The sequence below is a fragment of the Trifolium pratense genome, linkage group LG5 (genome assembly GCF_020283565.1).
Source record: "Trifolium pratense cultivar HEN17-A07 linkage group LG5, ARS_RC_1.1, whole genome shotgun sequence".
NCBI classification, from domain to species: Eukaryota; Viridiplantae; Streptophyta; class Magnoliopsida; order Fabales; family Fabaceae; genus Trifolium; species Trifolium pratense.
Window position 1 is genome coordinate 49,065,565 of NC_060063.1, and position 142,066 is coordinate 49,207,630.

The following is a 142,066-nucleotide window of genomic DNA, read 5'->3' on the forward strand; positions in this document are numbered from 1 at the left end:
CCAAGCATTGAAGACGACCTAGCGATGGAAAAGGGGGGCGGGATGGGGGTGCTGCAGAAAATATTCTGACATCCAAGTCAATATAAGTTTGAGGTTGAGGTAGAAGTTAAAATAAGACATATCTTAGGAGATGGTGAAAGGTTATATATATATAAGCCAATGTATGTGACATTGAGATGATGGGTGTAACATTGAACTTGATTCAACCCAAAAGTCTGGTTCAGACCAGTATTAGTAATTAGATGAAGTTTAATAATAAAATATATAATTGTGTTTTTAACCTTCTTTACTCTTTTTTTATTTTATTTTTTTTAACTATTTTTACTCTATTTGGTATTATTATTATTTATTCTCAAAATATATTAAAGTAAAACAAACTTACATACAAAATTAAATGAGAAAATATATAGTTTGAAAAAATGTCCTTAATTTTTTTATCAATCAAATTAAAAATATTAAAGTCACTATATTTGGTCTAGTGATTTTTGGTTCGATTTTCATTTCATTGTAAACCAAAAAATTAAAAAATTAAACACTTTTTAGTATATGTGAAATTAGTTACATTATTTGTTTATTATTTGAGTTTCGAGAAAGTACGTGACTACCTTCAATTATTTGACTTTAGAGCTATCCATTTTCCATGGTTGGAGACAAAAGGAAACGTGGACAACAATTAGCCCAATCTTTTCACTTTTGGAGTAGAGCTGCAATTGGAATTTCAATTTCCATGGCATGCATGCTTCAATTGAACCCTAATATTAATTATGGACCTGGATTTATAAACCGAAAGGATTTAATTAGTATCCATACATGATACATGTACATATACGGTCCATATATTAATTCATCTAGTTTCTGTTCTGGATTAAATATTTAATTTCTTTATCTGTAGGTATATTATAATGATAGATTGGCCTAGTAGGGTCAGATACTTTAGTTTCTAAAGTTTATATATATATATATATATATATATATGAGACAAATCTCCTTTTTCTAAACTTTCACATCTTCGTTTTTATTTTCCACTACCCGGATTTAAATATTTTAGGAGGAGCAAGATATATATGTTAGAGTGATGGAGCAAAATATATATATGTTAGAGTGATAGAAGTTTTTTTGTTTAGCGATGACTAATCTCCGTCAGGGAATCTGTGAGGCACATAAGGCAGGTTCTACACTTCTGAATTGGGCAACGGCCCAAAGAGAATATTGACATAGGCCCAATAACAAAAGGCCCAATAAAGAGTCAGCCTAGGGAATTTGAACTAGGAAATGGCGGGAAAGGTAACCACCAACTCAACCAATCTCCAGCATCGACATCAGGATACAGCACCACTAGCCTTCATGATCTTCCATGAACACACACCAAGTAAGAGGTAATCATCCTCGTACCCATGATCCCCCGATTGAGGTTGGGGTGTTGGAGAGCGTGGCCACAACATCAAGGAAGAGGAGGAACACATGCTTATAAATAGTACTTCATTCTTCTTGTAAAGCTAATGGATTTTTTCCGGTCCAAGTTTGTATCAATTTCTTCATAAGATCATAATAATATAACCCCTATTAATATTTTACCATAACACCTTTCAACCGAATTTGCTTCATACGCATGAGTTAAAAATCGAATCTCTGACGACATGCTTAATGAAACTGAATAATGTTTTTGGATGAGTTAAAATTCTTAAACAAACATATTTTCTTTTTGTTTAGTAGTTTATTAGCCTATCTCACATCATAAATGTGAAGGATTGTGAAATTCTAAATTTAAATACATGCCACTACAAATTAGCATTGCTACAACAAGCAATTGAGTTGCATTTACGAGACAATAAACATATATTTTTATTGTTACATATTGTGTCTAATCCTGACTTATTTTTTATCAAAAAATAAAATAAAAAAGTAACCTAAGTTCAATAAAGTTCAAAATGTAGTTTCAAAATTTATTTTTCAGAACAAATATGTGTGTGTGTGTGTGTGTGTAGTATATATATATATTTAAAAATGGGAAAGGAGAATATATTTTCCAAAAAGAGAAGGGAAAGTGATTTGAAAAATAAAAAATAAGAGAGAGGGGGTGCAAACATAAACAGAAGTTCGCAATTAGTAGTTTCAATCCCGAAATTTCCATGCCTTCTTTTCGTTTGGACTTTGGAACGAAGAATTGGCAATATTGAATAATGGATCGGATATTGGTCTGGGCCTTTTTTTAGATTTGTTTTTTTTTTATGTTTTCTCTCCCCACCCCCGTGATTCTTTTATACCCCCTGAATTTCCAATTTTACCCTTGCAAAAAACTTCGGTTTATAGAAACCGAAGTTTTTTTTGCCTTGAAAACCGAAATTTACTTTGAATTTGTACTAGAAAAAATTCGGTTTCTGCGAACCGAAGTTTTTTACAAGGGCAAAATCGGAATATTGGGGGGTATAAAAGAATCACGGGGGGTGGGGAGAGAAAACATCTTTTTTTTTTTTTTTGCTATCTTTCTCTGAATAATTTTTATTATTATTAAAAATATAGATGCATTAACTATTCAAATTGGTGAAAATCATACAAGGAGAATCATTACAATTGAGGAGTTAGGATCCGTCTAGCAAAGAAAAGAAAATTTAACCAATGCTAAGTTAAAAGAAGTAGAATGAGCTTGTGCGCAATAAAGTTTGCATTAACCCTTGTTGTAGTTGCAGGTGTTGAGATTGAATAAGATGAAGGCCGGAAAGAATTGTCCATGATTCTTTTATTATTATTTTTTGCATTAGCCATCTTGTTCTCTCGAACAATTCGTCCTAAAATAGCTTATTGATTATTTGAGTTAAGCTACAGACCTTTTTCTCTCAGCTTTGTTACCGCCAGCCCTAATTCTTTTTGGGTTTTCTTCTTCTTCTTTCACCGGTGAGGGGTGATTTTATGCCAAATTGGCCTAAAACCACCCCCTCTGCATTTTTTTCTTTGCTTTTTAATTTAAATAAGTGATTTTCACATAGATCAAGTATTTTAGTTTATTTCTTTTGTTGTGATTTCGTCGTTGAGTGCGGCATTGTGTTGTTGGTCGTCTTTGGTACGACGTTTAATTTCTCGTCTCGTTGTGGTATTTGTTTAGTTCATATAGAAAGATCGACTTTAATCAATTGCAGATTCAATCAATGATTTGGGCATCATCGTTGTAGATCCGGAAGCATATACATTCCAATGACTTTTATTTTATCATATTATTTGTTGGCATTTTGCAATTGCTGTTATTAACTTAGATGTTGTGAGATTGTTCGCAAATTCATCCTTTTTATTTTTAGCGATTATGAATTTGTACTTGCATCTGGTGTACTCTATCAATTATTGAAATAAATGAATATCGTTGTTTTTTAGAGGGAAAAAAAATTATTTAAGTTCAATATCTTGGTTAATTGTCTATAATCCAATCCAGTTGAAAGATTATTTGAAGAGATAATTTTATGCATAAAACTAGACATAAATGAATGAATCCCAAGTGAACCCCTCCATTTATCATCTAGAGTTAACTTAATTTTGTCTTTAATAAAAAAATAATATTTGTCTTCTCCAAAAATAAAAATTAAGCATACACTACATTTGTTTCTCGATAGACACAAGTCACAAAACCCATTTTAATTAATAGATATTCATATAATAATTTTCAATCTTCTGTCAAAAAAAAGGTAAAATTCAATCTTGATTGTTTTCTATTTCCACATATAGTGGCTGCTGAAAATATTCTTTGTTGTCAAATTCAACTACTATGAATGGAACCGGCTTCATAATAGACCGTTGAATTGAACGGTCGTCATGTAATGTAAAAGTAAGACTCTGCCACCGTAGTTTTCCTGTTTGACGCAAAATAAAATCCACGTACACCATCATAAATGAATTGTACTATTCCCTCCGTCCCAAGTGAGCCATTTTGACGATGCACTGAACTATTTTTTTATTTAATAAATAAAAATAAATATTAGCATATAAGATGTTGTTGAATTTATCTCGATGAGTATTTTTAAAATATCATATTTTTATAATTGTTACTTATGCAATTAAAAATATTAATCGTTAAAGTTATGCATTAACATATGTGACGCAATCAACTGGCTCACTCATTGTGAGACGAAAGGAGTAATGTAATGTTGTGATTGTTCATGAGATAGCTAGAGCCTAGAAGAATGAAAAATGTAGTTGTCACAATGCCGGATATATTGGTCTAGCTCACACATTATAAATTTTAGTTTAGGAGTGATGACTACGCTTACATATTATAAATTATTAGTGGGATTAATATTTTTGGTCCAAGAACTAAATTATATTAAATTTATGGAAAAGATTATATTAAAATTGAAAATTAAAAATTTATAGGGATCAAAGTTCAAAAAACGTCTCTTTCTATAAAAGTTATAAGATTGTCATTTAACTATTGATCATTTATTTTATTATACAAGTGACTTTTCACAAATTTTATAACTAAAAAACATATTTTACGCTTGCAGTTGCTACCGACAAAACTAAAGCTAAGTTCATAAGCTTATAAACCATATCACACTTATTTTTAGTCCTTACTCAATTTTTATTAAACTTTTAGTCCCTATAATTTTTTTTTACACGTAGTTTTAGCCCCTACTAAAACTAAATTTCTTTAATTATCATTAAGCTATTAGATTTTTGAATATTTTTTATAGACATATTTAAAATATCATATATGAAGTAAAATTTATTCGTTAAACTTTATTTTTTTTTACATGACATGAATTAAATATAAATTTTTTAAATGGGAAAAGTTCAAGATAAAAGCAATGAAAATCATGACATATAAATCAAATTTGAAGCTCTTTTTTTAGAGAAACTTCTTATATGCTAAAATTATTTAAAAATTCAGGTTGTTTTATATAGTAAGGACAAAAATTGAGTACATGATAATTTTCTAGAAACTACAAATATAATAAAAATTAAGTAAAAATTAAACTTAAAAATCACCGTTTTGTAGAACCAAAAACATATTTAACCCTATAATGACACTAAACCCCCATATGGATCCGCCCATGTGCTCAAGTTAGATTATTCAATGAATTTTAATAAAAACAATTCTACTTATATTTAAAATCGAATGAAATATTGGAATGAAATGTGTAGTTCAATTGATTGAGTTAAGAATTAAAAAATTAGAGATATAGGGTTCAAATCTATTGAAAAAAAAAACTACTACTCCCTCCTGTCTTTAATATTTGATATAAGAAGAAATTCATTTTTTAGATACATTAAAAAATTGATATATCTAAACTATTTTATAGACTAAATAGATTCAATTTTCAATGTATATAAAAAGACAATTTTTTCTTATATGAACAACATGAGTAATATAATAACTTCTGGAGAGTGGGAACACGAGAAATGTGAGATTACTTAGTAGTACTATACTTATACGGTATGAATAATCATTAGTCAAGGATTAACGCGGTTTGACAAGGTAACACAATGACAACAACGTATTGACTAAACAACTACTATAAAACTCACACATCTCTCTCCAACCTCACCAAACAAAAACCAAAAACAAAAAAACAGATCCACAATTCCAAACTATCTCAAATCAAATTCCCAACAAAAAATGGCTGGTTTCACTTTCAAAAGTATCACATGTTTGACATCATTGATGGTGTTGTTGATGATCAACAATATAGAGGCACAAGACACCCCTTCTTGTGCTGCACAGCTAGTTCCATGTGCTGATTTCTTGAATTCAACAAAACCACCTAGTTCTTGCTGTGATCCACTCAAAAAAACAGTTGAAACTCAACTCACATGTCTTTGTAACCTTTTCTATACTCCTGGTTTGCTTCAAAGCCTAAACATCAATATCACTCAAGCTCTTGCTCTCAGTAGAAACTGTGGTGTTACCTCTGATATCAGTACTTGCAAACAAGGTACATAAACAAACTTTATAACTATATCATTTTTTATTTTATAATCAATTGATAATTTGTCTTGAAAATTAGTATTCATGTGGTCTTGAATTATTGAATATGTGAAGTATCTGATTTATCAAATACATTAGTTATTTAATAAATTTAAAAAAAAAATTGTTTTATTCGAGACCGAAGAGGGTAGTAATTTATTTGTGAGATTGTGTCGGATTTTTTTAATGGTGATCTGTGTGGACAAATTTGAATTAGTTTTATAGATCTCAAGAAAAGAAGAAAAAGAGAATGGAAACAAATTTTTTTTAATGATTTAGTCGATAATCGAACCCAAAACCTTTAATATACTCTACAAATTTCTCACTCGAGCCAAAATGTTTCAGTACTTACATTATCATTTTGATTGATTGCTTGTAAATTTTCATTTATGTTGAAGACTTATTTAACCCATAAAATAATCATTGAAGCAGAATTAACATCCGATGCAGAGAGGCTGATGTGGTAATATATGTCATTTTAGATGCACCTAGGAGTATTAATCAAATTTGTTGTTTCTGGTTGGTTTTAAGGCTATAAAATGTTTTCCGTAGTAGTAGTAGTAATGATAATACATGTGAATGCATTAATTTGTCTACTTTCCTACATCACAACATTTATTAACCTTACTGTATTTTGTTTGAATGTTTAATTTCAGCTGGGTCAGCTCCACCTCCGACTGCTGGGTCCGGGTCCCCACCGGGTAAGAAACTTCTTTACATTCCCTAATTTATTTTTCCTTCCTAACTTAAGAATTTCAACTCCGCAGTTTAAGCTGACAATAGTATTCTATTCACACTTTGCATCAACTCCGCCACCAGTCATGGCATCACGAATAATATAATGTGAATACTACTAGCATCTAGCTAATTCAATATTCATTTGACTTTTAATGGAGCACTACTAGTAGTACACCCGTGACGCACGGGGTCGCGCGTTGTCACTCCAATGTAGATGATCCCTAAGTTACACACTCGTGATTCAAGAGTTAGTAGTATCAATTACCGGAGAAAAGATTGCGTGCAGTACATTACTCCCTCCGGTTTAATTTCAACCACACCCTTTATTTTAAGAGTTTAATTGTTATGTAATGTCGGTGTAAAGATTCTTTACACATACATTCAATGATGTGTTGCCACATCATTTAATGAATGTGACACTTCATGTGTTTTTAAATATCATACATGATGTGTCAGTATATTATTAGATACATGTGTAAAATAACTTTACTTTGTGACTTCATAAACTTGATTTGAAATTCACATTGCAATTTGTGACCTCATAAACTTAAAATTCACATTGCAGCTACAACAGGTAGTGATAACGGAGCTGCAGGAAGAGTCTCATTCACTGGATTTTCTTTCCTACTCTTATTGGCATCCATGATGTTCAATTAGGAATGTGGCCCTTCATTCTTCGGAAACCTATATTGTATTTAATTTATATATTTATGTAATTCTACATTGATTGGCTACTGAGTACTAGCAGAAGTATTTTATTGCGAACTATGATTCAATTTGGGTAAAAATATTTTTTTTTTACTGAAAGGGCGTTATTATTCTTGTCAAATTCTGTTCATAGAGAGACCTATGTATGGTGCTTTTGAAAATAGCACCGTTTCATTTATATATTATATGATCTGTTTTCTTGTTCTTATCTATGTTATTATTAATTAATTTATTATTTGTTACCACAAAGTCTTTTTGAGTTTTCTTTCATGACTAATAGACTATGGAGAAAAATGCATTTGTTTAAAAAAATTCATAATGAGTTAACTAAACGTACAAGATTGAAAACGTCATTGGTAATAATAATAGTGTGCCTGATGAAAACAAAAGAACATTGTATTGTATTTGGAAAAATATTGAAGAAAATGGAGTATTTGGTATATGAAGTAACAAAACTAGTTGGTAGCGTAACCTAGGGTCGAGCAATGATCAGTAATGGGCGATTTCGGGTCATGTAGTGAGATCAATGACTGAGATGATAACAGGACGATCGACAATAGAGATTCCATGATAATGCACCTAGAGCGAGAAGTAAAAAGGGAGAAAGTTGTGTGATAGTGTGACGCTAGTAGACCTCAAACAATAGAGTGTGTTAGTGTGTATTTGGTGATAAGCTGCGTGGAAGCCTCATTGTTAGCATCACCCGCCAAACATGATGCCTAGTTTGAAACAAAAACCATTGATCCTCGCCCTTCTCCGTCTACCAACACTAATCCTCTCTCTATATACATCTCTCAAGATCAACCAATACCCTTCCTTCGATTCTTAAAAAAACGCTTCCAAGTCCTTGATGTCACCATTTAACAATTCACTAACACCAAACCCTAGTTTAATTCCATTGTCTCACCTTCAAAGGCTTCCTCACTAGTATTTTCTCCTCATTTTATCTCTTTGCAATTACTCCACCCTCTACCATGATTAGTCCATGACCTCCCAGGAGTCCATCAACAATGTTATTTCTAACATTTGGATAGAGCATTATAGTAAGTTTTGTATTAAATTCCTGCCTCGCCCTGACAATGCTCGAAAGGGCTAGGTGCGTGGATACGCCGTGTTGGCGGTAGTATCACTTGTCGCACTAAGGGGACAATGCTTGAAAGGGCTAGGTGTGTGGATATGCCTTGTTGGCGGTAGAATCGCTCGTCGCACTAAGGGGTTTGACGGTTATTTTGACGATTCTCGTGTTCGTGGTGCTCAGTACCGTTGATCGACTATCCCTCGATCTGGCGTTTGAATGGTTCTGAGTTGCTTTGGATATTCAACAAGATTTGTATTGTCAGAGGTAGACATTTTAATACTCGTCTCATTCATTGAGTTCAGACTGTATTGCTTAAAAAAGTATCATAGCTTGCTGCTTGTCGCAGGGAGTAGTGGGCACGTTCAATGTCCTATGCGCTCTTGTGCGGACTGACTGGGTTAGGTTTATGTCCCCAAGTTTATGTAAAAAAAAAATTTAATATAATAAGGAGATATAGGCAAAAGATGGGACAAAACTTGTTTTGTTGCCTAATATCTAGATGTTCTTCGCTTTTGTAAAAAAAAAAAAAATCGAAGATGTGTCCAAATTATGTCTATTATTATACACAACTCATATATGTTCATAATTTGGAGTTTATATAAGAAAAAAAAATGTTAAAATTATTTTGTTTAGAAACTAAACTTAAAACAAATATTTTCTGGAAAATGTAAACATCCATTTTATTTTTTAATTTAATTTATATACATCAACATTCAATCATATATTGACACATCATATAATGTGTTTTAAAACACACGGTGTGTCACAATATTCATTAAATGATGCAACAACACGTTATTAAATATATGTGTAAAAAATAATTTTACATTGTACATCAATTAAACTATATTAGTTCAAATGTTAGCTATCAGAAATATTATTGAAGTGGCCGGAATTCGAACCCGAATTTCACATTTGTGCACATTTAAATATGTGAGTCTAGCCGTTCCTTGACAAAAAAAAAAAAAAAAAAAGTCATGGTTCACACATTTAAAAATCCATAGATGGAATGGATGAAAAAGAAACAAAAATGATAAGAAAAAGAAAGCCGTGGATCCATCTAGAAACAAAAACAAGAGAAAAGAAAAAAAAGTACCTACCCCAAAAATGCATCTTCTGAGTTCTTTAATAAACTAACAGTAACACAAATAAATTGGCATTAAAATGGCATTTGTTCTAAGGTCAGTAGCAACAACAGCAGTAACTGCTGCTATTGCAACCTTAGCCTTTTCTTCATCATCTCACTCTCAACAATCCCCAAATCCTCCAAACACTGCCTTATCTTCCAATCCCAAATCCAATATCCCGTTACGCCTCGTCAAAACATTCGCTATCTCTCCTTCGCCTCTCATAATGGACCATAATCTCTCTTCTCAGGTTCTTAATTACTCATTCTTCTCTAATTTCACTCTTAATCACCTAATTAGTACCATCTAATCGTTTTTTTTTTAATTATCTTTTCTTTCAGTCACAAACCGATCATGATGTCTTGCCTGAGTTACTGGTAACATGTTTTTTCAGCTTCCTTAGTTATGCTAGATTGAATTTAAAATATTTAGTTTATAAATAATCGTTTGATTTTTTTTATTTTTTTTTATTTTTGTTGTTAATTTGATGTTTTAGACGGAGTATATGGTGGATATGAAATGCGATGGTTGTGTTAATGCGGTTAAAGATAAGCTGCAAACTATTAATGGTACGTCTTTTGTTTGGATAAACAGCTTATTTGCGAACATATAGTAGATAAGCGCTTATGTAGAAGCTTACATAAGTTATTTTTATTAGAAAAAATTAATATATGCTACATACAAGCTGTTTTCATAAGCTATATTGAAGAACTTATGAAAATTGTCATAAAACTGTTTTTAATAAGTTATCCCAAATATTCTCACAAAACTTATATTAGTAGATAAGCTCAAACAAGACAATTCAATCATGGCCTTAAAGTGCTTATACCTGCATAATTTATTTATACTTTCAGAGTGATTGGAATCAGCAAAGAAAACATTGAATTTAATTGGATTTATTTGATTTGATTATCCATAAATCATGTTTATTTATTCAAAACCAATCTGATTTTGAGTGATTTTAATTTTTATAGGATTTTGATTCCTATTTATAACTTAAGCATAATAAGACTCGTTTGTAAAGTCCCTGAGCTTTTCATTTATGTGCTCTCACTTTTTATAGGAATCAAGAACGTGGAGGTGGACTTGAGCAATCAGGTTGTTAGGATTCTTGGTTCAACACCGGTAAAAACTATGACTGAAGCTTTGGAGCAGACTGGTAGAAAAGCTCGATTAATTGGACAAGGCGTGCCAGAAGGTTCATCACTCATTTTCTTGCTTTATCATGATTTTTGGTTGCCAATTTATAAAAGTATTAGTAAATCTTACTTTTATTAGCTGAAATTTTATTACTATGACCTTTTATAGTATGTTCATAGTCTTGTTCGAATCTTGGCTTGAATAATCCTTGGTCATACTTGTTTTCCGGCCGAACTTTGGATTACCAGTACCTTTTCGCTTGGGAACTGGAGGGTTAAGACAAAAAAAAAATGTTAATTGTCTTGTTGGCTTGCACGTGAGATTATGCGGGATAGGATTAGAAATGACAACATTAGAGAGAGGTTTGGAGTAGCACGAGCACCTATCGTAGAAAAGAGGGTGGAAACTCAGCTTAGGTAGTTTCGGCATGTATAGAGAAGACATGTAGATTCTATTGTGAAGAGAGTAATATCGGATGGAGAGTAGTCAAAACATTAGAGGCAGGCAAAGATCTAGAGATTAATTAGTTGGATATATGACGTTGTTTGATCCATGTAGCCAACTCCGCTTAGTGGGATAACACATGGTTGTTGTTGTTAGCTTGCACATGAGATTGTAAGATATGCCAAATTGAAGGTTAGGGCTTGCTTCAAATAGGTTTATTCCTAAATTTTATTTATTTCAATAATGATTGGTGTATAATATTAACAAATGAGTATATTAGAAAGTTTACTGTGGTGACAGTCTCACTGCTGCACAATATTCATTTCCTTTTGGCAGTCCCCTCATCAGTTAGACATATTTTATTTTAGTTCAGAAGATACAGCAATTTTCTTCATCATCAAATGAATGTATATACTATTATATAACCGAACATCAAATAGATTACACTGTACCCCTATTAACATTGAAAGTGTTGCTGGTGCTGCATTCTCATCGAACCTAGGTTTCTTTTACGTTTGATTTGTCTTTGCTTATTGGTTCCGATTCCAATGTCATATTTATATAAACCCACCACCAGAGGCTTTTACACCAAATTTCAAATTTTTATGTCTGCTGTACTACTTAGATATTCAATGACCTTTTTCTATTATTTCTATCCTTGTTCTTTGTTAGCTTTTATTTTGTTTTATTTAAAGAGGTGCATCAGTTTCTTTTTACTGGAGTAGTTGAAGATCTTATGTAGAAATTTATTTATACTTATGATCGATAGATAGTAATAATAGAGTAAAACAAGGAAAGCTAGATTTCTGTTTTCTCCACGCCCTTCAAGAATGATTGTATTAATTTTCTTTGATCAATTGTTTGTTCATCAGTGAAAGTGAGCTATCGAGTGTTTTGTTATACAATGAAGGAAACTGCTGGGTTTTGCACAGCTGGTAGCTTAGTTTGTCCGGGAAAATTGACTTTGTATCTCATGAATTACTACGATTTGTACATTCATCCATCCTACTCTCAACATGTTTGCCCCCTCTGTTATAGGAACTTTTTTGTATGCTCTCTTTATTGACCCTAGTATGACAGACCTTGTTTTTGCTTAGACTGCAGCAGATGCTAGATAATTTATCAATTTTTGTGCCCCTGGAAAAAAAAAAAATTGAAGAAGCCCTGGAAAAAAATATTTGTCTAGTTGCATGATGATATCTTTATTTCGTTGAATTTGTTATCATTGTTGTAGCACTCATTACACAATAAGCAACTCAAATTCAATTAATTGTTTTCGCTGTTTCAGGTGTCATATACTCTTATTAATACAATAATACTGACTACTCTGAATCTTTCTTTTGCTTTACAGACTTCTTAATATCTGCTGCTGTTTCCGAATTCAAAGGTCCGGAAATTTTTGGTGTTGTTCGCCTGGCTCAAGTAAATATGGAACTAGCTAGAATTGAAGCAAACTTCAGCGGGCTGTCACCGGGGAAGCATTCTTGGTCTATCAACGAGTTTGGTGATCTGACTAGAGGTGCAGCGAGCACCGGTAAAGTGTTCAATCCATTAAACGAGGAAAAAACTAAAGAGGTTTGTTTTTTCCTATACCTTCTAGACAATCTCTGTTTTACCTAAAATTTGCTTTTAAGAATTGATGACTGGTATAAATGTTACTTATAAACACTAAAATGGATAGGATGCTGAATTATTGTTCCAAATCATAAAGTATATGGATGCATCACGATGTCTTGTATAGTTCTTTGAAAAATTTTGTAATTGATATTTTGGCAGTTATTAGTTAATTAACCTTTTAAGTGAGGATGATAAAGTTGGTAGTAGCATATAAACTATTCAAATTCTATGTTCCAAAATGATTTTACAAACTGAGAGTTAGTTTATAAGCTATGTTAATGATTTCAATTTTCAAACACGACTTAAGGAGGTTGTTTGATTGGATCTTCAGCCACTTGGTGACCTGGGAACACTAGATGCTAATGAAAAGGGAGAGGCCTTCTACACCGGGGTCAAAGAAAAGTTGAGGGTAGCTGATCTTATTGGACGAGCTATTGTGGTATATGCAACTGAAGACAAATCAGAACCTGGTATAGCTGCTGCGGTGGTTGCTAGAAGTGCAGGAGTTGGCGAGAACTACAAGAAACTCTGTACATGTGATGGCACCACGATATGGGAGGCAAGTGACAGAGATTTTGTTGCTAGCAAGTTCTGAAAAGTTTACAGAAAACATTGTAATTTAGTTGTCTTGTGGCTCTCCTACACCTCAAATTTGGAGAAGTTTTTGTATACCATTTTGCACATACGATACTTGTTACATAAATTGAAGTTATTTTCGTGGACAACGTTGTTTTAACTTTTAAGGATAGTCTATTTTATTCCTTTCTTTCCTTTATGATGATGATTGTTGTTTCAAAATTATTTGGGTACATATTTGTTTCAATGTGTTGCAACAAAGCTTATGTACATACATGTATAAGATTATTTGTTCCTTTCACAATAGGAATCACGAATTACACTCAGAAACTACAAAATATCATCTGTAAAATTCTGAACTCTCATTATCCTTTTATAAGGCAATTGAAATTAGTCTGCCAATCCTGCAAAACTCTATAGATAGTAAAATCTTATCTTTAATTGCATTAGAAAAAAATTGATCAAATAATGCAAAGTCAAATCTGTTGGATCATGATTCCATTTGAAAAATTCCAATTCTTTAGTCGTTGATTTTGGTACTGTAGCTTGAATGATACTTTTTTCAACTCTCGGCACTATCACCTAAGTGGAAACACAACCCCATTACTTAAGTGAAAAAATAACCCCGAATAAATTTGTTACAAAATCTTTATTTTTCTGTATAAAAGGCTAAATTGCAGTTTTGGCCCCCCATGTTTCATAATTGTGCGATTTTGGCCCCCCACGTTTCATAATTGTGCGATTTTGGCCCCCCACGTTTCAAATATGCGATTTTGGCCCCCCACGTTTCATAATTGTGCGATTTTGGCCCCCACGTTTCAAATGTGCGATTTTGGTCCCCCACGTTTGCCCCCTTTTGCATTTCTTGGTCACCGTTGACTATTTTGACCAAAAAATTGATGACATGAAACATTTTTTACACGTGTCTTAATTGTATTGGTCAACCAAAATTTATTATTATTTTTTTTTAAAAAAAAAGGATAGGTCACGTGACTTTTTCAATAACATTATTCTCCACCACAAATATTATGTTGATGCACTTGCTTCTACCAAATTCTCATTAATTGGTTTCAAGAATTGATTATGCTATATTGAAAAATCAGAATCTAAAAACTTGATCTCATTAATTGGTTTAACAAAAAAATCATAATTCAAAATATTTCAAATTCAAAATATTCATTCATTATACAAAAGGACATTGCCGGAAAAAAAAATTAACCCCCAAAAAAAAAAAAATCACGTGACCTTTCCTTGATTATTTTTTTTAAAAAATAATAATAAATTTTGGTTGGCCAATACAATTAAGACACGTGTAAAAAATATTCCATGTCATCAATTTTTTGGTCAAAATAGTCAACGGGGACCAAGAAATGCAAAATGGGGCAAACGTGGGGGACCAAAATCGCACATTTGAAACGTGAGGGGCCAAAATCGCACAATTATGAAACGTGGGGGGCTAAAATCGCACATTTAAAACATGGGGGGCCAAAATCGCACAATTATGAAACGTGGGGGGCCAAAACTGCAATTTAGCCACTTGCATTAGTTCTTTTCAATTTCTTGTGATACAGGCTATGCATATTAGGTCTTCTAGATTTTAGGGTTATACCAGACAGACAGACTCGACCTTCTATGAGATTGTTGCATTGCATTGTAGGTTTCCTTTGTATTAGATCCTATTGTTGCTTATATTATTTGTTCTAAAATAGGTTCATGAAAACAAGAATTAAAATGAAATAAGCATTTTACATTATTATTAGCAAAAATATACTAACAGAACAACAAAACGAGAGCCCTCGATGGCTAATATGTTTTGTTTCCACTGATAAGAAATCATCAAAATAGTGCTGTTGCATCTCATTCACTGAGTGGTCTTCAAATTTGAGTTTTTCCAATTTGGTCTTCTAATGGTGTGTGGATAATATGAAGAGTGGTCTAATCTATAAGTTTAGGAGAAGTGCTAATAACAAACTCTCAAACACACTCTTTTGAGCACACTAGCAACTATTGGTCCACGTCACCCTTTTTTTAATAATATCCAAAACGTGCTAACTGGCTAACCGACTCTGCAAGCATAGAAACACTGTTGTTTAGTTTTTTTTTTTTTAAAGGTTTCTTCTCCACCTTTCTCAAGCACACCACCAGATCTCAACAAAACAAAACATGTGAAGACGATACAATGAACAGTCTGATAGAATTTTTTCCAATATATAAGCTGTATGCATTATGCAACCTGGATAAGAAGCCAAGACATAAAAATGAAAATTATAAGAAATCAACCAGAGCAAAGTGTCTCCAGCAATTTCTCTTCTATTTTTAATCTTTGGCAAAGAGTCTTTGCTCTGCGTAGCATTACAATTAGTTTGCCAAAGAAGGCAACAACCCTTCTTTCTTTGCCATTTCTAACAGTGCAACAGCCACTAGAACCTTGCAATCTGCTGTAGCACGCCAAAGATTCTTGTATGGTACAACATGCACCTTAATCAGCTCCCCGTGTTCACGAAGACCAGTCTCTTTACCCTGTAAATGTGTGATAATCTCTTTATCAACACGCCTTCTGCACATAAAGATACTGATCTCTTCGTCACACCCTCCCTAACAACAAAAAAGAAAAGGAGAAAAAAAGTATGAAAATAAGATATTTATAAGAACGAACTTTGACAGCTGAATGTACAATAATATGAGACTAGTACTGAGATAATTTCAACAGTTTCGAAGTAAAACTGTTCAATATTTTAGTAGTCAATTCATTTGATACAAAGTTTACTCAGATCAGCCTAAAACGACCTGAAGTTTAACTGCATGCTCATTGATTGTTAAATGCGACGACAAAATGTAAGCTAAGAATATCATGATACTAAACTATACTGATAAGATCATGCAAAACTTTGAGATGCATAAGAAATGATATTATTAGCTTTTCTATTTTTTGAAAATCACAACTATTGGGAAATCACGGATCATGAAAGCAAAGAGTGCAATAGGTTCTCAGTCAAAAAGCTCGATATATACAGGAGAGGGGAAAACTGTGCATCCAGTTGAAGAGTCCAGGAAAGTAGTAAGGTCAACCATGTCTTCTACATGTAACTTGATGCCTGTCTCTTCTTCAACCTGTCGGAGTCACAACTTCACGAAGTCACAAGAATAGTATTGTGAAAGTTGTTATTTCAATACGAAAGGCAAATAAATGTGTTTGCCATGGAACTATAAAGTCCATTAGTGATGCAAATAAAAAATGCACTTTCAATACAGCTAGAAAGTTAGAGTAACAGACCTCCCGAACTGCAGTGCCTACAATATCACCTTTGTCGTCTTCCAACATTCCAGCAGGCAATTCCAAAATAATTCTTCCCACAGGAACTCTTGCCTTATAAATAAGAATATTCAGCATAAGAATAGGCATGAAATGAAATTCCAGATATAACTGCTTTGTTTTATTAAAAATAATGAAAATGCTATGGAACAGTAATTCCTTGTATTTATAGTAATTGTGTGTGTAATACACATGAATTCATTTGAACATAGTCTTGTTTTTTGCCTTCTCAACATGATATCTAACAGGAGTCAACTCTAATTCATGAAACTTTATGGACCCACTATTCATTAGCAAAATTTTATCGCCTGATACTATGTCTCATCTCTAGTTTCTTATCTCAACCTTTGTTTCCCGAACCATAATGTTCTTTTCGGCCACTTACAGGCAGAGTCACTTTTAGATCCAAAGTGATACAAAAACAAAACAAAATCATCTCATCCGCTCGAATATCTCCTTTGACTGACCTTGCAAAGGACATCAGAATGTCGTAATTTGCACGTTGAAATAAATTAAAACAACTCCATGAAAAGGTCTCATCTATGAAAAACAAGAATCAAGTTGTCGGATACTCAAATGTTGATTGGGAGAGAATTGCTATTGATGAGATATCCATTTCCTGGTATTGTATATTCACTAGGGCTAATGTTAATTCCTAAAAACAAGAAATAAAATCACGACGCCAAGTCAAGAAGAAAAGCATAATATAGAGACATGAACATGTGAGTTCATCTGGCTCATATATTTACTGTAGAAACTGTGATTTAAGGTTATGCAAATTATACTAATTTTAGATAATCGAATTGTAGGGCATATCGCCTAAAGTATAGTGATTCAAGAGAGGAATAAGCAGAGTGAGATAGATTGACAATTGACATTTCATTAGAGAGATAATTTTATGTGGAAGCATCGCCACTAGTCTAAATAAACAAGTAGATGTTTTCACCAAGTCTTTTAGGGTCCCATATATGTTATGTATGTAAGAAGTTTGGTGTATATGATCTATATGTTTTAGTTTGACGGGGGAGTACTATATATAATGAACATAGGTTGATAGGGCAGTTACGGCTATAGTAACATGCAAACATACTAATATGATAGCATACCTTATTTATTGCGTCATACACACACACACACACACACACAATAAAGCTATGCTGTTTAATACACACAGATTCAGTCATACACCCGTTCCTTTTTATTTTACTCAACAAGCATAGAACGAACATTGCAAGAATCCAACATTTACCTGTTCAGTAAGAACAACGTAAGTCTCACCCTCCGATTCCAGAAGTATCAGCACGGCCACAGCTGGTCCTCTTGCAAATACAATACCTGGAACCTGATCATGATTTAATTTACTATAAAAAGAAAGAAATCAGCATTAGGTGAACTAAATGTAGATAGATAAACTAATAAAGATTTGGTATATGAAAGATCCAATATCTAGCATATCCTGGGTTCCGAGGATTTTAGATCATAAGACAGATGTTTGCAATTTTGATACAAGTAAAATAGGAATCTCAAATCCCTCATGACTTCCAAAAGAAGTACGTGCATAGGCATGTAATGAACTTTCAAGCATATGGAAATTGCATGTCCCAGCATATTATACCCTCTTTGATGGACATTTAAAATTGCTAAGTACAATAAGAAGGCACAAGACATTCCTGATTGTACCAAACACGGGAATCCTATATACTTGGCTTAAAGTGTAAGATAAATATGATTCAAACTTTTCCTGAGCTTTTGATTTCTAAAGTGAGTAATCCACTCTAGATATTGTAGCACAACAAAGAACAAGAACCAATTCCACCAATTTGTTATCATTGATTTTTTATTTAAATAGGAATCTATCAACAACATCAACAAATAGAATGTTTAGGGTGTTATCATTGAATTTTTTATCTAATCCAATTATTCCGTAAACCCTTAAAACTTGAAGAATCGTTGCTTGGTACTTCTTTTGGAGTACCACCATTAAAAACTTTCATTTCTCATACGATATGATGGTCCAACTTTTTTTGATGTCGCTGCTATTACTGACCACAAACTTTATGGTGAAGTCATTGACCATTCCATATCCACCAACACTTCATTCTCACCTCATAAAATTCTCACTAGTTTCACAAAATACATTGAAAATTTTCACGATGGAGAAATCAAAGCTACTAGTTCTTTGGTAGAAAATGCTTGTGTGTTGGTTGATTTTATTTGTGAAAATTTATTCGGCCGCACTTTGGCGAAAGAGCTTGATTAGTTTTAAAGGACGAACTCACACTTAGACGATTGTAATCCTTTTGGGAAAAAGAAGTGAGAGCATGTTGACGCGGAAAAAAAAAGATTTGATTGGTTGAGATTGATTTTAAGCGGAGGACGAATATTCGACCGAAAGCGAAGTGTCTACCTCGTTCTCGAATATTCGGGGAAGCGTCGGGTGTCTACCCAATTTTTCCTTTTTCACTCGCAAAAAGTTTGATTATTACTATTTTTATTAAATTAAATAAATCACAAAAAAGAAAGTCTGTACGTGGATACAGCAAAGAAAATAATAAAAAAACAAAAGGGTCAAAACAGAAGCTGCAGTGCACGTGAATCAATCCAAAAGGAGGAATTTATAATTTCGCTCATCAAGAGCATTCAAGCAGGTCAAGACTCGGATCAGAACATATCACGTATGAAAGGAAATTCAAATTTCCTTCATCAAGTGCATTGAAGCAGAATAATATAGAGAAGTAGATCAAAACAAAAGGCACAACTTTACATTTCAGTCATAAACCAGAGTAAATGGTAGAGATTCATATATTTATAAGCAGAGGGATTAAGTTTCTTGATTTTGATTTGGATATGAATCTCTACCATTGTTTATGACTGAAATGTAAAGTTGCCCTTTTGTTTTGATCTGCATCTCTGTATTATTCTGCTTCAATGCACTTGATGAAGGAAATTTGAATTTCTTTTCATATGTTCTGATCTGAGCCTTGACCCGCTTGAATGCTCTTGATGAGCGAAATTCCCCCTTTTGGATTGATTCACGCGCACTGCAACTTCTGTTTTGACCCTTTTATTTTTTTATTATTATTATTTTCTTTGATGTATCCATGTTCAGACTTTTTTTTTTTGTGATTTATTTAATTTAATAAAAATAGTAATAATAAAACTATTTGCGAGTGAAAAAGGAAAAATTGGGTAGACACCCGACGCTTCGCCGATTATTCGAGAACGAGGTAGACACTTCGCTTTCGGTCGAATATCCGTCCTCTGCTTAAAATCAATCCAAATATTTTTTGTGACTTTTAATATAATTATATAAAAATAAAAGCTGAATAATTTAACTACAAGAAACAAACTAACAATAAAACTAATAAAATAAAACTCAAGAGTGCCAAAAATAAAAATACGAGAAAAAACAAATAAAAGGATCCCAATAGGACTCATACTCATAACCTTGTGTTCATACGCGCTTGTAAAGTCTCCCCATTACCAAACAAGCTAACACACACATTTGAAAGGGAATTGCATCATAACACTTAAAAGGAAAGTCAAAATTTGGGGTGTGACATATGGCCACACTATTGCATAGAGAAACAAAATTAGCAATAAGGTGTTTGTTGGTGCAAACAGACCTGATGCAAAAAACACAAACACGCAACCAAAAGAGAAGAAAAACAATATGTTCCTCATCAAAACTTCAATGTCTGACTCATGAAAAGTTTCCGTGAATTTGGTGAAACTAATGGGAATTGTGTGAGGTGAGAATGGAGTGTCAATGAGTATAGAATGGTCAATGACTTCATCATTATATCTAAGGCCAGTAATTGGCATAAAAAAAAGTTGGACCCATCATACCATATGAAAAATGAAGTTATTACTGCTGGTACTCCAAAAGCAAAAAGAAGCACCGAGCAATGAGTTGCATACTGTATTTCAGAAATCCCATGTAACTCTAAAACGATTGTCAACTCTCTGTATTGATTAAGTATGTCACTGCTTTTCCTGTCAAAATTACATTTCATGCATTTACTTTGATGTTTCTTACTTTCCTGCAATTTTACATGTTTTCCTTTACTTTTCTGCACTTTAATTTACGTTTCACAGCAATTTACATTCCTTACACTTTACTTTTCTGTCAAACTAAATCTTTTCCATTAATGCAATGTACTTTGTGCATTTTACAGATTTCATGTTTTCTTCTTTTATTTCAAGTTATTTTACTTACAAAAACTATTTACATTCAAGTCATTTTCTTTTCTACATTAAAACCAACTATTGTTCATTGTTTATCATGATCAAGTCCATCGACAATTTGAAATTCATATAAATTTTATGAACTTTGAACAAATTTGAACCAGACTGCATATGCATTAAATGCATTGAAACTTACGTTTTAACTTGTTCAAGATTCCACACTAAACATTCTAACTGTTGATGTTGTTGATAGATTCATATTCAAATAATAAAAAAGCAACGGTAACAAATTGGCACAATAACCATAGTCAGTGTTCACATAATATTTAGAGAAACGGATAGGAAATTAGGCATATGGACATGGTTCTGCTCAATGATGTAATTGAGAAATGAAAACTCCGCTAGAGACTAATAACGAAAATATGATATGTAAATAGTATGAAACCTTATTCCCTGTGTCTTTGTCAAAAATCTCAGCTTTGAACTTGAGAAACCCAATGCGTTTTCCAAACATGTCTACTCCCTGTATGTGACAAAACAAATCCGCCAAACTTTGTTATAATGATTTTAGTATAAATGAATGAACAAACCAGGAATATAAATTATTGTCAAAAAAAAAAAAAACCAGGAATATAAATTGAATATCCTTTTAATTAAATTGCCACGCAACCAGTTCCCGAAATCCAAATTATCAGAAACAGACAAACAGTGTGCTTGCTGATGGTTTGCAAATCTCTTTTTTGACAACAGTTTGCAAATCTCTTCAAACTATATTTTCTGAATTGAGTAACTTCTATGAATTACAGTCTTAGTTAAATTCTCAGAATAATATATCGAAATAAAATATTCATCTTGACAATGTCAAATAAGTTTTTTCCATGTGTTCTGGACTTTAGGTAATGAAATACAGAGAAAACCTCTGCAAACCTCTTTACTCGACAAACTAACACAACAATCAAAGTTTTTTCCCACTAAGGTTGGCTCAGCCATATGGATCAGTAGAAGCCATAACATCCTGTACAAATCATATCAAAAATTTGACCACCGAATTCCAAATTATTTTTTATATATAACCTAGAAATTTATTCTAGAAATAAAAAGAGAAACCAAAAACTATAGTTTTCCATGGTTTTCCTTTACCTCTAGCTAATATGTGACCTGTTATCTTTCATCACTGGAATGTATTCCTTTTCTTCTCTAGAGCCTTACATTGAAACCTTTCTAGAGATTGTTTGTAGCATATGCTTTTTTCTTACAAAATGAAAACCATGTGTAAATATTTTCAATGCTACGAATATATTTTCATCAGTCTTTGTAAGAAAGATATAGCATTCATGTTTTAACTTCTCAACATAAAACCTAATTGATGAAGGAGCAATATCTTCCTCATAATATGAGATATGATGACTAGCAATATTCGTGCAAATTCTTAATCACGATGAGTTGGTATATGATCACTAGCATATCTCACATTGATTGCCTTATATCATTCAGCTTACACATTAAGCAATATACCTCACAATTAACACTAGAAAATCTCATATCATTATTTGTAATTATTTACAATTATTATTTTCCGGTGAAAATCATGACATCCTTATTTTTTTTGGTTACTAATCCCTCCGTCCCACAATGAGTGACCCAGTTGACTGGTTCACGCATGTCAATATATAACTTTGATGATTAATAGTGTATGATGATTAATAGTGTAGTTCAAATGGTAACTACCAAGGACATTATTGGAGTGGCCGGGGTTCGAACCCCATATTCCACATTTCTCCACATTTATATGTGTGAGAGTCTAGTCACTAGGCTACTTGACCCAAAAAAAATTTATAAAAAGTTGATATTTTGAAAATACTATCGAGACGAATCCAATAACATCTTATATGCTAATGTTTATTTTTTATTAGTAAAAAAATATGGTCAAACCAAAATGTGTGAATAGTGTGCAACAGTCAACTAGGTCACTCAATTTGGCACGGAGGGGGTACTTACTATGATATAGGTACGAAGTTTCTACCATCTCGACTTTTCTCATAAACATAGAAATTATAACATCTCATATCATATTTATAGTCAATAACTTAGTAATTAATTACCTGAATAAGAACTTGACTCAGTGTCATTGTACCATTGGCTAAAATCCCATTCTCAGCTTGCAAGTTATGCAACCACTGCTTAAATAAAGAAGAATCAATAGCACTCCTACAAGAGCAAAAAGATTGCATTAGTTAATCTACTAATCTGGGGGTGTATTCAATTGGGATTTGGATGGATTTTAAAAGACTTTTTTATGATTAAAAAATCTTGTGGTATTCAATCAAGATTTTTATGAAATCTAAATAAGTTTTGTGGTATTCAATTGAGACAATCAAGATTTTTTTTTCAATGCAACGAAATCCGTTGGTATTCAATTGAGATTTCTCTGAACTTATGAAATGTCTCTTGGTATTCAAAAATCCACAGATTTTGATGGATTCTTTTGTGGAGTGGATTTTGAGAGACTTTTTGATTAAAAATACACATAAAACACTCATCTAACAATCTGAATCAAACCCTCAAGACTTTCAAGACTTTTTTCTTTTGCCTGCAGACTACCCTCATGTTCTTTCTTAAAATTTCAATCGATTTTTTATGCATATTGGCCACGCAGAGAACTGCTCTCATTTAACTTGAATCAATATTGTATTGTTGATGCTATATAGCCACACAAATCAAACAAGCAACACGATTCATATATATATATATATATATATATATATATATATGATATGCAGATTTTTTTTTATTTGAATCATATATAGGATGAATATAGGGTTAAAGACTATATGCAATAGCCTTACAGCAACATGATTTTACAATTTACAAAATGATTCGTTGTAATTTTTTCGATTCATATTGTTGTTGTTTTTTCTTCAATTTCTTTTGTTAATTGTTATGGTGTTATTGTTATTGTTGTTGCCAAAAAATAATAATTTCTTTTATTAAAATTTATTGATTCTTTTAAAATTTTCCTAATATACAAAAGTTTCCTAATATATAAAGTATTATGAAATCTTGATTGTAAAAAGTTTTTGAAAAAAATCTCTCAAAATTCATTCAAATCATGTGTTAAAAATCTTGATTGTAAAAAAGTCTTTCTAAAAAAGTCTTTATAATCTCACAAAATCAATATAGTCCAACAAAATCTTATAAAATCATCAAGACTTTTTTTGCCAAGATTGTCTCATGAAATCTCAATCCAATACACCCCCTAATCATTCAAAAAAATAACATGACACGTAATACATTACCACATATCAATTACAAAAACTTTGTTCATCGAAAATGCTTCCATCATAATAAATTTTACATATATCAATTGAAAACTTGTAAGTATAATATGATTACCAGAAATCGGAAGATGAGACACCGGGAGCAGCGAGAATTTGAACGGGTTCGGACTGTTTACTCGGTAGAGTGATAGAGTGAGTCAGTGACGGTGACTCGATGGACATTTTGCAGAAGAAACTGTTTTTCTTCTTAGAAATGAAATTAGGGGCGTGAAGCGGTTTTAAGATTTTCAATGCAGCTGATATACTGCGAATTGAAGTCACAGCCATTGAAGCTTAAGCTTCTGCGTCACCAAGAAGAGAAAGAAGAAGAATCGCTGCTATTGGGCCTCCAATTATTAAAATGGATTAATTGGGCTTTCGGAAAAAATAATTCTCAAACAAACAAACAAAAAAAAATCAAAATGTATTTTTCGTATGCGATTTTTGTCCCTAATAAATCCTTACGATTTGCTCTTATAATATCATATTTATTTTAGTTCCTCATTTTTTAATTTTTTATCAGCCTTTTAGTTCCTCATTTTGACACATCACACAAAAAATGTGATGTAGCATTGAATCTATTGACTAAACCATTATGACGTAGGATTTTGACGTTGACTTAGCTTTTTTTTGTTTATGTTTTTTAATTATTTTTTAGAGGGATATGAATTTTTTGTTCTGCAACTTTTTCTACTGAAAGCGGAATTGGATAGTGAAAAACTAGAGGCTTAAATGTGTGGTGTTTGATGGAGAAGGCGGCCATTGCGTGACAAGAAGAAGATCAAAGGTTATGCGAGGGAAAAGAGAAACTAAAACCGTGTTGTGAGAGAGATAAGGAAGCAAAGGCGGGTGAATGAAGGATGTATGTGGTGGCGGTGGGGCTTAAGAGGTTGTCGGTGGTAGGGAGGGAGAAATTCCAATAATGGGAGATGAGTGAAAAATTATCTGATGATGAAAAAAATTGAAGGATTAATTATGTATCGAAACTTATTTGATTTGGAATGAAAAAGTGCAAATTGTTGGGTTTGAACTTTGAATGTTTTGGGTTTTTTTTTTCTTTCTTGAAGATAATGAAAGGTTTATGAGGTTTATATGTTTTAAAATTATAGTTCATGGACATTTATGTCTTTTCACACTATTTTTAAATTTTCTTTTATGAATTAGGCAAAAAAAATGTCAAGTCAATGTTCCTTACACGTGTGGAAGTGGTATAGTCAGCAAATTTTAGCCACGTCAGCATTTTTAGTGACATATCCATACGAGAGACTAATATAATAAATTGAATATTACAAGAGTAAAATAAAAGCTTTTTTTCTGGACTAAAACCCAAATTCATCCATATTACAAGAACGAAAAGCATATTTTACAAACAAAAAAAAATTGAGAACTGAGGTGAGGTGTTGGTGGTGATATTTTGATCGATTTTTAGTCAAAAAATTATTTGTTTCAAAGATAAAATAACTAATGGTTTGGTTGGTTTTTATGACTAATTGAAAAAATCTGACTTAATTTGTAGTATTGACTTGATTTTTGGATATCCAAATATGTATGCATTTTGGTTTTGAAAAATCAACCTAAAATTTGATCCGATCCAAGCGATTTTCTTAAAAGAACATCCGTACACATCGAAAAATATTTGATAAATAGTTTTTTAGAACGTTTTACAGTTTTAATTTGAATCGATTTGCATTTGAACGTCTCTACTCTAATTTATTTTTTATAGAGAAAGGAGAATTGTGAAAGAAAAAATAATGAAGAAGCGAGTGAAAAGAATATAGCACTTTGGGACGGAAGAATTACGAGGGATTCATTTTGTTCATAATGTAAATTTTACATAATATGGAGGAACCCAGAAAATTATATTGGAGGATGTTTTATGATAGTTTATATGAATTTCTTACCTTCAGTTTTGTTATAACCTTCTCAAAATAAAAAATATATTAATTATTTACACTTTTTTTTTTAAATATGGAAATTTATCTATTTTTCTCACCCAACATCCTCGTCTTCACTCTTAAGGGATTGACTTAATGTACCGGTACATTCAAATTATTCGAATATATTGTAGAAGCTTCCCAGGATTAAATGGAATAAATTGAACATATTAGTAAATTTTAAACAACTGAGGCATGTCTAATCGAAATATTTTTTCCACAAATTATTCCTTGGATTCCATATTTTCTCTATATACTCGTGCTACATCTCTAATATTACTCCCTTCAGTCTTAAATATAAGAGAACATATACTTTTTAGATACATTGAGAATTCAATGTATCTGGCCTATAATATAATCTATATAGCATTCAAGATTCTCAGAATTTCACTGTTTACAACAAAACTTAACGTTGGAACATGATGTATATTAGCCGTTCCTAACTACTCTCATTTGACTTGATCGTAAGCAACCAAATGGCAGAATAGAATACTAGTAATAGTAACTATAGTAACTCTAATTAAATTATTAGAGTTCTCCGTCTCTCTCATTCACACCCCACACTTTGACTCCATTGATTGAATCTTACAAAATCACGTTTTGGATCGTGAGATATGCCTACAATTTCAGTGTAGTGGTCAAAGGTCACGTATGTATGGTAAAATATCCACACACCCCCAAATACAATACAATACTACTAGAGGCGTTTATCTTTCTAAAATTTTGAATTATTAGAGTTGTGTAACTCTACACATTTTTTTTGTTGATAATCTTGGGACTAAACGGATTTGTTGACTTCCTACATCACCGACAAAAGAATTGTTAAACCTCTCCAAGTACTATAATTTCATTGAAATAGAGATCGTTGGATCTCAGTTCCATTATAAACCACAAAAAAAGCACGACAATAATCCATAAATTTTTGTTTCAAATGTGACAATTATGAGACGTTCGTATTTTATAATGCCACTTATATTAGTAGTATATATTTCAAACGAGTCATGGTCAAATGACATCAAGATGTCAAACTTAATAATACGACACATCTGATAATTATTTGCCAGATAATTATTTTACAAAATTGATCGTTGAATTAAAATATATTATAATATAAACCATGTCTATAAAAATATGATATTAATCGGAAATTATTTGATATGTGAATGCGATACATCAAAATTAACTCATTTTTTGAAAGTTCGTAAGACGTTAATTTTGATCTATCCCATTGACGTATTAAATAATTTTTGATTAATGTCATATTTTATAAACTTGATCTATGTTAATCTCTCAGTTCCTTTTTAAGTGTCGTTTTAGATCACTGCACTGCACACATGCCGGTGCACAACTTTGATCATTAATATATTTAATTAACTATTATAAAAAAATTATATTTTGAAATATTCATCGAGACAAATTGAATAACATTCTATAAAAAAATTACGATCAAAGTTGATTATATGAATAATGCACACGATCTCCAAACGACAATAAAAAAGAACAGAGAGAGTAATATCTTTCAATCTAACGACCGATTCATAATACAATTTATCCGATAGAAAATTATCAAAAGTGTCATATAAAAAAATTAACACATCGATATCATTTCATCCCGATAAACAAACCCTTAAAATATTCAAGCCTATATATAATGTGATGTGATGAGGGGAAAATAATAACCATACTAATTGAGAAGTGAGAGACACAAACAAAGGTCAAGAGAAGAGAAGAGATCTGATCCAATCCAAACATTAATAAGGGTATCCCACTCATCGCCGACACTCAACCCTAACCTAACCACACCATGTGCAAACAATGAAAAACACTATACCTCACCTTTCTTTTCCAAACCCAAACAAATACCTGGTCCACCAAATTTCAATACCTTATTCCCTCAACTTGCTCCATTCTCATCCAACGCCCACAAATCTCCCATAACCCCAAATCTCGATTCCAACCCTTCGATCATAATCCCTTCTTATACAGTACTCATCACTATCACCACCCCCACCCAAAAATAAATTAAAAAAAATAACAAACACCTCTTTCACTCCTTCACCAATCCAAACTCTTTCTCAGTTTCAGTTCAGATCTGTGGCCACACCAAAACTACACATACAAAATAACACAACACAACACATATATTTTCATTCAAATTTTCATCATTTTTCTATTTTATTTTAGTGGTCATGGTGGAAGCACAAACATGGACAACAAGAAGAATGAGCAATCCAAGATTACTAACATTAGACACAAACGACCAACTTCTAGATATTCCAGCAACACCACCAAGTGATCAAAGAAACAACAACAATCATCACCATCATCTCAACAACATCGGATCCAACAATCTCTTAACAACTTCTCTCATAATCGCTTCATGGTACTTTTCAAACATAGGTGTTCTTCTTCTCAACAAATATCTCCTAAGTTTCTACGGTTACCGTTTCCCTATTTTTCTTACAATGCTTCATATGCTATCTTGCGCTGCTTACAGTTACGCCGCCATAAATCTTCTTCAAATCGTTCCTTTTCAACAGATTCATTCTAAAAAACAGTTTCTAAAGATCTTTGCGCTTAGTGCAATTTTCTGCTTCTCAGTTGTTTGTGGAAATACCTCACTGAGATATCTTCCTGTTTCGTTTAATCAAGCAATTGGTGCAACGACGCCGTTTTTTACGGCGATTTTTGCTTTTTTGATTACTTGCAAAAAAGAAACAGCAGAGGTTTATCTTGCTTTGTTGCCTGTTGTTTTAGGGATTGTTGTTTCGACGAATAGTGAACCTTTGTTTCATTTGTTTGGTTTTTTGGTTTGTGTCGGTTCAACTGCTGGTCGTGCTTTGAAGAGTGTTGTTCAAGGGATTATATTAACATCTGAAGCTGAAAAGCTTCATTCTATGAATTTGCTTCTTTATATGGCTCCTTTGGCGGCATTGATTTTGCTTCCATTTACTTTGTATATTGAAGGCAATGTGTTTGCGATAACAATTGAGAAAGCGAAAACGGATCCTTTTATTGTGTTTTTGTTGATTGGGAATGCTACTGTTGCTTATTTGGTTAATTTGACTAATTTTCTTGTTACTAAGCATACTAGTGCTTTGACTCTTCAAGTTTTGGGGAATGCTAAAGCTGCTGTTGCTGCTGTTGTTTCGGTTTTGATATTCAAAAATCCGGTTACTATGATGGGGATGACTGGTTTTGGGATTACAATCATGGGTGTTGTGCTTTATAGTGAAGCTAAGAAGAGATCTAAAGGTGCATCTCATTGATGATGGATGCACATTTTTTTGGATGGATTTTCGTAAAGGCGTAAACGGTATTTCTTACTTGAATCCTTTGATATTAATATTGATAATTGTTGGGAAATTTTTAATTTTGATTAAATTGTATTTCTGTGGAATTGGATCTGATCAAGTTACAGCAATTGGACTGTATAGGAAGAAGAAGAAAGGGAAAGGGTTACTTAGTTATGTTTGTTTTTACATTGCCTATTGTGTAACCTTATATTAAGTCCCTTTGGAAACATACATTAAGGATTTATAGGAAATATAAAGCTACATTTGTATTTGTGAGGGAGGAAAATTCTCCTTTGCTTCATTTTGTTAATTACATCGTCCATTGTTTCAATTGTGTCTTTTATCATTTGTTATTGTGAATACTTTTTAGCTTTAGTTTTGATTCATTTAGATGCTTAGAATTAATTGCTTATAATGATTTACTACTTCAGTTGATACTTGATAGTTGATAGTCATCTAGGGCTAGGATTTTAATTGCCGTTGAGTCGCAATGTTTGATATTGCATAAAGTTGCAGCCAAATACGGTTGATATAGTCTCAAATCTCAATTATTGTTGTGTTGCGATCGCATTGATATAGTCTCAAATCTCAACTATTGTCGTGTTGTGGTCGCGTTGACATGAAAAGCCACGATTTTGCGGTTACAATTGGTAGGCGGTTTTTTAGAATTCAAACATGGGGTTTGTTTGTTTGCTTTTACTTGTTTATATTGAATTGTATTTTCTTTTTGGATTGATTTGCATTTCATTGCAATTAATGAAATGTTCACTAAACTACTAAAGCTTCCAACTTCTTTTTTATTTTTAGTTTATGTGATCTATTCTCTTTCGCTTATTCGGTTTCAATTTCAAATATATTAGTGTAAAAAATTATAGTTTTGAGGAAGATCGGAGAGTACCCTGAAGTTTATTATCTTAGTAAATTGCCTAGTCAAGAGTCAAGACACTTGCTGATAAATATTTTGCAAGTCACAAATGATCAGTCAAAGAAACTTTTGGAAGGTTACATTTGAAGGACACTTGTGAGTGCATTTGATTTTACAGAATTCTAATTGACAAAGTCAAGTTTAGTTAAAATAATTTCATGCAGTGTCCTGAAAATGCTGAGATGAGATGACAGAACCATGTGGCGGATTCTGTGCCTGCCGCCATAGGCAGCAAAACCTGTATTATATCTACCATGTTTCTGCCATATGTATATGGCAGATTTTTGGTTGACCATCCATCATCATTCATAGCAGTGATTTCATACTTTCTGGACAAACATTCATTATGAAAAGTTTAGTTGCATATTGCTCAGTTCTGAACAAATTGAGTTGTTATCAACTGATTGTACAAATTGTTGGTTCTTTAGGTGAAAATATAAGTATATCTACCCTTTTTAACTGATTGTGCAAATTTCTAGTTGGTTTGCTTTGAAAATTGGGTTGCTGCTAACTTGGTATAACAGTGACATCTCTGCAAAGATTGCAATGGTAATGTAGTTTTCACCCTCAAGGTAGTTCATACTTCAACACCATCCACTATTCAAAGCCTTAAAAAATGACATTATGTCCATGTGTTTGGCCTAATAATCTCTTGAAAACTGGCTGCTGGTACACTATCTCTGTCAAAGCAGTTGTCGGTTAGATTATATTGTGTCTCTATTTTTTTGGTACAAGATTGTATCGTGTCTTTATCGGATTTGGATCCTCCAATTTTTCCTCATGTTCTCTCCTTTTTTCTTAATCCAAGGGTTGATTTTCTCTCCTTTTTATTCTTTGTAATTTACCAACCCTTGGATTAAGAAAAAGGAGAGAAAACATGAGGGAAAATTAGAGAGATCCAAATCCGTCTTTATCAATTGCCTGTTTGAAAGCTTAGACTATCACTTACTAGTTGTTTTGGAACTAATATTATGGACAAAGTCTTGTGTGCAATGTTAGGTGTGTAGTGATATATCACTACAGTTTTGACTGTTTTGACTACGTGTGACTTGTTACCAAAAATAGATTAATGAGGGAGAACATTGTCAAATTAATTGAGAACTTGTTACATCAACTTCTACTAGACACTCTAATTCAACCGAGACTTGTATTCAACATCGCTTAGCATAAACTACATTACTTATAGGTCTTACAATCTCATGTGCACATGGTCTATAGGTGGTAAAGAATGAGGAGAAATTATTTGTCTTTTTATTTATGGGTTAGGTTTGAAAGATTTGTTTAAAAAATTTATCAAGTAAATCTTCTTTCATATTCTTTGTGATGTTTCGCATTGGTCTTGTAGAATTGGAGATTTTAATATTATTTTTGCAATGAATCATAAAAAATAGTTGTAAAAAATTGTATAAAAAGCATTTAAAAGTTTAATACATTTTAACAAATGAAAATATAGTTAACTATTTAATATTTTGAAATACTTGTGTGTGAACTACATTTGAAGTTACATCAATATGATAATATTAATTACTCAAGGTTAATAGCATGTTTCTAGAGACAGACTCTATAACTGCAAAGCTGCAATAGTTATAACACATCTATAACTTGAAATAACACGACTAACATAATCATTTCTCTTAATTAATGATGTTAAGCATCCAATTTTGTTTTTGGTAGTTGTGACATGTGTTGGCATGTACACTATTTTTATAGTTGGGCACTCTTTCTAGAGTGATTAATGTGATATTTCATGAAGCATGTGAAAAATTGGACGGGTCACTATTTTATAGTATGAACACCCTATTTTTAGAGAAGGATTAATGTGATTTCTCATATATATTTTTTATCATGTTTTAATATGATTAAGTGGACTGATTTGTTGGAAAATTTTCTCAATGCGAGTAAAAAAAAATTATGGACTCGTAAGCCTCTTGAACTTCTACTATAATGATAATGAGGACACAAAAACTCCACCCTTAGGTAGATACAATTTTTATCTAATAAATAAATAAATTCTTTACGTGGTTCTCTTTTCTTTGACAATTTTCTCTCTTGAGTAAAACTATCTTGTACAAGACCAATCGTCAGTTGGTTTAGTGGTGATTGGCGTTGAACTTGGTAGGGAGGACTGCGGTTCGATCCCCCGCAACTGCGATTGGGAGGGGGCTAGAATCACTTGATGCCAGAACTGACCCCCGAACTAGATTAACCGGTAGTGTAAAACCGAAGAAAAAAAGACTATCTTGTACAAGGTTATATTTTTTGCTTGCTTGCTTGCTTGCTTGCTTGCTTGCTTGTGGTTGTTATATGTTGTTCTGCATGTCCAATATCTTATTTCATGGAGATGGACATTACACGCCATGTCACTTGTTATTTATATGCATTTTGTCAACATGTCACTTGCATCTCAATAATTTAGTGGCGGAACTGGAATTTTTTCGCAAGGGGGCCACTAAAATAGTTAAGTAACATAGTATATAAATTAAATATAAAAATTATATTATGTACAAAAATTTAATCATCAATAAAACAAATTATATACTTTAAGATAATACTCTGTGTGTGTTAAGTGATTTGAAATAATCAATAATTGACTTTGAACTAATATTTGCAAAAAGTTGATCATTAGAAAATAATATGTTTATTATTATATTACACGAGTACTAAAAAAAAACTGTGTTTTCAATTGAAAATGGTTGGGTTTTTTTTAGGAAAAAAAATAGAAATTGTGAATGTTTTATATTGAAATATACATATCAAAATTAACTTTTTTTTTTAAGTAAAATGTCCTTTAATGGCTTGATACAATGTTTTTTTTTGGTACAGATACAATGTTTTTTTTATAGAGGCTTGATATATTGTTCTACATTGTTTTGTCACCAAAGAATTGATTTTCCTTTAAAAAACAAAGGGTCTTGTTAACATGTGCCCTTCAAAAGTCAAAATACATAAATTAACATTTAATAATTTCTATTTTTTCTTCCTTAACATGTACCTCCAAAAACAAAATAAGTTCCCTCAAGAAGTTGAACACAGAACCTCTTTGAGGGAGGTCGCAACTTGTATCCGCTCGGCCAATGATCATTATTGGTGTTTCCTTCCAAAACTAATACATATAATATATACATTTGTAATTTTATAAAATTTCAAGGGTATTTTAGTAATTTATTATTTTTCCGGGGTGGCCGTGGCCACCCCTGGTTCCACATATGGCAACATGTATCATTTGCATGTTGTCATTTACATGGATTTTGTCATTTTTTATTTTATGCAACACGCCAAACATGCAACATGCCACTTGTCATTTGCATTTCATACAACACATCAAGCGTTTAACATACAACTTGCATCTCATGTTACATGCCAAATGTATAACAATATAAAATGCAATTTGTCTTCACCTCAGCTCGTTTGGAAAGAGGAGCGAAACAAATCCAATCCTCCTCTCTAGCTTTGGTTCGTATTGGGAGTGTTCTCCTTTTGGTGGCGGCTTGCCTCCCATCCGGTACTTTCTCGTCTACTAGGGGGTGCGGACACATATATGGCGATGACTGAACCCCACATGATTTTGGAGGGATTAGAGTTACAAAATTGTTATCATGACAACATTCCTTTTATTATAATTAAGATAAGATTAAGATTAAGATAATATTAAGATAAGATAAAAATAAGATAAGTTTCTACCCAAAAAAAGATAAAAATAAGATAAGTAAATAGGTGGGAGAAAATAAATATAAAAAAGAAGAGAAGAAAAAACGTGATGAGTAATAATCATAATGGAAATACTAATTAATGCGTGCACTCAGGGCACTCTTTAAGAATTTTAAATAGAAAAATTTTATAAAAATATGTGGACCCAATGCATGAAAAACTAAAATATTTAATTTTATGAATAAATATTTTTTAAATGTGATTCTTAAAAAAAATAACTGGGAACACTCGTTAATAATACTCTTACAATAATAATAAAAGTAAATGCAATACAATGTTAGCAAGGTTCATTTGAATGGTAATCCATCCTATTTTAAAAGCACTTTGCATATATTTTATACTACAAGAAAATGCAACAAGAGAAAGGGATAGTGTAAGTATGAAAGCAACGTAAAATGATCCCCGTGCTGTCTGTGTTTCTCATGCCAGCATTGCTTTCAAGTTGCTCCTAAGTCCTAAGTCCTAACCATAACCTATATACACCACAAAGGCACAAACCCAAAGTCAAAAAAAAAAAACTTACAGATTTTCATTCACGAGATATATGTCCCATAACACTAACTTTTCACTCAAAGCAATGGCTTAGCTTCCATTTCATGAACACAAGAAGTCACCTTTTTTCTTCTAACTTCTCATGAGGTGCATGTGTCCCTCCCATTACACACACATAAAAACCACACAACTTGGTTAAAAACTAATAATTCAAATTGAGTTATAGCTTAATTGTTTTGCTAAACATATACATTATAGACAGAAAACTTATGGACAGGGAACCTAAAAATTCTTTCCAAACACATTTTATGGACATACATCATGAAGTTTTATCTGAAGGAGACGAAGAAGCAACGATAAAAAACGAGGAAAAGGAAGAGAAGCACTTGAATAAAACAACTAGAGCTCGAGAAATGAAAAGAAACCATAGAAGTATTAACAGACAATTTTCTCTTGAGACAGGATTCTCTGTTTTGAATAGAGAAAGAAAAGGTAAAGATGAGAGGAAGGTTCTGACAAGAAGTGGAACAAGCTTAGGAGGTTTTGATTCGTCGAATAAGATTGGTTTGGACGGACATAAAAGAGATTTTAGTATCTTTAAGACGAAATCCAGTCTCAGTAAGCAGAATTCTTTGTTGCCAAGAAAATTTGAGAAGGAGTTGGAGTCTCAGAAGATTAATGGTACTTCCGGTGTGGATGATGATTCTGTTAATGCAAATGTTCCTGCTGGTAGATACTTTGCTGCTCTTAGAGGACCAGAATTAGATGAAGTCAAGGTGAGACACTGCTACTAGCTATATTTTACACTTTTACTTCAAGTTGCATGCATACATTTGCTTCAAGGTGAGACACTTTTACTTCAAGTATATATATGATAAATTAATGCTGTGCATACATTTCATACAGGATTACGAGGACATTCTGCTCCCCACAGATGAGCAGTGGCCCTTTCTCCTTCGGTTCCCTATCGGATGCTTTGGTATCTGTCTCGGCCTAAGCAGCCAAGCAGTTTTATGGCGTAACATGGCAACAAGCCCTGCCACAAGGTTTCTCCATATTTCTCCAGATATCAATTTTTTAATATGGGTGTTGGCCTTAGCAGTGCTAATAGCTGTTTCCATCACTTATATTCTCAAATGCATATTCTACTTTGAAGCAGTGAGAAGAGAGTATTTCCATCCAGTTCGTATCAACTTCTTCTTTGCCCCTTGGGTTGTCTGCATGTTTTTAGCCATCTCTGTACCATCTAGAATACACCCACAACAAACCCTTCACCCTGCCATCTGGTGCACTTTCATAGTACCTTATTTTCTCCTTGAACTCAAAATCTATGGCCAGTGGCTTTCCGGAGGCAAACGACGTCTGTCTAAGGTTGCAAATCCCTCTAACCATCTTTCTGTATCAGGTAACTTTGTTGGAGCAATTTTAGCTTCAAAAGTTGGTTGGAAGGAACCTGCCAAATTCTTTTGGGCTGTTGGCTTTGCACATTACCTGGTTGTGTTTGTTACATTGTATCAGAGATTGCCAACAAGTGAGGCACTGCCTAAAGAGCTACATCCTGTGTACTCAATGTTTATTGCCGCTCCCTCCGCAGCTTGTATTGCTTGGCAGAGTATCTATGGAGAGTTTGATGGGATATCCAGAAATTGCTACTTCATCGCCTTGTTTCTCTACATTTTACTTGTCGTCCGTATCAAATTCTTCACTGGTTTTAGGTACAATATTTTCTCCACTAAAAAAATATAATAATCCAAGGTTTAGGTTTTAGGATACTAAAGAGTAATTATTATTGTTTTCATGGACAGGTTTTCAGTGGCGTGGTGGGCTTACACCTTCCCCATGACAACCGTATCAGTGGCAACCATCAAGTATGCAGAGGAGGTCCCTGCCTTCATAAGTAGGGGTCTTGCTCTTGGGCTTGCATTTATGTCAACAACTATGGTCTCTGTTTTGTTTGTGTCCACTCTTCTGCATGCTTTCTATTGGCGCACTTTGTTCCCAAATGATCTTGCTATTGCCATAACAAAGAGGAAGCAAGGCGGGGAGAAGAAACCCTTGAAGAAGGCCTATGACATTAAGCGTTGGACAAAGAAAGCTCTGACCAAGAACTCAGAGAACAAGGATACTAGTAAGAATAATGGTTACAACAGCCCGGGCGATAATAACGGTGTTATAGCCTAGGATGGGCAGCAGCATACTCCAGTGTTGCCATTATAATTCTAACGTGGGATCAATTGTAGATTTATATTATCTTGAGCATATTATGCTCCAGAGTTATATTTGAATGGTAGTTTGTGTTTAAAATAATTAAAATGCTTCATATATAGATTAGCTAATTGTCTAATTTTAGCTATTTCATTTGTTAGACTATAGCTACTTTATCAATTTCTTTTAATCAACACTGCTCTCAATGGTTAATGATCCTTTAGGACTCGGTCAATTTGTTTTTGAGGACACAAGTCAATCAATTCAATCATTGATTACATCATACTAGTAACATAATGATTTAATAATTTATACTATATGGTTAAACCAAACAAGCGTAAATAAATTACTTTAAAAACAAAAGATAAGCTTAAGGACAATGGAACACTTGCCTTTAATGATTTACTTTTTCGATTAATGATTATGAATCTATGATCAAGATCAGTAAAATACAAGCTATGCACCTGGACATGTTAATTTCTAAACTTTTCTAAGATTCTTTTTACAGTAAGAACCATCTCTCATCAGAAAAGAGTTAGCCATCTGTCAGATTCAACTATGTACCGTCAATCTTCACATACATCAGCAACAAAACTTCAAGTCATATGCCCATAACAAAGCTGGTTGCACATTTCCCTCTTACTGTCACCGAATTCCCAGGCTCCTGGATCATTTCAGTTAGAAAGCTGAATATAAAAGGAGTCCTTTTTTTTAAACAGGGGGTGATTTAACAATCGAATGTGTTAATTAAACACGGAAAATAGCATCAGTGGTACATACCTCCTTGCACTTAACAGACTGTGGCAACCACCATTCCCATGATGAATTTGCTTTGCCCCGAAAGTAAAAGGCTTCTCCTACATCATTTGTGTCAGCAGATGATCAAATTTATCATACATGGTGTATCACTAAAGAATAGAAACATGTTTTGTAAATAACAAGAAGAACAAAGATATGAAAAGAATAGAAGAAGAATAGGGCTCAACAAAATTCATGCTCTTCAGAGTTCAGACACTGCTATACTTAATATATTACCTCTTGGTCCAGACGAAAAGAATTTAATATATTTTCTTTTGAATCCTTGCCCTAAGAAATACATGACTCAATACAATGCTAAGAGAAATGGAAAATAATCCAAAGAGTATTACATGTAATTCAAAATTATAGAGGGTAAACCTTTCTGCACATTCTGGATTGTTGAGGCAGTTTGAAATGAGATCCATTATTTGGCTGGGCTTCAGATGTCAGAGACAACTAACATTCCAAGAAAGTAGAATGATTGAGAATAATGGAAATCGATCAACAAATTACATCAAGAAATAAAGGTAGCTAAATGAAAGAATAAGTTCACCTTGCTAAAGAGTTCAATGGGAGGGTTATGCTGAATCCCCTTTTCAGCATGTAAATCAAATTCCTGTATGAATTGTAGCAAGGCAGCCAATAAAATTTTCTATCCGAAAAAATATAATAGGAGAATAAAACCTATTAAACTGTATGCCTCACCATTGGCACTGTTGTTTCCTTGTTGGTATGTAAAGCACCAGCATGCTCTTTACTAGATAGTATCTGCATTCAAACATTTTGGAGTTAAATATAGCAGATCAAAACAAAAGGATGTGGAAGATAAAACTAAGGCTTAAGCATCATTTTCATCTGTGCATGTAAACAAATTTTTGCTTTTAGTCAATGAAAAATATCTTGTTTGTTTTTTATCCTTGAATTGTCCAAAGAAGAAGAAACCCTTATTCCACACCGTCATCCAACTTAGATGCCGCATGGCTTTAAACTTTCATGAGGTACGACCATATGGACATTTGTATATTTGCAATGACAAAAATTATGTTTGAGCTTAAAACTAAAGCAAAAATGACATTTGCACTCTGACACTTTACTAGGCCTTAATGATCATCCCCTTTGTAGGTAACCCTTTCTAAGCCACCAACAACCAGGCTCTGATACCAGTTGATAAATATCCAAGTATTTGGGGAACTCTACCTTAAAAGCGCTTTTAGGAGGGAGAACAACCAAGCAACTTTAATACTCTATCGAACGTCTCATGCTATTCAATGTGGGACTTGGATACCTCATAATACCAAGTCCCTACAAGAATACCTTTCCAGAATAGAACAGTTTGACAATTATAGGTCTAAGATTGAATGTTATACTAGTATGATTGAGATAATAATCAATATTTCAGGATAAAGACATTAAATTATCAATGCAAATTTTGTTACATTTGTCATTGAAGTCTAAGATTGTATAAACAATTTTAAATGGAGAAAACATGGTTAAAATAAGACATGTTAAAATTATAACTCATCAATCATTTGAAATTATTATTTAAGTACGTAGTGTTTTCCATGTTATATTACCAAAATTTGTAAACAATGTCTCGTTACCTTCTTATTAAGAGGTTGAGCTTTAAAAATATGAGTAAAACCCAGTCCATCATGCTTTGGGGCACCCATAGCAGCAGGCCTACATAAAGACAGAATCCAGTAATTAGTACCATAATTTCATGAATTGTCAGAGTTAGAATGAGCTTTCATGATGGCATTTGTTACCTTCTGGCATCCTTGATTTTATGTTCAAGAGCAGAAACAGAAGTATGCTTGTCCCAACCCTGCAACCAGAGAACTTTGGGTTCTAAGAGACTATACATATCTACCATGTAATAGGAAAATAAACATAAAATGCAAATCAAATTAATCAATCATAAAAAGTAATAAATATTTCTCCTATTTGAAATTCAACTGGATATAAGAACACAAATGACATGATACTGCTTAAAACTATATAAACTAAATTACCTTATCAGAATCATTGGAGTGATGTGAAGATGAGGTAGCAGATGTGTGTTGCATAGCCCTCTCCGTAGTCTTCAAGTGAAACTCCTGAAAAGTTGACATAGAAAACCTGAGCTTCAATATTACTAATGCTGAAAAAACTTTGTTTTCGTGATTAATTGTTAGCTTGGTTCATTTCCTTTTTACAATATAATGAAATTGTGATAAATATATAGATGAGCGGATAACAAGAATCAAAAGACTCAATCCTTACTCGAAATTCTGGCAAGTGCGGAGTGCTCCTTTTGGGAAGTGGCAATGAAGGAGCCTCGAGAATCTAGATTATGAACATGATTAGAGAATATGATGGATATATGCACCAAAATTAACCAAACAATAGCAATAATATCTACAGCGTGTACCAACCCTCCTATTCAATGGACGAGCTTTGAACCTGGGGGCGGCCACTGTCATGTGCTCTGCCTCTCCAACAATTTTGGGTCTGTTGAGGATAAATATATCTCAATGTCTAATGTCTATTATCTCAAGACAAAAATTTATCATCAAAATTTCAGTGAAATAATACTCATCCAAAACCACAAACCTTATCCTTTGTGCTCTGTGTGCTGTCTTTAGGTCCGGCTCTCTTGGAATAGTAAGCTTCAGCTTGGAACATGCAGAGTTTTGCTCAACAGTGACAGCCTGCAACAATAAGTGAATGTAAAGATTAGATCAGGGCATCAGGCAAACCTCTTTCACACCCCTTTAAAAGATAGGAATCAGTCCTGCTATTCCCATTTAAAGTTTGGGTACTCAAAAGAGGTTCCCTTAATCATTGAAAAATTTCCACTCAACAATAGTCTCGTAATATGAAGGAAAAAAAATACATTTTTTTACTTCATAAGAATAGAGTACTTGACAATTTTGTCCAATCTACTTTTTCCAAGGCAAGATTTAAGAAATATGCATTAGGATTCATACCCTCATAGGTTTCTTGTGCACAAAATTAGTTTGCTGCTTCGTATCAGTAACCTGTCACAGAAGATATAGTAAGCATTTCAAATCCGCAGTCTAAAAAAAATATGATGCAATATTACCTAAGCCCCGTTAAAATTAATGGTCCATGGTCAGGTGCTTCCACAGAACTGCAGAAATATGGGGAACTATAATATAATTCCAATTATGTATTTTAGGGATGAGAAGAACACGACCCACCTTGCCAGGCCAATTGACCCGGACTATTATGATCAGACCTGACCAGAAATAACTGGATCTAAGTGGGTATCATCCAATAAACCAATATTCAATAAGGGATGAGTTCGGGTCAACCTTCGTATTATCTGGCCTAACCCATAATATGTACGTGTGAGAGATATTAATAATTTTTATTAGATGTATCTTTTTTATTACTTAAAAATGTCCTGCGTTCAACTTATCCTTTTAATTTAAGTTTGAGTTCAATCTTCTACTTCTAAAATAACATTTTTTTTACAGTGGTATAGTGCCACTTTTCTTAGTTGTGTCCTAAAAATAAAGGAGATAAAAATTCATGCATATAGAGGGAAATGCTGATACACACACACACCAATTGTATGATCTAGATTCTTATGACCACTGCTATGTAAATTTCATGAATATTATTTAGCATATACTTCAGATCAACCCAGTTCAATCTTTCCCAATTTTAATCTTCATTAGACATCTACATCATCCATTTTCTTCGTGTCTATGGTCTAGTTTAGGTATAGAGAATTATTCCAGTCAAAAATTAGGGGTGGCGAGAGACTAAAAAAACCATTATAACTAATCCTAACACTCCTAAATGTTAGACAAAATGTTATCCATAGCCTAGTTGCTAGACTCACACGCCTTAAGTGTGGAGAAGTGGGGGGGAACCCAGATTCGAACACAGACTCCTGCATATGTCCTTGCCGCTACCAACTGGGTTGTACTTACAGGACATGTTATGCATTACTGTATTTTTGATTTTTTTTGAAAATAGTTATGCATTATTTGGAACTTAGGGAAATGCACAAAATTTTACTGCATTAAATAGTCAACTTTATCATCAAACTCAAGCAGACAAATACAAATGCAGTTTCTACAAATGTTATAAATTCAGAGGAGGAAGAATATAAAAATTTGAACACCTTGCACAAATGACCACCCTCTAATTTTTGCCGTTTGGCAGCTTGGCTTTCTACTCCAGAGGATGTGGATAAATTCATTTCCTTCTGAGCTAGTTGCTTCCGAAATCTGAGAATTGAAGAGTTGAAGATATAATGTTATGCAATGATACGTACTGAAAAATAATAAAGAATAAAATGCACACCCAAGTTACGAAGCACCTAAATTATTAAACCCGGTTGAGCAAACAAAGATACTGTGGGAGAATGCATTGTTAACATGGAACATTTCAAAAGGAATAGCAATTTACAGTGCACTCTACTACCACATACACCTCACCCAATGAGCTGTGAAAAAAAAACATCATGTCTATTTAACTCTGAAAAAAGGATAAGTTGTTCCAATAATCACCTTGAACCAACATTTTTAGCTGGGCGATTTTGCCTAGACAACTGAGTAGCTGTAGGTTTCATTAATGTTGAACCCTTTGGCACATCAGGTTTAAAATTAGAATTCAAACTGTTACCGATTGGTTTGCTGCCATAGGTGTGACCTAGAAGAGACAGAAATACACGTCATGCAAATGGGAGAATTTACAAGTTGTGGCATATATATAGAATCGCAAACATTTAATGCAAGAAATAACAAAAGTAGAGTCTAAAACATGGTTATGTGATAGATAAAAAACCATTCCAGCGTGTCTACTTTAACACCTAAAGCTTTGGGAATAATTAGTTTTTGACGTAGATTTAAAATTTAAAGTTGATCCTTGCCGCCAAGGCGCCAACATAATTCAAAACCAAAATAAATTTCAAAACTTTTGGGAGCGTCAACCCTTGGTATTATGGAACTTCGGTTCATAAAAAACATTACCATGGTACAAGAAACAATTGCAATATGAGCAACTTCCACTGTAAATTGAGTTTCAAGAAATGTATTGATGGTGCTAAAGTTATAGTTGTGAAACTAGCAAGTTGATGGTTGGATTCACGTAAGGATTGTAAGATGTTAAGCCACTAAACAAATCTACCGTCCTCTGGTTAGAATATAGATCATCGTGTCAGATTTATTATGCATAGGCAACTGCAGTGGCCTCGTCGTTATTTTATAAATTTTTAGCTATCGAGCAAGAGATCTTTCAACCAAATGCTTTCTAACTAAAAAATATGAACTGGAAGGCACTATCAACCAGACTATGAACGTGTTTCTGAAATCATCAAAGTTTAAGACAACTGTATTAGGATATAACCCCCATTACACAACAAATTTTGTTCATTTGGACAAATTACAACCAACTATTTCTTCCAGAGGAATTGGCATTTATACTGAGAAGAAAGTCACTATCACAATTTACGTAAGGCCTGAATGAAACCTTTGAGTTGGATGATTAAAACATTAAGCTAAGACTTTGCAGATCCAAGACACACACATCTTAATAGTAAAAAACATGGAAACACCTCAACACATATTCCATATAATTAATCACATGACTCAAGCACCAACACAGGGACCCTACGAGACCCCGGGGAAAAAGAAGAGAAAAAAAAAAGTGATTACCAATTTCCTTGTAGTTTTGAAAAACAAACAATGATATAATAAGTCCTGATATATACATGACGGATTCCACTTTAATCCCTTAAATTGTTGGACCCTACCAATCTAGTCCCCACATTATCAATATTCTAAATCGTCCTGAAATTACAAAATGTTAATCAAATCCGTTCCTCCGTTGGTATTTACATAGACTGTAAACAACATAAAGCTGATAACATTTTACAATTTAGTTTCTTCTTTACTAAATTATACTTTTAAACTCGGTCCCCCTAACCCTAATTCTTGCCTCCGTCCCTTGACGAATCTGATTAACATTTTACAATTTTAATCGTCATTTTGAAATACCGATAATGTCAACAACTCGGTACATAAATCCTACAATTTCAAGAATAAATTGAGTATATACTACTATATACATCAATTTCAAAGGCCGATTCATGGCATTTAATGATAATGTGAGTCACATTACAGTAAAATCAACAGAAGAAATGAACAAACATACCGTCAACAATGTCAGAAATTTCCATCGCAGAAGAAACAGTAGTAGGACCAGCTTCTTCTTTATCATCATCAATATTACTCATAGCACATTCAACATTCTTCAATTTCGTTGACCGGTCAACATCCAATTCAAATTCTTCTCTCACCGCTAACTTCGTAACAAAAGCTAAATCAAAGAAACAACATTTAATTTCAAACAAAATTAACATTTAAACAAAAAAATAAAAAATAATCGAAGAAATGAAAGAAGACTAACGAGAAGGAGGGTAATTTGGGGCAGTTTGAAACCAAAGTTGAGCTTGATGAGATTCAAAAGAAGATTCAGGACGAGTGAAATCGAAGAAACGAGCAGCGTCAAATTCGTAATCGAGATCAATTTCATGAGCAACAAAAACGTGTTGTATTTCAGCGTCATCGTTTTCTTCTTCTTCTTCTTCCATAGTCGTCATTGTAGTAGTAGTAGTCATGATGATGGTTGTGAGTAATCTACTATTAATCAGTGTATATATTGGATTGTAAATAGTGTGTCAGCGAGTGGGTGAGGTGAGTTAAAATGCGGGTTGAATGTGTAGGACCCGAATAGGATCCGAATATTGGATTTTCAAAGACTATGATTGAGACTACTGCTGCTGCTGACTGCTCTCCCTGTCTCTTGTCTTCTCTCAGTGTAGAGTAGTCACTAGTGACTGACTTGGGGGGTTTAATTTTCATTTATTTATACGCCCAATTTTATTTCTTTATCTTTTTGTTAAAAAAAACAATGAACCTAAATAAAAGAGAATATCCGCTTTTTAGGTATATTGAGAATTCAATGTATTTAGCTTATAATATAGACTAAATACATTAGATTCTCAATTAATCTATAATCAATAAAAATTATCAGTGTCGTTCAGTGGTGATTAACGCTAAACTTTATAGGGAGGATTACGGTTCGATCCCCTGCAACTAAGATTAGGAGAGGATTGGAATCACTTAATGTCGGAACTCACCCTTGAATTAGATTAAATTGGTGGTGAAAGCCAAAAAAAAAAAATAACCAATAAAAATTCTTTTTACATCTTCCCTTGAAATTTATTTTAAAGAAAACAGAAAAAATCATACTTTAAATTAGCATATTTTACTTTTCTTAATAAGTGGATTTTATTTATTTTTGCTTATAATAAGGGACGAAACGAGTATAAAATGTGAATTATATCATTTTGCTTAAGAATAAAAACTTTTACATGCAACTACAAATTTCAAGATTTGGATCTCTTCCATTTTTTCTCTCATATTGTCTCTCCTTTTTTTAATCCAATGTTGTTAAACTATGTTAAGTTTAGCATTGTCGACATTGTATATATTTTTTTGGTAACAGAGCTATGAAGATAAAGGGAAAAAAACCAAAAAGAAGATTGGTATTTAAGGAATAAGGTTCTTATATCATCGTTCCTGAGCAGGTCACGAACAACTTCCGGATTAGAGGTATGGCTTGAGAAGTCGGCATCTGATGAGACTCCAAGCTTGACGAAAAAGTCTGCGCATTGGTTACCTTCTATAAGAGGGGAGCAGGTTGTCTCTGGTGGGACTTCCACTGGATTCCCTACATTGACCATATCAGCCTTTAAAATTCATTTTTGATTTAATTATCAACAAACAAAGAAAAAATGAGTGGTCGGGATTGCACTGGATAAAAACTTCACGAGAGACGAACTATTCCCCTATAAGAGTGTGGCAAAGAGAAACATTGTTCTGAAAAACCAACTTATTTATATCTTGGATCAAAGCTGCATTGATATGATATTTGATTTTGGGACCTTTGAAGAGATTGATACAATGTAAAAAATCTTAATAATAGTGTCAACATTGTCATTTGAGTTAGATTGATTTTAATGACATAAATTTCACTTTTTACTTTCCTATCTCAAAATAAGTATGAAAATGCTGACGAATACCTATGAGACACTTGTTAAGCATATGTAATAATAAGAAAAAAATTATTTTGAAATTTTGGTATTTAATACTTTTTTTTTACTCGGTATTTAATACCTTAAAAATATAAAAAGTTATCTTCTTCATATTATTTTTGTTTTTAATTTTCTTTTTTAGTATAGTTAACAAGTATTTCGAAGAACATCAATGAATTGGACCATTGATAAGGGTTTTGGTCCCCTTAAACATATGGTTAGAGGTTCGATTTTTGGCTCATGCGTATGGAGAAAATTCATGAAGAACTCACTTTATGTACTCTACGGGTTCTCAACGAAGATTAGTCATCACTAACGGTGGTGAAAAGTTCGTATCAATATTATTGTAACAAAAACAAAACAAGTGTTTTGAAGATAGTACTTTGTTAGAATGATCCAAAATGATTTGTTTTTTAAAGGGATATATTTTGTGCGTCGTGAAGAGGAAAGTACTATTCTTGGAAATGAGAAGGTAAGGAACAAAACGGAGGGTGCAAGCAGCTTCTTTAGTATTATTTATTTGAATTATGTTTTGTTTTATATTACGTCGATGCCTCCAATGCGTAATTGTACCAACAAAAAGTCACAAACACGATGTTTTGTTTTTTAAAGCAAAGATCCAAAATTTGAAAATTAGTATATGGAGTTTTTATAGGACCGATTTATGGTTACTAGTGCTTGTGAAATTTGAAAAGAGCATATGAGTGACATTTTAGTACGTTGAAAATAGCCGTGTCACGGGAGGAAGAAAGAGTAATGGAAGGTGGAGAATTCCGTTTGTTTTGTTTGGTTTTGTTGTCTTAATTGTGTGTGGTGGGTGGGGCATGAGGTGACAACATTGTTTTACGAGTACTCTCTTTCTGTATATTCCTTTTTTATTTATTTCATATATATTTTTATTTTATTTTTATACATTTATCGAATTTGATCTCTTTACTTTAAAATTGTTTAGTTTTGATTTTTATTTGAATCTTTTTTATTTTAAACTAGCAGGCCAGGTAGCTGTGTTCTGCGCTTGCATGTGTCTAATTTATGTCCAAAAAAAAGATATATGTCTTATGTTATGTCAGTTTGTTAATAAAAGTTTTTTGTTGCATAAAAAAAAATGTGCTTTATGTTATTGTGAGTTTGTTAATAAAAAAAATTGTTACTACTAAAAAAAAATTAAGGGTATTGTTGGTATTATGAAAAGACCACACCAAAACTCATGTATCCTCTTTATACATAGTATAAATAATGTGACAAATTATCTGATTATATAAAATTATTTAGGAGAATTAATTATGTATATTTTATTAATTAAATTATAAAAATAAATATTTCTTAAAATTGAAATTAAATTTTTTAGACCGCTTTCTTATAATTGCATAGGAATTAATCATTTTACATCATCAAATGGAATGGAAAATTATTTAAAATAGGTCAAATCATTATTATATTTTAGTTCAAAAATTTATGGAGAGACCAAAAACCTAAGAGATTTTATAATAACTGGACCAAATCCTATCTTTTAGTCTATACCAAATCAATCAATGGAGTTATCCACAAGTATTAGAGATGATAATTTTACTCATCCCACTGGGCATCTGCAAAAAATACACATAACGTATATGGTAAAAATCTGTATTTAGGCACGGGTATGAGTAATTACCTATAAAAATGAGCGGCTACGGGTTTAGGTAATTTTAATGTTCACTATTGAAAATTATAAGCAAAATTTGTACTAACTTTATGCTAAAATTCATATCTTTGTTGACATATTAACATTATATTTTCATGTCGGCGTAAAATTATGTTATCAACAATATGCGTCACTTTTGTAAGAAAAAAAAATTTGGTGTTAATGCTCTGGTTTCAGGAGAAAAGGAATCTAATAATCTAGAGTTCGGCCACAAGATAAGTGATCAAAAATTGTTTCCACCAGAAATTAAATTTGAGTTCTCTCGAATGATCCAGGGAAGCTCATCAACCACGGACTAAATTATTAGTGCTGTTTTTATACTTTTATTTAATAAATTCAAAGTGATATGGACTACTTTTTTTTGTCCATTCATTTTTTTTATTAGTGCTGTTTTTTGTTTTATTGAAAATGTTTTAACTTATTTCCAAAAGAAAAATATCTATAACTATTTTCTATTATAAAGACATAATAATTATATTAAATAAAATATTAGTAAACAGTTAAACATATTATCAAAAAAGATAAATAATATGCTTAAAAATAATAATAATTCTAAATAATTTTTTTATTGAAAGTTAATAATAAAGCAACTTTAAGTTAAATAATTGTAAATATGCTTTTACACGTACATAAATTCTAGTTTTATTTTTTTGTTAAAATTTAAATTTGTTTTAAAAAATAATACCATACAAGTATACATACTATACTATAAAAACATGAAGAAAAATAAATAAATAAAAGTGAAAAAAGTTATTCATACTATTGGTGTATTATTATTATTATTATTATTAAATTAAAATCAATAAATTTATGTGTAAAAATGATAAGCTCGAGTCTCTTTTTTCAAAGATTTTCTCTACCGGATATGATCATATTTGAGATGTATTGGACACCAAATATATTGATACTTCTCCCAATCGGGTTTTGAATCCTGATTCGCCATATTAATGTGAGAGTTTAGTCTCTTCCGCTATATCAATTATCAAATATCTATTGGTACAAATCAAAGTTGATGTGTCTCACTTAGTTAATGTGCAAGCATGGGAGGATAACTATGTTTGATTTTGGCAAAACACTCTCATGAAGATGAACAAAGAGTTTTAAGTTGCGACTTGAGCACTCAATCATATATTACTTCTGCAATCAGTCTAGAGGGTCAAAATTTATGGAGATGCTATGCAGTGTAAATGACACAAATGAGTTCACCTGTATGTGACGGTGTGCATCTGAAGTCTCTAAACATTTAAAAGTTACACGTATCACCCAATACGATTTGCATTTTAAACACCTTAAAAAAAAGATCATTTGCAGTACATAATACATATATAATAGGCTTAATTACAATTTTGTTTCCCTTATTTTCACACACTCACAAATTTTATCTATAAAAGTGATAAGTTTGAGTCTTTTTTTTGTCGAAGATTTTCTCTACCGGGGTAATCATATTCGAGATGTATTGGACACTAAATATATGAATACTTCTCCCGGTCGGAGATTTGAATCCTGATTCGCCCTTTTTTTTTTTTTTGAAAAAGCAAAAAAGGCATTTATTAAAAAATCAGCACACTTCAAAGTACAAGGTATACTTTGAAGGTCCAAAACCAATAACAATCAAGTCTGTAAATGATAATCACAACACCAAAAAAACTAACAAAAAGGCCCTATCCTGCACAAGCCTCATGCTAACTCCAGCACAAGAAAAATAACTGATAAAACAGTTTACAAAAAACAAAGACCACTCCACCAACAATTAGGAAATTCAAGATAAAAGAGAACACCCAAAGCTGAGGCAAAGCCCTTGAAAATCGAGAAACTTCGCAGATAACAATCAGCAAATGAGAACACCCTGCAACACTCTAACCCGAAGAGCAGACAAATATCAAGAATCTATACATCCCAAACAAGCTCTAGGATTCAAATACCATTGAGCGATACTGTAATCAATGGAGTTTGATTTAAGCTTCAACCAATTCCACGAGCACCTTTTCACCTCTTCCACCAGATTTTGCAATCAAATGTCCTTATTTTTAAACACTTTGTTCAGATTTTGCAAACAAATGTCCTGATTCGCCCTATTAATGTGAGACAGTGAGAGTTTAGTCTCTTCCGCTATATCAAACATCTATTGGTACAAAATCAAAGTTGATGGGTCTCATTTAGTTTTTTATTTTTTTTTTACTTTGAGTCTCACTTAGTTATTAGTTAATGTGCGGAGTAATGTGCAAAAAAGATAACCATTTGCAGTACATAATACTACATATATAATAATAGGCTTAATTATAATTTGATTTTCCATATTTTCAGTCACTCACAAAATTGGTCACACTATTTTAAAATCACACAATTTTGGCTCATTCATCATATTTGTATATTTAAAAATAATTATTTAATATATTTTAAATGACATGACATACGTATGTCATGATGATGTAGTGGACTAACTATTTACATTTCATGAATTAATTAAATTATAAAAATGAATAATTTTCGAAATTGAAACCAAAGTTTTTAATGAGTTTTTTTTATAAGGCCAAAATGGAATTTATATATATATAAAGGTTTACAAGAGCATCAATGAAATACAATCAATCGAAACTCATACATAACAATGGAGTCGACCACCAACAATGAAAATTTGAGACTAAAGTTACATTTGCCGACTACAACCACTAATGAGTTTTATTGTAGTTTCATGATTTTTTATTATTCAATATCATCAGATTGTATGTCATATAATTTAAAATATATTAAATCACAATTTTTAAGTACAAAAATTTTGATGAATTAAAACCGAGTGATTTTACCATCTACAAAGTTTTCTTTTTTACAAGATTCCAAAATCAACTGCATTTATCTACTATTTTAAATTTGTACTAGAGAGAACTTCCATGGACATGGAGGAAGGGAGCAGTTAAGTTATTGAATTCTGTTTTTAATGCTGATTATTTTTAGGAGAATGTTAACTTGTGCCTTTAAGGACACATGTTAAGAAGATAAATGTGGAAAAAATTTAATGAACTTGTAGTGTATTCAATTCTCTAAACATTAAATGTTTTCTATAATTAAATGCTCTATTTCTATTTTTAGGTAGCTTAACATGTGCCCTTAGGACACAAGTTAACGTAACGCTTATTTTTATTCTTCTGTCATAAATGTCTAGCTTTGATGAATAAATAATGCACTCCATTAGGTTATTGTAGGTTAGAATTCATTTTTGAACTGACAAGTAGACAGAGAGAGGGAGGGATAGATAAATAAATGGCAATAGAGAGTAGCAGGGAAGGACAACAAGAGAGGATCAAAATCCCAAATATATTTTAGTAAAAAGAGTAAAAGTCAAATATAAAGTGTGTTTATAATTTATTTAATTATATAATAAATAAATAAATTATGATTTAATATTTTTTTTAGTGTATGTATAAATAATATTTTTTATAAAAAATGATAATTATTTTTTAAGGTTAAATAGTTGGTACCTTGATATGCCATTGATGAATGATGTTTCAAATGTCTTAATTATTATAAGGTAGTTTCTACCCTTTGAACAAAGTTTCTATATCATCACTAACCTTCCTAAATAAATTTAGGCTTAACTACATATTTGGTCCCTACGTTTATTTTAGGTTTTAATTTGGTCCCTTACGTTTAAAAAGTATCAATTTGGTCCCTTACGTTTATTTTAGGTTTCAAGTTAGTCCTTTCCGTCAATTTTGTCACATGTGGCAGCCAATTTGCATATGTGGACTGACACGTGGCGCTTGGACACACTGACACGTGTACTGTTCAAACGGTGTTAGTGACAAAACTAACGAAAATGACTAACTTGAAACCTAAAATAAATGTAAGGGACCAAATTGATACTTTTTAAACGTAAGGGACCAAATTGAAACCTAAAATAAACGTAAGGGATGAAATGTGTAGTTAAACCATAAATTTATCATGACATAGACTCCCTTAAGCTGATATCCTTACTAACTTACCTAACAGAAAAAGTCCTTATTACTCTCTCAGTAGAAGACTCCCCTATTGAAACCTTCAATAAGCTTAAGAGGCATTGTCTCTACATTTCCTATTTACTTGCTTGCTCCATCACTGCAGTAAAATAGTTTATTTTCCTTCTTTATTTCTTTTCTGGACTTAGTTTCCCCTTCTTTCTTTTATGCATGGTTGTCTTTCAAGTGCATATATACTAACAAGTTTGGATGGAAAATGAAAAAATAGTAGGTTAGAGTGACCAGTGTGGTGTATTTTCAAATGGATGGACCGGGGTATAATAAGGTGGGAAGATGAATTGATTGATAACTTCTTTTAAAAAGTAGTTTGCATAGGAAAGATTGATAGGAAAGTACCACACTTAATTTGGCTAGCTATGGCATGAGGTATTTGGTTGGAGTGTAAGGGAAGAGAAAATTTCTCTTTAGGCCCCTCAACAATCAACGTGCTCTAAAGCCCCTCAAATTGTCGAGGGACCTTAGAGCATATTGAGGGAGCTAAAGATAATTTTTCAAGGGAAGATAGCTAACGTTACGGAAGTGGTTGACAAATATTTTCCTTCCCGTTTGTGATGTCGCCATCATATATTTGTGCCATTATTGAATGTTATGTAACTTATGTTACATGCAAGGATACTCAGATAGTAGTAATATTGAAGATATTAATGATTGGTCCTAAATGATCCTCAGCATTCAAATTTGACAATGACAAGGACTTGAACAATGCGGACATAACATTATTCCAGGAACACGTTGGCAATTCAACAAATATTGAAGCATCTGATGTACACACAAAATCCTGTCGACTTCAAATCAAATCCTATAAATAAATTAATGTACAGTGATGTAGAAGCACAGAAAAGGAAAACTATTATTGTTTGTAAATGATTTTTGCAGTCAAGTTAGATTGTTCCTTTGAAATACTTGGTTAAACCTTCCCACCATTTATAGTACATTTGTCGGCCAACCCTTCCAATGGACGAAGTTACTAAGATAAGTAAAAACTCTACCAGCAGTGCAATGAGCACCACTTGCCAGTAGTATAATATATATCATCAGTAAGTAAAAGCTGCTTCATACTGGAAACGATCAAAGTCCAGACTAAAACTACTGGACTATTGCAACAACATCTTGTCCTCCTCCTGCAACTCCTTGAGCCGTCTCTTGGCATAAACTGTGATAATGACGGTTGTAGCCACAGTTAAACAGAAGCCTAAAGCATTGAAAATGATCTGCTGGGCAGTTAGAGATTGGCTTTCATTTGTAGCATCGGCCAATGTCCGAATCAAAATTCCCCTGCAGTAAATAGCCAATAAATTTAATAGGGTCCATATACTTTGCATCATTAGTTTCTCAATCTTTATAGCCAAACAAACATTGAAAATGGGTATCTTGGAAACTATGGATTATCAGAGGAACATAAAATACATGTGAAATGCAAGGAATTAATGGCGAAGTCATAATAAATATTATTACCTAAAATGCGTTTGCCAGAAATAACCATACAAAGGTAAATTCTTATATTGAGGGGGAATTAAAGAGGAAAAAGGGTCCAAGCATTAAATTGATATCACCATAAACTTAGGAGGAGGAAAGATTTGCCCTATTTCAAAGCAAAAAGATAGAACTTAAATTTTTTCCCATAAACTTAGAAGGAGGAAAGATTTGCCCTATTTCAAGGTGAAGGCATGCTAAAAGCCCTTAGTGAAGGGCTGCAGTGGTGCTTACAGATGGGATACAAATGCAATACAAAACCACCAGCACGAATCAAACACAGACCTTGCTGTCAACTTGTCGCCCCAATTGGATCCTATCAGTTAACTAACTCTCATATGCTAGAATTAAGTCTTAGGCTTGTGAGATGTTGACAAATAATATTAGAGGATGGGAACAGCCAAATAGGGTATTTTATTAAATCTTTTGCTTATGGAACTGAGTGGGAGGTGAAGTTTCTATAGGTGAGCATTCAGGCATTTCTGTTACCAGTGCCATCATTATGATAGACAATCTTGACAGTTGAGAGGATAAAAGCAAGTATATGATTAATTTAAGAAGCCACACATGCCATGCATGGAAAGAGAGCAATCTCTTACAGTACATCACAAAGCCCATTTGATAGATAGTATTCCTAATTAAGATCTAAATGAGAATACACACCGGTGTGAACCAAACAGCCAACTGCTCTCTAGACAGATTAATACTTCTCCAACCCTATATTTTTCCTATGTTCAAATTCAAGGAGGAATGGAAGAACAAAACAAGAGGACATGAGCGAAGATGCTCAGTTGTTCACAGCTCACACATGAAAATTGCCCCGAGTACAAATTGAAAAATCGACGAACTTCGATGACCACAGACAAATCCTTGAGCTGGATTGGAAACATACATAAGGAAGTTATATTGTAAATATAGCTACAAACCAAAAAGCAGTAGGCAAAAGCAATCTCCCACCTCAAAGTATGGAAATGATTAGGAAGGAATAGTTCACTTTCATCAATATATTAAAGATTCGTCAATACAACAAATCATTTCAAGATCTTGTGCATGATCAATAATGATGAGTGAAAACATGGTATAGAAATATGAAGAGTCTGCAGGATTCTCAATTACATCAGTAATGTAAAATCTAAAACCATAAAAGAAATCTAACCGAAGCAACTTTTACCATATATGAAGGCATAGAGTAAACAATTGTAAACTCAAGCCAATTACATAACCTATATTCACAGCACGGCATGGAAATAAAAAAGAAAGCAGAAAGTGGCCACTGCAGCATTATGTATACATAGAAGTTTCAAATGCAAAATTAGATATTCAAGAAATAATCATAAGTATATAAATAACCAGGTAAAACACAAATTCATTGCATAACAGAGAGAGAGAGAGCATACGTATAGATTGCAACAAATATTTCTGGCACCATTCCAACCAATGATCCAGTTATGTAAGGCCCATACTTAACATTCGTTGCCACAGCACAATAGTTGTAGACCATGTAAGGGAATGGAGAAATCCTGATTAAGGCAACTGCTCGGAATTGATGAAACCAGTTTCCTGCACCAGCTGATTTTAGAATAGAAGCCTTCTTTGGATACTGCTCTAACCATCCCTGCATAGATTCATAAAACATAATATCTAAATTAGTAAAGACAACGCAAACACCAGCATACACAAACTCAAAACCAACTGAGATTGAAGACAATGCACATACTTCAATTTTATGATGGAAAATCGAGCCAATGATAAAAGGAAGCGATACACCAATAGCCGCTGCAGATATTATTAGCAAGAACCCAAATCCATAACCAAGTGTCATTCCAGCTACCCACATAGAAGGTGTAGATGGCAAAAGTATAGTTGGGAAAATTGCTACTGAAGCAAACAACAAAATAGTAAGCACTGGAGGACTGAAAGTCTTTGTTTCCCAATTTATTATTGGAATAACCTCCTGAAAATACAAATAACATAACCCTTTAGAGAGGACATTAATTGACTCGGAATCATAATCAAATATATTAAAATTAAATTCATTGACCACAAAGAATTGCTTTCACTTTCAGCAACCAAAAATTTCAATACTTTGTTCCATATCATTAGCATTTAGCAACATGTAAGACTACAAATAACATTGATTCAGCAGCAATATAAGTGAACAAATTAAAAATCCTAAACAACAATTTATATCCAAAAACAAATTTTGATAACAAAAAAGTGAAAAACTTTACAACAGAAAAACAAACCCTAAATATAAAAATAGCCACTTGAGAAAGAAAAAAGCACAAATTACAAACCTTGTCTATGAGAAAAGGTCCAACCCACTTGATCACAGCAACAGCCGAAAACCCTAAACACAAAAACAACAACACCATTTTCACCCAATACCACACACCGGATCTTCTCGACGGCGGAGAACACTCCTCCGCCACAGTAATCGGTGGTAAAGACTCATCAGAGCTCAATTTGATATAGTCACCTTTGTTATCATCAGCTTCGATGATAATAGTGAGGTCTGAAACCACTTCCTTTTTCAATTCACCGCCACAGTCATCGTTACAATCCGTCATCTGAAAATGCAGAAAAATACAAAACCCTAATTTGCTCACAGTGATACCAAATTATGCAACCACCGAAAATAGTTTATTCTGAATGGTTGAACTTGATCATGTTATGTTAGGTGAATAAGGTTTTGGTGAATCGCTTTGAGTCCAATCATCAACACCACCAGTAATGTGAGAAGTGATTAAGGAATGAAGAAAACGACGATGGTGATGATGGTGATGATGGGAAAAGCGCGTTTGTTAAGTAATTTGGATTTGGAAGCGCTTTTTTTCAGTTTCGGTTTTCTTTTGTTTGGGAAAACCTATATGGGTGATTTTTTTGTACAAAACTGGAATTATTTGTTTAAACGATGTCGTTTAAGCCACGCGGCGAATGGGAAGAACGTTGAGTGATGGGTGTAGTGTAGCAACGGAAAAGAGATTACTTTGAAGTGGGGAATGAGGATACACTCACCGTCACCGTTACTGTTACGTGGAGTATAATATAATAATATAAAGGAAAATGCTAAACAGTGCCCGAGGCACTAGTTAAGGATGCAAAAATAGTAATTTGACATTGGAATTTGTGCAGTCAACTTCTCGAAAGTTTAAAAAGTGTTATTTTCTTTTCAAAACTTTCTAATTTTGGTTTCCTTAACCAGTGCCCCGGGGCACCGGTTAGCATGACCCTAATATAAAATATATAAAATATGATAATACGATAATAATATCACATCTTTTATTAGTGAATATGACTTTTTAGTAACATAAATTTTTTTTGTTGATTATGACTTTCTAATATAATTATATATGATGATTAATACGATTTTGTAAAAAAAAAATTATGAGATTGATTGCTCGTAGAAAATAAATTGTTGGCCTAATAGTAAAGATTTCAGTCTCTCAGACACTTATTATATATAGAGAAAAAAATAATCAGACACTTTAAGTAAAAGTTGATACAGTTAAGTTGAATGTTAGGTTGAATTAAAGTGAACCTTAAGGTGGGTAAGGAGGCTTATATAGGTCAAAATATGTGGTATTGGGCCGATAGTTCGGCCTAACCTAAAAATATGTTTAGTCTTTAGTGAAAAAAAAAAGTTATATATATTGATTTTTTTTTTGTCACCCTACTTATTTTCTCATGTGTCTTTTCAATTTATAAAAATACCTCTAGTAACTACTTAGGTAGTGCATATACCCAAAAAATCCTATCAGATTTATTTTTTTATAATGTTAATTAGCGAAAAATATTTTTTAATTTTTATAATGTCTACTACTTAAATATTTGTAAGTATAAACAAAAATGTGTGGGACGTATAAAACATGTAGAATGACAAAAGAATATCTCATATATGTTTAGTCCATGAGATATAGCCGAGGGAAAATAATTTGTTTTATAACAACAATAGATGTAGGTCAAATTTCGTTTTAAATTTTTTTTACTGAGAATTTCGTTTTAAATGTTGTAAATTGACTATTAGTACCTTTTATTAATAATTTTCTCATATAATTTTTCTAAAAAAAAATTATATGTTTAGAAAAATAAAGAATAGGGAGTTGGTTTGGAACAATTAAAATTATTCACATTTTTAATAGTATTAGATTTTTTTTATTAGTTTACTTGTTAAAAATAATATTTTTTTTACAGTAAAAATAATAATGTTGACTCCTTAAATAATATATACCCTAAAAATAAAACAAAAATTAAAACCATATGCTGAGTGCCTAAATTTTTTGAAAACGTTTAGGATGAATGCCTAAATTAGTTGGCTAATTAAATGTGTTTTATTTCTTCCTCTATTTCTTTGTGGCGCAACACCCCCATCCCATTTCATATTTTACGTACATTAGATTAAATAGACACTGCTAATGAGAAATTACTTGTATGAAATTTTGACATTATCATGTTAATTAATTAATTAAGTTTCTAAGCATCTTGCTAAGTGGGTTGCCATAATTTTAGTAATTTCGTTGGCGTGAGTATATACTTTTGGAATGTTTGATGATTGATAGGTTGATAGCACTTAATATATGATAAATTTGTGGAGGAGACAACTAATGCCGACATCAACCGACATCTCAGCAGTGTTTGAGGTGTAACCAACAGAAATTTGACACCTCATGATGTAGCACCGACTGGGTCTACAGTTACTACTTCGCAGCTTCTTTGGTTTGGTCCGAGTGGAAGTGGACAAATTAATCAAGCTCAGCAAACAGTTAACTATCCAAAATATAGCTCTCAAATATTTGAAAAAAAATGTATATTTCATATCGTCCTAAAATAAATGACTTATTTTTTATTTTGATCATATTTTTCTACTAATATATAAATGTAAATATTAGCGTATGTTTGATTTGTCTCGATGAGTATTTTCAAAATATATAATTTTTAATAAAATATATTTTAAGATATTAACGATTAAAGTCGTACATTGACAAACGTGACAGTGGTCAACTGAGTCATTTATTTTGGAACGGTCGGAGTATAATTTTTTACTTATAGTAGGATCGTCCTAATTATACTTTGGAAGATCTGGTGTTCGCATAATTTATTTGTGTTTGACGGAATAATGCAACTCATAGACAGAATTTGTGTGCAAGTCCTTTCTCTTTTTTTTTACCATGTGTTGCTTTTGGTTTGAATAGAATTTTGAGCATGCATATGCAACCTGCGCAGAAGATTGTCTCTAGGTGTCGACCCTTTGAGGAGTGTTGCTTTAAACGTGGATGATAGTGTCTTCTCTAACGTTGGTGTTGGAGGGTTCGGAGGTCTAATCCGTGATCATCATGATGACTTTCTTCACGGTTATTATGGTAGTAGTGGTGGCTCGTGTATTATCTATGCATAGATTTTAGCTCTTTTTCACGAGCTTCGCTTATGATAGGATCGCAGTTATAGAAAGGTTACATGTTTCTCAGATGCAACTTGTATTTAATATTGCTAAGAGCAGTATAAATGTGCACGATCTTTATTAGTAGTATCTCTTCTTTTGGATTGAGATGTTGACTTGACCCACACACTTCGTGAAGAGAATTTTGCGGTATATTATTTAGCTAAGTTAGCTAGGGGTTTCAGCCTCTTCGAGCCTTGTTATTCTACACGATGCTCTTCGTGATATGTCTCTTATTTTCCTTGCGGATGTTTTAGGTGTGATGTTTCCTTGTCGTTAGTTTCTTTCACTCTTTGTTTTTTGTTTTTCTCTTCTTTAAAATTTTGTAATGTACCCCTATAATTGGTAGTTTTTTTTTATATTCAAGAGGACCCGAGCCCGATAGTTGGTAGTTTTTTCTATTCATGGTGTAATTCTTGGCTATCTCAAAGAATTAAATGCTTGCTTGTGACAAAAAAGGACGAACTCTCAAGTATGCTTGAGAGAGCTAATTTTGAAAATAGAGGTATGTCATGCTAATTAGTGAGATAACCTCTAATTATTGACACTCTCATTAACAAAACAATGAGCTTTACATGTACAATTATAGCATTAAACAATAGTTTATTGGTTCCACTATTTGGGTAACAATGCTAACATTTTATTATCTTCATGTTTTTATATTGAATATAGAATTTTTCGTATTAAATATCCTAAGTGTGAGGTATGGTAATTACTACTTGAGTAATATTTCATTCGGTTGCATTCAAATTATGTTATTGATTGAAGAATTTGATTCTCATTAAGATGTATAAGTACAATGCATTGGTAGATCGTTATGTCAATCAATTTGAAGTTGTCGCAAAAAATCTATTGCAGTAATTTAAATTTAAATCCTCCAACAACATTATTTCATTCAAATTTACTATGATTAAATTCAAAATAGACATTACCATTTTCTTCCATAAGTGCTCTCCACAAGGCATATATACTCAACCAAGTGATACTCACAAGTAACCATTCCAAAGAAAGAAAGAAAAAAGTCATGCCTGTTAAATGTTCTATGCGTTTTTACATTAGTTGGAACTTGGAAGCAAGCAATGGCCACTTAAAATTAAAAGCAAGAGGAAAAAGTTGCAATAGAGTAATTGCAATCATTGGCAAATCTTCTAGAATAATCCATCCTTAATGAAACAAGAGCAAGCAAGCAATGGCCAATGAAAAGCAAGAGAAAAATGTGTATCACAATAATTGCAATCAATATTCACTTAGCAAAAAAAACATGTAAAATGAAATTTGAATGCAATCTTGATAAACCAAAATGAAATCCACTATTGATGATAGTGTGATAATAAATTGAAAAATCACTAAATTATCATAAGACATTTGTTACTATTAATGTTGAAATATTTATCTAAAATGTCAACTTAAAATAGTAATGCAAATTATCAATGTAAATGTCAACTTACAATAGTAAATGTAAGTTATTTTATTCATAACTTTAGTAGTATAAATACCACCTTTTGATTCATGTAAAAATGCACACTTTGAGTAATAAGAAATCACATCCAAGCTTCTCTCTTCTCTTCATTTCCTTAATTAGTATAATATACATTTGTAGTATTATACTAGATTAGTAATTTATATTATTTATATTATTATATTAGTTCTTAAATATTAACAAAAGAATAATATTCGATTTTCTCAACAGATAGTTATTTATTGATCATTGTTACTTTTTAGGGAGGAGGGGGGATGGGTATTTGTGGTTGCTATTTTGTAGGGATAGCCAAATCATGACCACTATTTTTTTAGAGTGTATTTTGGAATCAATTCATTCTCCCTCTGTGACACTATGTTTGGTTTAAGAGAAAGTTGAATAAAAGAAAGAGGAAGGAGAGAAAGATCAAAGACTATTCTAGTTTCCACCATTTGGTTTGCAATCACATAAGGAAGGAAATAAAGTGTTTTAGTGGGAGCCACATAAATTGTGATCCTCCCAAATATGGACGGAAAGTGAAACCATGCATGGTTTTTGGTGGAAATGGCACATGTATCCAAATTCCAAAATGAATTAAAAATTTGCACCTTTTTTTTATCATGGAGCAAATGATCGAATCTAGAATTTCTTGCATACTATCCAAATTTCTCACCGCTAAACCAAACTTAGTGGCTTTACACATTTTTAAAATTTTGTCCAACCACATTTTGTTTTTAGTTCGGGGCTATTTTTGTCATTTTAAATTTACACTTTTTTTTTCTCTCGCTTTCTTTTCACTTTCACTCAAACCAAACAATCTAAATATCATCTCACTTTCTTTTCACTTCCATCAACTTACTTGTTAAGAATCATGGAATCATAGGGATGAAGGTCATATGCATAAGAGAGGTAGAGAGCATAGGAATACTCATGAGGTAAAAGCTCATAAGAAATCATATTGATTGATAAAAGAATGAATAAAATGTACAAAGGATGACTTATTTATAGGATTATTTGGAGTAACTAACTCCCTAACTAACATTCTAACCTCCTAACTAACTTGATAATCTATCAACTAACTCTAGTTGATTAACTATCAAACTATATTCTTAACATCCTCCCTCAAACTCAACATTGGAAGATTCACCAATTTGAGTTTGGAATACAATGAAAATACAAATTTGTAGAACACCAAAATTACACAATGTACTAGTAAAGAACTAAACACCTAAACAAATCATAAGAGTAACATTGTTGCCACAATGTGTGTATGTGAAACTCAAACAAAGGGAAGTGCCAGACCAAAACTTCTACTAGAACATGATCTTCATTCTAACACAATTTTCATCTCTGATAACAAATCTCAGCACCTTATCATTGTCTGGTTGATAAACTGAACAAACTTGCACCAAATTTAATCTGAACCAATTACATTCAGCCCATTGTCTAGAAGTAGAATTGTAGGTACGGGTCCAAACTTCAAACATTTATAGGAAGCAACATAAACTTCAACAAAATAACTGTGCAGACCCCTTTACTCCATAAACTAGAGCAATATGATGACTCTTTCTCAGTACCAGTGATATAAAAGATGCAAATTAACCTTAAAAAAAAAGGACATCATCGTGGAGCTCCATAAGGTATGCAATGGACCCAAAATGCTCAAAACAATTTCCAAATAACCCAATTGAAGGCATGACAGACCAAGAAATATAACTTGAGCAATCAATTATTAAAGAGTGTTATGAAAGCTTCACACATTTGCAGCTATCTTCTCAAAAATACCACATACCAAGCAGGCCAAATACAACAACTAACATAATCAATTCCAGATTTTTGTCTTCTCAAATCAAAACCTTTAGAATTCAAAGCTGAACTCAAGAAGCAAAATAAACTCATGCAGTAAAACGTATCTTTCCAATCCTTCACTTTTCAATTCTCAAACTTATCTTCAATGAAAAGTTTCACAAACTATTGGGTAAAAGAAATTAAGGGATCAAATTGCTCTATGCCTTGAACCAAAAAAAAAAGTTGAGTCAGGCGCATCAATTACGGTTAGAGGCCCACTACCATACTTCCAAGACACAAGGCATCTTAATATCAATATTCTTGGAAGTATCAATCCAATCAATAAGAACATTTCCACGTAAACATGCAATTTTCAATTAGACAAATAATCTCCATGCTAAGTTGAAATGCATAAAAGAAATCCACAAGAAACTGTGACTTTACTTCATTTGCAACAAAGTCTACACTATTCACGATTGAGGCAGCAATAACAACTAATCATCAATCAATCTTGAATAATGTTGCATAACCAAAACTTGAATCATATGTTGCAGAACTGACCTCTATATTGTAATATCCCCCCTCAAACTCATAGTAAGAGAATTCGTGGTATGAGTTTGGAAAACAGAGATGACATAGGAAAATTCCGCCAGGATCGAAGGGAAAAAGTGAGATTGAATCGAAAAGGGACACGACAGCGAGCATAATATTGGAACGGTAAATCACTAAGATGAATCCACCGGGATCAAAAACTGTGATGCCTAAAGCATGATGGTGAGAAACAAAAATGATGCTCTCTGACGAACACAATAGCAAATCAGAAAACGGCTCACCTTTCTTGCTATCCTGATCTTGATCCTGCGAGAATCGGACGTTACCGTCGTGTTGACGCTTAATCTTGATCGGAGAAGAGAACGCTTTGACACATGATTGATTCAGCAATGTCATGCTAACTTCATAAGAAACAAATTCGGTTTCAAGATTCTTCGGTTTCTCGTCTTCTTCCGAAGCGGTGATGGTGTAATCGACATCACTGCAACAAGAATAACCAAGAAAACAAGTAATCTCCCCAATCTTGATGGAGAAACCATCAAAATCTGATGCAATCGAAGGAATAGAAACCGGAATGATTGGACTTGCGAAGCTACCAAAAAGGATTGAACCTTGTGAAGTTGAAGATTCCGGATCTTGAGGAAAATTGCTGAGAATTTCAACAACAGCAGATTCATCTTCTTCACAACTTTCAGAATCGTAAGCGGAAGCACAATCATCTTCATCCCTCGGGTATCGCTCTGATACCATGTTAAGAATCATGGAATCATAGGGATGAAGGTCATATGCATAAGAGAGGTAGAGAGCATAGGAATACTCATGAGGTAAAAGCTCATAAGAAATCATATTGATTGATAAAAGAATGAATAAAATGTACAAAGGATGGCTTATTTATAGGATTATTTGGAGTAACTAACTCCCTAACTAACATTCTAACCTCCTAACTAACTTGATAATCTATCAACTAACTCTAGTTGATTAACTATCAAACTATATTCTTAACATTACTTTTCCATCAACTTTCTTTCCTTTAAGATTATTTTCTTCAACTTTCTTTCCTTTGACTTTCTTTTCTCGTCCAAACACATCCTGAATCTCTACATAATGGTCTAAGCAATTTTGATTACAAATTCAAGTTACCCTCCTTCACTCATCACACACAAATTGTACGACACCATAGAGCTAGATGCATTTGCTGTGGATCAACCCTGCATTTATTATTATTATTGTCGTCGACTTATTCTTCCTCGGTGACATTGAAAAGACTTTGTTTGAAACAACTTACAATATTTTGTTGCTTAAATGAAAACTTTTTTATTTCATCAATTCATCATCATTATACCAAAATAACTCAAAATCATAGATTAAATGAAACTTTATTTATAATATATTACAAGTTATATTTTACGTAAAATATACTATTTTTTATTAAATTTTTATAATATTAATATTTAATAAAAAATTAAACCGCACTAAATTCGACCGAATAATTTATTTTTTTAATTAATCATCCAAAATTGAACTGAATTGTGAATTATCTTCCGGACTCCCATATTTCTTTTATACCCCCAAAACTCCCATTTTGCCCTTGAAAAAAAACTCGAAACCGAAGTTTTTTCGATGTTTTTCTAGTACAAATTCAGGAAAAATTCGGAAAACAGAAACCAATTTTTTTTTCAAGCACAAAAAAATCGGTAGATAGAAACCGAAGTTTTTATCGACGGCAAAAATGAAAATCCGGGGTGGGGGAAAGAAACATGGGGGCGGAATTTGGACAAAAAAACAAAAACCCAAGCTCAAGGCCCATCCACTATGACCCAACAGATTGGAGGGTAGAATGGGTATAACAAAATTGAAAGACTCTCTCTCTAACTCTGCCACTATTTCCACATTTCCCCTCACAACACCTTACACTTTCGCGCATAAAATCGAAAGGAGAGGATTCTAGGGTTTCGTTTCGTTTCGTTTCGTTTCGTTTCTACACATTCATACGTTCATATTCAATCAGGTGAGTTATCTCCTTCTGTGCGAATTCACGTCAACTTTGGATCTAGTAATTTCAGAAATTTTTATATTTTCCGAAAATTACCGGTGTTCCTTCAAATTTTCGATTTTGTGGTTTTATTGCTTCTGTTTATCGGATTTAACATCATTATTCCCATTTATTTGTCGATTTCGAAAATTATATAAGTTATCTAAGTTTTCATATGGATCGGATTGATTTAGAGTATGTTATAGCTGTAAGCGTGCAAATTTTTTGGATTATCTGTGATGATCATGCTTCTGTTTCAATCTGCTGGGAATATTTGAGATTTGATTTTTATGTAGAGATTGTTTATGTGTGTTAGGATCATGTATATTGAATTTGGTGAATTGTGGTTGAGTGTTAGTAAATCACAAACAGTGATTGCTGGAAATTTCTAGGTTGAATCTGATTCTTACATGATTTCTGTTTTTATTTGTGATAGTGTTTACCAAATAAAAATATACAAATGAAAATCTGTATGTTAAAGATCAAAATATTAAATTTGAGGCAAAAGGGAGCTTGTTCGATTTGCTAGAAAAATTGTTACTTTTTTGTTTTGTGTAGATAAAAATTGCTACTTTTTAATAGCTGGATAATTGACGACTTTTGAATCTTTCGTGCATGCTTTTGTTTTAAATATATTTGAGAACTTGATAAGTTGTTTCTGAGTTAGCAATATTATTTATGGTGTCTTAATATGTTATATGATGACCTAAATTTTATTCTCAACCCTAGAGACATGTTTATAAATTCACAGAAGTTACTTGTGTGTGGTGCCTATTGCCTTTTCATGCTGATTTTGGTCGATGTTCATATTAGAATTATGTGTCAACCTCTGATGTGCGCAAAATTATGTTAAAAAGGAGTTTTGGTTAGAAATATCCAGCTAGTTTCATAATTGCATTTTTATTGAATGGAAACTGTATGTCTGATATCCATTATCCCCTTTCCTATAAATTCAATTGTGTACTAATTATGGATGGATTGATTCTATGTGAAATCCCTTGTTTTATAAATTAAGGAATGATGTGCTCATACCCTCTTGATTATAAAACATTATAAGGAACTTGGAAGTTAAAGCTTCTTTCAGCTCTTTCCATTTTCAGGAATGGTTTATGATTTTTGAAAGTTTAAAGCTTCTTATAGATTTGTTTTTGTTTGGGTTAAGTGACCACACAAGACAACTGAATTTGGTAAAATTAGGACTTGGACGCCTAGGCTTCCGAAATTTCAGGTGTTAATATTATAGTACTAGCATTTATTATCCAATTCATATAACTTGATTCCATGATTCTCTTTAAAACTTCCCTCGATTTAGGTCTGCACATTATGCATAATTATGCAGAACCGGTGTTTTCATCCAATGGCTTTATAGGCTTGGTAGCGTGAGGAAAATGTAGAAGGAACAGTTTCCTTTAGCTTTCGAAGTTCTTTAGTTAAGATGCAATAATGCTTAGATTTGGAAGTTAGGGCCACAATTTTGCATACATTTTTTATATGGTAAAAGTGTATTGTCTTGTAAGCTTTAGGTCGACCATTCCTTGGTAGCTCAAGTTGTGTATACTACATGTATCCCAAGGAATGATTGACAATGTCTTCCTTTTTGTAACAAATATATAGCTCTTATGTTGTAGCTTTTCCCAAAGGATATTGTGATGTATGATCATACATTTAGTAGAAAAATAATGTGCGGTCTTACACTTTCCATCCTTTTGTTTTTTCTCTTTTGGCAAAAGTTCAAGGCTAGTCGTCATTCTATCTCAGTTTTTTGAGATGGAGAGAAAAGGAAAGGAGGGGGATTGTGATATAATATATGTTTTGTTCTGTTCCACTTAATTTCATGCAATTTTTTATTTCTTTCTTTTTCCTCCTTTTACATAGTTGGGAAAAGCCTATATGAAATATTGTTTGGCCATGTGCAGGATGACAGAAGCAACAGAGGCACCATTCAGACCACGAGAGAAGCTTATCGAGAAGCAAAAATATTTCCAGAATATGCGTAATCATACTCACTTGAAAGGGCCCTATGACAGGATTACCTCTGTTGCTATACCCCTTGCTTTTACTGCAGCTTCCCTTTTTATGATTGTAAGTTCAATTGTGATATGCATTATTTTTCTTCATATTTTGCTGTTTACTTCGTCAGCTTGAAGTTTACAGTGTGTATCCACTTGTTTATAGCATATCTTATAAACAATACTTTATACATTTGTTCAGGGACGAGGGATCTATAATATGTCGCATGGAATAGGAAAGAAGGAATGACTTGACTTCTGATGGAGGAGGTGTTTTGTAATACAGACCTAACAGAACCTCCTCATTATGGCCGTGATGTTCTTTGCTGCATCCATTCTTTTCTCTTAATAAAATTGCATAATTGCACAGTTTGACCACCATTGTGGGTTTATAACTTGAGTGATAATGGTTCATTGTTTGTTTGATATAATCAATTTTTGACGAAGTGGCTAGTTTTTGCTGGTTTTTTATTTTTGTCTCGTGCTTTTTTATGGTAAATTGTTCCGTCTAATTTATGCTTCTTGATTTGCATGTGCTAGGCTAGATAAGCTTTATACATTTCAATTGCCCCTTTAGACAGTGGTTACTACTTGCTTCTAAGGTGGTGGTCTGCCAAAGACTGACAAATTTTACCTGCAATTTCATCAAAATTTAGTAGGTTTATAAAGTTGGGTCTAGCTAACAAGTCCCCTAAGAGCTTTTTTTTTTTTTTGACGAAAAGACGATATTCATTCATTCAAATCGGCAAAGTCCCCTAAGAGCTTTGTTAAGGGGGGAAATATAGAGTTTATGTTGAAAAGAATAATACCGAGACTTTTAAGGAATTGAATACATCATTTCCACTTAGGGAACTTGTTAGTATTTGTCTACAAAGTTTATAATAAAATTTTTCTTAAATTTCAAGATAATCACTAAATATGGAGAATAAAAACTGGACATTAGAACAATAGCAACATTAAGATAACTGCAAAAGTAATGGCAAAAATTTGAGCAAGTGTTCGGGTGCTATCTCAGATAAGTAGAGAGGATTAAGATAGCTGCAAAAATAATGGCAACCCCATTAATTATGGTCGACATTAGAACAGTAGTAATAGTGTTTACTGTGTTATAGAGACTGCAATATTTCCATCATCTCACTTGAGGTCCTTACATCTTTCTCACCAAACATCACTCATGCATTTGTGTTGTATTCCCGTAGTTGAACCTTCGTGCAGAAACAGGTTTTTCTTTATAAGTTTAGAGACTTTTATTACATGAATGACCAAACTCAGACTACTACATACTTTTTCCCGCATAGAACGACAACTATGCTAATGTATAGAACAAGTCTTGTTGAAATTGCTAAACAGAACTTTCATCTCAAGTTAGTTATGGCTATAATATCTAATTGTAGAAAATTGAACGTAACCAACTTTAACAAGTTGCCACTTATCTTGAGACTCTGCAAATCTGCAATCAACGAGTTCATTTTGGCGAACAACATGCCATATTATTAGTGGCCAGAACCTATCTTTACTATCGCATACCTGATTTGTTTGTCACCTGAGCTGAGTAGTCACTGCTATGTCCCCAAAAACCTATTTAAAACTAATATGCATGACTTTCTCTGCCATGTTTAGTTCTAATGTAGCATTATATATCCTTTCACATATCGGTTAACATTCTGCTCTTGAGAGTAATGGGACTAAGGGGTGTTTCAATCAATGATATGATACTTCTTCTAGCCAAGTCCATATCAACCTTGATTAGGTTTAGCTGACCCACTAAATTATTTATTTTGTAAATAGTCATTGAATAATTTTATTATTTTTCGAACCACAAACACCACTACTTTCTGCATCTTGCTTCCTCAACATGTGCCCCGAGTGGTTTCTATTTCCTGGCCCTGCTATTGATTTTGTTGTTGGCATGAGTAGCGCTACCAACACTCATACTAACATTATCTTTTTACTATTGAGAAATCCATAGAGGTACTGCCATTTTATGCTAGACCATCATTTTTAAAATGGAGAGACACATGAATTCATTCAATAAAAGAAAAAGTGTTGATAACGAACGTATTGATGGCTGTGAAAATGAACAAGTATAGAAAGGGTGTTTAAAATGTCTCTTTCTTTTTGTATCAAAGTGTTCAAATATCTCCATCAATATTTGTCATTAGTAACGAATACACTGAAATTAATATTTAAAAATTGAAAGGTTAATGCATTTTAAATTAGGTACAATTTCCCGTTGATTATGATCTATCAATTCTTTAGTTCAGCAAATGATCAGACATAATATGCACTCATAGGCTTAATGCAATCTATAAAGTATAACATCAATCATTCATGAAAATGAAAAAATTGCTCTACTTGATTTGTTAACATCACTTGTCCAACTTCTTGCCATGATATTGGCAATTTTCTCAACCCAAAAAAAAAAAGTGATTATTTAAAATTGAGACATCTTAACAAAATTTGTCCCCAACTCTTGCTTGTGCATGTCCTTGTTTTAGGCTTGGTTTCGTGGAAATGGATTCCTCGTAGTAAGATTAAATGTGATCTCGTTCGATCTATTTAAATAGGTTTGAATAATTTTTTGTTTTAAATTTGTATCGTCTGATTTTAATCGTAAGACCTGCAGCACATTAACTATGCGACTACGTCATTTTTAACTGTAGAGAATCTAGGCTCCGGTTTTATTAAGTATTAGATGTATGTTACTTTTTTTTGACAATATATTAGATGTATGTATTATATCTTATATATCCCTCGCCTAGTTTTTATGTAGTAATAGTAAATTATAAGTTAGTGATATGTATGGAAAATAAGTTTAAAAAAAAATGTTAAAGTGCAAATTCAAAAGTATGCTTAATTTTAATATGAGAAATTTAATCAACCAAATACTTTTAGAACAATAATGAATTAACATTAGACCTCAAAAAAGAGTGTAATTATAATTTTAATGCAATAGTGACTTTCAAAAAAAAAATGCAATAGTGGGTCTATTGATCTCTATAGCCTGCTGGAATGAATGAGTGTTTTTAAAGACTTCCAATACAATAATACCTACACGTGAATAATGCACATATTAATATTTTTAATATACCCAACCTCTTTGCTTCATGCTATTTATATTTGTTTTTTCATTCTTAATTACTCAAATTCAGTTGATTTTTAGTTAAAGGGTATCTACCATAGAAGCCGTCAATCATGCGTAGCATAGGAGTATATAACATTAACATCTCAAAATCTAAACTTCACCTACTTGCATCCAATTAAAATCATGTGTTAAAATTGTATAGCTTTAGAAATTTAATAACCCAACAGAAAACAGCTGGAGTTTGATGTGTTAGTTTAGATTCTACTTTTGGGAAGATTTAAAAGATAGTTGTAGGCCTGTAGCTGTAGCTTGTAAATTAAGTAAGATAAGTTAATTAGACGTCTAATATTGTTTGATTAATTATATGGTGTGTTTTTAATAAGTACGGAGGTGGGTGCTGAAGAATTTTCAGTGAAGGAATGACATTAGACCTCATTATACCACGTGGTATCATTTGATGTTGATGATTAATTATATGGGTAGTGGTCCTTTGAAATCGTAGTTTGTAAAGTTCAAAATCCCCTATTATTGGTAATTGTAGTATTACTAGTATAAGTAGGGATGACATGAAAACCAAAATCCGATAGACCCATCTGAATCTAAATTCAAGTTAACGGAAGAAACCAGAGTTGACTGGATTTGAGTTTGGGTTCGGGTGACACCCGAATATATCCAAACTCACACCCGAAACTCATTCACTCACCCGTTTATATATTAAATTATTTTTACCCATATGTATTTTGCTTCCTTTTATGTTTTTGAATGCTGTACTGGTGCATGTCGTAGTGATGATAACATTTGATGAATTATTTAGTAAGAAAAAAAAACTATTTTGAAATTTACAAACTATATTACCAAATTATGCTACATTTTGCATTTTATTAAATATAGTTCGGGTCGGGTTTGAGCGGATAATCAATTATGCGTGTTCTTGTTTCGGGTTTGGGTGAAAAAACTCGAACCCAGCGGGTGCGGGTGTGAGTTTCATTTTCCCACCCGAACAACATTTGAGTTTGGGTTTGGGTGGCACCCGAATATATGAATGTGAGTTTTGGTAGTATCAAACCTGCACTCATGGGCACCCATTGTCATCACTAAGCATAAGCATATACAAAGGCCACAGGTGAAAATAGGCAAATTTCAATAGTTTTATACCATATTTAGTTTTTTAACTGGTGTCTCGGGGCACTAGTTATGTTGAAAACCATTTTCTTTATATTTTGAAAATATAGATTACACAAGTTCCAAAATTATTTTGCTATATTAGACTCTTTAAGTAATGTCTCAAGGAGGCTAGTTAATATTTTTCTTAACTAGGTTCCACGATTATTGTTATGAGCAAGTTATGATATTTAGATGGCAAACTCGTCATATTTTGCTGGAGAGTTATGATTTTGAACCATTACTATCAATTGGTCCAATTGACCCGTCCCGCTAAAATACCAAAGTAGGATGGGTTGACCCACTGATCCGTTGGTCCACCATAAAAGAGGCATGGAGGATTTTTTTGTCTTATATCTCTATATGGTCTATTCCATTTTATCTCGCTTTAGGTACTCCTTAATGACGCGGCAAAAACGAGATGGGGCGAATTGACTCATTTTGTCATCCCTAGTACTATTTATAAATATGATGATTTAATATAATTTTTAATTATTTTTACGGATTATATATTTATAATTATATGATTTATAAAAAAATTAGGATCAAATTTATAACTTGTAAAAATCACATATTTCATGAATAGTCCTCATCAGTGTTGCCCTCATCAGTGTTGCCCTAATTAGATCATTAAACCTTAAACTTCAGTCTATAGCACCAATATAATTTCCAATCAAATTTTGACTTTTTGCCATATTCTCCTACCATCATGCAAGAGTTTCCCTTGTATTAAAGACAAACTCACCTAACTATAACTTAGATGCTAATATATCGTAATTATACTTGTAATGTTGTTTGGTCATAGGAAGAGGGAAAAAACTATCATTTCCTTTTTGTCAAGAAATTTAATGGTTAAATATTTACTTTTCGAAATGAATAAGCGAAAGATTATGAATTTTGATTCTACCCCTACATATAAAAAATAAAATATCCTACTAATTAAACTATACTCGCAAAACCATCATTTCTATTAAAATTAAAAAGGGAAAATATTATTAATTGTTGGTTTGGGCTCGGTGTAGAGTGCAAACCCATCATATCATGCATGTTGAAAAAATTGAGGGTACCATTAACATGGTCACATGGAGTGGCATATGCCCCATTTCACCAACCACTCACCATCTTGAGGTTTTGCTTCCACGTTTCTACATGTACGTTGCCCCCGTATTTGCTTGCATTGCTGTCTCTTAGTTGGCATACTAGCTAGTGATATGATATTTATGAGAAGTAGAAGCTTTTTAATTATAACTTGTATTTTTTTTCAAAAATAATATTAGGTAAGTTAGTTCTCAAAGGGTCACCAAAATTAAAACATACTCAAGGTTTTAAATAGGGAGTATCTCAAGACTCAAATAACATTTCTTACAAATTATCAACCAACAGAATTTTACGGCAGTAAGAGTTGAGCTCACAATAGTAAAAAAAAAAAACTATTATAAATAGGAAAATGCTAAACAGTGCCCCCGGGGCACTAGTTAAGGATACAAATATAGAAATTTTATCTCGTAAATTGTGCATTCAATGTTTTAATAAAGTGAAAAGTTATTCTCTCTCATCATTAACTTTATCATTTGTTTCCTTTTTTAGTATGCTTAACTAGTGCCCCAGGGGCACTGTTTAGCATGACCCTTATAAATATATAATTAAGTCGAACCATCAATTCCACCAACATGCAGTGATTGATTACATAATGTATGTATGACTATATATTTTTCCTTCTTTATTTACAAGACTCTTAAACACTTTTTACACATTAAAAAAAAAATGTTGTTAGGTGGGATGAGTAGTTCAATTGATTGAACTAGTTGAGTTAATGATTAAAGGAGTCGGAGGTCAAGCGTTCAAGTCCTGACAAAGTGTTAGACTAACATAACAAATAAAATACTAACAATTTTCCATTCGAAAAAATATTATTTTTGTGTGACTATTACAAAAAATTACTCTAATATTAATATTTCATATTTCAATATAAATTAATAGTGTTAATAAGGAATATATTTTAAAACAAATGCATCTAAAAATTTGTATAGGAATTTATATTTAAAAACACACAAATATTTTTTATTTCTAAATAGAGAAGAGAGGGTTATAATTTGATATTGCATGTAAAAGTGTGCGAATAAATTATAATCATTTAATTTTATTATAAAGTTGATTTTTTTCATTATATATTATTTATCATCTTTCACTACAAGAAAAATTGACATTACCCACAACCAAAATATCTCAAAAATGTTAAAAATACGCTTATATGTGACCCTTTGTTATGGGCACAAATGAAGCCATATCGCAACTATTTTAATGAGAGGTATAAAATGGACAATACTGTTACGCCGAGAGTGTTGAGTTTCGCTCGGCCTATTATAATATTGTAGCACAACATATGGCAGCAGACCACTTTTCACTCTTCTCAGTTTTGCTTTGGAGTATTTGGCAACATAGGAACAATAAATTGTGGAGAAATGAAGTAGAATCAGTCAATGTTGTGTGTGATCGTGGCATACTCTTAACAGGTTGGAACCAAGCACAAGAAATGAAACAAAAGCAAAGTAGAATTCAACCAACTATAGCGGGTACTAGGTGGTCCAAACCATCTATTGGAAGGTACAAATGCAATATAGATGCATCCTTCATTCCTTCTCCACTATTCTCAACAAAGTGGGTATAGGAGTATGCGTTAGAGATGATCAATGAAGTTTTGTACTTGCTAAGACGGAATGGTTCTCTCCAATTATGAATGTGGACATTGGTGAGACATTGAGATTGTTGCATGCCATGAAATGGATTCAAGATTTACAACTAGAGGATGTGGATTTTGAGCTTGACTCACAAATTGTTGTAACTAAATTTCATAGTAAGAATAGAGATGAGTGTGAGCTTTGTGATATTATTAAGGACTGTAGGACCATGTTTAACACACATTTTAGAAACTCTCGGGTTGAGTATATTAGGAAACAAACCAATGAGGTCACTCATGTATTAGCAAGAGAGACCACATCCTTAGCTAGTTTCCACATTTTCATTGATGTTTCTCTTTGTATTCGTGATATTATTATGAATAAAATGGAGTAGATACTTTACGTTCAAAAAATATATCACCAAATGTATTATTTTTATTGTTTTTACATTTCATCTAATGCTAAAAGTGGTGTTAAGGGTCACATCACATGTCCCTAATTTTTGCTTGTTCGTTAGAGAACCCTACACAACAATGATATGGTGAAGTTGTTCCAATGTTAGGAGTAATCCCTTCGGAAGCCTCCCAATATAGAATATTTGCTAAGGTTTCGAGGTTTGATACTCGTTTTTGTCCTAGTTAATTAATATTTGGACTTGAATCACCACGGAATCATGGTCATTTTTATGGTTATGAATATTTTCTCCAAGAAGATTATGGTTATTAGTGTGAGAAAGATAGATCTTTCTATGGACCCAAGAATATATAAGGATAATTGTTCCTATGACGGTTTTTCCATTCTCACGATCCACCCCTTTTCCCTCCATTCTTCGAAGATGTGATTTCATCGATCTGAATCATTCATATGGATGGATAATCATATGTTCTTGTCTTGGACATATCTTAGTTTTGATCCTATGAAGTATTGATATTGGGTCACTGTGTCACAATATTGGATGTAGCCTCACACTTTATAGGGATCGAGCTTACATACAAAATATTTAGTCTAGATGGATGAAAGAATAATTTAGAAGATTTTTAGTTTTGTGTCCTTAAAAAAAATTGATGACTTACTTGAAAGTCATGAAAATACTAAAATGACTTAAGATATAGTTATTCTTAAGGCGTAATTAGTAAAATGGTCCCTTAAAGATATTTTTGGTTTCACATTGGACCCTTCAAGAAAAAAAGGTCTGAATAGGTCCCTTAAAGAAAAAAAGGTCCGAATAAGTCCCTTAAAGACATACTCGTTAATCAGTTTGGTCCTATTCAGACCTCTTTTTAAGGACCAAACTGATTAACGGAGATGTATTTAAGGGACCTATTCGGACATTTTTTTTCTTTAAGGGGCCTATTTGGACCTTTTTTTCTTTAAGGGACCAATCTGAAACCAAAAATGTCTTTAAGGGACCATTTTACTAATTAAGCCTATTCTTAAAATATGGAGTTGGCTTTAACTCATTCTTACAAGATCGACTTGTATGATGATGATTTCCCTCACTTATAAACATATATTCAGACAATCTTGCATTCGATGTAGGACTTCTTTTAACACATCTCCTCGCACCCAACACTATTGGACTTGGTATACGCCGATATAAATGGTGGATGATCCGATCATAAACCTAATTGCAGGCGGCACAACTGATTATGGAGGAGACTCTGATACCCTCTTAAAATATGGAGTTGAGTTTACCTCGTCTTATAACTAGTTGTGGGATTTTACTGACAGAGTAACAAAAAAAAACGAATTTAAAAATGAGAAATCTGAGCTGATGTTTGTCTTGTCTTCATTGGAAAGTGCATGCATTCTCGTTTTTCGAATTTGGCGCCAGAACAAGTCAACGGTCAAAAGGCAGCACAAGTGGATGTGAGACCCAAGAAACTAGCGGGAATTACGAAACAAATCACAAAATCAAAACCACAACAGAAAAAACATAAAAAAAAAGGTGGACCTTAAAAAAAACCCTTCTGAGCTGTCACGAACGTGGCACCACTCGATGGTGATATTTCTCACGCGACACTTCTCATTTTTGCCCTTTCCCTACAGCCAAAAGACACTCTCTCTCGTTGTGGTGTGGCTACCAATTTGGAATCATCCATTTGGATTTTCTCTCTCTCCAACATCCTCTCACGCCGTTCCCTCAGACCATACACACACTAGGATCAATGAATATTTTGAAACATGGTCCCACGTTACAACTACTTTTTTAGGTTCACAATAACCAGTCCCTGATTTGGCGGGAATATCGTACTACGTTCCCGCTACGAAACACCAGACGGACGTTTGTCTCTTCTATTGTAATGGTGCCGGCTAGGGTAATAGTGTGAGTGAGTGAGTATGAGACGTGCTTTTAAGACGTGGTTGTGTTGCATGTGAATTGTGTCAGTGAATCACATACTATACTCTATACTCCTATACTCGTGGCTGTGGGCTCCAAGCTAGTTGAGGATAGGTAATGTTAGGTGGCAGTGGAAATTGCCCCTTTTGTTTGTTTAACATGTCCTTTGCTGGTGGCTGGCTCACTCAACATTTCAAATTCAAAAATCATCGTTCCAATAAATGCAACATAAAAAATACTCATCATATCCAATTCTGGATATGCTATGCCTTCTCTGATATCTTGTGAGACGTTGCTTACTAGTTACTACTACCCTCTTCGTCGCAATTTGATTAACACAGTTGACTGTTGTGCACAATTCACACATATTATTTTGACTTTATTTTTCTACTAATAAACAAAAATTAATATTAGCATATAAGATGTTTGATTCGTCTCGATGAGTATTGTCAAAATATCAAAATTTTATAATTTTTATAGTTGTCAAAGTTATGCATTGCATGCGTGAAACAATCAACTGTGTCAATCAAATTGGGACGAAGGGAGTAATTGAATGAGTTAGCAAAGAGAAAAAAAATTAACTAAGAGTCATTCACAATCTATGTTGCACAGGTGCGGGTACGGTACCGGTATCCGGTACGTGGTACGGTATTTTTAGAAAAATTAAGGTACGGGTACGCTTGTATAATTTTTTTTAATATAGTTATATACTTAAAATAATAAAATTATATTCTTAAAAAAATAATTAAACATAAAAAATAGCAAACTTTAAAAGTATTGTGGTTTACACGTTGAGGAAATTAGGAGTAGTAGTAAGACTATGCGGCTCTACTTTTAAAAATAAATAAAAAGGGAAGGAGACTGAATTGATTCTAATTTTAAACTAAAATGAATCTTTATTAAAACAATAAACAAATAAAAGAAGAATGGGATTGGAAAGTGTTGCAAAAAAAAAAAAGAATAGTTTTTGATGAAATATGTACCACGTGTGTACCCTGAGAGTACCACGCGCGTACCCCGAAAGTACCACGCGTGTACCCACATGAAAAAACAAACAAAAAAACTCGGTACTTTGAGGGTACGTACCATGGGAGTACCATACGCGTACCGGTACCCGGTACGTACCCGGTACCGGTACTCTGTCTAAAACGGAGTACCCGTGCAACATAGTTCACAATAGATTTATCTATCGAGAGATATTCTTAGATGGTCTAAGTGACTAAAACTGCATAATCCATCCGACCTCTTTTATAAGCAAATATATTAATTTGTATATTTATTAAGAAGTTGGTTTTTTGTTTTGATTTTATGTAAAATTTCTATTACAATTACTGAAATGATCTTACTGATATATTAAATTTGCATTGGACTTCACAATCATCTTAAAAAGTTGAAGAACTAATGAGGATAATTTTTGAAAAATAATATTAAATAAAGTTAATTTTGATAATATTGGCTGATATTTAAGTTCAAAATTTTTTGTTGACTTATAAATAAGATCGGAGGGAGTATAATCTAATTAAATAACTTTTCAAACTTAATAAAAATTATGAAAATATAGTCGTGAGCTTGAGTAAACTTAGTAAAAATTATGAAAATATAGTTGACAAGATAATACATTATATATAAGTTAAATTTCTAGTCACTAAACTACTTGAAAAAAAATAAAAATAAAAATTTAATTAAAATGATGTTGGGCTTAAAGAATTTGAATTTTTTTTCCTATTATTGATGAAAATATAAAATAATACAATAATATGGAACTTGTGCAAAAATAATAATATATTGTACAATATGGTTTTCAAAACAAAAAAAAATAATAATATTGTACAATATGTCTGCCTATCATATGATTTTTTGTTTTTTGAAAAGGTAACAAATGCTCTTACTAGAAAATAGAAATATATACTGTCAAAAAAAGAAAAGAAATATAATTGATTCCATTTTAAAAGAGAGAATCTCAACATTCCAAAACTATTTAAATATTAATGCCGGTTTGGACGATGCTAAGATAAGTTAATTAATTTTAAATCACCACCGTAATGAAACTGAACACTCAACAAACAGGAGACAAAATTATAGATGAAACATGACTAAATCTAGCGTTATAGACAAAGAACGAAGTAACAAAGCAATATTAAAATTGAGTGGAAGATACAATATACACACTACAAGAAGACGGATACAACAAAACCAACCGAAACAAGGGACGGAGGAAAAGCCCAGAAAAACGGCATCGTCACGTTCGTAGTTTGTACGTCATAAATAACCATGTACTTCCTCCGATCTTAAATATAAACAAATGTATAATTTGAGTAAAATATATTTGGACCTTTGCTTATATTTAAGATCGAAAAAAGTACAAAGCATATTATTACACCTTAATTACCAAGATTACTCGATTGTTACCATGGTTCCAACATGCCACGTGGGTTGACCCCTCTGGTTAATCAAAGATTCAACAACAAATCTTCTTTTGTGTATGTTGTTTGGGCGGATTCTAGCGTGAGTAACTGAAACATATCCCTCACCTGTGAGAGAAGTAAATTACTGGTTATAGCAGGTGTAACTGGTAAAAGAAGATAATATTTGTTTTTACTTTTATATTTGACAAAGGTTATTTTTTTTAAAAAAAAAAATCACATGCTCTGTCTGAGTGCTCACAATTCTAAGTAGTACTGTTTTCCCAAAAAAAATCCCTCTTCTCGTCTTGTTGCTCCTTTGAGATGGTGCTACATTACACTGTCATTTCTTTCCTTCTTCCTCTTTCACTTAATTTCTTTGCAATATAAAATATGCTATTGTTTTAAATCATCAAGAATATGATGAAAAGGAAGTGTAAATGGGGGGTGTTTGTAATTTTATGAAAAGAAAGTGTTATGGGGATAAGTTCGTTTATGAAGCAAAATGATAGATTTGAGGGAAAAGAAAGAAAAAAAGGGAAAACGATGAAGTGATTCATGATCATGACTAAATCTTTTACCCAGATTGCTAGAAACCGTAGATCTGCACACAAAAATTTTGGATTTTTTTTCTGGGTTTGTTTGAAGCTTGGTTGAAGATCTGAAGTTTTTCACTAATTCTCTGAAGAAATATGAACAACAAAAGGAAAAAGATGAAGAAAAATAAATAACATCTGGTTGTTCTGGACATTGTTTTAACACCGAACTTAATGTTTAAAAGCATATAAATCTTACAAAGTATATTTCCATATGATTTCCAAGTGTATTTTTAATCAATAATAACTTAAATCTCGAATAAAAAACAAGTGTGTTGAGTGATTTTTTTTTTGGTGCTACTGTGCAGATCCAGTTCCTGGGAGTTTTTCTGTACTGTGGGGATAAGTTTCAAGTATAGATACAATTGATTTTATCCGATAAATCTTAATTTGAGCTCAAGTTTAGAGTTTGGCAACATGTCTGATGCAATTGTTTTCTTTGATTGTTGTATTTTTTTAGCTTCTATTTGAGCTTCAGGTTTTGCTGTTTTCAATCTTCCACAATGATTAAGAAAAGAAAGAAAAAAAAATTAAAATTAAAATAACCCACAAAATACTGTAGCATCAAGTATCTGGTCATTCATCTCTACCCTTCATTATTTTGTCATCTAAACCAAGGGTGAACAAACACTCTTCACTGGTGAGAGACATGTTTCACTCTCTCACCCTAGAATCCGCCGTTTGTTTGAGTCTAAAACACGCAAAGCAATACCTGCTGATCCCACGTGTCGTAAGTTAACTACCCTTATTGCTTTGTCATCCTTTGGTTGGTTGACCTGTTGGTATAAATATACTCAGCCCCCTTATTAAATGTTTTTTCCCCAAAAACTCTATTTAAGGATATCTTTGGCAAAAAACTAAGGTACATTAACTTATGATATTTCAAAATGATTAAAGATTTTTTTTTATTTATGCCTAAATTTGTACATGTTAAAAAATTTAAAATAATAAATTTGTATTAGAATGTGTGATTATGTTAAATTTAAATGTATGTTTTTTTTTTTTTAACAAATTAAAATGAGATATATATTAACAAGAAACAACCTAATCAACCTAAGATGTGTTGATATAGACTATCAAAGTTTACAAAAAGTCACATAAAGAAATACAAACAATCATACAAGACTCAAATATAGTAAAGGACTAAACCATCAACTATGGTAGTTTGAGACTAAAGTAACACTCGTCGTCTTCAACCACCGATAAGAAAAAAGTTTAATCTTGTCCAACAACTGAGTATGAATATTGGTTGAGCCTCTGAACAATCTGTGATTTTTTTTCGTCCACACAACTCAAACGCTAGCAAGCCAAATAAGTTGCAAATAAAACTGAAGTGCTCTAGATCCACCAGTTGAGTAAGTAAACTGAACAAAATAATCCCGGATAGAAGTGGAACCCGTCGATGCAATGTCAATCCAAGTACGAACTAAAACCCAAATCGAGCCAAAGGTACTGCAAGAGATGAATAATTGGTAGGCCGATTCGGCCCCACATCCGTAAACACAATGACGAGCTGCAGAAAATAAAATGCCTCGAGTGGTCAAGTTTGACTTTGTGGGTAACCTGTCACGCATAGACGCCACGCAAAGATGAAGACCTTCAATGGAACCTGAGGATGCCAATGAGATGTTCCGCATCATCCACCGTAACCGAATCAATAGTTGTCAAGAGATGATATGTGCCCCGGACAGTGTAGCCTAAATCAGGGTCTGACTGCCACTGCCACCTGTCTGAAGTCCAAATCTGTAAAGAAATGTTAGAGAGTAAAGACTTACACTCCCCTAACATCTCATCCTCCTATGCCCTCAGTTGCATCCGCCACACCCAAGCCTCACCATCCGACCCCACCATAGAGAGAACGTCTCAGCCACCGTACGCGGTTTAGTCTCTGCCAAAATATTTGAAGTAGCTTATGAGATTATAGCTTATCATTTTTGCTTCAAATTTTTCTAAACATTAATTAAACATATATTTTTATGTCATTAAGGGTCCGTTTGGTTCTATGGGATGAAAGAAAATTACGCAGACCAATGCATAAATAATGACTAACTTTAGTCCAAATTTATGCATTGATTTGCGTAATTTTTTTTCCTCCCACCTTCTTTCCATATAACCAAACGAACCATAAATTATTTGAAATAGCTCATAAAGTATAAACTTTTTGTTAAAAATTGTTATCAAAAAGAGACAAACTATAAACTAGCTTATTAACCTTTCTAAAGAAATCATATAAATTCAATTGCCTAACTTATCCACTAATATTCACCATAAGCTCATCCACATAAAAGCAATACCCATAAGATTCTCTCAAAACTCAATACGGTCGGTCAGCACGGGCAGGTTAAGTGGCAGGCGTTATTCTCGCCATGTCATACTTTTCCATAACTAAAGACGTGGATTCCAATCTAATAAAACCAAAAAACAACCATACAAGTGGTAGATACTTGAGTCCCTTAATCAGTTAGTCCTAGGTTTGATTTCGACCAGTGCGTATGGAGAATCATTTGTTGGGAGAGGTCAATCCCTTAAATGAATTTCAGTTATCTCGGAGGAGATTAGTCTCCAAAATTGCGCGCGGAGGATATATTTGGTTTAAAAAAACCAAAAATAAATAAATAAAAACGAGAGTAGGAATAAAATGTCGTAAATATAAATAAGACACACCTAAGAGAAAGAGGCAGAGTTAAGATCAAGGCGAGGTTTTCATTTAGAAAGAGAGAGAAAATAACAGACGGTGTATGAAGAAGAAAGAAGGCACAATACAGAGAATAATAGAGTTTGGTAAGATTGGTTTTATGACGATTTGATCGAAGGAGAGTGTAATGCATTAAAACCCACCGTTTATATTATATTACCATTTCCTCAACCACAGTTTCATACACAACATTTACATTCTTTCTCTCGTCGCACTAGTAGTAACCACCGTTTTGGGAACGAACAAAACAACCGTTATTTTAAAACCGCTCCTTAACAGAAGAAACAGAGAGAGTTTCTTCAACAACCTCCACACACACACAGCTAATATGGAGTGGTCAGCTTGTACGGATGAGTACGAGAAGCTTGTTTTTCGCATGAGCACTCCCAGGTTTGTGTCTGTTTCTCTTTTATTTTTTAAGAAAAAAACAATTGCCCTCAGGCAGAATCGAACTACGGACCTCCAGTTTATAAGACTTTATTCTTCAATCTTTCTAATATCAGTTATGTTCTGTGATTTTTTTTGGCATGGTATTTTTTTTTTTTTGATTTTCTGTCATTTTTCATTCTTACAATTTTTTTTTGTTTGTATTCCTACGGGAATTCTGCCGCCAGTTAAGTAAAGTCTAGCTAAAAATTGTTCCTGATAGGAATCGAACTCAAACTCGGATCTTTTGAACAATTTGTTCTAGTGGAACTCATTAACCAATCCAGTTCAATGTTTTGGTTCTACATTATGCAATTTTACTTGTGTGAATGTTCATGATTTGAAATCAATGACTAATAATTTGAAGGGTTTCTATATTTGGAACTTTGCCTTTTCTTGAAGTTTCTAGGGGCACCGATTCAAACCACCTTTTTTGTTTGCGTAGTTGAAATTTTAATTAATTCAATTTCATGAATCTTACAATTTCGTAGTGTGAACTAAAAGTCGTGATAATCTGGGAGAACAAGAAAAGTAGATTTTCCTAATTCACACGACTTTTCTAGCAAATTCATTTGTTGTACCGACAAAATTATTTTTAATTATTTTCTGACTTTTCTTTTCGTGCTTGTGACTCAATTAATTCATTCAATTTTCATCTAGAATGTTTCGCTTTTAAGTTTTTTATTTTTATTTTTTCTGTGATTTTACTAACTTTGATCTTTTCACTATTGAAACAGGGTCGTCATTGACAATGCGGTTTGTTCCAATTCAACCATAGTGAAGGTAACAGCGCAAAAAAAACATCCTTAATTTTTGTTCCTACAAATTTATGTAAAAAAGATACTAATGTTTCTGTTTTGGTTTGAATTTTACAGTTTGATAGTGCCAGAAAGCATGGGATTCTTTTGGAAGCTGTACAAATTCTTAGCGATCTAAACCTTTTCATTAAGAAAGCATATGTTTCGTCCGATGGTAGATGGTTCATGGATGGTAAGATAATTTTCCATTCTTGTTCTTTGTTGTGATGTGATACTTTTGGTTTCGTTTGTCCTAATTTATATTGTTCAATCCGCAGTTTTTCATGTTACGGATCAAAATGGAAACAAGTTAACCGATGAGAGCGTTTTAAAGTATATCGAACAGGTACCGATGGTTTAATTTTCATTAAGTTGCTATATAAAATTGATTCGTAACCACAACGGAAAAATCAATTACAGAAATTGATTCTTTGTTTATGTTGTTTCAGTCACTCAGTAGTATTCACAATGGAAAAACCAATCACAGAAATGGTCTCACTGCCTTGGAATTGAAGGGCACCGACCGTGTTGGTCTTCTTTCTGAGGTGTTTGCTGTATTGGCCGAGTTACAATGTGATGTGGTGGAGGCTAAAGTTTGGACTCACAATGGCCGAATTGCCTCCTTAATTTATGTTAAAGACTGCAACACTGGAACCTCTATTGAGGATTATCAGAAAATTAATAGGCTCGAAGCGCGCTTAAGATATGTTCTACAGGGAGATAGCGATGTTAGGAGTGCAACAACATCTCTCTCTGATGTTGTTATACATCCTGAAAGAAGGCTCCATCAGATGATGTTTGCAGATCGTGACTATCAGAAGAATCCTATTTTCGAGTTTACTTCTGAAACACCGTTGGTGACTGTCCAAAATTGGGCAGAAAGGGGCTATTCGGTTGTTAATGTTCAGTGCAAGGATAGAGTTAAGTTATTGTTTGATGTTGTGTGCAATTTGACAGACATGGAATATGTTGTGTTCCATGCAACTATCAACACAAGGATTGACCAAGCATATCTGGTAATTATTAGACATCATCAGAATGCGTTGTTTTTAAGTTTGTCGCTTTGATATGTGTCTAATTAACAATATACAAATTGTTTTATTCCAGGAATTTTACATAAGACATAAGGACGGCACTCCAATTAGTTCAGAACCGGAGCGTCAACGTGTGATTCAATGCTTACAAGCAGCAGTGGAGAGAAGATCATGTGAGGTATGCTATTTTTTTCACACTTTTGTTTTATGAATTGTTCTGATTATGAATCTGTGATCTTTAATTTGAACACGCTAAGACTTATTAATTGTTAATTTCATGAATGAATGTAGGGTGTTAGGCTAGAGTTATCCACCGAAGACAGGCAAGGTCTTCTAGCCGAGGTAATGAGAACATTCCGAGAAAACGGGTTAAATGTAACTAGGGCCGACATAACCACCACAGGCGACTTGGCTGCAAATACTTTCTATGTAACAGATGCTATTGGATACACAGCCGACCAAAAAATCATCGAATCTGTTCGACAAAAAATCGGGCTAACCAATTTAAAAGTGAAGGAGTTGCCTTTCGTAAGTCACGAGAAGGCAGATAGGGAAGACCAATCTGTCGGAGTTGGCGGGGCAGTGTTATTGTCTCTTGGTAGCCTTGTGAGAAGGAATCTATACAATTTGGGTTTGATCAAATCTTTTTCTTAAAGCAGAAAGATAAGGGCATGAAGGAATTTTTTGAGTGTGGAAAATATTCACAACTTTTTATAGCATTATATTCCTTGCTTCAAGTTTGAGTTTTGTGTACATATAAAAAGTAAAAAGGGTGATAAATTGTTTTTTTACTTCACTTGGTCGGGTTGGATTCATTTGGTATGTGAAAAATGAAAAGTGACCTTATTATACAGCTGGAGGAATGGACCACTTCTATTTTAAATGATTTGCTTGAAGAAATGGAGGATTTATGCAATCCATGTTAGGTTTGTGAAAAGGTGAAATATAGAATTTGATTCTTTGGTGGCATAGAAAGGAAGATTAGGTAGTGAGAGGGAGGAAAAGATTGGATTGGTTTCATACATCACTTTGTACATAACGACGTTTCAAAGTATTATTAGTATTAATTTAAGTCGTTGACTCTATTCTTTAATTTAAATTTGTTCTAATCTTCTAACTAATCTTTTTGCACGCTCATGAAAGATTGTTGTGTCTAATTTGTGCCGCTTCCGGATCCAATAGGGGTGTCCATGCAAATAACCCTAAGTTGTGGATATAATGGTGATTTTCATTTATTTATTTATTTATTTATTTATTTTTGAAGAGGCAATAAGATATGCTAAGAGAGTAAATAATACAAGTGAAGAATCCTGAATATCTTACACTTATAAAACACCAATCCTACTTGGCTACTTAACTGCATAATGCAGGTGGCTAACTGAAGAGCAAAAGCACTAATCTAATCCAAATACACATCTTTTTTTACGCTTGCAAATATTATTAAAATTACAAATTGTTCTGGATACACCAAAATAGTTTCACATCGCTTAGTAATCAAGGCTAAAAATAGTTTATATACAACACTCACATCTTTCAAGCCACCGAGACATCTTTTCTACAAAGAACAAAACCGTGACGGGTTAACCGTAAAGTGGACGATCTCTTAGAGACGTAGACTTTTGAGGTCGCATCGGAACACATGAAAGAGCGTTTATAGTAATAGAAATTGAAACATTTGAATCAACAAAGAAAACTAAAAATGGCAAAATAATTATCAATCTTAAATTGATCAATGAAAAAACATATCCTCAAAAAGGAATTCTGGATATTAAATTCATCGATACTGATATATTCTTTTTTTTTTTTGGTACACGAAGATATATTCAATTTTCTTAAATAAAAATTAAATATACTCAATTTTTTTAAATAAAAATTGAATATACTTCTACCAAAAAAAAAATTGAATATGCTTGGTGCTAGACTCCGAGTTATAATTGCTATGACTCTGAAAGTAAAAGAGAAATAGAGTTCAAAACTTCTTATAATCTTTTGTCAAAAAAAAAAATTCTGATAATCAGACTATGCTTGAATTTGAAATCATCTTTTGATTAGGTCAGTTGTCATGGGAATTCCTATTACCATTATATACTCGATCACTTTTTGCTAAAGTGATTCAGTGTTCAAATGAAGGGTTATCAAACATCTTGTTAAACTATCAAGCGTTTTTTCAATCAACTCGGATATATCATTTAAAATTTTAACTTTTTTTCACAGTCATATTTAGTAGTACATTATAACAATTTTTCTTGCAAAATTTTAAATTTTAACAAGGATAAATTAAATATGAGTTTTTTAAAAAAATTTGCGCAAAAAAATCATAAATAATTCATCTTACGTTAAAAAATTCTAAATTTTTGTGAGAGAGGTTATTATAATATTATTATAAACGCGAAGAGAAAAATTCAAAAAATGTGAAAATACACATGAGTTGATTAAAAACTACGAACCAAAAGTTGTGACAAAAAATATTTGAGGATAAAAAATTGCTGAAATTTTTATAAGGACTAAAAATAAAATTTAAGATATTTATAAGATAAAAAACTTATTTAGGGTCCGTTTGACCGTTTGTTACGGATAAAAAAATTAGTGATTTTTTTTTCTTTCACCACTAGTTTAATCTTGTTCGGGGTCAATTCTGGCATCAAGTGGTTCCAGCCTCCTTCCGATCGTACTTGCAGGGGATCAAACCGTGGTATCTCTACTAAATTCAGCACAAATCACCTCCAAACTAATTAACGATTGATATTAGTAATTTTGATATAAAATAATTTAGAGATTAGTTTTAGGCCTAATGCTACGGTGGACCACCTTCACAAGTGGTTCACCGTGGACAAATGATCTACGGAATATGAATTTTACGAAATTCACTGTTGGATTGAAAGTTTATATCGCATAGATCATCCATAAAGTTTTTAAAATTTTTTGAAAATCATTTGATATGTTATTGAAATCCATCAAGATTTACGTTATTTAATAAACCGTTAATCTTGATGTGTCTCAATAACATATCAAATGATTTTCAAAAAGCTTCATACTGTTGTTACTGAATCTTTGAATTTGAAATGAACAAACTTTTTTTTTGGGGTTTTAAGGAAATGGTGAAGCATCTCATAAAAAAGATTTTAAGACTCTGCCATAAGTAATCTTTTAAGACTCTTCCATAAAAAAGATTTTTTTTTGAAGCATCTCATAAAAAGGATTTAACTTTTTTTTTTTCTTTTCTTTCACCACCGGTTTAATCTGGTTCGATGGTGAGTTCTGGCAACAAGTAGTTCTAGCCGCCTACCGATAACAGTTGCAGGGGATCGAAAACATTTAACTTTTTAAACTTCTATTGAGAAATATTTAGTGGGGTTTTGTCATTTTTTATTAATATAGTTAAAAAATATTGTTGCTAAAAAATAGTTACATTTTTTTTTGGGTATAAAATTGGATATTTTAATTTTTTGTGTCTCTTGAACCATTGTGTGTTCTTTCAAGCATGCATGACATAAACAGAAAAATAGTTTATTGGTTTTGCCATCCAAAAAGGGGTTAGCGGCACAAGTATGATTAGTTTTGCCTTTCGTTCATGTGTAAATTATCTTGAAAGTAGTTGAAGTTTGTTTTGTTTTTGTCTTGAATCATTGTGTATTACTCCAAGTATGTGCTTGTATGCAGATGGCAAAGGGTTGCCCCATCAACAACTATGAAGAGGCTAGGAAAAAAAGACTTGAAGAAAACAAGAAGAGGTTTGAGGTAATATAATCTGTACTATGTTACTGATATTCTTAATCACCACTTGTTTACCTTAATGATGATTTAAAACTGTGATTGGTATATACATGCTTGTGTAAAACACTTTGGACTTTGCTTTAAATCAAGGTTTTAAATTATGCTTGTGTTGCAATCCTTGATATTGTGGAAATAGTTGTCAAATGCTGTAGACTCAATTGCAGTTGTAGTGACATCATAAACCTTGATGTCGTAGCTCAATTTGAGGTTGTGCATTTATTTTTTAAAACTCCAATTGAAATGCATAACTTTTTTGTCATAATTGTTGATAACATGGATACAATGTAGTTTAAACATATATGGTGCGTTTGATCTGCTAAATTTTTTTGGCCCTCATTAAACCACATGACATCTTTTTGTCCTCTGCACATGTTATCTAAAACACGAAAATAACTTTTTCTCCACCAAACATCGTATAAGACAAAATTTGTTCAATGCCTTAAATGTCTGTGCTGTTCTGTCCTATCCTGTTTCTGTCTAGTATTTATCTTTTGCAATTCAAAAAGACCATAGATTTATGCAAACTACCAATGTTCAAGATGTTTGGCTTCATAAGAAATTTTTATTCCCCTTTTGCCTTTCAAGATGTTTCATTTACCATTTTACCTTATACTTCTTATACTATGTTATAAAAGTCATACGAAATTTGGTAATTATACATTCAAAAGTACTTTTGATAAGTATCTGTTAGAAATGGTCATCCGCTTCACTGAATTGAAGCACTTGTATTATTCAGCTATGGGGCAAAAACTAAACCAGAGTACTTGTATTATTCTCTCCTACACTTTGTGACTTGCAGCAAAAAAAATTCTTGCTAGTAATCGACTCCTATTTATCCTTTCCATGCGTAACTAACTTCTACTCTTCTAAGTCTAAGTAACTCCTGTTGCTACCTTAGTGACAACTGTTACGGTTATTAATTCCCCTTCAAGTCCTCTTATTTCATCTAACTTACACTCTTTTATAAGCCATTTTCCCCGCTCTCTATAGAATTGGCCCATAGTACCAAGTACTTGGCTTTTCATTCACTCTTTTAGCTAAAGACTTGCAACAGTAGGGTTGTCACTCTTGTCAACTTGCAGCTTCATTATGTCTCCGGACTTCACTAATTGTTTTTCAACTCATCCCACTGTTGATCTCTCTTTTTCTCTTCAAAGAACTGGTTAACATCTTTGGCTGCTGAAGGGATATTAGCACGGCAAAGTAGGGTAGTCGGGTCACATCCATATAGGGCTTTTGATAGGGTGAGTTTAGTTGAACTGTGAAAGTTGGTACTGTTCCAAAATTCAGCCAAACTGAGGAGTTTTGGCCACCGTCTTGGTTGAGAACCTGTTATGCACCACAAGTATGTTTCTAAACATCGGTTTAGGATTTTCGTCAATCCGTCTGTTTGAAGGTGATAAGCAGTACTGAACTTCAATTTTGTGCCTGATAGTTTGAACAGTTCTGACAAAACACGACAGAGGAAAAGTTGGTCTCAATCTTATGGGTTTAGGAAAATCATGTACTCAAACTATTTTTTGGTAAAATACTGCAGCCAAATCTTTAACAGAAAAAAGGTGTCCATGAGCCATGAAGTGCACATACTTAGATAGTCTATCCATAACTACGAATATCGCGTCCTTCCTTTGAGCTTTAGGCAAAGCCTCTATGAAATCTTTGGTGAGTTATGTCCACACTTGTTGTGGTAATGCCAATGGTTGCAGCAGCCTAAGGGGCCAACGTTTGATACTCATTCCTTTGACCAATGTCACAAGCTTGCACAAATCTCTCCACCTCTTGTCTCATTCCTTCAAAGAACACTATTGCTTCTAATCTTTTAAAGCTCTACAGTCTGCACAAAATCTCCACCCCTCATCTTTCTTTTCAACTAAAATGATAGGACTAGAATAAGGACTATTACTGCTGCGTATAATGCCAACTTTTAACTTGTTTGCCAATATGGCCGCAAATTGGGGATATTCTGTTCCCTGCTTCAGTGTGATGGTGTTGTCATGCTTCCTCGATGGTGATAGACATTGAGATTCTTCTGTTGGGACTTCAATGTTGCTTCCTTGATGTTGCTAATGACGTTACTCTCAATTAGAAAGTCCACTTCCTCATTGCCAATAACTTTCATAATCAATTTGAAAGAAATTGACGAATTTGCCATGGTTGGTTACCCTTATAATACAATAACCTTCTCTTCCACTTTCTGAGACATAGTTAAGTCTTTGAAGTTTGCTCTAGTTTCTCCCAATTCCGTGAGCCATTCTACTTCCAGTAATACATCTGCCCGTCCTAGCTCAAACAAGAATAAACCTTGTTGAGTCCAGAGATTTTATAATTGCATTTCTACCATTCCATAAACACCTTGGCAGGTGATTTTATGCCAATCGCCAACATCCACATGAAATTTGGAAGGTTCCACTACTGAGAGATTTAATTCTTTCATTTCTTTGACTAATTTGTAATCTATGAAATTATGGGATGCTTCACTATTTATGATCACCCTTACCTTCTATTGATGCTACCTGCTACCCCATGGTTTTAAGGAGTCTTTGGACGTACAACCAATAACGATAGGGGTTCTTTTACAATCTTTAGGGAACCAGCTTCTTCTGCCCCCTCTTTTCTAGTAACAACACTTTGAATTGTCTGTTTTTGCATATATGGTCTTCGCAAAACTTCTCATAACACCTATAACAAAGCCCTTTTCTCATGGCATTATGACTTGTTGTTTTACTTTTGTACCCTCCTCCTGCATTACTCGCATTAGTGCTAGTAGCATTTCCTACACTCTCCTTTTGACTGGGGAAGTGACTACTACTTTCATATTTGTTTTCTTTCATCAATTATTTGAGCCATTTCCATCATTTCTGCTACTCCCCTTGTTTCATGCATATTCAGTTCAACCATAATCTCTCAAGCTGCTAAGGAAAATACCTTAAAGATATTCAGGTAGTGTTCCTCTCATTGGTTCCACATAGCACAACTCAAATTTCTCACTAAACTTCTTAACTAAACCAGTTTGTTTCAATTGTATCAAGATTTCATAGGGATTTTGTAACATAAAAGGTTGAAACCTTTTACTGACAATTACTTTAAACACATCCCACGATTGGACCATCTCGGTCGCCATCACACAATTGGACCACCTCGCTTGCCTCCTACTATTGGAACCATTTCAGAGTTTTGCTTACATTGCGACCGTTACCACTTTTAATCCTTCCTCTTGCACTTTTGTCAACAGAAAGTAGCGTTCCTTCATCTTCTTTTCGAAGTGATCCCTGTTGTGTTTGTTCACCTCTCTTTGTCCGTTTCATGGTTGGTTGCTCCAAGATCTCCATGAGATTGTCTATTTTAACATTCGCAATTCTTGGTTCTCGCAATATTCTTCTCGACTTCGTCAATCCTTGGAGAACATCTGTTGTATGGCGTCGACACTTTGCTCCACTGTGTTCATGTGACCTTCCAGTCTTGTGTTTCTAACCATCTTCTCCAAGAATCGTCAGGAATCAAATTAGACTCTAATATTGGTGTTAGATTTGGTAATTCACTGAGTTGATTACTTGTATTATTTACAAGAAATGGTCGAGCTCTGCCAATGGAGCAAGAACTAAATCAGAGTACAAACTGAGCACAAACTCAAACTGATAATCAACTCTCAGGCATTCAAGAGGCCTTTTCTCTCATACAGTGACTTACAGTGAAACTGTTTTATTACTAATAACCGCGACTCCTGTTTATCCTTTCCATTTGTGACTAACTTCCACTTTTCTAACTAATACATGTTGCTACCTTAATTACAGTTGTTATAGTTATAAGTTCCCCTTATTTTGTCTAACATACACTCATTTAACTAATGAGCGACTATCAGTGATTCAGTGTCATCCTAACAAATTACTTTTTTTCAGACATACGTATGAGAAAAGTTACCCGAGCATTAATCACGTTGGAACAGTTTCATTTTAATCAAATTTAATCTTATAAAATGAGGTTCAATCAAAAGTAATTATGCACACTTCAATCCAAACATACCCTGATTTAGCTTAAGTTGGATAATGGAATATCTAAAGCTCCTTTTGACCAAGAATATCTTAAACTTGTATGACTAGATATAGTAAGAATTATAAACTAGGATTAGGAATATGTGCTTGAATTTGTTTGTTCAATAAAACAAAGTTTGATAATTAAGCACTCAAGTTTGGCACCCTAGTATCATGTGATTTTTCTTGTATTTTAAAAAAGGAGAATGCTAACATATGTTAAGGAACTCATTATAGAAATATCCGCCTTAAAATTAGTGCATCCAACTTTTTAAAAGTATAATTTTACTTTTTTCAATTCAAATTTTCTACTTTTGGCTAGCAAGACCCTTAAAAAGGTTACTAGATTCCTGTCTTTGAAGATTCACCATTCATTTCCAACGTGTAGTCTAGCAAAAATGACTGCTTCACAATGTATATGTTTCATTTTATTACAGTTTAGCACAGACCTTCCAGACAGGAGTTCATATTTGCGGAAGAGGTCAAGGTCAAGTTCATCATCATGGGAAAGGTAGTTAATTAATTACTCTGGCTTATCTATTTTTCTAATTGAAATAGTAGTAACATGACTGTTGGACTCTTAGTTACGTTGCAAGGCCTCTAGATGAAATCAAAGAAGCTACAAAACAAGAAAGAATTCGTGCTTACGAGGCTGCAGAGGCACTCCAAATCAATTTGCAGTCTTCGAAGCCATCATTTATCAAGTCAATGCTCCGGTCTCATGTTTATAGTTGTTTTTGGTTGGTAGGTTTCAGTTCAGAATATCTTTCTATATGGCCTGCACATTGATATTCTTGTTTTGTACATTCTTTTCAGTTCAAAATATTAATTAATAAATCTAACACATGATGTGCTTCCCAATATATTATCTTTCTTCTTCCAGGGTCTTCCTAGTAGATTTTGTGAGGAACACCTTCCAAAAACGGTGTATAACATGACTTTAGAGGATGAAGATGGCTCAGAGTATGATGCTGTTTATATTGGTAGTAGAACTGGGCTCAGTGGTGGCTGGAGAGCATTTGCATTGGAACATAAATTGGATGATGGCGATGCACTTGTTTTTGAATTGGTTGAACCAGCAAGATTTAAGGTAGTTTATGTTGTCAGTTCTCATCCAACTCTCTTTTAACTTCAAAGTTGAGATATGACCAAATTATCAAAGCTTAGTCATTCCTTACCTCTTGAACTAGTTTTTGCCGATAAGTCGGGCCTTATTCCAAATTAAGGCTTCGAGTTCTACAAAGTTCTTGATATGGCAATACATGTTTAATTTGTTTTCAGATTAAAAATTAAAAATGAGCATTCTATTTCAAATTTCAATACATAAGTACCTTAATAATCAAAATTAGAATTTCAATATTTATATCAAAGACAACAACTATGCATCTTACTCTCTTCTTTTCTATGTTTTCTCTACTATAAAATATTGCTTTCTGATTTGAGAATATAATAAACATTTGTTATCAATTTACGTGAACACTAATTTGTTGGAGCTCCATTATTGTATTTCTCAAAGCATGTTTCATGGTTTATATAGCAATGAATAATGGTTATGTCAATAATGTTATTGCAGATTTATATTGTTAGAGCATTTCCAAATATAGATGAAGAGGAAGTAGAAGAAAACGATACTCTGGTGAAAGAAGAAAATATGAACACATCCAAAGCAACAAAAGTATCCAAGGCTGCCTCTAATTGTGGATCAAAATCAAAGAAAACTAAAAAGCAAAAACATGTCATTGAAATGAAGGAATCAGATAGTTCTGAAGAAAGCATGCCAGAAATTAACATTGACAAAGAATCCAAACCACAGTGGCTAAATCTGAGTAGGAAAACTAGATCTTTTCGGAAAGAAGTGCAAAAGAAGCCTAAATCGCCTACTACTCCTGATTCTGAGTCAAATGAGGAAGCAAAAATGTAAACACAGAAGAAAATTAATTCTCCTCAGAAAAAAATGTGAAAGACATCTGAAGTACCTACTACTCCTGAGCCAAAAGAGGAAGCACAAATTGAAACTGTGAAACGAAAAACTAGATCTTCTCAGAAACAAATGCAAGAGATATCTGAAGCATCGACTGATCTCGAGTCAAAAGAGGAGGCGCAAGTTGAAGCTGTGAAACCGAAGGCAGCTGCAAAGTTGTCAAACAAGACACAAAAGTCGAAAGAAGGCAATGAATGTGAAATTGATGAGTCAATCAATACTGAGCAGCTTCTTCCGAAAGATAATGTTGTTGAAACTGTCGATGCTAACATGAGTAAGAAGAATGAACATGTTCAAGATAATGATCTTGAGTCAATGAAAGATAAACCAGATGAAAAACCGAGCAAACGTGCCTCACAAGTGCCTCGGAAAAAATCAGCTCCTAGGTTTTTCAGAAAGAGAGCATAGTGTTGGACTAAATGACTTGCTGCAAAGTTGTTGTGAAGTGCATAAATGTATTTTGTGCAGTATTAAATATTTATTAAGACTACATATATGTTTAAATTAGTGGATTATTGCACTTTCATATCGGTTAGTGTACTAGATGAGTTGATGTGAAATTGAGCTGTAGCCTGTAAGTATCTTTTGTTGCCTTGTTAAAGGGGATATTGCTACATTAATCACTTGGGGTGATGTAGAGAATTCAATGGTAACTTCTAATTGATGCATCATGAGCTTGAGGGAGATATTAGATAATCACAATTTTATGCTTCTATTCATTTCTTTTGATCGATTGCCACTAGATGAATGACTATACGAATACCACTTATAAGCAGTGATACTTGCAATTTGATATAAAAATTCTAAGTTTTTTGTTGTTGTTAATATGATGATATAAGCACGAAGTTTTTAAGGGTGACTAATTTTTGTTGAGAAACTTGTAAGACATATAAGATGAATTCTCATTCTAACCGAATTATTTTCATACTTATTCATAACTTTGAGTGTATATTGGGAAGGTAATTTTTTTTTCATGTGTCTATCAAAAGAAAAGATACTATTAATTATTCATATATCGCTTTTATGTGTTAGGTCATTTATCAATCTGAAATAAAGGAATACAATTATTATATAGGGGTATTATATACAAATACTAAATAACTAGTAGAAGAAATATATGTAAAATAATGTAGCCAATGAAAACAAGAAAGCAAACAAGGCAATTCATTCATATAAAAGAAGCTGTAGTTGCGGAAAGTAAGTGTGCATATCAAGATTCGTCACCCTATATTTTATTGTTAATTTTGAAACTAAAAGCACTAAATTAAGTTTGTTCTTATCTCATACCATTTCTTTGAGTAAACCATACATCACTCCCCTCTTCAATAAGTAAGTATTTGAAAATCTGTCGTATTGTGTAAGCTTGAGCTTAATTCAGTAAGTAAAAATATCACATGTACAGTAGTCAAGATTTAAATCTGAGATACTTCACTTATTTATTTTTTAGGTGAAATTTTAATACACAAAAAAAATGTCAATACTATTCTCTAACATTTTAATAGTAGGAACTATTTTTTTTTATGGTGATATAGATAAATTGATAAATATTATTGAAATTCACACTAAGAAGGACTATTAATTGACAATTTTTTTTTGTTGAGGAATTGACAAATTTTATATACTTAAAGGAGTATGTATTAAATTTATATATTTTAGAGATTAAAAAAAAATGTCCACAAATTCTAACTCAACTGCCAGAAATGTCAAAATTGCTAGTGTCGGATGTTATGATCGGGGTTCGAATCATGGTCCTTCCACTTAGTGTGTGTGATTTTTCAATGGTTTTGTCATTTCGTTTATCAACAAAAAAAATGAAAGAAAAAAAATAATATTTTAAAGATTACATTGATGGCTTGTTCCATTTTTTAAATCTTGATTTGGGAATTTTAATCTTAATTGGCATTTCTTGAAATAAGTTTTATGAAAATATGCAAAAACAAATTTCTATTGGTTATTGATATTAGAAAAAGAAAAGAAAGTAAATAAAATTAAATTTACATTTAATTTCATGAGAATACATAAAATGAAATCTTAAAAATATTGATAAAAGTTAGTCTTTTGTTTATAATTTGGGACAAATATCAGAAAAATTAATATTTCTGAAATTCTATCCTAACAATATGCAATTGTATGAATTAAAGTTGTTTGTTTTTTTTTACTAAAATGAATTAAAGTTGTTGACACTTTGAAATATAAAACCAAATTAAGACAAAAAAAAAACACTTATAAAAATAAAAGGTATATACCGAGACAAATAAAAGAAAAATTCTTAGGTGAATACTCACCTAACAATTAATGCATAGACACATCCAATAAAATTATTACAAGTAATAAAAGGATAATAATAAAGTACGTTAAAAAAGGCAATAAACATAAAAGATGAACTATCAGAGGATTTCTTTATTTTTTTTTTAAATGTAAAAGTTTATTCAAATAAAATCGAAACAAATGACACAAAAAATACAACTATTTCAACCATACCCCTCAATGCTATTATGATATTGCCATATATATATGGCTTGGGCTTGAAGACTACCTACCAAGCTTCTTTTTCCTTTCCAGAATAATTTCTTTATTTCTAGCAACCTATTTTACTTTTTCATTTGTCTAATCTTATAATTTTAATGGTAACATGTGTGGTGATTTTTTATCCTCTTTTTTTAATTTCCCCATATTCACACAATATATATTTTAAAATGGGGAAGGAAAAAGAAAGCCCTCCCAACAACTTTAAAACAATTTTATATAATTTCCCCACCAGATTCCAACCATATACAATTAATTATTTCAGTTAAATATTATTCATTCATTTAATATTATTTAATAGAAATAATTTTTTAACACCCTATTCAATATTATATCTCCTTTTCCTTATTATTTTTTTAATCTCAATTTGAGTAATCTTAGGAAAAGTTAGGAACCCAATTACCTGTACTACAAAACAAGGATTCATTTTATAAATTTAGACATTTTTCATTTCCTTTGGAAACTCCAAAAATTCATATTTCACTCTTTCTTTCTACAAAATATATTTTTCTTAAAATCAGAATATTATTTTTCCTCTTTAAAAATTGTAGATTTTATTTCCTCTTCTGTCTCATTTAACACTGCTATTTTTTTTATTAACGATGAAATTTATGCAAATGGTGCAAATTTGAAAACTCTATAGTTCTTGTTTTATGCTCAGTTTCTCAAGCATTTAATTAGTTTTTTTTAGCTTAAAATTTTCATCTGTATTTTTTTTTCGTTTGAAAAAAAAAAAATTATTTACCAGTATTGCAGTGAAGTTTAGAGTGATTGAACTTGAAGAAAATATTCAAAATAATGAGATATTAGTTAATTAATAAGTGTTTGAAAACATGGAGGCTAGTGGCGGTGTTAGTGGTGGCGTTACGGTGGTTGGATCGGATGCTCCGTCGGAGTACCATGTAGCTCCGAGAAACGACATCCAAACTCCGACGACCGGATCGGTAGTTCAGATTACTGCGGTGGTTCAAGGAGGTGTTCCGCCGCAACCTCCGCCGCACACGGCGGTGTCAACGGCGTCGCCGGCAGTTACACCGGTGCCAGAGAAAAAGAAGAGAGGACGGCCGAGAAAGTATCCACAAGACGGTTCGGTGACGACGGCGCTGTCTCCAAAGCCGATATCTTCGTCTGCTCCATTGCCGCCGGTGATCGATTTCACGGCGGAGAAACGTGCAAAAGTGCGGCCAGTTAGTTCAGTGAGCAAAGCTAAATTTGAGTTGGAAAATATAGGTACTATTACTAACTAACTTTAAGATTATTTATCTTTTTTTTTTTTTTCTTTTCAATTTATAAAATTGAGTGTGAAATGTTACAACTGTTTAGGATTGTGTTGTGTTTGGGTCTCTTGTTGAAAATTTGCAATCTGTGTTTGACTTATGGTTATGGGTTATGGGGAAGTGAATTCACATGTAGGACCTCTGTGTTGTCTCTGCTCTTGATATTGTGGGGTTGTCATGAAAAGTGACTTAAGCTTGTGGGTCTGTGTAACAAGGTGGAATCTGTTATTTGGCAGTTCAAAGTTCAACTTGATAGTTGGAAGTTAGAACTTGGAACCCAAATCTTTCTAATTATAGGTATTGTGTGCATGTTTGGAATGATGGTGAATTTAATGATACCGTAAATCGGTAATTGTAGTTTTTGTTAAAATTACGGCGGCACGCCAAGATTTTGTCAAACTCATAACCAATCCAAACAATATGAATGGACTTAAATATCATTGCAGATTGTGTGTATTGGGTTAAGAGGTCCAAAGTCCAAGTTGACATGTGTTCTTCTTTTTAGTCTTTCGTGGTCAACTCTTTTAACTACTTATTTTCTCTAGTCCTATGTATAAGAAAAAATTTGGTCAATAAAAGTTAATGTATCTGGTCCAAAAATTTAGACCAGATACATAAATTTTTGTTGACAAGTTTCTCTTATATATAAGATCGGAAGCAGTAAATTAGTTGAAGCAGTTAAGTGGTCCTATTACTTACTTCCAATACAGCTTACTTGCTGATAAGGATTTCTATGATACAGATACTTGCAAACTTGTTTATTGTGTATATGCATAATCAGTTTAGGTAGATTTTGTACAAACTAGTCCTATTATTCAATCTGATATTGCCTTTCTGTTAAATTTTTAATTCGGATAAGCTTCAAGTATTTTGGTAAGGGGTGAAGCGTATTTCCGAAATTTGAGCTTTAACATATGTGCACGAACTTCGGCTTTGAATTTCTATGAAAATTTTGTTCATGTCTGATATATCTTTCGGCTTTGAATGGTTTCCTTTGACTACTGATGTAAGATACTGTCCTCTCAGATTGCTGCCCTCAGCATTCTATTCTGTCATATACTAATACTCCAACTAGACTGATATAGAGAATCTTGAGAGGGACAGTAAAGATCATTCTCTTATCTTAGAATATTATTCTCTCATAGGGCCTCTAAAGCATGGACACATAAAAAGTGGCTGTGAATCATGATGCGCATCCTTAGAGTATCAAATTTATTTTTAATTTTTAAAAAAATGCGATACGGCGTCGTTACGCCGCCGATACGTTAAGCCATATTCTCATGACTGTTCAACTTCTCCTTCCTTTATTGCGCCTATCTCTTTTACCCATTCATCACCTATTTTTCATTAGGAATCAAATATAGTGATTACATACATCTTGGGCACAATTTAAAATATTTAAATTCTTAATTTGGCCCAAATTAGAGATGCCTTATAATTGTAACTCTGAAACTGTAACATTTTCAATTTGATTATTAATTATTGGAAACTTTTATCTTTTTTAGGTGAATGGACCCCTTACTCAGTTGGTTCTAATTTCACACCCCACATCATCACTGTTAATGCCGGAGAGGTAAGTGTCAGAAACTATAATCTATTGCATATGCTGTAATCCTGTTTTAAGCGATGCAAAATTGCAAATAACATTTCTAATATTCATGTTAAGGTAAATACCAAAATAGTGTTATAATTGTTACTAAATGCTCTCTGTCTCTCCATCATAGAAATGTGAATGCTTTCTTTTTTTACCGTGATAACTGGAAAATAGTCTAACCGGTGGTTGACGACAATTTCTCTTCTGGTTATCTTAGGATGTTACTATGAAGGTAATATCATTTTCTCAGCAAGGGCCTCGAGCTCTATGCATTCTTTCAGCAAATGGTGTAATAAAAAGTGTCACACTTCGTCAGCCCGATTCTTCTGGGGGCACATTGACATATGAGGTGAATCCTTTGTTTAAATTTATAATATCATTTCCTCTTATAGCATATTGTTCCACAATGCATTTAATAATCTACACAGTTCAAGTGCGGTCTCTCCTGCCATTTTTAGCATATCTTTGAATTGGGTTCTTTGCACATACACAGTTACATATCTAAGTCATTGAATGTAGATCAAACGTCTCATATTCCATTATTATGTATTTTAAAGTCGATTTAGCAAAGTCAAATTATGAGCATTTGATCTTCAACCACTGTCCATACTTGCCATTCTGCATTCATGTTTGATGTATTACTGCTTCTTTAGCCTTCTGAAACAACTGCTACCCAACTCGAGTGGAAATCTCATCATCCTTGCTGCTGTTTCTACAGGGATTATTTGAAATTCTGTCTTTATCTGGTTCTTTCACGCCAAATGAAAGTGGTGGAACGCGAAGCAGATCAGGTGGCATGAGTGTTTCTTTAGCAAGTCCTGATGGACGTGTTGTTGGTGGAGGAGTAGCTGGTCTGTTGGTGGCTGCAAGTCCAGTGCAGGTATGTATTCCATCCGTAAGGGATAGTTCTGTAATTAAAAGTAGGAAAAAAACATTATTTCAAATCGAACAAATTTACTCAAACTGGTCTGGTTTAACTTTAAGTGGTTGTTGAGTCTCTTAAGCAGGCGATCATGGTTCAATCTACGGCTCATACATATTAAAATTAAAATTCACCACTTGAGAAAGGCAACCCTTAAATGCGCTCAAATATTTTATAAGATTAGTCTCTGCAATAGCAAACAAAAAATACCTTGAGAAACAAAAAACCAAACAGGCCTTGCAATGACAACCCCATTAGCTAGTGATTAATATCAAGTTTATTTGATTCTGTTACGCATTTATAATAATATTTCCTACCAATGAAAACAACAACAAACCTGTTTTGATGATTCTAATTTCAAACATGTATTTATCAGGTAGTGGTCGGTAGTTTTATGGCAGGAAACCAACATGAGCAGAAGCAAAGAAATCAGAAACATGATATGATATCAACTGTGACTTCTGCTGCTGTTGTTCCAATCCCGACTCTTGATCCAATACCTATTCTATCATCAGTATCTTCCTTTCGCGGAGATAATTGGTCTGCTGTGCAAGCACCGGATGCAAAGGATAAGCCTGCTGCTGACATTAATGTGTCACTTCCTGTAGGCTAGTTTCATAAGGATCTCTTATATATATGCATTTATATATTTAGCCGCTGACAACGTTGTAATGGGATTTCTTGTTGTTAGCTTGATTTCTTTAGTTTGTCGTGTTAAGGTTATTGAACTATGTATCGGAACCGGCTTGTTTCCAGTGTTTTAACAGGTTCCTGTCATTGTAGAGTTTTAGTTAGCTGATTAGATATGGTTTTTAATGATATGATATCCTGTCTTGAATAATTTATTTTGATGTGATAGTTATTCATGAAAACCCTCTTCCTTTGTTGTAATAATAAGTGTTTTAATTTTAAAAATCGGATAGAGGATCGACATGATCAAGACATTGGATTAGTGAGTTACTAGTGGAATTAGTGCACCACTACCTGAACCACATGATTGTTGACCAAACTTACATGAAAAAGTCTGAAAAATTAATCAATTGTCATAACTGATAATAATTGTGTTTTAAAATTAGGAATTTTTGTCATTATGACAAAGTGTCAAGTTAACACGTCTCCTAAGTGCACATGATAAAATATTTTAGTATAAAATTTTTGTATTTGATAATGGGTTCCGCCAACATGTGCACTCACACACACTTAATTTACTTCAAAAATAGCAATAATTAACTTTATTAATTAAAAGATATAGTTCACTATATTTATTAATTATTTAAAAAAATTGGAAAGGCAAAATATAATACTTGCTGCCAAAGATTATGATGATAAACGCGCCTAGTCAATTTTTTCTTGGTACAAAGATTTTTTTTTTTTGTCAAAGCTTTTTCCATAACAATCGGGCCTTTTTTGAGATTTTTGATATTTACATAATAATTGAGAACTTGTAAATCAGGAAGAAGAAGAAAATTTGTGAAGATGCAAATTCAAATCCAATTCTTCCCTCAAAAGTTTAGGTGCAGTTTTTTTTTGGATTTAATTAATCATTTAAGTGTTCTTTTTTTTTTTCGGTGAATAAGATCGAGTATTATAGTATTATGTTATGATGGTAACGATTGTTAGTTTTATTTTGATTTTTGAATTGCTAATATGTTTTGCTCGTTAAATTAATATTGTAATTTTTTATGTTCCTTTTAATCAGCTTACGCATTTGTTAGATGTTGATTGTATGGGGATCACTACCCGGCGTTGATTCTAGTGTAATTTTTTCTTTCCAGGCTTAGACCCTCTTTTCAATAGAAAAAATAATAAGAAAGAAGTAATTGTTGTCCTACAAATTTAGAAGGTAACGGTATTACATATTTTATGTAAATCCCTTATATTTTAACATAACAAACGCATGTAAGTATGTATTTCTCCTATGTATTGTGTACTAGGAAGCACCGACACCTCTTTGTTTAGGCGTGTCGCGGTGTCCAACACGTGTCGGATAGCTCATATCGGTGTCGGAAAAAATTTAATTTTTTCTTTAGTTTGACACTCCTTTGATCGGTGTCCGACACACACTCATATGACATGTGTCGGACAAGTGTCCCAAAAATAATTATTTTTTCTTTGCGTATACTCTCCTTATGCACACATCAGACATATCTACAAGATTAAAGATGTGTAGAAACAACAATATTGATTAATGAGAGATTGAAGACATTACATTTAGATTACGATATTTTTAGTTTTTTTGATTGTGGATGGATAAATAAAGGTAAAACACTATCATATCTTTTTTTAAAACTTTTTTTAAAAAATAACTTGCTCAAATTAAATTTACATGTATATATTTTGATTCTCAATTATATGGTTTCATAAATATGTAGCGGTGTCAGTGTCTTATATTTTTTACATTAGCAGTGTCGCAGTGTCCGTGTCTGTGTCGTGTCGCGGTGTCCGTGTCGGAGTCCGTGCTTCATAGATTGTGTACACAGTACAATGCACTTTTAGAAAGTTCTTTGCAATAGAATCTATTTTGGATTAGCTCTTCATAGAGAATCTAGGGGTGTTTTGTCGTCGAGGGCCATATATTTCTTGTAGGTACTTTAAGATGAAGTCCCACGAGTCAAGATCCTCTCCATTTTTTTTTTGGTTTACAACGAGCTGGTAATCGAATCCATGACCTATAGCGTACTACACAAACCCCTCACCACTAGACCAAACCTAGTGGCTTAGAACATCTCCAATTATTTTTTTTTTGTTTACAATGAGCTGAGAATCGAACCCAAGACCTATAACGTACTACCCAAGCCTCTCACCACTAGACCAAACCTAGGAGCATAGTTCAAGGACCCAAGCCAACAACACTATACCAATCCCAAGTGGTTTTGATCCCTGCAAAAAAGGACAAAACTAACAGATTGCCACGTGGCCCGATTATTGCATACCACATGGCACAAGAAAAGTAATATTTACAAATTTAATTTACTCAAATAAAACAATAATTTTTTATTTGTTTTATTACTATTTTATTGATAAATATTATAAACTTGTGCAGTCTTCACTTTACCAGCGAGCGACGTATACTTCTCCTAGAACTACATCACCACCACCATGTATACTTCTTCTTGGTCACTATCACCACCCATAACCCATAATTTTCTAACCATTTGTTCATAAAACTAGATTGTTTCAGCTTCATCGTCTGATATCTCTCTCTGGTTGTCACCACCAATCTCGCTTTCACAATCTCAGTTGCATGCAAGAACAAAATTTGCGACCAAGAACGAAACTTTACCAATGTTAATTGCAGTAAAGTCTTTCAATTTGAGTTCAAGTTGGGGTTCAATTTAGTTTTCAATCTCAGGTTGCATCTCGATAAAATTGCAGGGACTTAAATCAAAAAGTGATGTAACTGCATGGACTAGTGACATTTTTAAGCCTATTATTATCTATGATCCTATCATTGTCTTATATTTAGAATAATATTAAGGTGATTTGAACCTTGTTTTAATATTTCAAGTCACTTTGAATTTATTTTGTTTTTGGTTTTGGTATTGTTGTAGTAAAATTGTAAAATGATCATTGTTAATAGAGAAGTTTGACAAGGCACGCCAGAATCCTAAGTAACAACTACAAATAATAACCACTCACTTCTCTATATATGGTCAACCAAAACTTGATTGATAAAATGTCCTATTTTTATGCATTTTTCTGTTTCTTGATATATATGATACACATTTAAATAAAACCACATAAGAATTGCTCAACATAAAATCGTTTTTACATATGTAATATCGAGACTCAATGAAATGGATCTTTTAATATGGAATCCCCCACAAATGTAATTCAAGGGAGATGTAATGTTTGTTTTTTATGTACTGAGATGTGATAAAATTGCAAGAGAAAATAGAGGATATAGTAAAGTTTCACAACAATTTACAGCTACTTTAGGTCACTGCTTTCAGTAAGAATTCGAATTCAAGTAACGAGCATCAAGATATGACCAACAGGGTATAACTACCCAATCATTATACATATTCCAAAAGTTAACTAAGGGAATAAAGCGCGAAGCATTCTGGTCCTGCAAATATTATTCGGTAATATAAATGGATTATAATCTTAACCAATTCCTGAGCCATAGCCATTTTCCTTGCGAGGTGCATCAGCTTTTATGCGCTGTGGCCTGACAATTTTGTCAATGATCCCATAGTCAAGGGCCTCTTGTGCATCGAGGTGTAATACCCTTTTCAAGTCTTCGACAATCTGAAGAGAGGCAATAAAAATAAGTTTTCCCGCCAACAAAACTCATTATCAAATTTTAAAATAAACAAGGCTTAACTATACATTTGGTCCCTTACGTTTATTTTAGGTTTCAATTTGGTCCCTTACGTTTAAAAAGTATCAATTTGGTCCCTTACGTTTATTTTAGGTTTCAAGTTGGTCCTTTCCGTCAATTTTGTCACATGTGGCAATCAATTTGCATACGTGGACTGACACGTGGCACTTGGACACGCTGACACGTGTACTGTTCCAACGGTGTTAGTGACAAAACTAACGGAAAGGACTAACTTGAAACTTAAAATAAACGTAAGGGACCAAATTGATACTTTTTAAACGTAAGGGACCAAATTGAAACCTAAAATAAACGTAAGGGACCAAATGTGTAGTTAAGCCAATAAACAACCAGGAAAGAAGGAACTAAGATACACAAAATGGCATAATCATAAAACATATTTGGAATAGAAAAACTGAAAGAGGCTTAGATAATGAAAGGTTGAGTGAACATATATCCTTGTTGAAACAGTGTCAGTTGAATTTGTGCAAAGAAAATCTAATGATTTTTCAAAAACGTTTTTTTATGGTCTTGCAGTGAGTAGGTTCATTGATCAAACAATTATACAGTTATGATATACAAACCATAACAAAAGTTACAAATACTAATTTATCTCCATTATTTCATTTTAAAGTGAACTGACCTTCTCAACAGGATGGCCTGTTTTGCTAGCCAACTCACGGTAAAGGTAATCTCTGATTCTAAGAAGTTCATTTGCTTCATTTTGCATGTCATCAGCCTGAAAGTTTTCATGATGTTAGCATCAAAATTAAAAGCAATCCATTCTTACATAAACAAGGTATTATTGATGACATCAATCTCAGACAAAAGACGTACATACCCGACCACGAGCAACTCCTCCTGGAGTTTGGATAGCAACTCTTGCAAGAGGCATTGCACTACGATAGCCCTTTAATACAACATAACATAAAAATAAATAAATTAATAGATCATCAGAACTATTTTCAGAACCCTAGAGATGACAATAGACTCAATTAGACATGAATGTGACAACAAAGCAGAATATAGCAGAAAGTGGAAGATTGGGAGTAAGATTGTGTTGGAAGTAATGATTGAAAACATAATGAAGTGTTTTATTAATTGTTCTTTCTTCTCATTTAGTTTGCCTTTCCACAATTTCAAACTACAGGACCTGCCAACCTTTTCATTTTACCATACAATCCACATCTGATACTGCTGATAATATGATCATTCATGACAGTTAAGGTCGTGCTATAAATATAATACATGTCAGGTACTCACCTTTGGCGACAGAATATATGATATGATGCAGTCATTTTAAATGTAAACAAATGTCAAGAATGACCCTTAATCGTAGTGGCGGGGGTAATATATAATACAAAAACATCTCTTTTGCATGTAAGTATAAAGTCCATTCAACCTAGGTCATCCTTAATTATATTGAGAATGTAAATCTCTAACCAACCCCTTATCATAGACTCATAGTTAATCTTTAATTGTATTAATAAATGCAAATCTCTAACCATACAAACCTGTACTATGACAAGTTTAAATTCTACAAGTTGTATTAAGTATTAACAAACAGTGAGATAATACAACACCTTATCTCCAGCTGCAAGAAGAAATGCTGCAAGATTATAAGCTTGGCCAAGACAATGAGTGGCTATAGGAGACTGCAAGCTCTGCATGGTATCATAGAGAGCCATGCATGGCGTAAGCTGCAAATATTGAAAGTTTGAGCGAGTTAAATACCTAATAATCAAACGGAACATGAAGCAAGAAACGGGAAGGATTTAATTATTGATCACCTAACACAATAACACTAGAATCATTACTTACATCCCCGCCAAGACCATTAATGAACAAATAGAGCTTCTCCTTGTTATCTACAGTGTCGAGATACAGCATAGTTGCCAATATTTGATTACTAAATTCTTCATTTATGTTTTGTCCAATGAAGACAATACGTTCTCGGTACTGCATCAAATAATGCACTAGTTCTTTTTAGAAATTAATAACTTCATAAAAAGACAAAAATGAAAAAGAACACGAGGTTCACTTGTGATCCACGACTACATCACAAAGTAAATCAATATCTTTTAGATAAGTGTACAATTAATAATATATATCAAGATGTAACAACTTACAAGGGCATTCCATAAATCAACCCATTGATAAGTTCTTTCACCAGGTGTTCTATAGGCGACTCTAGGAGTGCCCATGGGCATCATGAAAAATTGTGCCCTTACTGATTTTTTATTACCATACCTGAAAACATAAAAAAGTTGACACTTCTTGCATCAGTCTGTGTATGCGATGATATATAACTTTCACTAAAAACTCTTCTAGTCCCCTATGAAGTCTGACATATAGATTGTTCCCAAGTGCCATAAACCATGTTTTTATCCATACTTTTGTTGTTGGTCAAAGATTATTAAAATTAAACAAAAAATAAAAAATAATGCTCTTCACAAATATCACATTTGTCATTAAAAAAGAGGACTGCTAAACCATCACTCACGATTTCTAGGTAACCAATTAAAATCTCTCCTGGCCGGAAAACACGCATTAATATTTTGCCACGTTATCACTTATACCTTTGTTATCCCATTTCTCGCGACAAATATCACTTTCCTTATAAAAAAAACTACTTATAATATACAATATCATGGTATATCCGCCATGAACCTGATTGCGGTTTAGAATTGCCCGCTAATCTGAAAATAATAATAATAACACTAATAAAGATTGCTTCAAGCATCTAGGACAAAAATGCATTGAATTTCATTTCATCAAATAAAAACAATGCATTGGAGTAAAACCATTCAGTTTTCCCTACAGGTTTCCCAACGGAGATTAGTCAGTGCTAAAGGCTGTGGAAATTTCATACATATATCATAAAAATAACAAATTTTCTTTATTAATTTCATGAAAAGATGTCAGTTGCAAGTGTATAGCTCCAGTTACATAATCAATTACTTGCTGAAACAAAATTGAGATTATAAAAGTAGAAACCCAAATCCAAAAGATTATAATTTCCGCAACCAATTAGAAAAATAAGATTAAAAAAATTACCGGGAATTGAGAGCCTTGTGAACTTTACCGAAAAACTGAGCGTTAGATGAAATCGAAGACGCTGCAAAAGGATCTGCAATTGAAAATGGGTGAGTGAAAAACAAGAAAAAGAGATGAAATTGAATAAGAAGAAAGAAGTGTGCACACGTTGAGATTGGAGTTTCAATCCGGAGTAGAGTTTAGTGAAAACACTGCAATGAAAAAAGAGGAAAAAACACGGTGAAAATTAGTTGAAATTGAAATGAATAATAATATGTGGGAAGTGAATTTTGAAGAAGAAGAAGATTGTGGCTGACCTAGGAGGAGAATGAACACGAGGTGTTGAAACGGTCGTGTAGGGTGCGACCGCCATGTTGAGATGAACGACGATGGGTGGAAATGGAAGAAGAGGATAGGGGATGGAGTTTTGTATATTTCGAAACTTCAGCAAGGAGTAAAGTGTCATTTTGACATGTTTATTTAAGGAAAAACTGAGTTTTTTTAGTGGAAAAAAAATAATTTTTTTTGACAATTGGAAAAACTATTTCTTAGTTACATTATTTTTTGGTAAACCAAAAATATCCTCCGCGCGTAACTGCAGAGACTAATTCTCTCGAGGTAATTGAGATCTATATAAGGGGTTGACCTCTTCCAACAAATGCTTCTCCATATGCACCGACTAGGAATCGAACCCAAACCAAATGGTTACGGGGCTAAGTATCTACCACTTGTGTCACACTATGTTGGTTAGTTACATTTTATTTACTCGGCCAAATTTTGGATTGCCGATCTTCATTCTCCTGAAAAATCGAGGGTTAATACATATGAAAGAAGAGTGTATTCCACGAGTTGTTTGTTTGATAGTTATGGCGGTATTGACTTGGGACCTGAGAGTGTGATCTTCCTTAAGGTCTCAAGTTCGATTATAATTTAGTTTCTTCAAAAAAAAAAAAAAAAAGATAAAGATCAGGTATCCAAGACATTAAGGCTCTGTTTGGAAAAATTAAGCTATAAGCTAGCTTATAGCTGATAGCTGAAAAACTATTTGGTAGAAATTAAAGTGTTTGGTAAAATTAACTTTTAAAATAATTGATAAATATAAAAAGACATGCATAGTGGTTAGTTTTTCTAGGGTAGTTTTTTATTTTATAAAAAAATAAATAAATTAAATTAAAGGTTGCAAATGGAAAAAACGGTAAAAACTATAAGCTATAAGCTCAAACGCTATTTGAAATACCATCTCAAAAAAAAAAACTATAAGGTAATGAGAAAAACTTTTTACCAAACACATTTATTTTTTTAAAACAAGCTTATAAGCTAGTCCAATAAGCTATAAGCTAGCTTATTGGACTTACCAAACACACCTTAAGTTCAAATGGTTAATGAGTTCTCCCTAAGATGAATCATTCAGGAGAACTCGAGTTCACTCTGGATTATCGGGGGCTTCATTCCCCTAAGAATCACAAGGTTAAAAAAAAAAAGATTGCGAAATTAAGATATGATAGAGACATTAATGTTCAACTAACAATGAATTGATTTAAGTGGTAAAAAATTTAAACTCTTTGAGGCTCTGTTTGGTACAAAATAGCTGATAGTTGATAAGCTAACTTATAGCGAATAACTTATAAGCTAGTTTTTAACTTATACAAATAAACTAGGGGATTGAATTTATAATGTTTGGTAAAATTATCAACTAGCTTATATGATCAATCCATGATTGGTAGAGCTTATTTAAGTAAGAGGAGCATATGGAGTTTAAGACCCTTCCGAGTTATGATCATATTAACCAGTAACCACAACCAAGGAGTCTAGAGGATGAATATTTAAGAGTTCAAGATGTCATTCTTCAATCTTCATCCTTAAATAAGCATTTTCAACAGAACCGTTGTAGTATCATGCTACATTCTTCAACAAATTTTAAATAGCATTTCACCTTCATCATTTATTTTTGGTACAATGATAAGTACGGCAAAAACAGAAACAAAAATCGCACAATAAAACAGATTTAAGAATAACAATGTACAGACACGGATGTTTTATTGTCCAACAAACCGAAACACCGGCGACTGCAGACCTAGAGTACAAGTTAGTCCATAATAGACCGTTAAATATGGGAAATAATTAGCTACTCTCATTTGCACATGTCTGGCAGCTCACTTCTAGAAAGCATTCCACAAAACAAGCAATCAACACCAACTAATCATAATCATCGTCCAACGATGTGTAGATCAACCTGCAGGAAAACGCAAATGAAAGAATCGTAAGTTAATGACGCATCATTTTGATGAATATGAAGCCTTCTTTCAAGTCACATACCAAAACAAGGAGAGGAATAGGATAAATATTAGATAGAAGAGTTTGAACAGCCGTTGCTTCTTTTCCGAAGCTAGCATGTTGAATATCTCTGTAACATCAACCAAATGCTTTCCTTGCCTATACCTGATTAAAGTAATAAAAAAAAAGTAATTGTTAGGACCAAACATTACAGATACAACATAGGACACATAATATGACACGAAAATGGCGATACTACAAATTTAAAATAACAGAACACAACACACTTGTGATACATTGTGTTATAAATCTTTTATCTAACTATCACTGTATTGCCATCTGTATTAGTATACAAGTTCAGTTCAAAACAAAAACGTAACTACAAATAGCAGTATCAAGGGTCTGTGAAATGAATGATGTTAATATATCGCACACAAATATCACTATACTTTTGAGTTGAATGTGCTTCTTTGGTCTCGAATGCTTTAAAGTTGTAGCAACAATAATAGGTCATTTTTGGCTTAAAGTTACTAACTCAGACATCAAACATTTCCCTCAAGGAACCATGGATGAGATTTAAGAACCAACAAATACATCTAAAACTGTAGCCTGCTTAGCAATTACACAAACATGATTTTAAATAGCAATGCATGTTGCAATTGCAAGTTCAAGGTTTTCTGGCATCCATGATCAATTGCAGCTGCATTGCATCAGCTATTGCGTTGGATTTTAGACTTGCAGTGTAACCAAGACCACAATTACAGTTATTGCGTTGGTTTTTCATTTTGTGTCATGCAACCATCTGTGGATAATATTATTCTCACGGCTTTTGCTGGTTTGCAATACTAAGGATGTTAATGGTTGAGGTTCAAACTGCACTAATGAACCTTAATTAATCCTCTAGTTTTATAAATTAAACAATGTCATACGACCGTATAAAACAGAACTGAACTGCCCTCCTGATTTGTTGAATACTTTTAATTCTTACAAAAATTAAATCAATTTTATGATTTGATCTTCACATAAACTCAGTAATACAGGTAAATGAGTGATAGAAGATCAAGTGAAGACTCTGAGGTTTCGTCAAAAAATAAACCAATTTGTGGCTTTCTCATACTAGACAAACACTGATAAACTTATGTGAGACTCTTAACACACCCCTCACGTCCAAGACTAGACACTTGGAGTGTGACCTGAGTAGCCCGATACCTGATAGCAGCCCGACCAATGGATTTGATAAAGACTCTAATACCATATTAGAATCAGGGTTGGGTCTAACTCATCCTTAGAAAACTGACTTGTAAGATGAAGATTTTTCCCACTTATAAACTTATGTTCAGGCCGTATCTCGTCCAATGTGGAACTCTTAACAAAACCAAACCAAGCTAAACCAAACAACGGAATGGAAAAAGACCTGCCAAATTATTGAAAATCGGGAGAAACAGTTTGGTCTGATTGTCTCAACACTCCTACACTCTACTTAAAATGAACAATAAAGCAAAGACCAAATACTCAAATCCTCATTCTATACCAAACTACTGTCCACAGATGAATGCTTCCCCCGGGTAGAATTTTCTTAGAAACAAAACATTTAGTAATCATTGGTAGCAAAAAAATGCTTAGCAACTCCATGAAGCATAAACCAACAAATGCATTATAGCTATCAAAATGGTTTATCTTATATACAATCAATGAGTTAAACTTCACCAGGAAATCACAATAGTACATTTCTACAATGCCAAATAATGCAAATATCCAAATTTCTAGCTCAAACTACCAATTATTGCAGACAGTGACTATTTTCTATTAGATCCTTTATTGATAATAAACTTGGAGGGCTTATATCTAGATTTGATAGAAAACTTACAATCTCACATTATAGTAGACGTAAGGAGCGCAGAACAGTGACATTATCCAGTGTCCTGTGACAAGGTAGAAGCAGCAAAGGACACCTAATGTAATATACTCAGGCAAAACGACTTTGTTTATTCGAGATGTAGAATCATAAGGATTTATATAATCAAATTCAAGGTCTGCCAGGCACATTAACTGTAAGAAATGTAAAACTAGGTCAGCATATTAAGAGCCAAAACACAAAAACACATTATGCCAGTATTGTGAATAACAACAACATAAAGGAAACTCCAAGAATTGCTCATCAAGACATGAGAACATATAACCATAAGAAATGGTAATTGCTCAGAATCCCCCCATCCACCGGAAAATGTCTTCCGGTAGTATAATTCTTACCCTTTTAAAAAATTAGATTAAACATGCATAATGGCAAAAATGTGAAACTTCTCACTTAGTTCCTTAATTTTAAAACAGATAGATTCTAGAGAAACCATTAGGATTAGCTTTTTAGGGTTAAAAATGATTTATTTTTTTTACAAAATAATTTTCTAAAAAATCATAACAAACACTACTAAAATGATAAAAATAGATTTTTTTTAAAGAAAAAAGTAGATTTAATCTAAAACAAACGCACCCTATATCTACTATAAACTCTAACAAAAGTATAAGATTCTCCTAAACCATTAGCTCAACTCAATTCAATTCCTAAGCATGTTCTGTTCAAAATATGAATTGAATTAAGGTGAAACTTTATTGCATGTACGAAATTACTGAATTAGCATATTAGTAACATATAAACCCAATAACCCAATTGAATGGTTGTGGTAAAAAACAAAGCTTTATATAAGTTGACTTTTAAGAGTAGAAAAAGAATAAGAAAAAAGCATGGATTTTGAACCTGGTAAATGACGAGTACAATTAAGGCAATAAGGGCGAAGAAGGAGAAGAGCCACGCAAATAGATCAGCCATATTCTCCTTCTATCTTAGTTAGTGCAATGAGTGCATTCGTATGATGACGCGATCAGAATTGCGTACGATAGCAGCTAGGAAGGGGTCGTGCGCAGAACAGAGAACAGAAGAAGAAGAAGAAGAAGAAACAACCTATGAGGATCGGTGTACTTACTACTAGGTGAAGCTAAGAATCATTTGCCAAAACCCCTTTAGTTTTGTGTACTTTATTAGGGGTGTACGTGTGACGGTTTTGGTTGGATTTGACGAAAACCTGAATCACATGGGTATTTTGGATTAGATCAAGTAAAATAACCACCGGTTATAACATTGAGTCGAGTTGGATAAATCCACTAATTTTCGGGTTGGACTGGGTTGGATCGTGGGTTACCTAAATTATTTTTCTATTTTTTTAATATTAAATATTTAAATGAAAACTCATCATTTTTTCCATAAAAATAAGTTAAATAACTCACTGATTGTATTTTCTTGGTAAATATCGTAACTTTATTTCACTATTAAAAATAGTGCAACAAATTATCATATTTATTTATAAAAATTATTCAATCTTTTTATTTTTTTAAAAATAGTGCGATGAATTATTCAATCTTTTTATTTTCTTAAAAAGTAGTATAACTTATTTTCACTATAAAAATATTTAACGATTAAATGACAAAACCTTTAGTATTTTTACAAAAAATATTTCAAAAAAACATAACATTAGTGGGTTAGTGAGTTTTTTTTGGGTTTGGTCCGGTTTTACCCAGAACCCGATTTTTTTATGAGTTTTTCACTTTTGAAATCCATATCCACCCAATTGCCCGATCCAACCCACTTTTTTGGGTTGGATTGGGTGGTTTGACCGGGTTTCCCAATTTATGTACACCCCTACTTTATGTTATCATTTTTTTTGTACAAATTATTTAATTCTCCCTTCTTCTTTTTTTGACAAAATTATTTAATTTTCCCTATTTTTCAAAAAAAATTTAAATAAATGCATACATAAGTTCAAGTGTGTTTAGCTCAATCGGCATGAACATCGCATAATATGTGCAGGAGCTCGGGTTCGGGACACTCCAGTTATTCATATTTAAGGTAGATTTTCTAGCCACTAGACTACTTGACCAAACAAATAAAATAAATGCATACAACATGAAACATCCTTAAAATGATACTAGTTCACCATCAAATACATTCATCCTACCACAATCGTTAGTTAGTTTAATGGTAATTAGCGTTGGACTTGATAGGAAGAACACAGATCGATCATCCGCGATTGCAATCTTAAGGGAGATGGAACAACTTGATAACAGAACAGACTCATCAATCAGATTAAATGATCTAGTAAGCTGGATACGATGGTGAAAACCATAAAATAAAAAAAATACATTCCTCCTACCATTAAATAATGGGTGATGTTAATTATTGCCCCATAGTCAACGGTTAAGCAAACCATGTTTCAAGAACTCCGGCTCCGACAATATGTGAGATCCTTAATAACTAAGTTAAGCTCACGTGGACATTAATGTTAATGTCTTTTAAATTTTATTTTTGGTCCCAATACAATTATCAAATTTTGTGTTTGATCCCTATAAAAAAATTTGGTCCCCTACAAATTTTTTATGCATGCGGTTTTAGTCTCCATTACTTTTAAAAAAATTTAAAATTGTTTAATTATCGTTAAACTTTTATATTTTTGAATATTATTTTTTAAAATGAGAAGAATTAAATATGAATTTTTAAATTCTAAAACATAAAGATAAAATTAACGAAAATCTTGATTGAAAAATTAAATTGAGTGTTTTTTTTCGATGAACTTTTTTATAATATTCTAACCATATTGTAAAATAATCATTAAAAAATACACATTGATTTAATAGATGAGACTAAAACTATGTGAATAATTTTATATGAATCAAAGCATGCTATTTTTTAACTATTGTGATTTCAGTTTTTCATTTATAATTAAAAATATAGTTCTTTAATTTTTGAAAGTTAAGAAAAACCACATCATTGAGTTTTAGAGTTTATTTTTGAAAGTTTAAAAAAGAACCACATCATTGAATTTTAGAGTTTATTGTTGATGTGTTGTTTAATTAAACAACAATTTTTTTTGGAAGAAATTTAAATAACGAATTCATAAGTCAAGAAAAATTGTGTAAAAAAAAACATACGTGAAAATTAATACAGGAATTAAATTTATGAAAGTCCCATAAATATAGCTCAAATGGTAGCTATCAGAGACATTATTGGAGTGACCGGGGTTCGAACCCCGAATTTAACATTTCTCAATATTTAAATGTATGAGTCTAGCCACTAGACTACTTTATTACTTTATTTTCATGTTATTAAACTATTGTTTTGAGAAACAAAATGCAAAATATTTAAAATTATATTTGATAAATTGGTGAAAAAAACAAGCTAAGTTTAAATTCTATGCAGAGGAAATAAATAAAGAAGGAACAATGAGAATCGTCTATAAAAGAGAAGGTTCCATCAGAGCAATTATTTGCAATTTCAAGATTAACCTTTTTAAAGATATGACCTTTTAATTTTAGTTTCATATGGCGGATAAGTGGTACATTAGGGTGTGTTGCAACTATTTGAAGAAGTGGCAAATCTGAGTTTTTTTTTGTTTGTTTTCACCCTATGGTTTCTAGAGAAAGGGGACCTTAGTAGTCCAGAGTTCGGGGCGAGTTCTGACATCAAGTGGTTCCAGTCCCCTCCCAAATGTAGTTTCGGGGGATCGAACCATGATCCTCCATACCAAGTTCAGCGCCAATCACCACTGAACCAACTAACATTTGGTTTATTTTGTTGTAAATATTATTATTTTTTGAAGATTTTTTATTTTTTTTAAAAAGAAACTATACGAGTGAATTTTTTTTAAAAAGAAACTATACGAGTGATTTTTAAACTACGAGTGAAGTTATTTGAATATCCGTGCAATTAAAATAAAGACTTGCTTAATTGAAAATTTGAACATATTTGATATAATAATCATGTCAAGTGTCAACCGCGATAACGTTTGAGAAAATATGGATTATTGACGAAGCCAAGATAATAATATCCCGAAATTACTTCCTTTGTTTCATTAAAAAAATAAATTACTTCCATATCAATTTCACCTTAAAAGTCGAAGTTCTTGAACCATAACTTTGCAATAAAAAAAGAAATATTATTAAGTAACTTTATTAACTTCAGTAACAAGTAATTTCCATGTTACCAATTTTGGTCCTCCGTAATTGACATCATTCATATTTGAACTACATAAAAGGTGTGATGTACTAAAAAAACTCCACTCATCTACTATGGAATATTGCACTGTATATAATGAGTAATTAATCGTAATAATTAGACAGTGTTATAATCATTATTATGCATGTTTGTTTAGGCAAATATCATGCACTAATCGGTACAAAGGTTTGTTCCTATCGTTTCAATCCATTATTACATTTATATATAGTAAATAATAACAGCACAAATCAAGAGATATATTTCCTTAAATAATAATAGCATTTTAATTCAAATCTTAAATAAATAACCCTTCCTCAAGCCCCCTCTTTTCATCAAACCCACATATATATAGATCCATAAAAAACAGGTCTAAATAATTTCTTCTCCTTTTTGTATATCATGGCAGGAGCCTCTAATCAATCTTCGGCCACTTCCGAAAGTATTTCCAACAAAGTTTGTGAAGACGAGAACAATGTCAACAACGATGAGGTGACAATGAAGGGTAAGGAAGTTTTAATATCTGAACAACATCAACCTTTGAAAAGCAATACCGACTTGCTTCTTGAATTCGTCAAGCTCTCTAATGATGATTCGATTCCTAGGTCGAATGTGCGGGAACATGATTTTTTTACCCCCTCGAAGGACTTGGGGGAGAGTTCATCTTCATTACCTTGGGCTAATAATAAGCCCAAGCCCAACAATGAAGAGAACACAAAAGAAAAATCTTCTGATTCGAGAAGTGATTTCTCTTGCAACTTTTGCAAGAGACAGTTTTCTTCTTCGCAAGCTTTAGGAGGGCACCAAAATGCTCATAAGCGTGAACGCGCATTTGCAAAGCATCACCAAGAGATTCAAAATGGTTTTGGTACCCCTCACTATCCTTTTCCTTACTACACAAGTTATCCAAGTCTTTCTTCATCTAATTATGGAATTGGATCTTATAATAAAGCACTTGGAATTAGGACAGACTCCATGATTCAAAAGCCAAATTATTCGTGGACGCCACCTCCTTATAGGTTCGGTTCAACTCCTAAGTGGACACCAATGCAAGAGATGATGAGAAACTTTTCTTCACTTGATAGATTGAAGATTGAGAGTCTTAATGCAAATAATGAAAAAAGTACACCTAATAATATGATGAAATTAGATGTTGGAGAGTCTTCTAGAAATGTTGATACGAAGTCAAATTCAGACGTCGACAAGTCAACTGTGGTTGCCGATGGTAGTGATCATCGTGATACGAATAAGAAAGAAGCCTCCGATTCTATATCTACTGGGCTTGATTTGTCACTTAAGCTTTGAAGTTTTCCATGCTTATCAATGTCCTTTTTCTAATCTATAAGTTTACTCTCTAATTTATGTTTTGTTTTTGGTTTAAACTCTCTGATTTATTAGGTTATTATAGTTATACCTTTTTTGTAATTTTTATTATAATTATAATTTTATATATAGGGGCATTGATTGATTTGTGTTTTGATTTTCCATGTGGTAGATTTGATATCTGAAATTATTTTAACCAACATAATGAACAAATGACATATTCTGATCCTCCCAATCTCCTATAGTGCAGTGGTGCAGCATTTTTTTTACAACCTAACATAAATTATGTTTAGCAGAAGATGTTAGTTACTTGCAATGTGATGAATTTTTTTCTTCTTGCAACGTGACGATTTAAGGTTCAAGAAAATGCAATTCAGTATCTGATATTATCTCAAATAAAAAGATTTGCTGCAGAGTTTTGGAGATCCAAACTCTCTTATAACCGTTGCAAGTACTACTACAAAAATCATAAATTTTATATTTATTTGAAAACTAGAAGAGTAACAATACTCATCGTCATCGATACAAAAGGTTTCCTTACCTATAGTCTAGACAAATAGACAGGTGAAATTTTGTGCAGAATGTTAATTAGTAATAAGTGATTAATTTTAAGCAGATCATGACAGCAATATTGGAGGCACTACCACTACAGCCGCGCACAACAGCAGAAACAAAGACTTGACAATAGACTGGTGCAGCAGAAGCAGAGGCATGACAACAGGATGCAACAACAGAAGCTGAGGTTTTTCCGCAGATTGTGATAGCAGCAGTGGAGGCACAAACAGTAGTCCAGGAGACTTTGAATATTAATTAATCAAAACTGTCTGTCCGATTAGTTTTATTAGAAGACACAGACAAACCTTGTTGCTCACACTCTTGCACGGGCGTCAAAGTCTTATGATAATTCTCAAGTCTTTAATGTTGTTCTAACTTGTATTACAAGAAAATAGGTTTATTCCAATCAAAATAAATTTTCATATAATTCCATAAAATTCTCTACAACAGAAGTGATATGGCTATGTCTTAATTTATAACAGAAAAGGGACTAAAATCATCCAAGGAAATGCAGAATCCATTGCCATATTCTCTTTCTGAGTGCACGAAGAAACAAGTGGCGCAGGCTTTAAGCAGAGAAAGAAATTCCTTGACTCCAATTCTGCTAACTTCTCGTCCCGCTTCAAACCTGCACCAATGAAAAGTGTGAAAATGAGAACAAATTAATGTTGGGTGATGAGGGTGCAGCCGGGGATCATCTACAGTGGACTCATAGCAACTATCTGATATATACCACTTTTGGGTCATGAGGGGACAACCCGGGCATCATCCACATTGGATTCAGATCAACTATACAAGTGAGTTTGACACCACATCTTTATCAAAAACCTTAACGCATTAAGTTTATGGATCTCAACTTTCACTTTTTAAAGCAATTTGTACTTAACTAATCTCACACTTGTCATAACAAATAAACCATTCATAATGAAAAACATGGCATTTCAGCTCAAAACATAGAAATTAAGGTTAAGAGAGTTCATTACTTTGGAAAGTGAATTTTGAGTAGTGAAGGTCGTAAAACTTCCAATCATTGTTCTTCAAAATTGGCCTCCTCTTTTCCTTCTCATAAAACACCAACGCTGTCTTTATCAAATCTTCAACTGTATCCTCCGGCAACATCAACACCTGAATTGCGCCCAAACTATTCTCAATTGTCACCTTCAGTAGCAGTTTCGGTGGCCGAAGAACATAGTCAACATTAGTTTGTATGTTCGGCATCAGAGGAGTCGAGACAAATCGGCGATCAACAATGCCAGAGTGTTTCTCCGGCATTGAGTTGTGGAGTTTGCGGCAAGAATTCAACGGGGTCTTACCGGAGAATTTTCTCCGATGACCCTGTGGCGGAGAAGTCATGCTTATAAGGATAAGAATTTTTGCTTTTGTTAGTTTTCCTTGTGTTGTTTGGTTTAGCACTGGTTAAGGATTTTGTGTAATGTTTTTGGAACTTATAAGAAGCAAAAGTTATAACAGAACAAATAATTGAAGTTTGGTTGGTTATGGTTAGGAAGCTTCTGAGAAAGTTAAGGGATTTTTAGCTTTTGTATGAGAAATTGTCCTGGAAAGTGGTGGAGTTTTAACGTTACTTTAGAGAGGATACATACACTTACACTATAGTGTCATTTTGTTAAGTTACTTTAAGTAGTGGATTTTTTACCAGACAATTATATTCTAGTATCAGCATGAACAAATAAAACTAGTAATCCAAGGACAAGTAGCCACAACTTTTCCTCCCCTGTGGCGACTCATTTTATTTCAATTGAAGCGAAAAACATGTGTTTTATCACGAGACTGTTGTTGGGTTTTTAAGAATAGATCACATATCCTAACTCAATCCGCAAAAACGTTGAAATTGTTAGGCTGAATGTTATGACCAAGGTTCGAACCTCGACTCCCTATGAATTTATGATAACTTTGTAATTGCGTCTGTATACTAAAAAAAATAGATCCTGATTCTTATTAGAAGGATTGAATATTGAGAATAATAATAGAATCGCTGGTTGCTTATTTATGGCAATAGAAATCAATTTTTTTTTTAGTAGTATTGTTTCCTGCTTAATGGCTTCAAAGCAAAGGCTAGGACTAGTAGGACAAAATTTAAAGGAACCATGGTAGCAAATAGCCAAATATAATCACTTATTAACAAATGAAAAGGATTTTTTTTTTTTTTTAAATTAACATCATCTAGATATCAAACTAGGGATAGACACCGCACCTCATAGTTTTAAAACCCGGACCGGTGATTGACTCGGTCGAAACTCTGGGTCATTGGGTTACTGGTTAGTTAGATCGGTGGGTCACTGGTCGGACTCCTCGACTGTTGACCCAGACTTTATTTAAAAAATAATATAATTATACTAAAATATTGATCAAATATAAAAATTCATACGCTAAAAACCTTCTCATTTCATCATTATTTATATTTTGACTAACATATATATTGCATCATACTTTCTAATATATATATTTTGTTATAAATTAACTATGTTTCAATATGAAATATATAATAAGTATGAAAAAAATTAACAATGTCTTTTTTCATTAATAGGTATTGTAAAAGAAAAATGTTAACTCTCTTAAAAAAAAATGTTAACATAAATCTCATCACTATGATGGTGATTTTTTATGTTCCCTAAATAATAGTAATTATATATTAATTAGATGTAACATAATCACAATAACATAAGTTTTCCTTTGTTTTATCAAAAGGTCTTGTGTTCAACACCTGCTGGCCACATTTTGAATTTTTTGAATTAATTATTGAAGCTTAAACCGTCCGGTCCGGTTCAGTCTGGGTTTCTCCGGTTTGCGGTTCAACCAGAGACCCGTCCGGTTCACTCCGGTTTCCAGCGGGCCAAATGCAAAACCGGTCCTGCATCTGGACTGAACCGTGTACACTGCCGGTTCCCGGCCGGACCAGTCCGACCGGCTGGTCCGGTTTTTAAAACTATGAGTTGACACTCCTATCTTCCCCGTCCTCCGTCTAGAGTTCATATTATTATTAAAAAAAGAAAATTAAAGAGATATATACAAAAACCGGGGAGACATAGACTTAACCCAGTGCGTATGACAAGAAATTATACCAACTTCTAGTTAATCCTAAAAGACTAAGTAGAAGTCCTAGAAAGTTGAGGCGAATGAACCGGCCGTCAACACGAAACGGTCCACGTACTCGCTACTCCTTGCAGCAAGCGATGATGGTTTTTCCAAGCTAAACAGACCAAAATCAATGAATGATACAAATATTGAAATAGGCGAAGTAGCTCTCTATCAACCTCTGACGAAACAAGTCTTGTTGAAAACCCAAATCAACTTAACCCCAATCGACAGCCAGATCGAGGGATGGTCGGTCAATGGTACTGAGCACCCAGAATCACCAAACATATCAATAAACTCGTTAGTACGACAAACGACTACCACCGTCAACACAGAATATCTACGCACTTAGCTTTTTTGAACATTAGAAGGTCAAACTAAGTCTGATGAAATCCGGATCATGGATCAAATGACACACTTGGTCAAGTAGCCTACAAGGTGCTTTTCTCTTTATTAATTGATTCAACCGAGTTACAAATGAAATTTTGGACATTATAGTATTATACATTCAATGATCAATCAACCAACTAAGATGAATAAGTAACCAACTTTGGAACAACTAGCTTACTAGCATAACTAACAAATTGATTCATAACTAAATTAAAGTTAAATTACAAATGAGATGCATAATTTTTAGATGTCTCTTAGGATTTACAGTAGTTTTTTGTTGCTAGACAGATTTAGTATTACTATTACTTGTACTCATTCTCACGAGTTGGAAGCCAAGACAAGCTAGTATACCTAACCAATCCACCCTTAACCAATATGGCTACTATTAACCATTATTCACCAAATATTTTTGTCTATTTCCTTCATCGTTACTAATTTTTTTGGCAACTAAGTCCCAAACTCTATATGTCACTAACAATGATATGTTTTTAATACCATTGATTCCTTGTGGTTTTTTCTCTTTTTCTTTGTATGAGGTAACTGGAAAGTAAATGAATCAAATGAAATGATGAACTAGCTAGTAGAATTATTGACCTGGTGAGTGTACAACTTTGGTCAAAAAAATAAAAGCTCTTGGAGTATAGTATTTCAACGCGAGTGATGGTAATTAATTAAATTGGTAAGATTCATTAATCTAGACAAATTCAAAAGGAGATACCGTACACAATAATGCAACTAAGCAAATTAATGATGATCATAGGGATGGCAGAAAAACTCAAACCCGTGAGACCCACCCGAACCCAAACCCAAGTCAACGGGCGAAACCCGAATTGACTGGGTTTGGGTTTGGGTTTGGGTGACACCCGAAAATATGGGTGTGGGTTTGGTATCACTCAAACCCACACCCGAAACCCATACACCCACCCGAAACATGTTAAAATTACCTAAATACCCCCACATATATATATAAGTGTAAAAGTAAAATTAGGTTTTTCACAAACCACAAACCAAAATTGTGTTTGAATTTTGCTTGAAAGTTGGAAGAACTTAATTTTGGTTTAGTTGTAATTTAATTTCTTGAAAGACTATTTTGTAATTTTAAATTCCCTTGTAATTTTAAACCTATGTTTTTGCTAAGTGATTGACAATATGTTTAAATTCCATTGTTTTTGCTTAAATTTACCTTGTTTTGCTTAAATTTGCAAAGTAGTACAAAATGTGTTGTGGGTTTGGGTTTGGGTGTAAAAAACCCGAACCCAATGGGTGTGGGCGTGGGTGTGATTTTGCCACCCGAACAGGTTTGGGTTTGGGTTTGGGTTTGGGTGTTGATTTCGGGTGTGGGTTTGGTATCACTCAAACCCGCACCCGTGGGCGCCCATTGCCATCCCTAGATGATCATGAATGAATGAATAGATCCGTCATCGATCGTTTAAAGCTTCTTTTATGAGAAAGCTAGCCAACATGACGATTATAACAGTTGAATTGCATTGCTCTGCACTATATAGCTAGATTACTCTATTCACATTTGTAGGCCACACATGATATGATACTCGATGCATGCTTAATTAATTCAACTCCGCATGCAAATTAATCAGTTCATAAATCGCACTACATTATCAATCGAGGCATATATTTTACATCTAGGAAGAGTAGTGAGAAAGTGATCCAAACTATACATCTACAAAATAGAGGATGGTGATGGATTGACATTACCTACTGTAAATTTTAACACTATATTAAATTTGAGAAATTAATAGATTAGACGGCGTAGATTAATGCTGTTATAAAACACTTAAAATAATCTCAACCGTAGATTTTAAATTGAACGACCCTGATATAAAACTGTATAGTGAAAACTGTTTGAAAAGTTACAGCAAACAATCTGTTTCGGATGTTGAAACTATGAGCAAATAGATAGTATTTCCACAAAGATTAGTGAAATCAAAATACATTTATACATTACCAAAACTTGTTTAGATCGTTAAAAGAAAAAAAAAGCTTATTTTTTTATGTATAAATACTAGATATAAAGAAATTTATGAAATTTTATCTATTTTATTATTATTTAACTCTAGTTTTATAATTTTATAAAAAAATAAACTTTTTAAGCTAGAAATTTAAATTAATTACCAAATTTAAACAACTTTGGTCTTCTTTTTATTTCAAGAACTCTTATTTGTATCTTTAATTTAAGGATCATCTAATATGAACTTCTAAAAAATTATAGAAAAGCGTGTACACTTACCAATTTTAGTAATTTTATTTTAAAAAAATTTGGCGAGGCCTACACTACCTCTTGATAATATAATACGGAGTATTTACTCATGAGAACAAATCACATAAGTAGATTTATACGTGGTACCCACAACTAATTACTTGTAACCAACTTATGCATATGACTTGTTTTCATTGGTTGTTGCTAAATACCCCCAAATTATTAAGGACATACAAAAAAATGTCTTCGTGAACATAATCCAATTGGTAAGAATATTATATATAATTAACATGCAGGACCAAGATTCGAACCCTGACACTCTAATAATTCATATTAAAAAGTAAAATTTTAGCCACTAGATTACTTTAAGATAAACAAATTAGGGTTGACAAACTACGGTATAAATGTGAATTGGCAATGATTATTTTTCCAGTACATTTTGGGACTAAGTAAGAAAACGAAGATAATCTTGTCTGGGTTTGGAATTTAAGTTTCAAACTAGGTTGTTTATAAAAGAAAATACCTTACGAATGACATCGTTGGACCTTGTATTTAAGACGAATGTTATTTTTTGACGGATATACTAACTAAGACGTATAACAAACGAAATGCATGCTAAGACGTATAACAAATAACTTTGGGACAACTGTGATAACATAACAAACGGATGATACATAAGTTATGGACCATAACTAACTTAGTAATGAAAGTTAAATTACAAATGAGATGCAAACGCAACATTTTGATGTATATACCAATTTCTCAATGTGTGTTAGGTGGCCAAGTAAGTCTATCCACCCTTAACCAACCTAGATGGTTGTTTACTTATTTATAACCGTTATAACCAAATATTTTTGTCTCTTTCCCTCATCGTTATTAAAGATGGACAACGGGTTGGATAGGGGGAGTTCAGGTCAAAAAACACCACTCAGCCCAACCTGTGATTGTAATAATGAGGCACAATTCGACCTTTTTAAGGTTTGGTTTTAACGAGTTTGGTTTGTACGGATTTGCAATTTGATGGTTCGGTTTGCGGGTTTTTATCGACCCCTAGTAGTTACTAATCGTTTTGGCAAAAATATTCCCAAACTATGTATCTCACTAAAAATGTTTGTATGTTTTCAATGACAATACCATTCATTCCTTGTGGACAAGAATATGATCCAGTCAGCCGGCGTCGAACAACGTCAGGTCGAGGTTGAAGTTGGTGATTAAAAATACTCATAAATAGTCTGACGCTCAAATTAATATGAAAATTTGAAGTGAATCTAGACCAGACGTGACGGGTATTAACCTTTACCTAGTCTGTAAAAGAAAATAATCAAATCAAAGCATCATCTAGCTAGAATTATTGACATGAGCTATACGACTTTGGTCAAAAAATTAAAAGCTCTTGGTTTATATTTCAAAGTGAGTGATGATGGTAATTAAATTGGTAAACAAAGTCAAAAAGAGATACCGTACAATATATACAACTAAGCAAATTAATGATGATTTTGTTCATCGTTTTAAAGCTTCTTTTTTGTGAAAGCAAACTTGACGATTATAACAGTTGAATTACTCTGCACTATAGCTAGATTACTCTGTTAACATTTGTAGGCCACACAAGATATGATACTCGATGCATGCTTTGCTTCAATTCCGCATGCAAATGAATCAGTTTGCACTATACATTGCAGATTCTATTCCTATGTGATAAACAATCATTTATCAATGTTTTACCTACAAATAGGAAAAGCACTAACATGCAAAACAGTGTTTGAGAATCTATCTTTTTCAACAGTGGTCATTTTAGTCTATGCACCAAATCATTTTATAGCCATCACATCATTCTCACCGCATAGAACACTTATCAAGTTCATGATTAGTAGTGACGGGGCTGCGACTCAATCATATATATCATCTCAGCCTCAAAGTAGCATAATATATCCAATGCTTTTAATTCTTTTTTATTAAAATTTAGACCATCTAATCTTAACTACGAATGATGTGAGTATATCTAACTCAAATTTTGAAACTGGTAACTTAAATTTTGCATGCAAAGCTGAATGAATTTTGTAGAATGGAAAAAAAATTGAAAATGGTTCTATGTTGATATACACTCCATTCCTCTCTAAAAAGGTTTGTAGTATAATTGATAATCCTATTTATTTCAATTACTAAATCGAGTATACATATATGGGGTGCACACAATGAAGTTTAATTTCAAAAAACAATGTACGGCAAATAAAAGAATTATATGAAAGTTATATTTGATGCTTTGTGTCGGAACTGTTAGAGTCTTGTGTGAGGATGATTCTGGGATCTGGTTATCTTGGTGAGAGATGGGTTTGTCTTTTGCCTTCTTTTCTAGATTTTTTCTCTTTCTCTCTTTTCTGGCAGTCCGGTGATTTGGGGCCGGTGGATCTCGGGCTAATTCGGTTAACATCTTAGGAGCTTCCTATCTTTGTTTTCATTGTATTTTTTCTTTTCTTTGAGGACTTTATACTTCTTGTACCTTTTGTGGACTCTTTGATGTATCATTTCTCTCTTTTTATTTATTATATATATATATATATATATATATATATATATATTTTCCATTAAAAAAATGATGAAAATGATCAATTGTGTAGTGCTAGATAATTATGTTATGGCACTTGTGGATCCTAATAATTGAAAGTGGGGTGGAATGAAATGTTGGTAATTTTGTATGTTTTCTTTACCATTCATTCCTTGTGGACAAGAATATGAGCGGTGGGGTTCCCATAAGTTTAACTCAGTTGGTAGGGACATCAATATTCTATATACATGGGTGGGGGTTCGAATTCCGGACATTCCACTTATTCACCTTAAAAGGTGAATTTTCTAACCACTAGACTACGTGACCTAAAAAAAAATGAGCAGTGGGTATACGACTTTAATAATTTAGTGATTATAGTTCCATATTTTGAATGTAAATATCTGAAATGCTCAAGATTGAAACTCCAGTTTTTGTATATAAAATGTCATCGCTATCAATTAAGTATGTTCACGAAGACTATAACGATGAATTTCTATGTATGACCAAGTAGTATTGCAAAGACTTAATTAGTCTTTTGGTCCCTTAAAGACATTTTAAGTTTCACAATGGTCCCTTAAAAAAAAAGGTATGGATTGGTCCCTTAAAGACACATCAGTTTCTCAATTGGTCCTTTCCGTCAATTTTTTACAAAAAATGTTAGTTTTAGTTGACTGGATTGTGAATGTCATTAAGTGTAAGTGGTCCACCAAAAACCTTATTAATTTTTAAAAGTTTAACCATTAAAATTTTTTGTTATAATTGGAGTTAAAATTTAACGGAAAGGACCAATATGACAAACATATATGTCTTTAAGGGATCAATCCGGACCTTTTTTTCTTTAAGAACCAATCCGAGCATTTTTTTCTTTAAGGGACCATTGTGAAACCTAAAATGTCTTTAAGGGACCAATAGACTAATTAAGCCTATTGCAAACTATATTATTTTTTTGTGAACAAGAGTTGCTACTATCAATTTTTTTTTCTCCATGTTTCTTAATTGTTCAATTTTCACTTTAAAATTTACCTTTTTGTTTTTTTTTTTTATCTTTTTCTCTCCTCCCAAATCGATTAACTCAAAAAGGAAAGTCAACTTTCATTTGTTTGTTTGTTTTCCTCAAAAATAAAATTGTTTACTCAATATCGAACAGATTTTTTTTAATAAAATACTTAAACCTATAATTTATGTTTTCAGTGCACTTATTAACAATGATTATAGAAAATATAAACTTAAATAATACTCCCTCTGATCTCAAATTTAAGAAATAAATGACTTTTTAGGTTTTTTAAAAAACTATTAATTTGATTTTATTTTTTATAACTAAGGTTAGTTGTTAGCATTACAATGTTGTGTTAGTTTTTTTCTCTTTTGCTGGGACTTAAATCCTAGACCTCCTACTCCTTAACCCTTAACTCAACTACCTTAACCAATTGAATGAGGTGACTTAAAAAATCATTTGTTTCTTGTATTTAGAACGAGAAGAAATAATACAAATATAAAAAATGTCAATATTATAAATGCAAAAAGAATGAGGTGACTTTTTTTTTTTGAATCAAGAATGAGGTGACTTTTAAAAGGGAAAATTGTAGAGAAAGGGAAAGGTTTTTCATTGCATTACTCAAATCAATAGGAGCCCTTATATAGGGATTACAATGATTGACTCAAATCTAACATAAGGCCTAACCAACTAACTAACTTGTACAACAAACTTTCTAACTAACTAGTTTGTTACAACAAGATATAAAGGCCTAAGTGCAATATCATTGCTTAACAACCTCTCCTAATCTGTATTTGCTTAAAAAAACCAGATTACAAACAACTGCTTTAATCATGTAGCTTCAAGTAACTTCAACCAAGTCACACATTCCAAGCCTTGTTCTCAAATTGCAAAAAGTCTCTAGCTTCAATGCTTTGGTCATTATATCTGCTATCTGATCCTGTGATGAGCAGAAACTCATCTCCACAGTTCCATCCTTGATCAAATCTCTAAGAAAGTGATATCTAACATCTATGTGCTTACATCTACCATGCATAACTGGATTCTTTGAAAGTTTGATGGAAGAGGTATTGTCACAGAGAATTGTAGTTCCAGTCATGTGTGTTTGCTTAAGCTGCTCCAAAATTCTTCTCAACCATACACCTTGGCAGGCACAAGATGCTGCAGCAACATACTCAGCTTCAGTGGTAGATAAAGTGACAATGGCTTGTTTCTTAGATGACCAGGATATTGCTCCATTTCCATACATATACACATAGCCTGAAGTACTTTTTCTATCATCTATGTCTCCTGCATAGTCAGAGTCAGTCCAGCCCTTAAGTTCACAGTCATTGCTTCTTGTATACAAAATACCAAAATTCAAGGTGCCTTGAAGGTATCTAAGTACTCTTTTTGCTGCTGCTAAGTGAAGTTCTGTAGGCCTCTCCATATATCTAGCAATTAGGCACACAGAGAATGCAAGATCTGGCCTAGTAGCAAGAAGATACATTAGGCTTCCAGTCAATTGCCTATACACAGTTGCATCAACAGTTTTTCCATTTTCATCTTTCATAAGTTTGTTACCTGGCACAATGGGACTACACACCTTGTTACAATTCTCCATTCCAAATTTAAGAATGATGTCCTGAGCATACTTCTGCTGATAGATGAAGATTCCACTGTCACTTTGTTTTATTTCTACTCCAAGGAAGTATCTCATTCTTCCTAGATCAGTCATAGCAAACTTGCTTTTCATGGATGCTTTAAAACTTTCAAACATCTCTTCATTATTACCAGTGTATATTAGATCATCTACATATAAACTGACAATTAGAACGTTGCCTTGATCAGTTTGCTTGACAAATAAGGTATGTTCATGAGGGCATTTTTCAAAATTTTCTTGCACAAAGTAAGATTCAATCTTACTATACCAAGCTCTGGGAGCTTGCTTCAGGCCATATAGAGCCTTTTTGAGTTTGTATACCTTGTCCTTTCCTTCTTTCTGATAACCATGAGGTTGATCAACATACACATCTTCAATTAACTCACCATGTAAGAAGGCACTCTTCACATCTAATTGAAAGATATTCCAACCTTTGCTGGCTGCTAGAGCAATCACAGTTCTTATGGTGTCCCATCTTGCTACAGGGGCAAAAACTTCATTATAATCTACACCATGTTGTTGGCTGTATCCTTTTGCTACCAATCTTGCCTTGTACTTTTCAACTTCCCCTTTTTCATTGAACTTAGTTTTATAAATCCATTTCACACCTATTTTCTTGCTTCCAGTTGGTAGGTCAAGTAATTCCCATGTGTCATTCTTTTCAATAGATAGTATTTCCTGATCCATGGCATCTCTCCATACTTTGTGTTTGGCTGCTTCATCATAGGTGATAGGATCACTTTGAACACTGAATATAGCTAAGTTCTGCAGGTCACTATTTTCAGCATTCTCCAGCTCTGTGACATAATCTTGAGTCCATGCAGGTGGTTTTCTTATTCTTGGACCTAATTTTGTAATAGGTGACTCAGTGTCTTCATCTGGTCCATCACTATCTTCAACTTGCTCATCTGCTATTTCACCTTGTTGTGAACCACTATCATTTGTATTATCTTCTGCTATGTTTTCCTCATCACTGCTGTGTGCAATTTCAATCTGACTCTGAGATTTCTGATTCTTCTTATCCCAAATCCAACCTTTTGATTCATCAAATTTCACATCTCTACTGATTATGATCTTCTTTTGAATTGGATCATACAATTTATAGGCCTTAGATTCTTCACTTATGCCTAAGTGAACACACTTGCTTGCTTTAGGGTCTAGCTTCTTTCTCATAACATCTGGTACATGAGCATAGGCCAGACATCCAAAAACTCTAAAATAATGCACAGATGGTTTGATTTTACTCCAAGCTTCTTCAGGTGTTATATCTTTGACAGACAAGGTAGGGCATTTGTTCATGACATATGTTGCCCAAATGACTGCTTCTGGCCAAAATCTTTTTGGTACATTCCTTCCATTGAGCATGCTTCTAACCATATTGAGTAGAGTCCTATTCTTCCTCTCTGACACACCATTCTGCTGAGGTGTATATGCTGCAGTTAACTGTCTTTTGATGCCATTGGTGCTGCAAAATTCATTAAATTCATGTGAGGTGAACTCTCCACCCCTATCTGTTCTCAAAGTTTGAATGTTGCAGTTGGACTCTTTTTCCACTAATGCTTTAAATTTCTTAAAAATTTCAAAGGCATTAGATTTTGCAGCTAAAGGGTATGTCCATGTTTTTCTACTAAAGTCATCAGTGAAAGTGATGAAATACCTGCTACCACCATTTGAAGCTGGATTAATTGGCCCACATATGTCAGAGTGGACAAGTTGTAGCTTTTCACTAGCTCTCCAGTTGTTGCTCTTTGGAATGGCTTCTCTGCTTTGTTTGCCTGTTGCACAGTCACTACAAACTTCATCTGTTTCTTGCAGGGTTGGTAAACCTTTTACCATATCTTTCTTCACCAGGGTGTTTAACCCTTTAAAGCTAAGGTGTGCATATCTGCAGTGCCAAAGGTGTGATTGACTATCTTTGCTAATTTTCAAGCACATAGGACTGATTATAGATGCTTGAATTATGAACATCCTATTTGCAGACATGTCAGAAGTAATGATCAGTCCCCATTTGTCATGAAACACTTTGCATTGGTCCTTTTCAAAGATGATGGTGACATTCTTTTGTTGCAATTGACCAATGCTAAGAAGATTATTTTTCAAGCCAGGTAAAAAGTACACATCAGTAATAACTTGTACCATTCCATTGATGTTGAGTTTGAGATTTCCTTTTCCCATCACTGCCATTCTTGAATCATCACCAAGCTTCACTGATTCTCTGAAGCTGTCATCAAAGTCAAATAACCATTCTTTGTTTCCAACCATATGGTTGCTACATCCTGAATCCAAATACCACACTACTTTCTTGTTATTGGATTCATCAGTTCCTTGTGCCATAAGCAAGATCTCTTCTTTGTCATCAAACTCTGCAAAATTGGCATTTGCATCTTCCCAATTTGGGCATTCACTCTGGTAGTGTCCCAATTTATGACATCTAAAGCATTCAATATTTTCTTTACTAATTTGTCTTCCTCTCCCCCTTCCCCTAGAGCTAGATCTACCACCTCTGCCACGATTAGCACCTCTACCATAGTTAGATACTTTCAGGGCTTGTTCTTCTTCTTTATCAAGATTAGCCTTCATTCTTTTTTCATGAACAATTAAGCTACTCTGAATTTCATCTATAGACATTGTTGTTACATCATGTGATTCCTCTATTGCACAGACTACATAATTGAATTTTGAAGACATAGATCTCAATACCTTTTCTATCACAGATGCCTGAGTCAAATTCTCTCCATGTGCTGTGATCTTGTTGGCTATGGTGAGAGTGCGTGCAAAGTACTCTTCAACTGACTCATTATCCTTCATTGTTAAAACTTCAAATTCTCTTCTCAAGGTTTGAAGTTGTGCACGTTTCACTCTAGTAGACCCTTGATACTTTCTACGCATGGATTCCCAAATATCACGAGCTGTGTTGCGTTCAAGAATGGTTTCCAAGATCGTGCGATCGATTACTTGGAACAAGTAATTCTTCACCTTCAAGTCACGAATATTGCTTTCGTTTGCCAATCTTGTTTGTTCAGCGGTTGGATTTGCAGGTGCAGCCACGATTCCATTTTCAATTTGTGTCCAAAGCTCTTTAGAACGAAGTAGATTCTCCATAAGCATAGCCCAATGATCATAGTAGCCTTCGAATTTGGGGATGGATGGTTGAACAAAGCCTTGTTCCGCCATAGAAAACGGTGAAGGTGGAGGAAGAAGATGAAAGAAACGGTTGCAACAACTTGTTGTAACTAACTGCAGTTAGTTGCAAGAAGAAAGGGAAGAATGGTTCTTGGCTCTAGATACCAATTGTAGAGAAAGGGAAAGGTTTTTCATTGCATTACTCAAATCAATAGGAGCCCTTATATAGGGATTACAATGATTGACTCAAATCTAACATAAGGCCTAACCAACTAACTAACTTGTACAACAAACTTTCTAACTAACTAGTTTGTTACAACAAGATATAAAGGCCTAAGTGCAATATCATTGCTTAACAAAAATGATGGTGACTTTAGTATATTTTTGTAGTGTTTTATAACAGAGAAATAATACTTAAAATAACAAAGAAAATACTTAAACTAAAAGAGAGATTTACATTAGAGAGAAAGCCACGACTTTCCTTTCTTAAACTCACACAATCCTTACCTTCCTTAGCATGATGCATAAAAAACTAGTTCCATATAAAGTGAAAAAAAGGTGAATATTCTTCTCTATAAATAAGAGTCGTGTAACGTTTTTAAAAATTCCCGCAAAATAAACCGCGTGTTAACAGACAAAACTATCCAGCGAAGCATCTATCCACCACACTTTTCATTTCTACATCACACATTTACTCACCACACCCCCCTCACCGCCGCCGTTAGGGTTTCTCTCCGGCGACTCACCAAAATGCTTCCCTATAATTCTCTTCAAGAAGCCGAGATCTCTCTCGGTCGCAATCTCACTTTCGCCGAAACCCTCTGGTTCAATTACTCCGCTACTAAATCCGATTACTTTCTCTTTTGTCATAACATTCTCTTCCTCTTCCTCATCTTCTCCCTCGTTCCTCTTCCACTCGTTTTCCTCGAAATTAAACGCTTATATCCTTTCGATTCTTACAAGATCCAGCCTAAAGTTCGTTTATCTCTCAATGAAATGCTTAATTGTTACAAAGATGTCATGTTCATGTTCTTCTTCGTCGTTGGTCCTCTTCAACTCGTTTCATATCCTTCCATCAAGGTATAATCACACTCACAGTTTGTTACAATTCCGTTACGGTTTCTGTTACGGTTACGATTCTGTTACGGTTATGATTTCTGTTATGGTTACATTGTGGATGATTTTTGTTTTGTTTTTTAGATGATTGGAATTAGATCAAGGTAGTTTTACACTCATAGTTTGTTACAATTCCGTTACGGTTACGGTTGTGGTTTCTGTTACGGTTACTGTTACGGTTATGGTTACATTGTGAATGATTTTTGTTTTGTTTTTTAGATGATTGGAATTAGATCAGGGTTACCATTACCGTCAGGATGGGAGATTTTATCACAATTATTGGTGTATTTTTTGGTTGAAGATTATACGAATTACTGGATCCATAGGTTTCTGCATAATAAATGGGGTTATGAGAAGATTCATCGTGTTCATCATGAATATCAAGCTCCGATTGGATTTGCGGCGCCTTATGCTCACTGGGCGGAGATCTTGATTCTTGGGATACCGTCTTTTCTTGGACCGGCTATGGTTCCTGGTCACATGATTACGTTTTGGTTGTGGATAGCATTGCGCCAAATTGAAGCCATTGATACACATAGCGGGTAATGCTTTCTGTCCTTTTCAATTTTTCTTTTATTTTTGTTGATTGTGTTTTTTTGACAAAACCTTAATGAATGTCCCTTTTAAAAAGTACTTTAGATTTTTAAGATCTTCAATAGTGGATCGCTTTTTTCTTTCATGGGGCCTGGCCTGAGTGAGATCTATAATTACACACCTTTTTGCTCCTTTTATATTTTGTATAATTTTTTTTATTGAGCTTTCATTGTGTTAAGTTTGATTTGTGTTTATTTTATTTTTGTTACAAATTTTGATTTGTGTTTATTAGTAAGATTATTATGGATAAATGCGGCTGATACAGTTGCAATTGTGGTTGCGGACAATAATTTAAAACCATATTTCTAGATAATGGAGATGTAGATGGATCGTTGATAAACTGAAAATTTGGCGACGGTATAACTGTCTTTAAATGGTTCACTTTGTTTACTCTGTCTTATTTTTGTTCTGTTCATCTTTGCGGTGTTCATTTGGATCGTAAATAAAGATCTTGGCTATTTGGATACAGTGAGGAGAGTAGAAGAACAATTAAAATTATAATATGACTTAAACACGGTGATTTATTGGTATGTTTTTCTAATTTCAACTCAAGATAAGTCTTGTATGAGGTTGAGATACTTCATACTAACGTTGAAAAACTATTACATTATGTTGAAAGCTTGGTGCCGTAGAAGAAACCTGTTTACGATCTTGTGAGTGGGCCTTTGTTGGTAAAGAAATTTCTTGAAGGTTGCCTCTATACAGAACACTTTGTACTATTTTTTTGGTTACAAGAGAGAAAGAACACTTTGTACTATAATTTATCTAACAAGTAACAAGAAGTCCAATTAATACTTTTCTTGGATAAACCTTTGATAATTTATGCAGTAATGTATATATTGTTCTTGACTACACCAAGAAGTAAATCTTTCTGGCGTTTTCTGTCTCAACAGTGTAGAAACTTAAGTTTTTGCTCTAATAGTCTAATACACAAGTTGTTCTTAACTATGAATCTCTCTGGTGTTTGCCATCTCAAGCACATGCTTATACGTATACATATACATATAGACTTATACATATGGTTAAAATATTTTTTGTCATTTATCTTTTACCTAGTATTTATTTTAGGTCCCTTTATCTTTTTTAAAGATGCATTTTTGTCCTATATGTTTTTGAAGTTGGTAACCGTTTATAGTTTTCTCATAATAAGTTAAATATGTAATTGAAAAAAATGCTAGCTTGGCAATGGTCGTCTGAAGTGGTGTAATTACTGTCCCAATTGACAATCCAAAATCCTTAAATTGTCTTTAAATGGTTGATACTGTCTTTAAATTATTGTCTTTACTTTGTGATTTTGTTGAAGAAAACAAATATAAAAGACAATTTAGGGATTTTGGATGCCAATTGGAACAATCATTATGCTACTTCATATAACCATTGCTAAGTCAACATTTTTCCATTTCATTTTTAACATTATTGTGAGGAAAGGACGAAAGTTTACTCACCTTCAATAGATGAAGGACCAAAATGATTATTACTATTAGATAAAAGATAAAGAATGAAAAATATATTTTTGCATATACACGTGTCATGTACATATATACATTACAGTTGAATGTAAAAATTGGAGTTCAACCCATTTCTATAATTCACTTCTGCAGTTAATTGCTATCAAAATATCGATGCTGTAATATTTTATATCAACTGAATGCCTTATTATATCAGGTTAGTGATTAGTCTTGGTGAGGTGGAATATCCTGGCCATGCTTGCAACTTGAATTTGAAATAATTGTTGGTCTTGTTTGTAGGATTTTATATTTGGTGACCATTGATAAACATCAGCATGATCAAACCCCCTTTTTCATTAGATAATTTACTCACCATTCTTCTCCAGTTTCTGCATTTAAATTTGGGACCCCGCTTTTATGTTTGATTGCTTAACTTATCATATGGCAGGTATGATTTCCCCTGGAATCCCACAAAATATATTCCATTTTATGGTGGTGCTGAGCATCATGATTATCATCATTACGTTGGAGGACAAAGCCACAGCAATTTTGCATCAGTTTTCACATACTGTGATTACATCTATGGAACTGATAAGGTTAGATCATGATTATGGAATTTTTCGCCGCAGCATAAATATCTGCTTAATTTTCTCTACATGTCAAATTGATTTGCAATGATTTTACTTTGTTTATATCACAGGGTTTCCGGTATCAGAAGAAGATACTTCGAACGGTAAGTTTATTAAGCATTTTCATTTTGCTCAAATTCTTTCAACATTTTTCTTTTGAATTACATATAATACAATGTACAATGATTGACTGGCTGACCTTTTCCCCCTCTTCATTTTCCCTCTGTGAATTGATTTAGCTGAAGGAAGATTTGACAAACGGTGCCGCGCAGAATGAAGGATCATACAATGCACAGGATATTTATAAATCTGAATGAAACAGAAGCATTTTAGGTGTTTTATGTTGCATGTTGGTCGTTTGAAACTACCAAAATTTGTTGTAGACATATAAGCAGTACTGGTAAAATAGACGTCTTTGGTTAGCTTCAGGATGAAGACTAGTAGAACCGGGCTTTACGAATTGTGATTTTGTTTTACAAGAGTGGGTTGGGGAAGAAATTCTTGTGTTGTCATGTTTTTTGGAATTCGAACATTTGGTTTAGCTTCATGTCTATGTAAGAATTCTGGAAATGTGAAACAGGCTACCTCCTCTGGGATGTAATTCAAAAAAGCATAATAAAGTTTGGAAGTTTGGTTTTATGTAATAGCCTGTTCGTGCACAGGGAAATGTCCCAACTCCCATGTAGTAGTCTACAAGTCATGACTCATGATGGATTGGTCAGGAACCCAGAAATGAACTACTCAATGAGTAACATAGGAATATATATCCAGTAAAAAAAAAGAAGCATTGGAACATCTATTGATTTTTAGTTAATTATAACTCATACGCATTTTTTTCTTAAAAAGTTCAACCTATTATTTCTCTTAATTCAAGTACTTTAAGACTCTAATGAGGGAGATTAGATATTAAGTATGGTTTTATTCTATAAATTATAGATGAAGACTTTGCCAAAAAAAAATATTGATGAAGACAAACATCAAATTGAACACAAAACATGGATTAAAATAGTTGTAGAAACTAAATTTGATTGTCCTATTTACTTGCTCCATGATCACATATGTAGCTAAAGAGTGAGGGATATAATCATGTATCTAATCCCATTTTCGTAGAAGTTCCAACACAAGGTACCTAACTACTATTTTCATTGATGAATTGGCAAACGTTTTAACTTTTGAGGACGTTTACAAGGAATAATGCTAGCAACACACTCTTTAACAAACACACTCCAACACACTCTCTTTTATTGGTTGAAATTCACATGGGTCCCATAAAAAAATGTGGACCCATATAACTTTTATGAGACCCATATAAATTTTAACCAATAGAAGAGAGTGTGCTAGAGTGTGTTTGTTAAAGAGTGTGTTGCTAGCACTCCTCCGTTTACAAGATACCGTATTGCGGCCGCGGGTGTACCTTAATAATGAGTTTCAATTTGAAAAAAATAACAGTTGTTAATGTCATATAGTAAACATAGAAGCTTATAAATATCTGCCCGTCTAGCTCAGTTGGTAGAGCGCAAGGCTCTTAACCTTGTGGTCGTGGGTTCGAGCCCCACGGTGGGCGATTTTTTATTTTTCTACATTTTAAAGCCACTTAATAGACAGAAAAAATGAGAAAGGGACACTAACATTTGAACTGTGTTCCTTCAAAAAAAAAAAAAAACATTTGAACTGTGTTAGCGTTTGTCCGGTCCAGCTCTCATTTCTGGGCTTAAAACAATGCAATTCACATGTGTGAATCACAAAAAAAATAAAAAATTGGCTATTTTTTTATTATTTCATGAAAGAGAAAAAATAATATGCACCCACAATGTAAAATTTACACTATCAACCAATTACAACCATGTTTTCTGTTACGTCACCTCACTTAACCCCACCAATTACACTAAAGATGCGTGTTCATTAAACTCTTCATGGAACGAAGGCAAACAACGCATAATTTTTTGTCCGTTTGTCTTTCATTCGTGTAGTAATTATCTTCAATATATATATATATATATATATATATATATATATATATATATATATATATATATATATATATATATATATATATATATATATATATATTAAAAAATAATTATATAGAATTGGATTTGGCATTGAGATGGTCAACTACATAAAAAAAAAGTTTCTAGAAAATGTAGGTACTCTTCTAGTAAAGCAAGGAGCCATGGCCAGAAACACACCAGAATGTCACCACCAATAATCACGTGGCTATGTGCCCAGCTGTTTTTAATCTCATGTTAAGTGTTTTTTCATCTTTAAAAGTTTATTACTCACTCCTATCAGGATTTGTTTTGGCCCATTCTTGCTTTTTATTCAGCTACTTTTGTATAAAGTGAGTGATATTGCAAATATGCTTTCTTAAATTTTCATACTTTTTTGGCCTTCTTTTTCAAGGCATAATAATATCATTTCTCGATAATTATCATGTGAGAATCAGTGGCTAATTATAATTTATATGACCCAACTAAGTCTATAACCAAAACAGACATTGGTTATCATGTGAGATTAAAAGTATGTATATCATGTATGTAGTAAGATTGTTGTAAAAAAAACGTACGTAGTAAGATGTATATCGAGGTCATCTCATCCGCCCTCACATTGATGGTCGTGACACCTAAAATAATGAAATTCTTCAATAATCTACTTCCTTGGATGTAATAATTGCTCATCTAAAATTACAATGTTTTTTGTGGCATTCCTTCAAACTATTCTTCATGATTTTAATTTTTTCTTCCGCACATAATCGTCCCAACCATTTACGTGCATCTCATTCTAGTGCACTTTCACATAATCAAAAGAATTTTGCCTTTTAGATCCCCCTTACTAATCTTAACCTCTTGAATTTCCATTTTTCGAACCAAAAACTAGTTTGTATTTTCCGCACGGAAGTTTTCAAATTGTACATTCCGAACCCGAGCTTTATACATCAAAAACAAAATAGCTTGCCCAAAACCCTACTCTAAGTTCATCCCTCTAATTTCATCAAGCCAACTTCAAAGAGACTAAATTTCAAACCTTACTCTAAGTTCACGCCTCCTAACAATTTTGGGTTTGACAACATTGGTTTCGATTCTTCGTAAGATTCTGAATCATCAACCATAAACTACAAATAAATCACCATACATATTGGTAAAAAATTGTTAAAATTCAAAATATGCATGCAGGTTTTGGACATTATCGTCTAGTTCAGAACGTAGAATTTGAACTTGTTTGGAATTAGTATCCAAACTGGTATGTAGTTTTTGAACTGTACCAAAACATAGTATGAAATTCAAAACTATGAGTGCACAAAAGAGTGAGTTGAAAATGCACATTACCTAATCTTTGATACTAAATGTGTGTGAAAATCCTTTGTAAATGAAACAATGTTGATTTTAGACCCAAAATACAAGATAAAATGAAAGCTTTGGTTCGAATTCTACGTTCTAAAACCTAGCGAGCGGAAAATATTATATGAACTGCATTTTAATTTGGAAATTAGGTTTCAAACCGTGTCAAAGGGGCAATTAGAAATTGTGGAGGGCCTAAAAAGTAAAATTATAATTATAATACCCATCAAATGACAGTTTCTCCCCACCTCACATGTTTCTTTTTTACCCAAAAAACACGCAGAAAAATTCGATAAATTTTTTTTTCAAATATATATTATTTTGTAAATTTTTCCCTGAAAAAAATTTCGAAAAACTTTTTCAGAAGTTTTCTGCGTGTTTTGGGTAGAAAAGAAATATGGAGGGGGGAAAAGAAAAACTTAAAAAGAAGTATGTCAGTTGGGCTCATCTTTACAAAAATCAAGTCAGTTGGGCTTTGGGCTCTGCCGACCTTTAAATGAATATTCTTGTAAAATAAAACAAGTTTTTTATCCAAAAATAATGACATCATATATTGCACTTTTAAACTGTCACCCCTGATGAGTGTCTGAGTGAACAGTGCCTCGTTTGGAATACAATAAATTCCATGTCCTGTTCTCAAACATCCAATAACAAAAATGTCGTTTAACGTAAAAAATAAAAAACAAATACCAGTAATTAACATTTTCTCGGAAAAAAAAGTACTTTCTCCGTCCCAAAACTTTAGTCCTTTTAGAATTTTGCATGGAGATTAAGAAATGATAAGTAAAGTCATTTTTACTCTTACTTTATTAAGAAAGAAAAAATATATTTAATTAATGTTTTAACTTTAGTAAGGGTACAAATAGTAAAGTATCACTAAATGTGCATTGATTTTTTAAAAGACTAAAGTTTTGGAACAAAATAAAAAAGGTAAAAAGACTAAAGATTTGGGACAAATGGAATAATTAACAAGAGTAAAAAAAAAAACTAAGCCATAAATAAATGGTTTTTTCTATACAATATTTGATAATTTAGAGATATTTATTCGATAATTAATAAAAATAAGTCATGAAGGAAAAGTTCAATAAATTTTATTTATAAGAACAACAAATAAATCTGCTTATATGACGTGTTTTCATTAGTAAATAAATATCTTCACATTATGATGGAATAACATAAAACTTATCTAAATAATTTTAAAAGAAAGTATATAAGAAATGAAAATCAACAATATTTCTTTAAAACGTTACACACAAAATATCCTTTCGTATTGATTTCTTCCCTTAAATAGTTAACAAAAATTATTGCACTTCAATTCAAAACAGATTATTAAAAATAAAAAATCCAATGAGAATAATAATATTGAAAAAGAAAACTACATAAAAAGAGAAGAAAAAAAAAAAAGGTAAGAGACAAGGACAAAGTAAGACCCACCAAAACAACCAGAAAAAAACAAAGACAAAAACACACAAAACAACATACATAGTAACGCGTGCATTCCACTCCCAAATCATCACGTCTAAAGTTTCGCACGTGGCACTCGTTTCTCATCAAAACCTCATTCCACCTAAATCACACCAAAATGTTCCCCACGCGCGCAAAGTCACCGCGTGAAAAAGTTAACTCTCTCTTCACTCTCATTCGCTTTGCCATTTCAGTCTCTCACACACTCTCTCTTTAACAATGCTTCTAACATTTCATCTCTGAACCCAAAAAAAAAATCACAACAACACAAACAAAAAAAACCTTTGAAATGTTCTAAAATGTTCTAAAACCAAACCACCATGAACTGTGAAATGAAATAAAATAAAACAGAAACGTTAAAGTTAACGGTGTTAGAGTGGTGTGTGTATAATGGCAGCTACTACGAATACAACGGCGTCAATTGTTGACACTACGAATTCGTCAGAAGAAGCAACGGCAAAAGCGATTCAAAAACGTTACGAAGGTTTAGTAACAGTACGAAACAAAGCGATTAAAGGAAAAGGAGCTTGGTATTGGTCACACCTTGAACCATTACTCGTTCATAACAACGAAACGGGACTTCCAAAAGCCGTTAAGTTACGGTGTTTTCTATGCGACGCCGTTTTCTCAGCTTCTAACCCTTCAAGAACAGCTTCTGAACATTTAAAACGCGGAACTTGCCCTAATTTCAATTCCGCCGTAAAACCTATTTCTTCTGTTTCGCCGGAAACTGGTTCCGGTGCTGGTGCTGGTGCTGTTGTTGTTGTTTCTTCACCGCCGCCGTTTTCGTCTTCTTCTGTTCACCGACGTAAGAGAAGCTCACCGCCGTCGCAGCAGTATGGTGTGGATCGGTTACAGATGGTTACGGTTTCGAATTTGTTGCCGCCGCAGCAACCGCCGCCGCATTTGATGTTGTCTGGTGGAAAAGATGATTTGGGTGCTTTGGCTATGTTGGAAGATAGTGTGAAGAAGCTGAAGAGTCCTAAAACTTCACCTGGTATTGTTCTTCATAAGACTCAAGTTGATAGTGCTATTGATTTTTTAGCTGATTGGGTTTATGAATCTTGTGGTTCTGTTTCTTTTTCGAGTTTGGAGCATCCAAAGTTTAGAGCTTTTCTTACACAAGTTGGTTTGCCACCTGTTTTTCCTAGAGAGTTTGTTGGTAGTAGATTGGATTCCAAATTTGAGGAAGTGAAATCTGAATCAGAAGCTAGGATTAGAGATGCTATGTTCTTTCAAATCGGTTCCGATGGTTGGAAAAAAACGAAAGATTATGAAAATGATCAGAGTTTGGTGAATTTGACTGTGAATCTTCCAAATGGGACAAGTTTGTATAGAAAGGCTGTTTTTGTTAATGGTTCTGTTCCTTCTAACTATGCTGAGGATGTTCTGTGGGAGACAATTAATGGAATTTGTGGGAATCTAGTTCAGAATTGTGTTGGGATAGTTGCTGACAAGTTCAAGTCAAAGGCATTGAGAAACTTGGAGATTCAGAATCATTGGATGGTTAATCTCTCTTGTCAGTATCAAGGTTTCAATAGTTTAATCAAGGATTTTACTAAAGAGCTTCCTTTGTTTCGAACCATGACCGAGAGTTGTATCAAGCTAACAAATTTTGTCAATTACACGTCTCCAATTCGGAATAGTTTCCACAAGTACCAATTGCAAGAGTACGGTCACACGTGGTTGCTTCGAGTAATACCAATGCGGGAATTTGAGGATTTTAACTTTGAACCTGTTTATGCAATGATTGAGGATACATTGAGTTCAGTTCGCGCTTTGCAGTTGGTCTTACTCGATGAATCATTCAAGATGGTATGCATGGAAGACAGGAATGCTAGAGAAGTCGGTGACATGATTCGCGCCGTCGGCTTTTGGAATGATTTGGAAGCTGTACACAGTTTAGTTAAATTGGTGAAAGACATGGCTAAGGAAATTGAATCCGAAAAGCCATTGGTTGGACAATGCCTTCTCCTTTGGAATGAGTTGAGAACAAAAGTGAAAGATTGGTGTTCTAAATTCAACATTGCAGAAGGAGCAATAGAAAAGTTGATTGAAAGAAGGTTTCGGAAAAACTACCATCCGGCTTGGGCTGCAGCATACATTCTCGACCCTCTTTACCTAATAAGAGACACAAGTGGAAAATACCTTCCACCATTTAAGCACTTAACACCAGAACAAGAGAAAGACGTCGATAGACTCATAACAAGGCTTGTTTCAAGAGATGAAGCACACATTGTTCTAATGGAACTCATGAAATGGAGAACAGAAGGTCTCGATCCGGTTTATGCGCAAGCCGTACAAATGAAGGAAAGAGATCCTATTACTGGGAAGATGAGGATTGTTAATCCACAAAGTAGTAGACTTGTTTGGGAAACTTATTTAACTGAATTCAAATCCTTAGGAAGAGTTGCTGTGAGGTTAATTTTCCTTCATGCAACTTCTTGTGGTTTCAAATGTAGTTGGTCTTTATGGAAATGGGTTTGTTCTCATGGACACTA

The 142,066-nt window shown here is 33.0% G+C and overlaps 19 protein-coding genes and 1 non-coding gene across 21 annotated transcripts in view; 13 read left to right on the top strand and 7 right to left on the bottom strand.

Moving 5' to 3' along the window:
• The first annotated feature begins 5,368 nt into the window (after positions 1-5,368).
• Positions 5,369-7,487, top strand: LOC123887234 (non-specific lipid transfer protein GPI-anchored 7-like). The gene is made up of 3 exons (XM_045936513.1): positions 5,369-5,918; positions 6,607-6,651; positions 7,254-7,487. Exons 1-3 carry the CDS (start codon positions 5,603-5,605, stop codon positions 7,343-7,345), a joined length of 453 nt encoding a protein of 150 aa, XP_045792469.1. The 5' UTR covers positions 5,369-5,602; the 3' UTR covers positions 7,346-7,487.
• Positions 7,488-9,495: 2,008 nt separating this feature from the next.
• Positions 9,496-13,577, top strand: LOC123887235 (copper chaperone for superoxide dismutase, chloroplastic/cytosolic). The gene is made up of 6 exons (XM_045936514.1): positions 9,496-9,851; positions 9,943-9,978; positions 10,098-10,170; positions 10,665-10,799; positions 12,537-12,760; positions 13,134-13,577. The coding sequence occupies exons 1-6, from the start codon at positions 9,639-9,641 to the stop codon at positions 13,395-13,397; spliced, it is 945 nt and encodes a 314-aa protein (XP_045792470.1). The 5' UTR covers positions 9,496-9,638; the 3' UTR covers positions 13,398-13,577.
• A 1,983-nt stretch (positions 13,578-15,560) lies between these two features.
• Positions 15,561-24,607, bottom strand: LOC123887236 (nudix hydrolase 14, chloroplastic). Its single transcript, XM_045936515.1, has 7 exons — positions 24,273-24,607; positions 22,982-23,087; positions 21,325-21,402; positions 17,941-18,033; positions 16,653-16,745; positions 16,391-16,489; positions 15,561-15,973 (listed from the first exon to the last, which is right to left on the bottom strand). The coding sequence occupies exons 1-7, from the start codon at positions 24,482-24,484 to the stop codon at positions 15,737-15,739; spliced, it is 918 nt and encodes a 305-aa protein (XP_045792471.1). The 5' UTR covers positions 24,485-24,607; the 3' UTR covers positions 15,561-15,736.
• Positions 24,608-27,629: 3,022 nt separating this feature from the next.
• Positions 27,630-29,786, top strand: LOC123887237 (probable sugar phosphate/phosphate translocator At1g12500). Its single transcript, XM_045936516.1, has one exon. The coding sequence runs from the start codon at positions 28,320-28,322 to the stop codon at positions 29,397-29,399; it is 1,080 nt and encodes a 359-aa protein (XP_045792472.1). The 5' UTR covers positions 27,630-28,319; the 3' UTR covers positions 29,400-29,786.
• A 4,890-nt stretch (positions 29,787-34,676) lies between these two features.
• LOC123887238 (guard cell S-type anion channel SLAC1) lies at positions 34,677-36,993 on the top strand. Its single transcript, XM_045936517.1, has 3 exons — positions 34,677-35,327; positions 35,458-36,266; positions 36,357-36,993. The coding sequence occupies exons 1-3, from the start codon at positions 34,821-34,823 to the stop codon at positions 36,730-36,732; spliced, it is 1,692 nt and encodes a 563-aa protein (XP_045792473.1). The 5' UTR covers positions 34,677-34,820; the 3' UTR covers positions 36,733-36,993.
• A 133-nt stretch (positions 36,994-37,126) lies between these two features.
• LOC123887239 (protein TPX2-like) lies at positions 37,127-44,412 on the bottom strand. Of its 2 annotated transcripts, XM_045936518.1 has the most exons (17): positions 43,981-44,412; positions 43,726-43,890; positions 42,081-42,222; positions 41,693-41,798; positions 40,524-40,574; positions 40,147-40,244; positions 39,969-40,044; positions 39,817-39,879; positions 39,567-39,650; positions 39,321-39,379; positions 39,156-39,234; positions 38,260-38,322; positions 38,108-38,170; positions 37,933-38,010; positions 37,792-37,842; positions 37,537-37,613; positions 37,127-37,420 (listed from the first exon to the last, which is right to left on the bottom strand). In XM_045936518.1, the coding sequence occupies exons 1-17, from the start codon at positions 44,189-44,191 to the stop codon at positions 37,402-37,404; spliced, it is 1,485 nt and encodes a 494-aa protein (XP_045792474.1). In that variant the 5' UTR covers positions 44,192-44,412; the 3' UTR covers positions 37,127-37,401. The 2 variants fall into 2 exon arrangements, with proteins under 2 accessions (XP_045792474.1, XP_045792475.1); XM_045936519.1 differs by lacking the exon at positions 37,792-37,842.
• Positions 44,413-52,145: 7,733 nt separating this feature from the next.
• LOC123887240 (transmembrane protein 64-like) lies at positions 52,146-55,815 on the bottom strand. Its single transcript, XM_045936520.1, has 4 exons — positions 55,135-55,815; positions 54,555-54,791; positions 54,235-54,452; positions 52,146-52,639 (listed from the first exon to the last, which is right to left on the bottom strand). The coding sequence occupies exons 1-4, from the start codon at positions 55,405-55,407 to the stop codon at positions 52,459-52,461; spliced, it is 909 nt and encodes a 302-aa protein (XP_045792476.1). The 5' UTR covers positions 55,408-55,815; the 3' UTR covers positions 52,146-52,458.
• Positions 55,816-62,022: 6,207 nt separating this feature from the next.
• Positions 62,023-62,919, bottom strand: LOC123886837. Its single transcript, XM_045936116.1, has one exon. The coding sequence runs from the start codon at positions 62,917-62,919 to the stop codon at positions 62,023-62,025; it is 897 nt and encodes a 298-aa protein (XP_045792072.1).
• Positions 62,920-63,940: 1,021 nt separating this feature from the next.
• Positions 63,941-66,585, top strand: LOC123887242. The gene is made up of 3 exons (XM_045936521.1): positions 63,941-64,081; positions 66,022-66,187; positions 66,317-66,585. Exons 2-3 carry the CDS (start codon positions 66,023-66,025, stop codon positions 66,362-66,364), a joined length of 213 nt encoding a protein of 70 aa, XP_045792477.1. The 5' UTR covers positions 63,941-64,081; position 66,022; the 3' UTR covers positions 66,365-66,585.
• A 14,476-nt stretch (positions 66,586-81,061) lies between these two features.
• LOC123887243 (ACT domain-containing protein ACR8) lies at positions 81,062-84,422 on the top strand. The gene is made up of 7 exons (XM_045936522.1): positions 81,062-81,462; positions 82,236-82,281; positions 82,374-82,488; positions 82,574-82,641; positions 82,745-83,311; positions 83,403-83,507; positions 83,621-84,422. Exons 1-7 carry the CDS (start codon positions 81,401-81,403, stop codon positions 83,981-83,983), a joined length of 1,326 nt encoding a protein of 441 aa, XP_045792478.1. The 5' UTR covers positions 81,062-81,400; the 3' UTR covers positions 83,984-84,422.
• A 6,513-nt stretch (positions 84,423-90,935) lies between these two features.
• LOC123887244 (putative B3 domain-containing protein At5g58280) lies at positions 90,936-93,052 on the top strand. The gene is made up of 4 exons (XM_045936523.1): positions 90,936-91,642; positions 91,716-91,875; positions 92,015-92,221; positions 92,705-93,052. The coding sequence occupies exons 1-4, from the start codon at positions 91,530-91,532 to the stop codon at positions 93,050-93,052; spliced, it is 828 nt and encodes a 275-aa protein (XP_045792479.1). The 5' UTR covers positions 90,936-91,529.
• Positions 93,053-93,181: 129 nt separating this feature from the next.
• Positions 93,182-93,520, top strand: LOC123887245. The gene has a single exon (XM_045936525.1). The coding sequence runs from the start codon at positions 93,182-93,184 to the stop codon at positions 93,518-93,520; it is 339 nt and encodes a 112-aa protein (XP_045792481.1).
• Positions 93,521-95,650: 2,130 nt separating this feature from the next.
• Positions 95,651-100,303, top strand: LOC123887246 (AT-hook motif nuclear-localized protein 1-like). Its single transcript, XM_045936526.1, has 5 exons — positions 95,651-96,868; positions 98,421-98,488; positions 98,727-98,858; positions 99,228-99,389; positions 99,808-100,303. Exons 1-5 carry the CDS (start codon positions 96,472-96,474, stop codon positions 100,042-100,044), a joined length of 996 nt encoding a protein of 331 aa, XP_045792482.1. The 5' UTR covers positions 95,651-96,471; the 3' UTR covers positions 100,045-100,303.
• Positions 100,304-103,313: 3,010 nt separating this feature from the next.
• Positions 103,314-107,257, bottom strand: LOC123887247 (ATP-dependent Clp protease proteolytic subunit-related protein 2, chloroplastic). Its single transcript, XM_045936527.1, has 9 exons — positions 107,106-107,257; positions 106,957-107,000; positions 106,810-106,882; positions 105,882-106,002; positions 105,574-105,711; positions 105,336-105,452; positions 104,594-104,662; positions 104,396-104,491; positions 103,314-103,682 (listed from the first exon to the last, which is right to left on the bottom strand). The coding sequence occupies exons 1-9, from the start codon at positions 107,252-107,254 to the stop codon at positions 103,539-103,541; spliced, it is 951 nt and encodes a 316-aa protein (XP_045792483.1). The 5' UTR covers positions 107,255-107,257; the 3' UTR covers positions 103,314-103,538.
• Positions 107,258-108,694: 1,437 nt separating this feature from the next.
• LOC123887248 (protein cornichon homolog 4-like) lies at positions 108,695-112,119 on the bottom strand. The gene is made up of 4 exons (XM_045936528.1): positions 111,815-112,119; positions 110,930-111,111; positions 109,105-109,227; positions 108,695-109,021 (listed from the first exon to the last, which is right to left on the bottom strand). Exons 1-4 carry the CDS (start codon positions 111,884-111,886, stop codon positions 108,985-108,987), a joined length of 414 nt encoding a protein of 137 aa, XP_045792484.1. The 5' UTR covers positions 111,887-112,119; the 3' UTR covers positions 108,695-108,984.
• Positions 112,120-115,501: 3,382 nt separating this feature from the next.
• On the top strand, positions 115,502-116,404 carry LOC123886838 (zinc finger protein 3-like). The gene has a single exon (XM_045936117.1). It carries the CDS (start codon positions 115,502-115,504, stop codon positions 116,402-116,404), a length of 903 nt encoding a protein of 300 aa, XP_045792073.1.
• A 470-nt stretch (positions 116,405-116,874) lies between these two features.
• LOC123887249 lies at positions 116,875-118,418 on the bottom strand. The gene is made up of 2 exons (XM_045936529.1): positions 117,961-118,418; positions 116,875-117,605 (listed from the first exon to the last, which is right to left on the bottom strand). Exons 1-2 carry the CDS (start codon positions 118,328-118,330, stop codon positions 117,451-117,453), a joined length of 525 nt encoding a protein of 174 aa, XP_045792485.1. The 5' UTR covers positions 118,331-118,418; the 3' UTR covers positions 116,875-117,450.
• A 13,022-nt stretch (positions 118,419-131,440) lies between these two features.
• Positions 131,441-135,402, top strand: LOC123887250 (methylsterol monooxygenase 1-1-like). Its single transcript, XM_045936530.1, has 5 exons — positions 131,441-132,056; positions 132,312-132,634; positions 134,583-134,730; positions 134,835-134,867; positions 135,003-135,402. The coding sequence occupies exons 1-5, from the start codon at positions 131,727-131,729 to the stop codon at positions 135,078-135,080; spliced, it is 912 nt and encodes a 303-aa protein (XP_045792486.1). The 5' UTR covers positions 131,441-131,726; the 3' UTR covers positions 135,081-135,402.
• Positions 135,403-136,254: 852 nt separating this feature from the next.
• On the top strand, positions 136,255-136,327 carry TRNAK-CUU. Its single transcript has one exon. It is a non-coding gene; the product is annotated as a tRNA-Lys (tRNA).
• Positions 136,328-139,690: 3,363 nt separating this feature from the next.
• LOC123887251 overlaps positions 139,691-142,066 on the top strand; it is a 2,989-nt gene continuing 613 nt past the window's right edge. The window contains exon 1 of the mRNA XM_045936531.1: positions 139,691-142,066. This exon is cut by the window's right edge and continues 613 nt beyond it. Coding sequence (XP_045792487.1) covers positions 139,956-142,066 — 2,111 coding nt within the window. The 5' untranslated portion in view covers positions 139,691-139,955.

Coding starts and splice junctions, on each gene's coding strand:
- LOC123887245 (XM_045936525.1), top strand. CDS start 93,182: ATGCAAGAGATATCTGAAGCATCGACTGATCTCGAGTCAAAAGAGGAG.
- LOC123887237 (XM_045936516.1), top strand. CDS start 28,320: ATGGTGGAAGCACAAACATGGACAACAAGAAGAATGAGCAATCCAAGA.
- LOC123887235 (XM_045936514.1), top strand. CDS start 9,639: ATGGCATTTGTTCTAAGGTCAGTAGCAACAACAGCAGTAACTGCTGCT. Junction 9,979..10,097: donor ATGTCTTGCCTGAGTTACTG/GTAACATGTTTT, acceptor TTGATGTTTTAG/ACGGAGTATATGGTGGATAT. Junction 10,800..12,536: donor TGGACAAGGCGTGCCAGAAG/GTTCATCACTCA, acceptor TTTGCTTTACAG/ACTTCTTAATATCTGCTGCT.
- LOC123887240 (XM_045936520.1), bottom strand. CDS start 55,407: ATGACGGATTGTAACGATGACTGTGGCGGTGAATTGAAAAAGGAAGTG. Junction 54,792..55,134: donor GACCTTTTCTCATAGACAAG/GTTTGTAATTTG, acceptor TTGTATTTTCAG/GAGGTTATTCCAATAATAAA. Junction 52,640..54,234: donor ATATTTGTTGCAATCTATAC/GTATGCTCTCTC, acceptor TATTTACTGCAG/GGGAATTTTGATTCGGACAT.
- LOC123887248 (XM_045936528.1), bottom strand. CDS start 111,886: ATGGCTGATCTATTTGCGTGGCTCTTCTCCTTCTTCGCCCTTATTGCC. Junction 109,228..110,929: donor GTCTACTATAATGTGAGATT/GTAAGTTTTCTA, acceptor TACTTTAATCAG/GTATAGGCAAGGAAAGCATT. Junction 109,022..109,104: donor CTATTCCTCTCCTTGTTTTG/GTATGTGACTTG, acceptor GTTTTCCTGCAG/GTTGATCTACACATCGTTGG.
- LOC123887234 (XM_045936513.1), top strand. CDS start 5,603: ATGGCTGGTTTCACTTTCAAAAGTATCACATGTTTGACATCATTGATG. Junction 5,919..6,606: donor TATCAGTACTTGCAAACAAG/GTACATAAACAA, acceptor GTTTAATTTCAG/CTGGGTCAGCTCCACCTCCG. Junction 6,652..7,253: donor TGGGTCCGGGTCCCCACCGG/GTAAGAAACTTC, acceptor TTCACATTGCAG/CTACAACAGGTAGTGATAAC.
- LOC123886838 (XM_045936117.1), top strand. CDS start 115,502: ATGGCAGGAGCCTCTAATCAATCTTCGGCCACTTCCGAAAGTATTTCC.
- LOC123887239 (XM_045936518.1), bottom strand. CDS start 44,191: ATGACTACTACTACTACAATGACGACTATGGAAGAAGAAGAAGAAGAA. Junction 39,380..39,566: donor ACTCCAATGATTCTGATAAG/GTAATTTAGTTT, acceptor CTCTGGTTGCAG/GGTTGGGACAAGCATACTTC. Junction 37,614..37,791: donor CTTTTCGTCTGGACCAAGAG/GTAATATATTAA, acceptor CAAATGATGTAG/GAGAAGCCTTTTACTTTCGG.
- LOC123886837 (XM_045936116.1), bottom strand. CDS start 62,919: ATGATTTCTTATGAGCTTTTACCTCATGAGTATTCCTATGCTCTCTAC.
- LOC123887242 (XM_045936521.1), top strand. CDS start 66,023: ATGACAGAAGCAACAGAGGCACCATTCAGACCACGAGAGAAGCTTATC. Junction 66,188..66,316: donor CAGCTTCCCTTTTTATGATT/GTAAGTTCAATT, acceptor ACATTTGTTCAG/GGACGAGGGATCTATAATAT.
- LOC123887249 (XM_045936529.1), bottom strand. CDS start 118,330: ATGACTTCTCCGCCACAGGGTCATCGGAGAAAATTCTCCGGTAAGACC. Junction 117,606..117,960: donor CTCAAAATTCACTTTCCAAA/GTAATGAACTCT, acceptor TCATTGGTGCAG/GTTTGAAGCGGGACGAGAAG.
- LOC123887247 (XM_045936527.1), bottom strand. CDS start 107,254: ATGACACTTTACTCCTTGCTGAAGTTTCGAAATATACAAAACTCCATC. Junction 107,001..107,105: donor CGTGTTCATTCTCCTCCTAG/GTCAGCCACAAT, acceptor TTTTCATTGCAG/TGTTTTCACTAAACTCTACT. Junction 103,683..104,395: donor CAGGCCATCCTGTTGAGAAG/GTCAGTTCACTT, acceptor GCCTCTCTTCAG/ATTGTCGAAGACTTGAAAAG.
- LOC123887243 (XM_045936522.1), top strand. CDS start 81,401: ATGGAGTGGTCAGCTTGTACGGATGAGTACGAGAAGCTTGTTTTTCGC. Junction 81,463..82,235: donor TTTCGCATGAGCACTCCCAG/GTTTGTGTCTGT, acceptor CTATTGAAACAG/GGTCGTCATTGACAATGCGG. Junction 83,312..83,402: donor GGATTGACCAAGCATATCTG/GTAATTATTAGA, acceptor GTTTTATTCCAG/GAATTTTACATAAGACATAA.
- LOC123887244 (XM_045936523.1), top strand. CDS start 91,530: ATGACTGCTTCACAATGTATATGTTTCATTTTATTACAGTTTAGCACA. Junction 91,643..91,715: donor AGTTCATCATCATGGGAAAG/GTAGTTAATTAA, acceptor TTGGACTCTTAG/TTACGTTGCAAGGCCTCTAG. Junction 91,876..92,014: donor TTTATAGTTGTTTTTGGTTG/GTAGGTTTCAGT, acceptor TTCTTCTTCCAG/GGTCTTCCTAGTAGATTTTG.
- LOC123887236 (XM_045936515.1), bottom strand. CDS start 24,484: ATGGCTGTGACTTCAATTCGCAGTATATCAGCTGCATTGAAAATCTTA. Junction 23,088..24,272: donor GTCTCATCTTCCGATTTCTG/GTAATCATATTA, acceptor TTGCTCTTGTAG/GAGTGCTATTGATTCTTCTT. Junction 21,403..22,981: donor TGAGTCAAGTTCTTATTCAG/GTAATTAATTAC, acceptor TGTCACATACAG/GGAGTAGACATGTTTGGAAA.
- LOC123887238 (XM_045936517.1), top strand. CDS start 34,821: ATGGACAGGGAACCTAAAAATTCTTTCCAAACACATTTTATGGACATA. Junction 35,328..35,457: donor CAGAATTAGATGAAGTCAAG/GTGAGACACTGC, acceptor CATTTCATACAG/GATTACGAGGACATTCTGCT. Junction 36,267..36,356: donor AAATTCTTCACTGGTTTTAG/GTACAATATTTT, acceptor TTTCATGGACAG/GTTTTCAGTGGCGTGGTGGG.
- LOC123887250 (XM_045936530.1), top strand. CDS start 131,727: ATGCTTCCCTATAATTCTCTTCAAGAAGCCGAGATCTCTCTCGGTCGC. Junction 132,057..132,311: donor TTTCATATCCTTCCATCAAG/GTATAATCACAC, acceptor TTTGTTTTTTAG/ATGATTGGAATTAGATCAGG. Junction 132,635..134,582: donor GCCATTGATACACATAGCGG/GTAATGCTTTCT, acceptor ATCATATGGCAG/GTATGATTTCCCCTGGAATC.
- LOC123887246 (XM_045936526.1), top strand. CDS start 96,472: ATGGAGGCTAGTGGCGGTGTTAGTGGTGGCGTTACGGTGGTTGGATCG. Junction 98,859..99,227: donor GGGGCACATTGACATATGAG/GTGAATCCTTTG, acceptor CTGTTTCTACAG/GGATTATTTGAAATTCTGTC. Junction 99,390..99,807: donor TGGCTGCAAGTCCAGTGCAG/GTATGTATTCCA, acceptor TGTATTTATCAG/GTAGTGGTCGGTAGTTTTAT.